At 41.2% G+C, this 124,302-nt stretch overlaps 27 protein-coding genes across 27 annotated transcripts; 15 read left to right on the top strand and 12 right to left on the bottom strand.

The window, feature by feature from the left end:
* Nucleotides 1-4,924: 4,924 nt before the first annotated feature.
* BCR41DRAFT_341658 (hypothetical protein) lies at nucleotides 4,925-7,374 on the top strand. Its single transcript, XM_022022252.1, has 9 exons — nucleotides 4,925-5,073; nucleotides 5,241-5,380; nucleotides 5,519-5,609; nucleotides 5,706-5,803; nucleotides 5,907-5,979; nucleotides 6,115-6,261; nucleotides 6,387-6,694; nucleotides 6,876-6,999; nucleotides 7,230-7,374. The coding sequence occupies exons 1-9, from the start codon at nucleotides 4,945-4,947 to the stop codon at nucleotides 7,323-7,325; spliced, it is 1,206 nt and encodes a 401-aa protein (XP_021876848.1). The 5' UTR covers nucleotides 4,925-4,944; the 3' UTR covers nucleotides 7,326-7,374.
* A 246-nt stretch (nucleotides 7,375-7,620) lies between these two features.
* On the bottom strand, nucleotides 7,621-8,476 carry BCR41DRAFT_389751 (hypothetical protein; the record flags this gene model as incomplete). Its single annotated transcript, XM_022028154.1, has 2 exons — nucleotides 7,621-7,961; nucleotides 8,311-8,476. The coding sequence occupies 2 exons, from the start codon at nucleotides 8,474-8,476 to the stop codon at nucleotides 7,621-7,623; spliced, it is 507 nt and encodes a 168-aa protein (XP_021876847.1).
* Nucleotides 8,477-10,807: 2,331 nt separating this feature from the next.
* BCR41DRAFT_294613 (hypothetical protein) lies at nucleotides 10,808-11,460 on the bottom strand (the record flags this gene model as incomplete). Its single annotated transcript, XM_022020404.1, has 3 exons — nucleotides 10,808-10,853; nucleotides 11,120-11,231; nucleotides 11,379-11,460. Coding segments are annotated over 3 exons (240 nt in total), but the record flags the coding sequence as incomplete, so codon positions are not given.
* Nucleotides 11,461-11,874: 414 nt separating this feature from the next.
* Nucleotides 11,875-13,960, top strand: BCR41DRAFT_327914 (hydroxyacid oxidase 1-like protein). Its single transcript, XM_022021679.1, has 6 exons — nucleotides 11,875-12,040; nucleotides 12,153-12,304; nucleotides 12,432-12,632; nucleotides 12,866-13,374; nucleotides 13,506-13,667; nucleotides 13,788-13,960. The coding sequence occupies exons 1-6, from the start codon at nucleotides 11,889-11,891 to the stop codon at nucleotides 13,926-13,928; spliced, it is 1,317 nt and encodes a 438-aa protein (XP_021876845.1). The 5' UTR covers nucleotides 11,875-11,888; the 3' UTR covers nucleotides 13,929-13,960.
* A 102-nt stretch (nucleotides 13,961-14,062) lies between these two features.
* Nucleotides 14,063-16,420, bottom strand: BCR41DRAFT_190595 (peptidase S8/S53 domain-containing protein; the record flags this gene model as incomplete). Its single annotated transcript, XM_022019817.1, has 3 exons — nucleotides 14,063-15,238; nucleotides 15,714-15,974; nucleotides 16,178-16,420. Coding segments are annotated over 3 exons (1,482 nt in total), but the record flags the coding sequence as incomplete, so codon positions are not given.
* A 782-nt stretch (nucleotides 16,421-17,202) lies between these two features.
* Nucleotides 17,203-19,569, top strand: BCR41DRAFT_327905 (phosphoribosylaminoimidazole carboxylase). Its single transcript, XM_022021678.1, has 3 exons — nucleotides 17,203-18,083; nucleotides 18,211-18,899; nucleotides 19,013-19,569. The coding sequence occupies exons 1-3, from the start codon at nucleotides 17,267-17,269 to the stop codon at nucleotides 19,211-19,213; spliced, it is 1,707 nt and encodes a 568-aa protein (XP_021876843.1). The 5' UTR covers nucleotides 17,203-17,266; the 3' UTR covers nucleotides 19,214-19,569.
* Nucleotides 19,570-19,914: 345 nt separating this feature from the next.
* Nucleotides 19,915-24,182, top strand: BCR41DRAFT_362139 (hypothetical protein). Its single transcript, XM_022025678.1, has 2 exons — nucleotides 19,915-20,502; nucleotides 21,946-24,182. Exons 1-2 carry the CDS (start codon nucleotides 20,175-20,177, stop codon nucleotides 24,021-24,023), a joined length of 2,406 nt encoding a protein of 801 aa, XP_021876842.1. The 5' UTR covers nucleotides 19,915-20,174; the 3' UTR covers nucleotides 24,024-24,182.
* Nucleotides 24,183-26,303: 2,121 nt separating this feature from the next.
* Nucleotides 26,304-27,142, bottom strand: BCR41DRAFT_374648 (hypothetical protein; the record flags this gene model as incomplete). The annotated part of the gene is made up of 3 exons (XM_022026887.1): nucleotides 26,304-26,404; nucleotides 26,456-26,596; nucleotides 26,995-27,142. The coding sequence occupies 3 exons, from the start codon at nucleotides 27,140-27,142 to the stop codon at nucleotides 26,304-26,306; spliced, it is 390 nt and encodes a 129-aa protein (XP_021876841.1).
* Nucleotides 27,143-33,917: 6,775 nt separating this feature from the next.
* BCR41DRAFT_374647 (hypothetical protein) lies at nucleotides 33,918-34,466 on the top strand (the record flags this gene model as incomplete). Its single annotated transcript, XM_022026886.1, has 2 exons — nucleotides 33,918-34,165; nucleotides 34,292-34,466. The coding sequence occupies 2 exons, from the start codon at nucleotides 33,918-33,920 to the stop codon at nucleotides 34,464-34,466; spliced, it is 423 nt and encodes a 140-aa protein (XP_021876840.1).
* A 6,159-nt stretch (nucleotides 34,467-40,625) lies between these two features.
* Nucleotides 40,626-42,050, bottom strand: BCR41DRAFT_312575 (hypothetical protein; the record flags this gene model as incomplete). The annotated part of the gene is made up of 6 exons (XM_022021092.1): nucleotides 40,626-40,760; nucleotides 40,863-40,959; nucleotides 41,053-41,208; nucleotides 41,311-41,468; nucleotides 41,600-41,704; nucleotides 41,844-42,050. 6 exons carry the CDS (start codon nucleotides 42,048-42,050, stop codon nucleotides 40,626-40,628), a joined length of 858 nt encoding a protein of 285 aa, XP_021876839.1.
* A 3,709-nt stretch (nucleotides 42,051-45,759) lies between these two features.
* On the top strand, nucleotides 45,760-46,907 carry BCR41DRAFT_400759 (CDP-alcohol phosphatidyltransferase-domain-containing protein; the record flags this gene model as incomplete). The annotated part of the gene is made up of 4 exons (XM_022029162.1): nucleotides 45,760-45,909; nucleotides 46,015-46,164; nucleotides 46,323-46,696; nucleotides 46,817-46,907. The coding sequence occupies 4 exons, from the start codon at nucleotides 45,760-45,762 to the stop codon at nucleotides 46,905-46,907; spliced, it is 765 nt and encodes a 254-aa protein (XP_021876838.1).
* Nucleotides 46,908-47,090: 183 nt separating this feature from the next.
* BCR41DRAFT_389743 (hypothetical protein) lies at nucleotides 47,091-51,373 on the bottom strand (the record flags this gene model as incomplete). Its single annotated transcript, XM_022028153.1, has 4 exons — nucleotides 48,648-51,373; nucleotides 47,857-48,533; nucleotides 47,452-47,726; nucleotides 47,091-47,358 (listed from the first exon to the last, which is right to left on the bottom strand). The coding sequence occupies exons 1-4, from the start codon at nucleotides 51,310-51,312 to the stop codon at nucleotides 47,091-47,093; spliced, it is 3,885 nt and encodes a 1,294-aa protein (XP_021876837.1). The 5' UTR covers nucleotides 51,313-51,373.
* A 271-nt stretch (nucleotides 51,374-51,644) lies between these two features.
* BCR41DRAFT_425667 (regulator of chromosome condensation 1/beta-lactamase-inhibitor protein II) lies at nucleotides 51,645-53,693 on the top strand. The gene is made up of 5 exons (XM_022030613.1): nucleotides 51,645-51,878; nucleotides 51,955-52,504; nucleotides 52,617-52,870; nucleotides 53,018-53,255; nucleotides 53,455-53,693. The coding sequence occupies exons 1-5, from the start codon at nucleotides 51,669-51,671 to the stop codon at nucleotides 53,640-53,642; spliced, it is 1,440 nt and encodes a 479-aa protein (XP_021876836.1). The 5' UTR covers nucleotides 51,645-51,668; the 3' UTR covers nucleotides 53,643-53,693.
* Nucleotides 53,694-54,075: 382 nt separating this feature from the next.
* On the bottom strand, nucleotides 54,076-55,041 carry BCR41DRAFT_413832 (hypothetical protein; the record flags this gene model as incomplete). Its single annotated transcript, XM_022029489.1, has 3 exons — nucleotides 54,076-54,286; nucleotides 54,339-54,732; nucleotides 54,961-55,041. The coding sequence occupies 3 exons, from the start codon at nucleotides 55,039-55,041 to the stop codon at nucleotides 54,195-54,197; spliced, it is 567 nt and encodes a 188-aa protein (XP_021876835.1). The 3' UTR covers nucleotides 54,076-54,194.
* Nucleotides 55,042-56,579: 1,538 nt separating this feature from the next.
* On the top strand, nucleotides 56,580-57,391 carry BCR41DRAFT_190458 (hypothetical protein). The gene has a single exon (XM_022019816.1). The coding sequence runs from the start codon at nucleotides 56,706-56,708 to the stop codon at nucleotides 57,243-57,245; it is 540 nt and encodes a 179-aa protein (XP_021876834.1). The 5' UTR covers nucleotides 56,580-56,705; the 3' UTR covers nucleotides 57,246-57,391.
* Nucleotides 57,392-58,352: 961 nt separating this feature from the next.
* BCR41DRAFT_362125 (hypothetical protein) lies at nucleotides 58,353-61,449 on the top strand. The gene is made up of 2 exons (XM_022025677.1): nucleotides 58,353-58,580; nucleotides 58,669-61,449. The coding sequence occupies exons 1-2, from the start codon at nucleotides 58,378-58,380 to the stop codon at nucleotides 61,274-61,276; spliced, it is 2,811 nt and encodes a 936-aa protein (XP_021876833.1). The 5' UTR covers nucleotides 58,353-58,377; the 3' UTR covers nucleotides 61,277-61,449.
* A 415-nt stretch (nucleotides 61,450-61,864) lies between these two features.
* Nucleotides 61,865-64,778, bottom strand: BCR41DRAFT_374639 (hypothetical protein; the record flags this gene model as incomplete). Its single annotated transcript, XM_022026885.1, has 2 exons — nucleotides 61,865-64,028; nucleotides 64,693-64,778. The coding sequence occupies 2 exons, from the start codon at nucleotides 64,776-64,778 to the stop codon at nucleotides 61,865-61,867; spliced, it is 2,250 nt and encodes a 749-aa protein (XP_021876832.1).
* Nucleotides 64,779-65,498: 720 nt separating this feature from the next.
* On the bottom strand, nucleotides 65,499-66,309 carry BCR41DRAFT_190437 (hypothetical protein). The gene has a single exon (XM_022019815.1). It carries the CDS (start codon nucleotides 66,181-66,183, stop codon nucleotides 65,644-65,646), a length of 540 nt encoding a protein of 179 aa, XP_021876831.1. The 5' UTR covers nucleotides 66,184-66,309; the 3' UTR covers nucleotides 65,499-65,643.
* A 3,632-nt stretch (nucleotides 66,310-69,941) lies between these two features.
* On the top strand, nucleotides 69,942-72,475 carry BCR41DRAFT_327887 (OPT family small oligopeptide transporter; the record flags this gene model as incomplete). The annotated part of the gene is made up of 2 exons (XM_022021677.1): nucleotides 69,942-70,213; nucleotides 70,328-72,475. Coding segments are annotated over exons 1-2 (2,265 nt in total), but the record flags the coding sequence as incomplete, so codon positions are not given.
* Nucleotides 72,476-74,508: 2,033 nt separating this feature from the next.
* BCR41DRAFT_378989 (major facilitator superfamily domain-containing protein) lies at nucleotides 74,509-76,778 on the top strand (the record flags this gene model as incomplete). The annotated part of the gene is made up of 4 exons (XM_022027186.1): nucleotides 74,509-74,638; nucleotides 75,060-75,564; nucleotides 75,692-75,890; nucleotides 76,023-76,778. The coding sequence occupies 4 exons, from the start codon at nucleotides 74,509-74,511 to the stop codon at nucleotides 76,776-76,778; spliced, it is 1,590 nt and encodes a 529-aa protein (XP_021876829.1).
* Nucleotides 76,779-78,544: 1,766 nt separating this feature from the next.
* Nucleotides 78,545-80,001, top strand: BCR41DRAFT_190362 (hypothetical protein). Its single transcript, XM_022019814.1, has one exon. It carries the CDS (start codon nucleotides 78,861-78,863, stop codon nucleotides 79,944-79,946), a length of 1,086 nt encoding a protein of 361 aa, XP_021876828.1. The 5' UTR covers nucleotides 78,545-78,860; the 3' UTR covers nucleotides 79,947-80,001.
* Nucleotides 80,002-80,228: 227 nt separating this feature from the next.
* Nucleotides 80,229-80,827, top strand: BCR41DRAFT_362117 (acyl-CoA N-acyltransferase; the record flags this gene model as incomplete). Its single annotated transcript, XM_022025676.1, has 1 exon — nucleotides 80,229-80,827. Exon 1 carries the CDS (start codon nucleotides 80,256-80,258, stop codon nucleotides 80,823-80,825), a length of 570 nt encoding a protein of 189 aa, XP_021876827.1. The 5' UTR covers nucleotides 80,229-80,255.
* A 302-nt stretch (nucleotides 80,828-81,129) lies between these two features.
* BCR41DRAFT_341621 (CTP synthase) lies at nucleotides 81,130-83,355 on the top strand (the record flags this gene model as incomplete). The annotated part of the gene is made up of 2 exons (XM_022022251.1): nucleotides 81,130-81,478; nucleotides 81,806-83,355. The coding sequence occupies exons 1-2, from the start codon at nucleotides 81,307-81,309 to the stop codon at nucleotides 83,353-83,355; spliced, it is 1,722 nt and encodes a 573-aa protein (XP_021876826.1). The 5' UTR covers nucleotides 81,130-81,306.
* A 1,026-nt stretch (nucleotides 83,356-84,381) lies between these two features.
* On the top strand, nucleotides 84,382-85,851 carry BCR41DRAFT_312580 (glycoside hydrolase superfamily; the record flags this gene model as incomplete). The annotated part of the gene is made up of 2 exons (XM_022021093.1): nucleotides 84,382-85,220; nucleotides 85,254-85,851. The coding sequence occupies 2 exons, from the start codon at nucleotides 84,382-84,384 to the stop codon at nucleotides 85,849-85,851; spliced, it is 1,437 nt and encodes a 478-aa protein (XP_021876825.1).
* An 864-nt stretch (nucleotides 85,852-86,715) lies between these two features.
* Nucleotides 86,716-89,622, bottom strand: BCR41DRAFT_400748 (hypothetical protein; the record flags this gene model as incomplete). Its single annotated transcript, XM_022029161.1, has 4 exons — nucleotides 86,716-88,134; nucleotides 88,247-88,507; nucleotides 88,663-89,218; nucleotides 89,333-89,622. 4 exons carry the CDS (start codon nucleotides 89,620-89,622, stop codon nucleotides 86,716-86,718), a joined length of 2,526 nt encoding a protein of 841 aa, XP_021876824.1.
* Nucleotides 89,623-93,306: 3,684 nt separating this feature from the next.
* Nucleotides 93,307-98,522, bottom strand: BCR41DRAFT_312566 (hypothetical protein; the record flags this gene model as incomplete). Its single annotated transcript, XM_022021091.1, has 9 exons — nucleotides 93,307-93,532; nucleotides 93,684-94,001; nucleotides 94,089-94,174; nucleotides 94,298-94,656; nucleotides 94,810-95,752; nucleotides 95,873-96,203; nucleotides 96,397-96,781; nucleotides 97,010-97,713; nucleotides 97,795-98,522. 9 exons carry the CDS (start codon nucleotides 98,520-98,522, stop codon nucleotides 93,307-93,309), a joined length of 4,080 nt encoding a protein of 1,359 aa, XP_021876823.1.
* A 7,961-nt stretch (nucleotides 98,523-106,483) lies between these two features.
* BCR41DRAFT_400746 (hypothetical protein) lies at nucleotides 106,484-108,486 on the bottom strand (the record flags this gene model as incomplete). Its single annotated transcript, XM_022029160.1, has 4 exons — nucleotides 106,484-106,743; nucleotides 106,918-107,054; nucleotides 107,269-107,532; nucleotides 108,326-108,486. 4 exons carry the CDS (start codon nucleotides 108,484-108,486, stop codon nucleotides 106,484-106,486), a joined length of 822 nt encoding a protein of 273 aa, XP_021876822.1.
* Nucleotides 108,487-124,302: the final 15,816 nt, after the last annotated feature.

Below are 124,302 nucleotides of genomic sequence, written 5' to 3'. Positions count from 1 at the left end.
GCCGACTTGCCGTCGAAAGAGTATCAGCTCTGTATTCAGTTTTGAGATGGAAGAGAGTGATGTGGTTGGACAAGAAGATGACTCAGTCAGGCCAGATGAGAGCTCGCCTTTAGTATGGAGGAGCTTTGTAAACGAACCATCTATCCTTCAGTTCCTGGAAGATCGCATGCGACTGGAAGTAAAGTTTAAACAGCAGTTGTATGAGTATGTAGAACTCTCGAGGAGCGAAGACAAGTGGCGGATAGCGGCAGATAATGCAATAACGATCTTGATCCGAGCAGGAGAATCGTTTATCGGAGCAGACTTGCGTGGCATTCAGATCCCGGGAGCCGACCCTAGCCATGGGATATTCGATGGTACTCAGCTACAAGGAGCAGACTTGAGGAAGGCTATCCTTAACAGTTGTTGGCTTCAGAAGACAGACTTGAGTGGGGTGAGCATGTTTGGCGTACAATTTGGAGAATGGCCACTTCTTCGCGGAGGGGGAGCAGTATTTAAGGCATCATGTTCACCTGATGGCAAGAAATTAACTGTAGCTATCTTCAATATGCAAACTGAAGAGTGCTGGATCAGCATCTATGATACATCGGCATGGGAGAAGTGTTTAACTTTGGAGTTTGGTGTCGATTTCATCTATTCTCCAGACAGCCGACACATTGCCATTGCGTGTGGCTATATGGTTAGCGTATTCGATGCAACATCAGGCTCATTGGTTTACAGGTCGGAGGGCACAGGCTACGCTAATGCTGTAGTGTACTCGCCAAGTAGTGATCATCTCGTCTCAGCTGGCTCTGATGGGTCAGTGCATGTGTGGGATGCCAAGTCTGGTACCCTCCAATACACATCAAAGGGACATGCTGGGGAGGCGACAACTGTGGTATATTCACCTGATGGAAAGCAGATTGTAAGTGGAGGCGAAGTCAAGACGGTACTACTATGGGATACGGCAACAGGAGAACTAATATGGAGGCTTCAAGGCTGTGAGTCTCAGGTTCAACAAATCGTATACTCGTCTGACAGTCAAGAAATCATCGTTTGTTGTAATAAGTCTTGTTCATTGGATGTGTGGGATGCTCGGTCTGGCCAGAAGAAGTGGACCTTGGGGCATAAGAAGCCTGCTGAAGGTTTTCAATACTCTCCTTGTGAGAAATTCGCCACTTCGTTTGCCGGTTTTGAGGCATATCAATGGAGTATGCAGACAAGGAAGGCCATCCATACTATTAGAAGCGTTAGCGGCTTTACCGGTGAGCTAAGGTATTTACCAAATGGAGAGCAGATAGCCATTTGTTGTTTGGACAACACAGTGCAACTTTGGAACGCTCGAACCGGACAACTGACCAACACATTGTATGGCCACACTGACCATTTACAATGTCTAGCATATTCATCCGTCAGCAGCCAGATTGTGTCATACAGTAGAGATGGAGCGATACGCCTGTTGGACACACAACCACAGCAGTCTAGTCGTGGGCATCCAACTACAGTCTTCCAAGTAAAGCATTTACGGAATGGACACCATATCATATCCCACAGCCTGGACGGTACAACCTCTGTGTGGGATAGCCGGACGGGACAGTGCATACACACTTTACAATATTTTTCATCGATCAGCTGCTCACCTGATGGTCAGCTTGCCTATCATGGCCGAGGCAATCATCCATACGTTTACCTTTGGGATACTCAATCAGGCCAAGTTGTTCATACTTTGAGGCCACTGAATTGGGATGATAGCATCCGCAGTTCTGGTTTTTCATCCATTGGCCATCAAATTGCCTGCAGTCGCTCTAGTGGGGATGTGAGTGTGTGGAATACCCAAACAGGACAACTCATACGCACTATACAAGGGTATGGCAGTAATGTGGAGTTTGTATTGTCCTCACCTAATGGTCACCAAATTGCTTCTTGTGATAAGGACAAAATGAGCAGAGTCTGAATGGCACACTCAAGAGACCTACTGTATGAGTTAGATGGTTTGGACTTTATTGGATTGTTGGACTCTTATTTTGTTTATTCGCCTGACAATCAGAAGATTGCATTTATTCAGAACAGCGAAAAGGTGCAGTTACGGAGCGCAGAAGCAGGAGAGCTATGTTGCGAACTAGGTTTCAAGGAAACTCTGACGATGATCGCAGTTTCGCCACGCAGTCAACAAATAGCTGTTGGAAGCGATAAAGGGCTAATTAGTGTGGTGGATACTGAATCAGGCCTCGTATTGCATAAGCTTGAAGGGCACAATGACGGCATAAATGCCATGTCTTATTCTTGTGATGGCCGGTACATTGCCTCAGCCTGTCATGATATGACTGTACGACTATGGGATCCAGAGTCAGCCAAGTGCTTAGCTACTATCCCAATGGCAGGGGTATTAGTCCGAACCTTTGCATGGAATATTTCCGAAGAAGGCTACTTTCTAGCGATAGGGTGTTTGGCCGGTTCTGCTCGAATGTGGCAGATCATCAAAGAGGAGGGCAGCCAGTATTACATCCGCCTGAAGTGGAGCACGAATCACGAAGGTCTTAATGCTAGCAATGCAACGATTCAAGGTATTTCTGGCTTGAGTGAAACGAATAGAAGACTTTTAGAGCAACATGGAGCTGTCGGCGATATAATACAATGTTCAACCATCCAAGAAGTATGTCATGAGAAGACAATGAAATCAACGCCAACTTTGTTCAAAATATTGGAAAGCGATGTTATGGATATGAACTCAAAGGAGGACAACCTCAGAACAAGGTCATTGCTCGCTAAAAGGGAAGCAAGAAAAGGATATAAGCTCATTTGCAGCAAGTGTAGTGAATGCAATGAGTGTGAATTTGCGCATTTTATCCTTAACGGCTGTTGCGATAGTACTGATCTGCACTAGTGAAGTGAGTATACCAGATCCTTCGAGTTTTCTTTTATTATGTATAACTACATTAAGCCATGCAATCAACTTGTTTAGTCATGAAGGATTGATATCTGGTGTTATAGATATGACCAACATACCGATGAATCGGAATAAAAGGAAAAATAAGGAAAAATAATAAATTCGACGCTCGTCTTTGGAGCTGACCACTCTCGATCATGACTCTATCTGTTATGGCTCATTCAAAATTGAATATGGGCTGTATGATCAGATAATTATCAAAATCATGCGAACCTCATAATGTTTAACAGAGCACAGAATATATATTTATATTTTTTTAACTATCTCTTTTCTTTCTTCTCAATGATAACCACCCAGGCACCCAAATTAGGAAGGCCATGGGAGAAAAGCACATACATACATTCCATGCTGAAGCTTTGGTCTAAATATGCTGGAAACAGCAAGTAGACCTCTGCAGGGGTCCTTAAGAATTATAACAAGTTTTTTTTTTTTTTTTTTTTGGAGCTCTACTAGAGAGCATGCAAATGTAAATCATGGCCATTCATGGATTTGTAGAGATCTTGATAGTTTGACTATATTACACAAAACGGAGATAAACGCATTTGGCATGGGGACCTGGAAAATACAGAATAAAACAAATATGCCAAAAACAAAGCAGTACCTTTGCTCTAACAAGTCTATCTCTCTCAAGTAATAGTAGACTAGTCGAAAACATTGAACCTTTGGGTCGCGAAAAAAAAAAAAAAAAAAAAAGCAACTTTGAACTCGGAGAGAAAGATGTGAATATTTCTTATTTCTTTTGCCTAATAGGCTTGCAAGGCACTATTAGTTTGCTCCGATATGATGCTAAAAGTGATAGAAACCCCAAAGAGCCGTATTAATGAAAAGAGCTTTATATCCGCGCAACTTGTTTGGCTTGCCTATCTTCCTCCTCTCCTTTGATGATTAGGAGAAGGCTTTCTTTCTTCTCTCTCTCTTCCTCTCTTCTTCTCCTCTCCTCTTCAATTCTTCCCCTCTTCCCCTCTTCCTTTCTTCCTCTCTTCCTCCCTTCCTCCCTTTCTCTTTTCTCTTTACTGCCCCGTTTTCCCAAAAACAAAAACACAAAATAAAGAGAACTTAATAGAAACATTTATTGTATATACCGTACACCCATACATGTACTCCATTATGGCGCCCATTTTGATGTTTGTGGTGGCAGACTCTTGCATCACTGAGCTAATAATGGGGAGTTTACTCCATTGCTCAAATTCAAGCTTTGGTCACTCGTTACATTTTATCCCCTCACCAATAAAAAGACATGGGCACTGGGAAACAAAGAAACACAGCACAGGATTGTAAACAGATCAAAATCCATCTACTCTGAAGGAAAACAATGTTTGCAAGGAGCATATGATGGACCAAAACCTTCCTCGTCTTCCTTCCTCAAAGGAGACCACAGGAAAAGGCTTGGACACCAACGGAAAAAATAGATAAAGCAAAATTTACACACACCATTGCCCAACACTCTGACCTCTTCCAGGGAGTGAAACACCCTCTCGATTTTTACTCGCCATGACATAACATGCTCTCAATACAATACTATTTTTCCTTCCCCCAAAGCACCAAACACGAATCACTCTTCAAGGTCTCAAGTCATACCAGATTGGCAAGGCATATTTTATTTGCAATTCTGATCTATAAATATATTTCATTGATAACGTTTAAAGCTTTTGCAGAACAAGAGTGAAAAGAAGGAAAAATATATATTGATATCTATATATTTATAAACTATTGGTCAGCGACTAAGGCTTCTGACGTTGTATTAGTTTGCTCCGACATGACATCCACAAGATAGTTCTTTCAAGATTTGTAACCAACAAAAAAAAAAAACACGAGTTTCTTCCGCACAACTCATTTTAGCGTATTGAAAAGTAGACCATAGAAAGATTGTATCCATGAATCTTTGCTCTCAACTGGTTAGTGGAGTGTACTCGGAAATGAGGCAAAAACAGTCACTGTTGCAGTGCATGCATACAGAGTGCTCCAAGGACATTCTCCACAAAAAGGAAAACAAACTAAACCACTTTTTAACATCCACCATGAAGCTACCGATGTACATTGGCCAAATCAACCAAGCCCTTCATACACAGAATGCTTACAAGCTCTCAAGTTACATTGAGGTTTTTGGCAAGCATACAGAGAAGATGCTTCTTGATAGCCCTGAATCTGTAAGGACACGGGCACTAAAAAAAAAAAATAATAATTATAATAAAAAAAAAAAAGCTCTTTCTAAACTCGTCAAAATGCAATATCGTATGCCTGTTTATTGCTTTCACGTACACACAAAAAAAAAAAAAAGAAAAAAGATAATAATAATGATGAAAAATCTCTATAGAATCGAGATGTAGAACGCAACTGTCATGATCGCTTGGAACAGCCTTGGTCCGACATCATCTTTCATCATATCATGGCGGGGCGAGCTATTTCAAAGGGAGATTTTATTGAGGCGTATGAGGCACAAAACACGGCGCTTGCGTAAGACCTATCACTTTGAGCAATTTTTTTTTTTTTTTTTTTTCCGATGAGCTGGGAAAGAAAAGAAGGGGAAAAAAGAGGGGGGCAAAAAACGGACATTACTAAACAGATCATTCTTTATCGTGGACCATTTTTTAGAGCCTTCTTACGGGACTTTCAGAAGACGACCAACTGGTCATTGGAGGCTCTTTTTACGATTAACAAGGATCTTTGCAAACTCGCCGTTGAGGTAAAAGCAGAGCGAGGAAAAGAAAAAAAAAAGAAAAAAGAAAAAAACTCCTTTTCCATTATGTTGACTTGCTTATATTTTATTTTAAACATGTAGGCAGATAAGCAATTAGAACAAAGAGGAGAGGCACCTGTCAGTCTGGAGGATTGTGCTCGTATGGTCAACAAATCATTTACATCGTGTATTACAGACCGGTAATGTGAGGAGCAAATTAATCGTTTCCTCAAATTGTTCAATCTCAATAGAGCAAACATCAAAGGTTGACATAGGTTTTTATTTATTTTTCTCGTTCTACAGATCACCAATTCAATCTTCTAAAAAATGGGGAACATATAACATAGCATGTATTCTTTTCAGAACCTACTTCAAAGTACGTTTTTTTTTTTTTTTTTTTTTTTTTAAAAAAAAAAAGCTTAGTTTGGCTATTGAAAGAAGCACTTTGCCTTTTACCATTTGGATGTTGGGTTATTTTGATTAATAATATTACTTTAATTGATAACAATAGCTGAAATCGCACAATTTGTGTAAAAACATCATTCGTGCGATTCAAGTAGCAGAACTTCCAGAGTTGAGTCAGTTTCCTATGGCACATCAAGTAACAATGCGTTATTACACCGGTGTCCTATCATCATTTGATGCGGATTTTACAAAGGTAAAAAAATAAAAAAAAAAATGGAGTCAAAGCTTTGGCAATGACACCGCAAGACTAATGACACTCATGACAACATAGTTATAAATGTAACTCTTTCTTCTTTCCTATTCCTTTATTCCTTTAAGGCCGAAGCAGATCTACAGTTTGCATTTGATCGGACACCACCAAAGTTTCATAAACATCGACGTTTAATTCTGAATTATTTGATCCCAGCAAGACTCTTGCGTGGATCTTTACCTTCAGCAAGCTTACTACGTGAGTTTCCAGAACTGGACTCTCTTTATGGACCTTTGATACATGCAATCAAAACTGGGAACGTGCAGCTGTTTGATGAAGGCTTGAGCCAAGCAGCAGGACGATTCATGGTCATGGGTACCTATCTCACTGTGGAGATGTCAAGAGGCCTGGTGATGCGGACCTTATTCAAGAAAGTGTAAGTTAATCTTTTTTTTTTTTTTTTTTTTTTTTTTTTCCTTTTTTCTCGCGAAATACGCATGCATGCAGCATGCAAGCATCAATGTCGTTTTTTTTTTTTCTTCTTTTTTCTTTTGCATAATTATTGCGCCTCCGCTTTCAGATGTTTACTTAATTTTTAAACAAAAAATAAAAAATAGATACAAGACGACGGGTGGAACGAGTAGAGTAAGTATTTCAGCGTTCCAGACGGCATTGGCTTTTGTTGGTGTAACGGCGGACCTGGACGAAGTCGAATGCATGATCGCTAATATGATCTACAAGGTAAAGTATGCATCACCTTTTTTTTTTTTTTTTTTTTTTTTCAGGGGAGGTCAAAGAACGTTTTGTTGACACAAGCATTCCATAATGATAATTTAAGCATTAGACATCCCATTGGTTTTTATTTTTTATTTTTGTGTCACTGGTCTTTTTTTTTTTTTATTTTTTTTTTTTTTTTGTTTTTTTGTTTGGTTTTGTTCCATCTGATTTCTGATATTTCTATTCTTTCTTAGAATTACATCCGAGGGTACCTTTCACAAGAAAAAAGAATTCTTGTGTTGAGTAAAGGAAATCCTTTCCCAAGCATCAGTTCCATTCAACCGGTCTAGTACAGAACTCATACTTTATCAATTAAACTTTGTCCGCGTAAAAATCATGGTATTCTTTTTTTTTTTTTTTTTTTTTTTTTTTAAATAAATAAAATTTATTAAACGGGTTTTTCTATGATGAGCAAGTTTTTTTTTTAAAAAAAAAATAAAAAAAAAAAACTCCTCCCTGGACTGTCTCCATCCGCCAATCTTGTTGATGGATCCTCCCAATCAACTTGATGGTGCTATTTTGCGTAACAAAAACGTGGGTGCAATCACGAGTTTTGGTTATTTTTCATAGTTCGATATTTCTTGTTCATGGCCATTTTTGTAGCATTTCTTGATGCGAATTTTCGTTCTTGCCTTCATCTCCCTCGCCCTCTAGAATCTGGTTCATAGAGTCTTGGTGAGTAGGAGAAACGCTGGTGTTTTCTTCAGCAACATTCGTCCATTGAGTGACTTGATCTCTGGACGAAATTCTGAAAGAAAAGGAGGGGCGGAGAAAGTTATCAAGATGAATCTGAAGGCCCTGTGTCTGTAGCCGGGTCTCTTCTGGGAGAGTCCGCCATTCCTCTCCAATATCAGCGGGTACTTGAGGGTGGTTCCTCAAGAACAGGGAGGGACTTGCCACTTGAGCCGCAGGAAGCGAAGGCTCGTCTAGAACATATATAAGAATGGAAGGAGTTTGAGAAGAAAGTAAAAGAAAACAAAAAAAAAAAAAAAAAAAAAGCTGCCAACTTAACAAAGTTCTGATCTCCGCCACTGAGTCACATGCTCAAAGATATGTCATAATTGAGGTCCATTTCCCACAAAAAACAAACAAAAAAAAAAAAAAAAAAAAAAAAAAAAGAAAAGCAAAAAACAACACGCGTCAAGGAACAAGAAACAGAGAGAGAGAGAGAGTAAAAAATATAATTAAGCCTTTGCGGAGGGAAACGGTGAAGGCGATGGACGGTGATTGGTGGGTTAATATCATAGGCCATTAAGGTTATTCTTTAGGTGATACCTCCGTTAGAATGGCCATTGGTATGACCGTGACCATTTAAGTTAACAGTGCCATTGACCATGCTATCATCATGGTCATGGCCTTGTCTCTCGTTTCCTCGTTCCGTTGTGGGAGAGCGACTGGGGGCTCCATCCTCGTTATCGGAACAAATGCGAAGAGAGACCATTTTTTTTTTTTTTTCTAATAAACGAGAAGCTATAAAAAAAATTGAGGATGTTATTGTTTTGTTTTGTTATTAGTGCATGTCACGTTGTGGTTCCTTGAATCTTGCATGGCAACCCTCAAAATTATCATTGTTTTTGTGATTAAAGGGTTATAACCCCAAACGAACGACAGCACTCCGTTACACATACACAACATGGTGCATTGCGTGACAACAAATAAAAATTAAGATGGAAATAAAAAATGGAGTTGAAAAGGATAGATATTGGTAGTAAATACTCGTTCACAAAAAAAAAAAAAAAAGAAAAGAAAAGAAAGAGAGAGTGCTGCGCAGATATTGGCGGGAAAAGGAAGGGAGCATGCCCCAGTCCGATATTAAACCTCATGTCGAAAGGGAGAATCTGTAAAAAAAAAATTCATTGTTTTTTGCGACATTATCGTATTTTGGGTCATATTGGAATTAATTAATATCACTGTCCATAGTTATCACCCAAGAAAGGCTGTAACCACAGGAACAAAAGGATAGAGTCTAATCTAGTGAAATACGATAAAGGTTGTTCTGTTTTCAATCCTTATTGCGTATATGCCTTATCGATATAAAAAAAAAAAACTTACTAAAAAAAACAAAGAAAGAGAAGGGAAGAGTAAATGCTAAAAAGAAGAAAAAAAGACAAACAAATAAGAATTAGTAAAAGTGGGTTTATATCGTTGGAATTAAAAAAAAAAACTTTTTTACAAACTCACAAAAAAAAAAGAGTGGGCAAGTGATGAATGAGGTGATCAGAAAAAAAAGAAAAAAAAAAAAAAAAAAAGAAAAGAAAAGACATGGAAAGGATGCCGATATTTCAATGAAACGGGGGACATGCTTTACAATCTTACAGTCGTTAAATTATAGAGCACAAGACAGTAGTATTAAGAAAAAAACGGACCTCTTTTTTTTTTTTTTTCTTTATTTGTTTTGCCATCACTTTTCTCCCGCTCTCCTTTTCGGTGAGAATAGCAAAAAAGAAAAAACTCAATTCAGGCGCGAATTTTTTGCTTTCTCTTGCCACACCACACCTAATTCGGTGGTTGTCGATCACCAATCTCGAAATATATTTTGCTTTACCTTTCACTCTTTCATCTTGGCTTGGGCCATTACTCCGTCATCAACTCAATTCAATAACAAGCCCCTTCTGTTTCTCTTTTTTTTTTTTTTTTTTTTTTTTTTTTAGTTTCATGCATCTTCGCTTATTTTTTTTTTTTTTTTTTGACTTTTTGAGTTTTTGAGTTTTGCTCAAAAAGAACCCTTAAAAAAAGGCTTGGCATCAAATTACTTCGCCATCGGGAAATGGGGTAGCAATTGGTTGAATAGAAAGCTTGAACAACGTTACTTCTGACTATATTCCTCTTTCTTTCCTAAAAAGAGAAGCTCCTGCATTGAAACATAGGAAAAAAAGTGGATAGAAATCTATAAAAGTATTTCTTATGCCGTTTTATTTGAAATGCGAAAAAGGAAATTTATGGATTTCCTCAAGAGTTTTTGTTCATCAAAGTATACAAGCAGATGGATATGGTTCAAGGCAAGATCTTTAGATGACAAAGTAAGAGAGCCATTTCCTTCCCGTCTTCATTATCCTCTTGTCCATTGTTATGCGGGAACATTTTCTCGCCCAAACAAGTTTCTCAACTCCCTTTCTTCCCTTCCGCTGATTTGGTTCATTTAACGCGTTCAAAGTACTACCCTATTGGTTCAAGCAAAGAAGAAAAAACCCCCCAATGTGTGCCTAGATCCTTTTTTTTTTTTTTTTTTTTTTTTTTGCTAGGAGGGTAGAAGTGATAGTAGTGCATCTTTTCTGTCCATGAACTAAGTAAGAACGTGGTGTTTATTTATTTATTTTTTTTTTGCGTGCATCCTGCATGTCGATTTATACTTTTATACGTTCTCCTCCTTTTTTTCTTTACTCTGTATGTATGCCAAGAGATCTTTTTTTTTCTTTGTGTCAAAATTGTCTATTCTCAGGATTTTTTCCTTTTTTTATGTGCGCCAAACATGTGCCTTGAAAAGTCAATAGTCGCGTAATTATTTAACTATTTAATCTTCTATTTTAATTTATCCTACTATTTCTTATCTTCCTTAAGCTTATTATCCTTCATAGTCTTTTTTCGCGTCCTTGGACGAAGACAGACCGGCTGAATCTTTTAGAGTACTGATATCAGGGGTAGAGCTCTGTCTCGTCGTAGCTGTAGTTGTTGTTGCTGCTGCTTTTCCTATTTCTGCTGCTCCTGCTGCTTTTTCAGTCTTGTAGACCTTGTTATCCCTGTTGCTCTTGTCTCCGTCATCATCAAATTCATCATCTTGGAAGCCCAAGTTCTTGAAACTATCATTACCCATAAGACCCCTTTTGACAACATTAAAAAAAAAAAAAAAAAAAAAAAAAAAAGTCATGTATACAATCCATTAGTTAAAATTTTAGACTCAAACTTTTTTTACGCCACCATCTCCAAAGATTAACTGGGTTGAGCTACACACTGCAACAAAAAAAAAAAAAAAAAAAAAAAAAAAAAGATCCTCAATCTCATTCCCTCTCTCTCTCTCTCTCTCTCCAACCCCTAATCTCCCATCTCTAGTACTGGACATTGAGGGGATTATCCAGAACTTTCTTACTTTTCCATACGACATTTGAGATATCGCTTAGATAAATGTCTACATTTGCCATTGTTGTTTTGGTTTTCCTTGAGGCAGCTCAGGTATTCTTTCATGAACAGAGTACATTCACCTAGCATGCATAAAAAATAAAAATTAATTAAAGTAGATGTTTTTAGCAATTGAATCGAAAGGAGGGGTAATCCCCAAAGGTCCTTTTAATCCTTTCCCTTTCTCCATTTCGTTACGTGAAATATGTATCCTTTGACATGTAAGTTACCATCATGATCAAGAGGGAAGCTTCCACGATCTGGCGGGGCTGCAGAAAAAGTTGTAAAGCCTGGTGGTCGCCCGAAACTCATATCTTTTTATCCTTCTTAATTTTAACTATTTATGTCTTATCAATGGAATGCGCAATAAGCGTCTAAGCAATAAAAACCTTGAACGACGCGAAAAATTTAGAATGAATGAAATAGAAAAAGTAATTGCAAAATGCAATTAATGTTTAATGTCAATGAAAATGACGCAAGTAATGTTTAAACATGCAGAATGCAGGCGATGAAAATACTGATCTATCTTTTCTTATTTAACCGGAGATGTATGCAAAAACAAGCAGTCCTCGGGCGAATGTGGGCAGGAGCCAGCCTCGTGACTTTGGTTCGCTCCAACATTTCCCATGGTTTATATTACAAAGTCAATTAACGCTCGGTGCTGCAAACTTTTTTTTTTTTTTCTCCTTCATTCATTTTAAGCAAACAGCAACATTTTTTTTTTTTTTTTTTTTTTCACCATGGCCCGTCCTCAGCATCGTCTCGTTCCCATCTGCCTTGCAGACTTGGAGAACAATGCCGCCATCTCTTTAGACATTAACGCTCTTGACTACTATCGTAGTGGAGCAAATGATATGCAGACTCTCAAAGACAACCAAGACGCATTCTCTCGGTAAATATTAAATAACGAAAATCTTTTTAAATAACATTGATGACATTAAACAAAATCGCGTCTTTCCATATCCTTACAAATCTCTTTTTCTGATGAAAATAAAAATAAAAAGAATTCGTCTTCGTCCTAGAATCCTCAGGGATGTGTCCAAGGTTGACACCCGGACTACTTTGTTGGGTCACCCTGTGAGCAGCCCGATCTGCATTGCCCCCACAGCAATGCAACGTTTAGCAAATGATGAAGGCGAGAAAGCTACTGCTCGAGGTGAGTTTTTTTTTTTTTTTTTTTTTTTTTTTTTTTTTTCTTTCATCATCACATAAAACAAATAACCAGAAATCTAACTTTTTTTTTTTTTTTTTTTTTTTTTTTTTTTTAAAAAAAAAAAAAAAAGCGGCTGCCAAGGCCAAGAAATGTATGATTCTTTCTTCCTGGGCAACAACCAGTTGTGAAGACACCATTGCGGCTGGAAAAGAGATCCCAGTCGATCACTCTACTCCAGGTCTTCCCTTATTCTGGTTTCAGCTTTATGTTTACAAGGATCGCGCCATGACCAAAAATATAATAAGTCGTGCAGAGAAGGCTGGTTATAAAGGTAAGTTTTTTTTTTTTTTTTTTTTTTTTTTTTTACACTTACATACACATACACATACATGTCATAAACGCACAACCAGCAGAAAAGAGTCATTCCGATTTTGAGATTTGTGCCTGATGACACATTTCCACTAGGGCAAGGACACTTTGTGCCACCGATCAAATTTTTTTTTTACAGTTCTAGAAAGCTAATCTTTTTTTTTTTTTCCTTCCTCTCCTCTCTTTTGCACAAAGCTTTGGTCATCACGGTCGATACACCATTATTAGGTCGTCGTCTCGCAGATGTTAGGAACGTCTTCAAGTTGCCTCCTCATTTGAGCATGGCCAACTTTGAAACAAAGGATTCAAAGGTTACAATGGCCAATATCCTAGACCAACAAGAACACGAAGATGTAGTTGTTGAAAAATCAATCCAAAAAGAACAAGAAGCTTTTACTGCTTCTGCTACTACTCCTGGTCATACTTCTGCGTCGACGAAATCCGCAGAGATAAAAAGAGCGGCAATAGGTGGAACCAAAAAAGTGGTTCGACAAGAATCGAGTCTGGCCGCTTATGTCGTCACCCAGATTGATTCGAGCTTGAATTGGGATGATATCAAGTGGGTCCAATCCATCTCAAAGTTGCCAATCATTGTCAAGGGCGTTTTGACAGCCGAGGATGCTAAGCTTGCTGCTGATGCTGGCGTCAAAGGGATCCTTGTTAGTAATCATGGAGGCCGTCAACTGGATGGCGTTTTGGCTACGGTAAGAAAAAGGAATAGAGAGGGAGGGAAAGAGTTTCTTTTCATAATTTTTATTCTTATCAGAGACCTTTTACTAACCATGTCTGAATTTAAATTTTTCGTTTCTTTTGAATGTGCTGGATGCCCTTGTAGATTGATGCATTGCCTGAAGTTCTGGAAGCTGTCAAGGGCAGAGACATTGAGGTGTATTTGGATGGTGGTGTTAGGAAAGGAACTGATGTGTTAAAGGCCCTTGCCTTGGGTGCAAAGGCAGTCTTTTTGGGACGACCTATTCTTTGGGGCCTTGTCCATGATGTAAGTTGAACAGAAAATAAAAATCCCTGTAGTCAACCACTTGTAGTATTTATTTCTCTGTTCTCTAACTCCCATCATCAATTTTTTTTTTTTTTTTTTTTTTTTAACCTCTTTCTTTAGGGAGAAGATGGTGTGACATTGACATTGGACTTGATTCAAAAAGAGTTCGAGATGGCCATGGCTCTGGCAGGTTGTAGATCACTCTCTGATATCAAACGTGAATATGTCCAGTACGGCCCATACGGCAATCCCAAGTTATAGAGAAAAAAAATAAAATAAATCAAAGTGGTTGTTCAATCATTATACATTTATTGACACAGAATATCGAGAGGTTTCTCATACGGCGTTGGGGAGCATTGAAAATAAAAAAGAAAAAGAGCAAAGTAGACAATTCTATATGAAACAATACAAAAGAAAGAAAGCGAAGTGGCTCGTATTCCTCTGAATTTCTACACTGCAAAAAAAAAAAGAGAGAAGGGAAGCTCTCTTTCATGGCGATTTTTTTTTTTTTTTTTTTTTTTTATCACTACACTATTGGGTGATTGGCGTTTTTCCTTGACTTGGTTTCACATAATGTACAATTTATTTTTTTTTTACCAAGCATAAAACTTCTCCTTGTCCTCAGCAGCATTGTTGTAAATGAGAATGTTGGGGGTATCGGACTTGACATCTGTCAAGATATCGCGAGTACCACGGGCAATCAAGAGTGCCTTCATCTCCTTTGGAGTCAAGGGGCCGGTGTGGAAGGCAGATCCGCTCTCAGGAGCCAAAGACAGGTAGTAGGCAATCAAGCCAGCGACGTGTGGTGAAGCCATCGATGTTCCAGAGATGGTACGCTTGGCAGTCTCAGAGCCAATCCAGGTCGACTCAATCTCCAGACCAGGTCCAAAAATGTCGACACAGGGACCATGGTTCGAGAAGTAGGCACGTGAGTCTGACAAGGTCGAAGCAGCAACAGTGACAGCACTCTCAACACCTGCAGGTGAGTAATCGCAAGCATTACGGTTGTCGTTACCGGCAGCGACCGCAAAGTGGAGACCCGAAGAAACAGCGTTGGCTACAGCAGAATCCAAGGGACGGGACTTGCCACCTCCAAGGGACATGTTGGCAACCGAACCCTTGTACTTTTCACCTTGCTTGCCCTTGAGTTCCAAATGACGCTTGACAGCGAAATCGACACCAGAGACGACATCAGCCATTGTACCAGATCCATTGGAACGCAAGACCTTGACAGCGACAACCTTGGCCTTCTTGGAGACACCATATGCTCTGCTTCCGATAGTTCCAGCGCAGTGAGTACCGTGTCCGTTGTCATCCTGGTCAGGGTCACCAGCGGGGATGGTAGCACCCCACTCGGCTCTGCCCTCAAATTCCTTGTGCTTGGTGTTGATACCAGTATCGATGACAAAGACAGTGATACCATCACCACCTTGGGGATTGTGCTCATACTTGTTGAAGGTTCCCAAAGTCAAACCCTTGCGGTGAGAGATACGGGCCAATCCCCAAGGAGCACGAGTCTGGGTGGTGATCCCAGAGGTATAGACGATCTGGTCGCGTTCGATATAATCGACCTAAGGAAATAGGAGCATCAACAGATGGGAGATGAAAAAAAGGAAAAAAAAAAAAAAAAAAAAGAAAAAAGATTAGAATACAATGTTGTCACATCACTTCTGTGATTTGCTTAATGCACTATGGTCAAATGATCCATATGACGAAGGACAAACAAGAGCACTGTTATTATTATTATTATTCAAGGTATTTTTTTTTTTTTTTTTTTTTTTTTTGGTAGTTTGCTGCAAGATGAGTCTTGTGCAGTAGTTTAGAACGTAAAAAGTAATTTTAGGTTCGTAACCATAAATGGCTCAGTCCTGTTTCTATCTATTTGTGCCTTGCTTTAATGAAATAGTGTCGCCTGAACCAGCTGATGTCGACAAAAGCAAATGAACACGTATATCCCAGTTGGAGAAATGACGAAACCAGCGAGAATAAAAATAATAAAAATAATAAAAAAAATCGACAATTTTCATTATTTCAATACTGACTTACATTGGGATTCTTACGGATCTCCTCAAGGACATCAGGACGGAAACGACCTGCGATTCCCTGGAAGCTACCCATGTCATAAACATGTCTGACACCGCTGGTGAAGTTATCCCAAACACCATTAATGGACAAGTCGCGTCTGTGAAGGTCGTTCACCCAGGCAGAATTGTCTTGAGCACGGACACCGTCCTTGAAGACAACAAAGTACGAATCAGGGACGATATCAGCATCAACAGAGGAGATGACGGGCGCCAATCTCTCCGACTGAAGAAAAGAAGGGAGCGCCATGGCAGATGAAGCCATAAGGAGGGCCACAGTAGAAAGTTTGAACAACATGTTGCGTCAAATAAAAATAAAATAAAAGTAGAACAAGTAGAAGTGCTGCTTGGATTGTTTTCTGAAAAGCTGGCTGGTAGATGAGAACAGAAAAAAAAAAAAAAAAAAAAAAAAAAAGTATTTATATTTACACGAAGATAAAAAAGAAAGAGTGAAGAGGTTTCGGTCGAGGCATTTTGGGTTGAGTAGACAGATACAATGCCAAAACAGCGTCCAGCCCAAGGGAAATAGCAGTTTGAAGGAGGAGTTGGAGAAAATAAGACAGATATGGCTGTTAGTATAAAACATTCTATTCTCGATATCGCTTTGGTTATTCGTTTGCGCAGAATTACAGAATGACACCCTTCTCCATTGGACAATGGCGACGAGCAAGACATTAGAAAAAATAAAAATAAAAAAAAAAATAGACATACCAAGGGTTTACAACAACGCCGTAGAAGAAAAAAAAAAAAAAAAAAAAGAAAGTACAAAGAGAAAAACGAGTGAGTTGAGAGGAAAGTGGAGCTGATGAATTTGGAGAGAAGAGGGACAAAGTAATGCAACCGCAGCTTTCGCCGTGTGCCATAATTATATGAGCTCATTATCTTTTTGACACGGCCACAAAACAGTCACCACTTTTCCTAGCAAATAAAGTTGAAATTTTGTAATGACCGCAAATGTCTTTGCGCCCCACTTCGTGTCGCGCATTTCGTGTTTTTGCAAGCGCACTGCCAACAAATTCATCCTTGCACTGCTTTGACGGCTTCATTTGGATCAATACAATTCGTTCAAATAGTTTTTTTTTTTGTTATCCTATCACAGGAATGAGCTCGTACGGTTAAAGTATCGAGCTTTATTACTTGTTGTCTCATTAGAAAACTTGTCAGGATAAACTTTTACCGAAAACAAAATAAAGTCTGAACGCAACAACCTGGAGTAATTCCAAATATCAGGCGCTGTGGAAGCAGTTCTATAATTATATTCGATACAGGCACACCCGTGTGCATTACTGCACTTCGATCAGACAAAGAATACATTTTTTTTTGTTATAATTATCAGACAAAGAATACAAGAATACAAACAAGGAGAAAGCTTTGTCTTGAAGTCCCGTGACCAGCTTGTTTCCCCGCAAATGGACTAAATAAGAATTTTTTTTTGTAAAACTTTATCTTGCCCAAATCGAATCTCTTCCCCAACAACATTCTGTTCCATTCACCTCCCTCCCTCATTCAATCATTACAATGGAGTCTCGTAAGGTTGGCATTCTCGGAGGAGGACAGCTTGGACGTATGGTCCAGGAGGCTGCTTCCCGCCTTAATATCTCGCTTACGATTTTGGATGAGCCAGTCGACGCACCAGCAAAGCAGGTAAACGCTTTCCAAACTCATATTGAAGGCTCCTTCAAGGATCCTGTCAAGATCCGTGAGCTCGCTGCTTCGGTCGATGTTATCACTGTCGAGATTGAGCATGTCGATACTGAAGTTCTCAAGGAGCTTGAGGCCAGTGGTAAGGCTATTCACCCAACGCCAGCCACCATCTCTTTGATCCAAGATAAATATCTTCAGAAGCAACATCTTTCCAAGCACAACATCCCTCTCGCCGATTCACTCGACTGCCCTGATCAGGCAGCAATTGAGAGGGCTGGGCAAGAGTTTGGATACCCCTTTATGCTCAAGGCAAAGACATTGGCTTACGATGGTAGGGGCAACTATGTGGTTCGATCAGAGGAGGATCTTCAGGATGCACGATCAAAGCTTGCTCCAGGTGTGCCTCTGTATGCTGAACGCTGGGCAAAGTTTGATCGCGAGTTGGCGGTGATGGTTGTCCGATCTGTCACCGGAGAGGTGCGTTCCTACCCTGTGGTTGAGACAGTGCACAAAAACAGCATTTGCCATCTTGTTTTTGCGCCTGCTCAGGTGGGACGTGGATTGAGTGGCACTTCAGATGAATCTTTCTCTACTTCAATTCAAGAGAGAGCTCGCAAGGTTGCTGAGAATGCTATCTCGAGCTTCACTGGAGCCGGTATTTTTGGTGTCGAGATGTTCTTGATGAAGGATGGTAAGGCAGGCTTTTTTTTTTTTTTTTTTTTTTTTTTCTTCTTCCTCGGAACAGTGTAGAGAATGAGTCATTACAGCAGTCCAAACTCCTGACACTAAAATTTGGTTTAAATTTCTTTGAACGATAGGTCAGATCCTGTTAAACGAGATTGCTCCTCGTCCCCACAATTCAGGACATTACACAATTGAAGCTTCACACACGTCCCAGTTTGAGAACCACCTTCGGGCCATTCTTGGTCTTCCTCTTGGATCAACTGAGATGAAGGTTCAGGCAGCTGGTATGCTGAACATCTTGGGAGCTGGTGAAAAGACCTATGAAGCCTGTAAGCTCGCATATAGTGCACCCGGCGCTACAACTCATCTGTACGGTAAAAAGGAATGCAAGGCCGGACGCAAGATGGGCCATATCACTGTGGTTGGAGATTCGATGCAGGAAGTTCATGACCGCCTCTTGCCTATGGTCATGGCCATGGATCCGAAGGATGAGTCGCCCTTCAATCTTGATCCATTAGTCTCTATTGTCATGGGATCAGACAGTGACTTGAAGGTGATGGAGGCAGCAGCTCAGATCTTGACAAAGCTTTCGGTCCCTTTTGAGTTGTCCTTGGTATCAGCACACAGGACACCTGAAAGGATGTATCATTTTGGACGTATGGCACATAAACGTGGAATCAAGGTGATCATTGCCGGTGCTGGTGGCGCTGCTCACTTGCCTGGCATGGTCGCGGCATTGACACCTCTTCCTGTCATTGGTGTTCCTGTTCGCGGAAGTACATTGGACGGTGTTGATTCATTGCATTCTATTGTTCAGATGCCTGTAAGTAATTTCATATGAGTCTATTCTATGATGAAAAGCCTAAAAAAAAAAAAAAACTATTTATTATTACTACTATAGTTATTAATAATAATATTATTTTCATTACTTTTTAGCGTGGTGTTCCAGTAGCGACGGTCGCAATCAACAATAGTACAAATGCAGCTTTGTTGGCTGTGCGTATGCTTGGAAGTTTTATTCCTTCTTATCTGGAAAAGATGATCAAGTATCAGGATACCATGGAGAAGGAAGTCCTTACAAAGATTGATACTTTGGATCGTGTTGGTTGGGAGAAATATGAATATATCAAGCATTGAAAGGCAGTATAGCGCTTAATATTACCATCGTTATTATTGTCAACATTATCGAATCATCAATAAACATTTGCATCCTCAGATAAGTGCACGTGGATTGCACTGTAGTCATTTGCCACCAATTCAAAAAAGGCTCTTTCTTTGTTTGAACTGAACTGCAACAACCCCTTCAACTCATCAAGTCATCGCACTCGTGGCTCTACTCTATTCTGTCAATAGAATTTGGATTTACTTGCATAAATCAGCGTAATCAATCAAAACAAAAGTAAAAAAAGGCTCTCTCACAGGACCAAAACAAACTACTGCACTGCAAATAGGGATGGAGAGGCATAAATTGAATAAAGACGATGGGAGTGTTTATGAATACGATGAATACATAAACATTTATTAAACAGACCACATCCACGCATTAACAAATAAAAAAATAATGTTGATGACACTTTCAGTTTCTAATCCATGTATTTAATACGGCAATGCCAAGTAGATGACAAGAACAACTGTCATTTCCATTTTGCGTTGACCAATTGGGGGCAAAGCAAGCCTTTCTATCTTTTTGCCGCCTTTTTTTTAATTTTTATCGTTGTTTTGTAATCAAACGGAAGCATCCTTTTGGAAGAGAGACAAAGGATGAAAGAGTGAGACTAAGGATGGAAGAGCCAAGGAGACTTTTGGATGTGAAGCACAGAAGAGTCTTTTTATTCCTTATTTTTCTCTTCTTTTCCCTTCTTCATGCTTTCTATCCTTGTTTTTTTGTCCGTGTCCCACATCTTCCTGGCACTCCAAAAAAAAATTTTTAATGTCCCTCTCTGTATTTTCTCCCATAACTTTCAGACCTATTTTTTGTTCTCTCTTTTTCTCCCTCTCTCTCTCTTCTCTTTTCCTCCGCAACTCACCCCCTCCATTCCAAAAGTCGCTCTCTCTCTCACTCTTTTCCTTTCAATCGTTCACTTCTTCGTGAGCAACCATGGTCTCCCCCCACTCTCCCGCCACTACTGGAGGAGCTCCGGGGTTGGAGTCCCTGGTCAGCACTCGTGCTGCGCTCCATGACACTTCCATGATTGAGGACAAGACCAGGACGAGTTTGACCCCGGACCAGGACAAGGAAGCGGACAAAGACAAAGACCCTCATTGGGACATTCCTACTGTCGACAAGGGCAAGGCTAGGAAACGTAGCAGACAAGATGATGAAGTCTCATCATCATTGCCATTGTCAGTTCCATTGTCTTTGGTACAAACAAAGGCAGCAACAACAATATTGTCACATCCTTCGTCTTCTCCGGAGAACTTCAAGGGTAATTTTATACACTTTTTTTTTTTTTTTTTTTTTTTTTTTTTCCTTCTTTTTTTTCTCCCCTCTCTTCTTCATCTTTCAACTCTCTTCCAAAGCCTTCCTTTCCATTTTCCCATCAATCGACTCTTCTTTCTTTATTTTACTTTATTTATTTTATTTTATTTTTTAATGCTTTTTATTATTATTAATCCATGTTTCTCTTTGACTCTCTTGCTGCCCACTCTTCTGTCGCTGTCTTTTAATTATTTTTACCTTTTTCGCTCGCTGTGCACTCGATTTCCTTTTCGACGATGCGTCAGGCTGCGGTTTGCTTCTTCACCCCAAAGGCAAAAAGGCAAAAAAGACAAGCAGAGAGAGCAGGAGAGAAAGAGAGAGACAGAAAAAGACTAATAAAAAGGCTTGGACAGGCACAAGTAGCAGAAGCAGAACGGCCTTTTGTGGATGTAACACTTGCTTGTCAATGTCTTTTTTCTTTTCACTTTTTTTTTTTTTTTTTATACGACAATTTCGCTTGACCCTCTTTTGCCGCCCCCCCCCCTTCCTTGCTTTTTAAACTACCACATTCATTCTTCCCTCCCTCCTTCTCCCCCCACACGCATCATGTCCCCCCCTTCTCGCCTTTGATCTTTTCTCTCCTTTCCTTTTCCTCATCTGGCCATCTGGCAATATCCACACGCATCCATGCACAATATTGAACACACGCGCCTCTCTATTCCCTTCCATACACACAACAATGCAACCAACAATAAACACTAAACACCGCCATCAGAGCAACACAACGGGAAGAAAGCAACAACAACAAAAAAAAAATTATGTGGTGGCAACTAAAATTATCCGATCTTTATGACTCAATATTCAGCAAACAAAAAGCAGCTTTGTCTTCCCCATCAGTGTCAACAAAATCCAAAATCAGGAGCCTTTTTCTTTCTCCTTTTCTCCCTTTTAAGCCTTTTCTTTTTATTTCCTTTTTTTTTTTTTTTTTTTTTTTTTTTTCTTTTCCCTTTATCATTCTTGTCTCAGAGTGAAAAAGAGCAGAGTCAAAAGAGAATTGTTCTTGCGCTGTGTGTGGCATAATGGTCATGATCCATCAACAGAACATTGATTTATGCGCTTGAGGAAATTACTCTTGGCTTACAAGGTTCACCGACTAGGATATTTTTGGCCTGGTTGGGTTGATGAGAATGACCAACAGCCAATGCGATCGGTTGATATTTGAATACAGACGCGGATGTTTATTTGACGTACATCTCGTCATCCTACGATGTTGCACACTGACGCGTTGTGATGTATTTTGTGTTGCTTTACGCCGCTTGGTCCAAAATAAGCAAACCGTATCGATAAGCATTTGAATAGCTTTCACAACAACAACAACAACAACAACAAAAAAAAAAAAAAAAAAAAAAAGTCTTTTGACTGACTTGTATACTTTTCACACCCTACTTAGTAGATGTACAATCCCATCCCATGGACCTGTCTCTTCATACCGACTTGTCCTCGAGATTTCAACCTGTCCGAAAGCGCAAGCATTCTGACGATGTAACGACCGCACGCGCGTCTCGTGCTAGCACCCCTGGCCCACGCGCGTCCACACCTTCCCATTCTGTTTCAACATCCTCTACACCACCCTCCTCTATTCCCTCCATGGCTGCCTCACCGCCCTCGATTAAGTCAATGGATAATGATCATCAAGAACCTTATTTTTCAAATACACAACTAGTGACACAGTCAGGGCCATCTCGTAGTGAAAAGGAAAAACATGCTCCAAAGCATCCAAGAGTTTACGATTTGGACGATGATGACAATGAAAACGAAGATACTGGAGTCCACATTGGTAGTCAATTATCAACTCTAGATAGATTTCCAATCATCATCGGGGATGATGAGAATGATGAAGACGAAGGATTTATTGGCAAGACCGAGTATTCTCAAGGTCTGGTTGACGATCGGCGGTACGATGCTGATGTTTCTTCAGATCAAGTGGATGATCAGGACAGTGTGGTTGAGGTTTATGGTGGCTCTCCAGCACCGTCAGTAGTCGCAAACACCCACAATGGATCGTTAGGAAGACGTGAACCATCCCCTAGCGCATCACATGTGTCTCTGGATTCAGACCGCACCATTACCCCCCAGACAATTCGTCAAGGAACACAGCATTCGCAACCTTTAAACAGACAGGAGCCATCTGAAACAACACCACATTCAAGGTCTGGTTCGCGCAATGTTGCCAATAGACCTGTAGATGATCCTGAAGTAGAGGAGATTCTTGAGGTAATTGATTTGACTCGTCCAGAAAGACGATCCAGCTATCCTCGTGGTGACTCTCTGCCACGAGTAGCTGGATTGAATCCCCAACACTCATTCAGCCTTCCAACGCTACAAAGACTTGTCTCCAGGTCTTCCGAGTCCATGGAAAGGAGTCAATCTAGGCGGCTTAACCTCTCGATGAGCTCAGTCGACGTGCATGAAATTCCAGATGACGATGAAGATGAGGAAGCACAATCACAGGAGGATCGCTATGGAAATGACACTATCCGTATTGACAATGAAGTGCGTGAGGTTCAGTTGGATCCTCGCCATCCATGGGCACGTGGACCGGTTCAGCTTATCCTGTCTCCAGAGCGCAACGCTGAAGATAATGACCAATATCTAGAAGGTCAGCGTCAGCGCCAGCTGGAAGATGCAGTGATTCTTGAGGACCATCTTACTCAAATTGACTACGATGATGCAGAAAGTGAGAGCGATGTAGAAGAGATCCCAGGCTCACAGGTTCAGATTGCGGCCGAGACCGAGGCTGAAGATGAAGGTATCACAGATCAACAAGTTTCGGAAGAAGTTAATTGGATTTTGAACCTCCGAAACGAAAACGTTTTCACGCCACCACCACCTCCACCCCGCTCGGCTCAAACACGGCGCACCCCATCTTGCCAGGCTCGCTCACCGCCATTTGAGTCACGGTCGTATTCTTTTGAAGCACGTATGAGCCCGTTCCCAACAACCTCTCGGCGAAGTGCTACACCACAGTCAAGGAGTTATCGATTCAGTCCTGTAGCTCGGCGTCCTTCGCCTGTCCCGCTGATTCTTAGTCCTTCCCCGCCAAGGTCACGCGCTTCATCACGGACGGCACCTTCTACAAGCAATGGAGCCTCATCAAGCTCTCGCACGCAACCACTCAAACCACTCGGGAGCCCAAAGCGCGAGAATGTAGCCGTGTCAGTGGTAGACGTGACGGTGAAGACGGGAATGGAGAGTTGGGCTCGACAGAACCTCCGTTGTAGTATCTGTATGGAGGTAATGAATGTACCGACGATGGTTCGATGTGGACATGCGTTCTGCCGAGGATGTATCCTCCAAGCATTGGAAACAAAAAAGATTTGCCCAATGTGTCGATATCCAACTACAAAAAGTAAGCTTCAAGAGCTTGAATTCTTTGTTGGGGGCGGACTGCGTCCAGTGAATGTTGGAGGCGCTGGTAGTTCAGTAAATTCAACGAATGGTCAGAGCGCAGCACCTGTCGCTGGATGATTGGGTGTGGTCAACTGAGAATGGACGCGTCCTAATTTGGAAAGACAAGCGTGGGGACGTAATAATTTGCTACTTCAACTCTGTACTACAAGAAATGGTCACACTCTTATCTTTATACTCCCTCCTCAACATCTTTATTTTTTTTTTTTTTTCTTTTTTCGCCACCCCCTCTTTCAGTGTGTATTAGTCGTCTCATTGTAAAATACCAACTTAAAAAACAACAAAAAAAATGAAGTATTGTAATCATAGGTTTTTTTTTTCTTTTTTTTCTTTTTTTTTTTTTTTAAATCTTCATAGTTGGTGATGATAGTGATTGTTGTTGTCTTGAAATCTGTAGTTTGTAATTGCATAAGTCAATAAAGCGCACCACCAGTAAAAACATTCCTGACAGTCTTCCAATCCTTTCAGCCTTTCACACTATTTATTTATGCACTGGAAAAAAAAAAAAAAAAAAAAAGATCTATTGCATAGGAATCCTCAAAGACGAGGCCTCTTCCAAACTCCTTATCAGCCTCCAGATCGTTTAGAATAAAATCCCAAAGTCAGCCATCAATGTTAACATCTCCAGCTTGAATCTTAAATGGATGGGAGGGGGAAGGATCTTGTTTTGATGCATTAGCCCACATTGGTATTAAAACGTTGGCCCCTTGAAGCAGATTGTCTACTTTTATTAATATTAAAAAGAGAGATCTGGGACCAACATCTACCACAACCAGTTCTCCAGCAGGTTTAAAAAAAAAAATCTTTTGTTTGGATATTTGCCTTTATTATATGAGATATGTTTTTTGTAACTACATGTGTAGAATGAAGTTTTTTTTTTTTTTTTTTTTTTTTTTTTTTTTTTTTTTTTTTTTTTTTCATTGTATGGAAGCATACAAGAAGACGTGATGTATCATACTCTCCCAGAGTTAATGATAAGAGCAGGAACATCTTAATGAAAATATTCACGTAAAATCAGAAAAGAGAAGATCCCACGAGGAGACTATCCATGATAAAATAAAGGAGTTCTAATAACAAAGACTGCTGATCAATACGGTCGCTTGAAACGGTTCACTGAAAATTAACAGACAATAACCGAAAGAAATAAAGAAGGACAGGAACCAATGTTTGGTGCCACTTATACTTCGATACTAGGCGTCCTTACGCCATCAAAGGCTTTGAGGCTTTTTAATCTTTACATGGAGAGCACTCGCAGGAAAGACAATGATCATAACATCCTTATGGAACCGTGTCTTGATGCCAACTTTGCGCTGCCTCGGATCAAGCGATCTGAGACAAATAATCTTGTCTCCCCCACTTTTAATGGAGACAAAGTACTATGCCAAAGTATCACCTCAGCTTACAATGAAACGGCTCGCTTATTCGAAAGCAGTAAAATAGGGGTAGACCCAAAAGAGAGTAACTTAATCCATCGAGAGTCATCACAAGTTGGTGGTTCTATTAACAGTAACAACAACAATCAGGATATCAACGGCAACAGTAACATCAGCTTGAAGGAGATGATTAAAGGTCTGGGGAACGCAACAACAAACAGCATTGCAATCGTTCCCACAGGTATATTTGACCATGATATAACCCAAGTGGTCTTTCAATACAACCTACCTCATCCATATTCTCATTTGGATAATGTTCAGCAGCTCGTGTATTGCTTCTTATTGCGCCTCAACCATCGGTAAATCTTACCAAAGATGTTCTTTGGCCAGATCAGATGACCACGATGAGCAAGAGCGAGCTCGCAACTTTGCTAGCATCAAATGTGATTACTATGTTCATTCATGATGATATCAAGACCGAGGCTACTGTCGTTGAAGTTATAATGTTGACCCCAGTTCTCGATTACGATCAATACAGGGTATTGTTCATGGCTTTGGTCAACGAAGTCATCCAGGACGTGTTCGTTGCCCATGGTCAGCAATCAAGTGACGGGTCTAAAATGAGAATAGCTCCATGAACTATTAGCAGCCTACTTGAAGGAACTGAGAGAGAGTACAGACCCTCATTTGATGTATCGTGCATCCTATGCTTTCCAAGCTCTACTGTATATTCCAAATCATGAAACACCAATGTAAGCCATACTTTGGCGCACATCAACGGTAACCCGAGGAGTGTTTGGAGAAGTGAATGCGCTCAAAGGCTTGGGTATGAATGCCTTTATGGATGGACTGATCAAGATTCAAAAAGGAGGAGCAGCAAGATCCGTTTGCATTGCACCTTTTTTACTTTCATTTTGGATAGTTGAGAATCATCATGTCTCTTCCAAGGCCATCGAAATCAAGCCATCTAGTGAACTGCACACTGGGACCCCACGCCATTATTCCTTTGACCGCTTACAAATACACGGGTGTGAGATGTCTCAATGAAGCAAGTGGAACGGGTCAAGCCTGCGTGGACATGGTTGTAGTGGGTGAAAAATCAAAAAGGAATAGCCTTACCAGTCTGACATACTGAACGCATGTTGGAGAAGGGATTGGTCCAACGGCATAGCGACCTTAATCGAAACAAAAAACTGCATAACAAACTGTCTCCTTGGAGAAATTTGTGATCACGAAGGCTAAAGTTGTCCTTGATCCCCCCTTTTTTATTGTTATTTTATTCACAAAGGGGATAACCAGCAGCGTTACTATTCAAGAGGCACGCTTAATCACAAATCAAATGGCAGTGCTCCTCTCGATCTCCGCGGGGACTTTGCCGTCTTGCAATTATTTCTTCTTCTTTCTTTATTCTCTATCTTTCCATACATTCGACTTCTTTGCCATAACTTATACCATCCATACGCCTTCCTTGCTCCCAATTACTCTACTGTAAGTCTCCTTCAACCTTCTACCTAGGTGATCATCTTGCTAATAAAATCTTGCTAATCTAAAAATGATTGTTGATTTGTCAGGTACAATAAAAGATGGGGTGGCTGCAGAGCATGCCCAAGCGAGGACATCTTCCACCTCAGAAAGCTTTAGATCTTGCTACCCTTTACTTGGAACAGGCTCACAAGACAAAGGACCCAGTACTCGCTTTGGAGATATGTTTGGATGCTGAGAATGCTCTCTATCGGATACAACGGTCCGACCAAAAGTCGCTTGTTGAGGCAGAGACAAGAGGCACTGACAATGCAGACAAAGCATTGTGCAAGGCAATTGCAACTACTTTAAGCAATCTTGGCGAGCTATTCGGCAGTCTCGGTTATCTAGATCACTCGAAAAGAGGCTACAAGTACGCAACCAGATGGGGCCATGTAAAGCAAGGTAGTGCAGCTCTAGAAAACACTTTGGCACATCATCGAACTATTAGCATAGATAAAGGCGACAATAAAGACGACAAAGATTATGATAGTAAAGATGGTGATAACGATAGCAGCAGCAAAGGCCGGAATAGCAACAATGACAGTAACGGCAACAGTGACAATAACCACAGCAATAAAAATGCTCAAGCAAGTGCCAACACCGCCACCAACAAGGCCGACAATGTTATCCAAGCACCAAAGGCCCCAATCACCCACAACATTATAAATATCCCACAGGAAATATTTAGCCATGATATACCTCGAGTGGTTTCCAAATATAGCCTTCCTAGCCCAGGTACTCACTTGAGCGATACACAACAACTTGCGTATAGTCTTAGTTTGCTTCCTACTGCTCCTATTCTAAAAAAGGACCGTAGCGACCAGGAGCAAGAATGGTATCTAGCCAGATCGAATGACCGCGATGAGCAAGAGCGACTTCACAGCCTGGCATCAGATGTGATTACTATGTTTATCTGTGATCCTATCAAGGCTGAGGCCACTGTCGCTGAGGTTGTGTTATTGGCTCCAGTCCTTGACTTTGACCAATACAGGACTCTACTTATGGCTTTTATCAATGGAGTCGATCAGGACATCTTGCTGAAGACCCATTTGCTCGAAGGACTGGCTCCTCTGATGCAGTACGCTCCTCCTGGATATCTCGATTCTGATGATCTGATCAATATCCTGGACATTCTCAGTTCCCGCTTACAAGACACACATGCACAGTCTGGCAGTCACATCTATCAACTGTGTGTAGCAGTTTCACATGTGCTTGATGCCATGGTTAGAAGCCAAGTCAAAGGTCTGAAGCGAGAGCAACTCCAGGAGCCATTAGCAGCTTACTTGAAGGAGCTAAAGGACAGCTCAGATCCTCATCTGGTTTACTATGCAGCCTATGCTTCCCAGGCTCTACTGTATATCCCGAACGATGAAACAACAATGCAAGCTATGCTTCGACGTACATCAGTGGTGGCTCAAGGGGTATTTGGAGTAGTAAGTGCAGTCAAAGATTGGGATCTCGATGCCTTCATGGATGAGCTGGTGAATATCCAAAAGGAGCTCCCACCTATTGTAGATGTCATTGAAATTGGTCGTAACGTGTGTGATGGTGTGGTCTCATTATACGAGAGTGGGATGACATTCAAACAGAGCATGGAAGAAGGGCTCGCTTTTATTTGCAAGAGTGCATGGTATCCAGCGCTCTGTGAAGCCGATGCATTCCTGCACTCAGGCGAGCTCACCAAGTTCAAGGCTCTTGTATGCGAGGCACCCTGTCGACGAGATCTTGCATTCCAATGGGGAATATGTCTACGGTTAGGGCAAATTGCAGCCAATCCACAGTGGGCTATGCATGTACGTCAAGATGCGATTAATTTACTTGGGGATATATACAAGAATGACAAAGACTGGAGTGATCATGCGCAAATCAAACAATGGATCATTACTATATTGAAGAGACTAATCTCATTGCCAAAGGAAGATCTTCAAGGTGAGTAGCCATAGAATTGCATCTTCAGTGGGATTATAAGGAGCTAAGATACTAATAATACACTACATGTTCTACATCTGTATCTCTGTAGCTGCAGGGTCACTTCTGAATGACCTTGCTACAACTGGAGATGTCAAAAAGCAACAACTGTACAAAGACTGTTTCAATGGGCCAGCAGTGCAGTTTCCCTTTATTGTTGCACCAACATCACTCGCATCTTCATCACTGCTCGATCGTGTGCAGAATAAGCCTGATGTCGAAAAGAGCCTGAGTCTACTCAAGCGACAGCGGGCGGAGATTAGAGGCGAACGGGGTTTTTACGTCCAACAGTATGCCAAAGCAAATCCTCAAGCAAATGATGAAAATTTGTTCTTGCTAATGGACAAGGTGAAAGAGTTCCTGGGGAGCGAACGGAAAGTGATGCTTGTCCAAGGCAGTTCAGGTGCAGGCAAGTCAACATTCAACCGTACTCTGGAATCCACTCTATGGAACGAATATCAAAAGAAGCATGGCCGGATTCCATTGTTTATCAATTTGCCATCCATTGAAAATCCTACCAAGAATATGATCGCAAAGCAGTTTCAGATGTACGGCTTTACAGAGGCACAGATCAAGGAGCTAAAGATGAATCGGTCATTAATTTTGATCTGTGATGGATATGATGAGACCATGCAGACCAGTAATCTGTATGTCACCAACCATCTCAATCAGCCCGGTGAATGGATGTGCCAGATGGTAATCAGTTGTCGCAGCGAGTACCTCGGAATAGATTATCAGGATCGCTTCCAGCCTATGGATCGCAACCACCAAGCAGATGCTGTGTTGTTTCAAGAAGCTATGATTGTACCATTCTCTGCGAGGCAGATTGACGACTACATCGAGCAATACGTTGCTGCCATGGACCTATTGTGGGCCGTGCAGGACTATCAGCGTGCACTTAAGATGGTTCCTAGTCTGCGAGAGCTTGTGAAAAACCCATTCTTACTGTCACTTTCGTTAGATGTATTGCCACGAATGGTGGACCCTCAGCAAGACAATACTAAAACGCCGGTCAAGCGGATCACATTGTATGACAAATTCATTGAACAGTGGCTCGAGCGAGGCAAGAAGCGTCTAGGCGAGATACTGATGTCAGAAGATAAGAAGATGTTCCAGACATTGTGCGATGAAGGGTTCGCACAGAATGGGATCAGATACTTGACAGAGCTGGCTATGGCAATCTACAAACATCAGGATGGCAATCCAGTGGTGGATTACTCTCCGTCTAAGGACAAGGGTACATGGAAGGAAGAATACTTTAGCAGAGAAAGTGGTAGGAAAATCCTGCGAGAAGCATCGCCTCTGAACCGCACAGGCAGCCAGTATCGGTTTTACCATCGTTCTATCCTGGAATACTGTGTAGTACGAGCGATGTTTGAGCCACGGAAGGAGACGAATGCGATTGCAAACGACAGTGAGGCGATAGCTACATCAACTAGCCGTCGGAAAAGTATCAGCTCTGTATTCAGTTTTGAGATGGAAGCAAACAATGAGGTTAAGAAGGATGACCCTACCAAGCTAGATGAGACCTTGCCCTTAGTATGGAGGAGCTTTATAAATGAGCCATCTATCCTTGAGTTCCTGGAAGACCGTGTCCGACTGGAAGCAGAGTTCAAGCAGCAGCTGTACGAGTATGTTGAGCTCTCGAAAAGCGCTAAAAAGTGGCGGATAGCAGCAGCCAATGCAATGACGATCTTGGTTCGAGCAGGAGAGTCATTCGCCGAAACAGACTTACGAGGCATCCAGATCCCAGGAGCTGATCTCAGCCATGGTATATTCGATTGTGCCCAGCTACAAGGAGCAGATTTGAGGAGGGCCAACCTCCGCAGTTGCTCGCTTCGTGAAGCAGATCTAAGTGGAGCATATATGTTAGGAGTACAGTTTGGAGAATGGCCGCTCCTCCGCGAAGGAAAGAGGATATTGAAGGGATCATATTCGCCTGATGGTAAGACACTGGCTGCAGCTGTTCACGAATGGGAAACAAACGATAATCATATCAGTGTCTACGATACGTTAACATGGGAGAAGCGAATGGAGTTGGAGGTCAATGAGGGTGAACACCACTTTGTCTACTCTCCAGATAGTCAACACATTGCTGTCTGGTGCAGGAAGAGTGCGATTTCTGTGTTCGATACTACATCAGGAGCAAAGGTTCATAGCTTAGAAGACCAAAAAGATATTATTAATGATGTAGTATACTCACCAAGCGGTGCTTATCTCGCCTCAGCTTGCAAAGACGGATTTACGTATGTGTGGGATACCATGTCTGGAAGACTTCAACACAAATTATGGGGCCATATAGGAGAGGTAACAAAGGTGACGTATTCACCTGATGGAAAGCAGATTGCGACTGGAGGCCATGACAATACGGTACGGTTATGGGATATGGCATCAGGAGAACCAATACAGAAGCTCCAAGTCCCGTCGTCACGTATTGAGCAAATCGTATATTTGCCTGACAGCCAGGAAATCATTGTTCGTGGTGGTGAGCCTTACTCGTTGGATGTGTGGGATATTACATCCGGTCAGAACAGCTTTGCCTGGGACGACGAGAGGTCTATTAGTCATATTACTAATGTTCAACATTCGCCTGAGGGGAAATTTACCACTACATCCGACTCGAATGGAGTAATTCAGTGGAATATGCAAACAAGAGAACACATTCATGCCTTTAAAGGTCCCGCTTTGGACGACTTGGCGTATTCACCAAACGGAGAACAGATAGCCACGTGTACTAGCGAGAATGCGGTGCGACTTTGGGATTTTCGAACTGGAGAGCTAACCAACACATTTTATGCTCACTCTAATGTCATAAAGTGCATGGTATATTCACCTGACAGTCATCAGATTGCGTCATTCAGTGAAGATGGGACGGTAGGCCTATGGGACGCACAAGCACGCCAATCTAGTCATGGTTACTATGCTCATATAAAATCAATCTCCCGACTAAGACTTTCGCCGAATGGGCAACACATAGTCTCATGTAGCTTGGACAATACAATCCGCGCGTGGGACAGCCAGACAGGGCAATATATTTATGGTGTAGCAAGGCCAATAAAGGAAATAGAGTACTCATCTGATGGCCGACTAATTGCCTCTTGCGGTCGTTGCAGTAGTACAGGCATTTATATCTGGGATACTCAGTCAGGTCAAGCTGTCCGTGTCTTGGAGCTACAAGGTCAAAGCGACGATGCTATCCTGGTCATTGCCGCTTCACCTATTGGCCATCAGGTCGCCTGTGGTCACAATTACGGAAATGTAAGCCTGTGGAATACACAAACAGGGCAGCTCACACGCACTCTACAGGGGAACGGCAGGCCCGTCGATCGCGTGTTATTTTCGCCTAAAGGCCATCAGATTGCTTCTAGTGACTATGCCAGGAGAATCAGAGTATGGGAAGCAGACACAGGAGATCTATTGTACGAGCTAGCTGCAGAATATAAGTTCTCTTCTTTGGTTTATTCGCCTGACAGCCAGATGCTAGCTTTTATACAGGACACTGAGAAGCTGCAACTACGGAACGCAGGAACTGGAGAGCTATGTTACGAAATAATGTTGGATGAGCTTGGAAGAGTGATCGCATTCTCACCATGCGGTCGACGGATGGTTATCGGAAGCTTAGGAGGACCAATAAGTATGCTAGATACTGAATCAGGAACCATGTTGTATACGCTTGAAGGGCACAACGGCCTTATAACTTCTATGTCTTACTCTTGCGATGGCCAGTACATTGCCTCATGCAGCACTGACCAGACTGCACGGCTGTGGGATCCAGAATCTGGCCAGTGCTTGGCTACTATCCCATTCGTTGGTGGGGATGCTGAAACCCTTGTATGGAATGTTTCCGAAAGTGGCTGCTTCCTGGTAACAGGACATGACGATGGCGCTATTCGGATGTGGCAGGTCAGCAAAAAAGAGAATGGCCAATGTCGCATTCACCTCAGGTGGAGCACGACACAACTAGTCCTTAACGCTACGAGAGCGAACATTCGAGACGTTATTGGCTTGAGTGGAGCGAATAGAAAGCTTTTAGAGCAACATGGGGCCGTCGATGAATCAACACAGTATTCAGCCTTTCAGGAAGCGAGCCAAGAGACCAAAGAAGTGGCATCGATAGCATCTGAGTTCAAAGGGCTGGAAAGTGAGGAGCCGGATACGAACTCAAACCGAGACACTTCTAGGAAGAGGTCATTGATCGCTAAAAGTGAAGCAACCAAAGGACATCAATTCATTTGCAGCAAGTGCGGTGAATGCGACAAGTGTGAAACTGCACATTTTATTATAAATGGCTCTTATGAAAGTGCGTGTACTGGTCTGCATTACAAGTCGGACAACTAGCGGGGTGAACATCCCAATTAGCCTATTCCTCGTTTTATTTAACTTTATAAACAATAAAAAATCATACGATCAAACATTCAGGTCGTGAAGCGTCGGTACATCGTCAATGTCAAGGCACATTCAGTGATGCAAACGTCCTGTAACAAGTATCGAGTGTTCTAGCGTAGACAAAGTTGCAGTCCTCTACTAATGAGCAAAAGATTTAAAGGGCATTTGTAAGCTATTAAAAAAAAAAGCAAAAGACTGTAGAAAAGACCATGAAATTGCTATTTCTTTCGGTTCTAAAAGAGGTTGAATGTAAGGGGATGCAAGGAAATATAAATTGTGTCTGAGAGCAAAGTCTTTAGTCTAATAGAGTGAATGATGTTCTTTCCTTTTTTCTTTGAATAATGGGGTCCTCGTCAAAAACTCGGATTAAATATTTAAACGTATTTGGAATAGGTGTATTTATTCCAATTCAAAAAAACAAATAAATAAATTTGGGTGACTTTTGGTAACTTTTGGTAACTTTAAAATACAGGGGGCTTTTCCATGTTGCACTCACTATTGGAGACAAACCAAATATTGTTCCCTTTTCTCTCTTTTTATTGTTCCATGCGTAGACGACAATTGAACGGGCATTATAAAAACCAGCAATCGCGTTATTTAAGAGACATCTAGTGCATGGGTCATTATCTGATATGGCCTAATATGGAGGGAATTATATACTTTCAAATGAAGAAAAAGAGAGGACATAATTTCATTTAAGTGCATGGGAATAGCATTGCTCGGTAAAACTCTTCTGCAAACCAAACGACGATGCTGGCTCAATCTCCTCCCAACCTTGTGGAACCTTGTCTTCGCCAACTTGATTTTTAAGATCGGATCACCCCCTTTTTCTTTTTTCTTTCTCTATTATGCTCATGTAATTACTTTCCTCTCTCTCTCCTTTTACATTGCTCAACCTCTTTGCCTCATTGATATCGTTAATACGCTTTTCTCGGTTCGAAGTGCTTCACCGTAAGTTTCCGTTCAACATCAACGTCCGTTGCTCACTCCCCTGATGGAAAATCATTAGTCTAACCAGTGATCATTGGTCTGTTAATTTTTTTTTTTTTTTTTTTTTTTTTTTTTTTTTCAAAAAAGATGTTATGGCTGCGAAGACCGGAGCGAGAAAGTCTTTCAGTTCAGAAAGCCTTGGATCTTGCTACCATCTACTTGGAACAAGCCAAAGCCTATAGGACAAAGGACCCTTCGCTTGCTCTGGAGATATGCTTGGACGCTGAGAGTGCTCTCTATCGCATACAACGGTCTGACCTAAAGTTACTTATCTCTGCCCTAACAAGCGGTACTGACAATGCAAATACAGCATTGTGCAAGGAAATTACAACTACTCTGAATAATATTTGTGAACAATTCGACAACCTTGGTCGGCCGGACCATTCGAAAAGAACCTACAAGAATGCCAAAAAGCTGGGTTTTGTACAACAAGGCAATCCAGCTTTGGCCAAAACATCAAATAACCCGACTACCCGCAACGTTGTAATTATCTTAAAAGAGCTATTTAGCCATGAAGATGTGCGAATAATCTCTGAATACAAACTCCCTCAGCCAGATGCTCGTCTAGAGGATGTCCACCAGCTCCTGCATTGCTTCGAATTGCTTCATACTACCCCTATCCCAAAACCGGACCTCAGTAGTCAGGAGCGCCAATGGTCTGCAGCCATGTCGGATGATCCGCTTGAACAAGAGCGATTCCACAACCTAGCTTCGGGTGTGGTTGCATTATTCATCCGTGATGGTATAAAAGCTGAGGCTACTACTGTCGCTGAGGTTGTGGCTCTGGGTCCAGTTCTCGGCCGCGATCAATACAGGGCACTGCTCGAGGCTTTGATCGATGGAGTTAACCACAGCATTATTTTACAGACTCATTTGCTCGAAGGGCTAGCTCAACTCATGCAGCATGCTCCTCCTGGGCACCTTAACTCTGATGACCTGGTCAACATCCTCAACGTCCTCAGTTCTCGCTTGCAAGGGGTGCATGGGCAGGCTAATGACCACATCTATCAGCTGTGTGTGGCAGTCTCACGTGTGCTTGATGCCATGGTCGACAATCAGGTTATGGGCCTGAGGCGAGAACAACTCCATGAACCGCTATTAGCCTATTTGAAGGAACTAAAAGATAGTTCAGACCCTCACCTGGCATATCATGCAGCCTATGCTTTCCAAGCTCTGCTGTATATTCCAGATGATGAAACAAAAATGCAGGCCATGCTTCGGCGTACATCAGCGCTATTTCGGGGAGTGTTTGGAGTAGTGAGTGCAGTCAAGGCTTTTGATCTAAATGACTTCATGGATGAATTGGCCAATATCCAGAAACAACTTCCGTCTGTGACTGATGTTGTAGATATAAGTTTACGTATGTACAAAGGCGTAACGTCGGTTCACGCAAGTGGAGAAGCATTCAAGCAGAGTATGGAAGAAGGACTCACTTTTAGTCGTAAGACTGCATGGTATCCAGCGCTCCGTGGAGCTGATGCATTCCTTCATTCAGGAGAGCTTACTAAGTTCAAGACTCTTGTGTGTGACGCACCCTGTCGACAAGAGCTTGCATTCCAATGGGGAATATGTCAGCGGTTAGGGCAGATTGCAGCCAATCCGCAGTTGATTAAAGAAGCGCGCCAAGATGCAGTTTATTTCCTTGAAGAGATCTACAAGAATAACAAGGACTGGGGCGATCATGCAGAGATCAAACAATGGATTATCAATATACTGAAGGAACTAACCTCGGTAGCCAGTAATGATCTACAAGGTTAGCAGCTATGGTATCACATCATTAGCCAGATTATGGAGGGCGAAGGCACTGATAATACATTATATACCCTAAATACATCTCACTGTAGTTGCAGAGTTCCTTCTGAATGACATTGCTACGGGTAAAGATGCCAATAGACAACAGTTATGCAAGAATAGTTTCCCCAAGTCAGCAGCAGAGCATCCCCTCATTGTCACATTGCCTCTACCTACATCTCCATCACTACTCGATCGTGTGCAGAATGAGCCTGATATTGAGGAGAGACTGCGGCAACTCAAGCGACGGCGGATTTCTAGAGATGACCCGCACTTTTACATCGGGCAATTTGCCAAAGCGAGCCCCCAAGGGAGTGATAAAGACCCGTTCTTGCTAATGGACAAGGTGAAAGGGTTTCTAGACAGCGACCAAAAAGTGTTACTTATCCAAGGCGATTCGGGAACAGGCAAGTCGACACTTAACCGCACTCTGGAATCCACTCTATGGAACGAATATCAAAAGAAGCATGGCCGGATTCCATTGTTTATCAATTTGCCATCCATTAAAGACCCTGCCAAGGACATGGTCGCAAAGCAGCTTCGGATTTACGATTTTACGGAGGCTCAGATCAAAGAGCTGAAGAAAACACGGTCGTTCATCTTGATCTGCGATGGTTACGATGAGGTCATTCAGACTAATAATCTGTATGTCACTAACCACCTCAACCAGCGTGGCGAGTGGAGGTGTCAGATGGTAATCAGCTGTCGCAGTGAGTGCCTTGGAGTAGACTATCGCGATCACTTCCAGCCTATGGGCCGCAATCACCAAGCAGATGCTGAATTTCAAGAAGCTGTGATTTTACCATTCTCTGAGGAACAGATTGACGACTACATCGAGCAATACGTTGCTGGCATGGGTCTAGTGTGGAGTAAGAAGGACTACCAGAGTGCATTCAGGAAAGTTCTAAGTTTACGAGATCTTGTGAAGAACCCGCTCTTGCTGTCTCTTTCGCTGGAAGTACTGCCACAAATGGTGGGTTCGCCTCAAGGAATCTTTGCAACGCAGATCAAGCGCATTACGCTGTACGATAAGTTTGTTGAGCTGTGGCTCGAACGAGGCAAGAGGCGACTACTCGAGACTATGGCATATGATAAGACATTTCGAATGTTATGTGATGGGGATTTCGTACAGAGTGGGATCAGATACTTGACAGAGCTGGCTGTGGCAATCTACGAATGTCACGATGGCAATCTAGTGGTGGACTACTCTCCAGCGAGGGACAAGGGCTCATGGAAGGAAAAGTTCTTTAGCGACTTTAGCAGAGAAAGTGGGGCGCACCTTCTGCGAGAAGCATCGCCTCTGAGCCGTACAGGCAGCAAGTATCAGTTTGTTCATCGGTCTATCCTGGAGTACTTTGTGGTGCGAGCGATATTTGAGCCACGGAAAAAGATGAATGCGCCTGTAAGTGGTAGAGAAGCATCAGCGATGTCGAATAACCGCCGACAGAGTATCAGCTCTGAATTTAGTTTTGAAGAAGAAGAGAGCAACGTGTTTGACCATGAAGATGATTCTTTCAAGCCAGATGGGAACTCACCTTTGGTAAAGAAAAGTTTTGTAAATGAGCCATCTATTCTTCAGTTCCTGGAAGACCGTGTCCGACTGGAAGCAGAGTTCAAGCAGCAGCTGTACGAGTATTTTGAGCTCTCGAAGAGCGATAAAAAGTGGCGGATAGCAGCAGCCAATGCAATAACAATCTTGGTTCGATCAGGAGAGTCATTCGCCGAAGCAGATTTGCGAGGCATCCGGGTCCCGAGAGCCGATCTGAGTCACGGTATATTCGAATCTGCTCAGCTACAGGGAGCAGATTTGAGGAAGGTCAACTTCCGCAACTGTTGGCTTCGTGAAGCTGACTTGAGTGGAGCAAATATGTTAGGAGTACAGTTTGGTGAATGGCCACTCCTTCACGAAGCGGGATGCATATATAAGGGGCTATATTCGCCTGATGGCAAGACCTTAACTGTGGCTGTTTACAACCAGGGCGCCAGTACGAGTTATATTAGTATCTATGATACATCGGAATGGAAGCGGAAGATCCTGAGGGGAAATGAGGGGAAATGCAACTTTATCTACTCTACAGGCAGTCAACAAATCGTCACCTGGTGTGACAAACGCGTAATCCAGGTGTTTGATGTAGCCTCGGGCGAATTGGTTCGTAGTTTGGAGGGCCATACAGATATTATTAATGATGTAGTATACTCACTGAGTGGTGGTCACCTCGCCTCAGCTTGCAAGGACGGATCAGTATATGTGTGGGATACCGAGCATGGTATAGTCCAACACGCACTCGGAGAGCACACTGGAGGAGCGACAATTGTAGTATATTCACCTGATGGCAGGCAGATTGCAAGTGCAGGCGAAGATAAGGTGGTACAGCTCCGGAACGCAGCATCAAGGGGACCGATACTGAAGCTTCAAGTCCCGTCGTCACATATTGAGCAAATCGTATATTCGCCTGACAGCCAGGAAATCATCACTCGTAGTCGCAATGCTCGTTCAATGGAAGTGTGGAGCGCTAGAACTGGTCAGAAGAAGTGGACCATGGATCATGAGTTCTCTGTCAAAGGCGTTCAATATTCTCCTGACGGAAAATTTTCTACTTCATTTGGCAATAGTGAAGCACTTCAGTGGAATATGCAGACGAAGGAGCACCATGCTCTTCCAGGGAACTTCTCTTTGATTCAGGATCTAAAATACTCGCCAAATGGGAAACAAATAGTCATTGGCGATAAGAACGTGGTGCAGCTTTGGGATACGTGGTCCGAGGAACTATCTAATACGTTTTATGGACACTTTAAGACCATACAATGTATGGCATATTCACCCAACAACAACCAGATTGCGTTGTTCAGCAAAGATGGGGTGATACATCTGTGGGATACACAAGCACAGCAGTCTAGCCATGATTCATACAGCCATACGGGGAGAATCACCCAAGTAAGGATCTCACCAGATGGACAGCACTTGGTCTCATGCAGCAGGAACGGGTCAGTACGCGTTTGGGACAGACAGACAGGACAGTTCATTTATATTTTACAAGTCGAAACAGATAGCGCCAAGTATTCGCATGATGGTCGGCTTCTTGCCTTTCATCCCAGTGGTAGACATATTCATCATTGGGACACCCATTTTCGCCAAGCCACTCAACCTTTGGAGCTACCAGATCAAAACCATGACATCTGTGCTTATGATTTTTCGTCCATTGACTATCAAATTGTCTGTGGTTATGATAATGGGACTGTGAGCCTGTGGAGCACGCAAACAGGAAAACTCATACGCACTCTACAAGCGGATGGCAGCGGCAGTGGCGTACGGTGTGTGCTGTTCTCACCTAATGGCCGTCAGATTGTTTCTTATGATGGAACCAGGATTAGGGTATGGGCAACGCATTCAGGAGACGTCTTATATGAATTAAGGGATATAAGGTTAGACGACCGTCACTTGATTTATTCGCCTGACAGCCATAAGCTTGCGTATTTGCAGGACTATAAAAAGCTGCAGGTGCTCAGCACAGAAACAGGGGAGCTCTACTATGAAAAAACTATGGATGGATCCCGAAGGGAAATCGCATTTTCACCATCGGGTCGGATGATAGTTATTGGCAGTGTGAACGGACCAATTACCATAGTGGATACTGAATCAAGGGTCGAGTTACAAACACTTGAAGGACATACTGGGCGTATAGCTGCTATTTGTTATTCAGCTGACAGCAAATACATCGCTTCAGCCAGTCATGACAAAACTGTCCGAGTATGGGATCTAATTTCGGCTAGGTGCTTGGCCATCATCCCATTTAAAAGTGGGATTGTTGAAGCCCTTGTATGGAATGTTTCAGGAAAAGAACATTTCCTGGCGACAGGATACGATGATGGTGCTATTCGGATGTGGCAGATCACCGGAGAAGAGGACGGTCAGCACCACAACCGTCTGAGATGGAGCACAAGGCAACCAACACTTAATGCTGACAATGCAAGGTTTCTAGGTGTTTACGATTTGGGTGAAGCGAATAGAAAGCTTTTAGAACAACAGGGAGCGATCTTCCAAAAAGAAAGCGATGAGACTAGGATAGCAACACCTATGACATTAGAGCCCAGAGAGGAATAATGTAATGAGTGTAACGAACGTAACGTTGCATATTTTATTCTAAGCAGCACTCATGACAGTATTGATCAGCATCAAGAGGAGAGGAGTAAAATACCCTATACTATCATCCTTAATTTATTTTATAATAAACGCCATTCGTCTAAATTGTCCATTGTCGAAGAGTGATGGACAGGAATCTCTAAGAAGAAGTGCTATTCAAATGAGCATCCTTTGATTTGTTCCATAGCATAACATAGATCAAGTAGATTAAGTTACAACCTTCTAAACCCTAGTTAAGGATGACAACTGCTGATAGCCAGCCAAAATGCTAGCTTCTGTCCTTGTATGATTAATACTTACATGCTTTCTGAGGCCACTATAACTGAATTAACAAAAGGGCAGTTCTACAATCACGAGCTACAGTCCTTTTTTTTACTTTTATTTTTTATTGTAAAAAAAATTCCAGCGTTAAATCCAAGACTTTTTGTCTTTTCTTTCCTTCCTTTTCTCCTGCTTTTTTTTTTTTTTTTTTTTTTTTTTTTTTTTTGTTTAGACCAAGATCCACATAAAACCAAACTGTAAGATCGATAGACAGATCAAGAAGTGGATCCTGCGCTTCCGCTGAGGAGCCAAGACTGTGCCTGTGGATGACTCGGGTAAGATGACATATCTTAATGATCGTAACTATGTTTTTGTGCAAAAAAAAAAAAAAAAAAAAAAAGTTAACATGTTAATATTCGCTTCTAGGTTTTTTTTTTTTCAAAAAATAAGAAAAAAACTACATACCAAAAAGAATCCAGTTGCTGCGCCAGTGTACAAAAACACGGCCCAGAAGACTGATCTTGGTGCCTTGGCCAATTGCGCAATTATGGATACAATGATTCTATGTCGAGGAGGAAAAAAAAAAAATTAGAACCACTATTTAAAAGAGAGATAGAAGAAGAGATTGTTATGATTGATAATAAAAATACTTTACCCAACAAACTTGTAACCAGAATAGGCCAACAAATCCAAGATAGGAACTTCACTCGTGATATTCAACAAATAAATGACCAGTTTGATCATCGTAAACTCGAGCAAGATAACAGCCAAGGCTGATGATGCCGTAGGTCCCAAGATCTCTGGACTGAATCTAGATGTTTGAGAAAAAAAAAGAGAGAAAGGTAAATAAATCAATAAATAAAAGGTAAGGATTCATGATAGCTATGACTAGTAGTGTAATAACATTGCTTACTTGTTATCAGCACCCATTGAGATACCAATGAGAAGCACGTAGGTAACAAAGGCCATGACAGGAATGTACATATCAGGAGCATTGATATCATCCCGAGGAGACAAATATCCAATGGTCTCTCCTGTTGTCTCTGAGCGTTTTAATAAACGAGTCCAAAGCTGAAGAAAAAAAAAAAAAAAAAAAAAAAAAAGTATGAGAAGCTCTTCTTTGCTATATTTTTTTAAAAGAAAAAAGAAAAAGCAAAAAAGTAAAGGGATATAACGTATATGTGTATAGATGTTAAATATACCTTATGACGCCAAGGGAAGATGAGCAACTTGAGTTTGCTGACAACGTACTGGTTGCTGACATTGAAGTAGGGCTGTAATGCTGCACGATTGACCCACCGATTGAGCTAGCAAAAATAGTAATAGTAACAATGGTAGTAATAAGGATATGATTAGGTTTTTTCTGTTTGTCTCCTGTTTTTTGACACATTGTCCACGTTGTCTAAGAAAAAAAAAAAAAAAGACAATGTTTTCCAGCCACCGTACATTTTGTTCAACATATTCCTGTCCAGCCATCACAGCGGATTTTCCAAACTGCATACCCAACTGTGTGGTGCCATCGTTCAGGTTGAATGGAAACGAAGGAATACCAGACGCATGTTGTTGTTGTTGCTGGTGCTGGTGATGATGATGGTGCTGCTGGTGTTGCTGAAGGTGATGTTGCGGCTGTTGATGATGCTGTTGAGGAGACATGTATTGAGCCCGAGGTGATCCTCCATATCCTCCTCCTGACTGTTGATGTTGATGTTCAAAACTAGATCGCTGTTGAGGTCTATATTGATTCTGTTGATAGGGTTGACCTCCTACTCCTACTCCTCCCCCTTGCTGTTGCTGTTGTGCTTGCGCATAAGGCATCCTTGGAGATGGTGTAGGGGCAGCATCTCTCATCTGAACTGGAGGATGTGTAGGAACAGGATGTTGAAGAGGAGGAGGAGATGACACGTGGCTTCTCTGTTGATACTGTTGTTGTTGCTGATGAGGATACTGTTGATGTTGTTGCTGTGGAGGTGCAGGTTGATAGGCATTAGGATTATACTTGTTGGGTGAATAGTAAGATCCTTGTTGCTGTTGTTGTGGTTGATATTGATTATGTCTTGATTGAGGCTGGGTGAATCCTCCACCCTGGTTCTCATAAGGGTTCATTGTTTAAATTAACTTCAGTTCTCTTCGATGCGATGCGATGATTCGATGCTGGACCTGAATCCCTTTTTTGTGTCCTGAAACTGATCGTTAAACTGCCCTTGAGATATATATTTAATAATATATATAAATATATACTACTCTTGACGATGCGATGCGTGCAAGAGAGAGTGATGTAATAAAGAGCAAAGAAGGATGAAGAATGATGACCCATCCTCCTTAAAGCTAAAATAAGCAATCAAACATGTAGAATGCATATTAAATTTTGAGCCACGTCACATTAATTTTTCGTTTACCCTGATCTTGACTGATTTACTTGCGAACTACATTCTGTAGATCTGTTGTGTTCTCGTGTTAAACGCAAAGTGGACCAAGTCCTTCCACGCGTCCATCATTTCATTGTTGTTCTGTCTTGATAACTAGGCCTCTTTTCGCTCTCTTTTTTTTTTTCTTTTCCTTCAGCTCTCGCTACCTGTGATCGCCATAAAGAAGACAGTCAAAAAGCTCTATTTGAGAGGCTGTCTAAAATTATTCGTGGCATCGATTATGTTTTAGACCTGCACTGGCTGGGTATACACGAGACTAGCATTGGATTAGTACATTTGACATTGGGTTCGTCATGAACACTCTATGCCGGATACATGTGCATACAAAGTATTCTATCCTTGAGATAACCAGAGCTTTACCAACAGTGACCTCTCTATCTTCAGCTGATAGACAAGAATGCAGAGTACTCTTGGATGAAAGATAGCCGTTCAGTACATGTCAAATGTCAAATGTCATTTGACAAAGAGAAGTCAGGAAATTGCAAAGAAAGTACTTCCAGTACGACTTTTTCTTTTTTGCTTTTCCTTTTTCTGAGAGTTCTTTCCCGACTCTTTCTAATGAGTCGAAATGAAGGTTGGGAAGATGTAGGGATTCCACCGGTTGAGGTAAAGGACAACAAGCTATTGGTTCGCCAATGGCGAAAAAATATCCGTTCACAGAAGAGGTCACTCATCAAATTATAGAGGTACTCCTTTGTATTCTGCACATGCCATCATGCAAACATTGTACCGTGGCGTTTTTTTTTTTTTTTTTGTAAAATTGGGGACGAAACAACGCTTGTTGCAAATGTAACAATGGGAATCAAGGATTGCCTTATTCAGGAAAGTAAAGACAGGAAAAATTGTTTTCTTTGAGTGTTGTGTTGTGTACATGCACCAGGCCATTGAAGTGTGTTTATATGCCCTGACAATGAGAGAGACACTGCATCGGCGCATTTTTTTTATTTTTGAAAGAGGAGAATAAAAAACTATGCTGGAGCCAGAAACCTTCACCTTTTATTTAAATGATATTGTATGATACGTGTAGGCTTTACCGTGTAGTAAGGCAGTTTTTTTTAAGTTGGTGTAACAGCAAATTTCCCTTAGAGAATGCAAGACACATGTATCAAAAAAACATCGACAGATCTTCCGCATGTAACAGATAAAGACTGTTTGTTGTTTTGTTTGGTTTGTTTGATCAATGGTGCGCCAAAAAAAAAAAAAAAAAAAAAAAAAAAAAAAAAAAGACATATAAATGAAAGCCGTTCTTCCGCCCCCATCCGTTCTTTTCACTCAGTATAATCACAATCCTCTTACCACATATCATTAGCCTCTCATTATCAACATAGAGGTTGAGGGCCTCTGGCCTTTTCTTACTAAAAAAGGATACGGCCCCATTGTCCGATATGGATCTACTCGGCCTCTCGACTTGAATGTATATCAGGTTGACATACGGGCAAGCAACGGGTGCGTAAACAGCACTTCATGACCATCGACAAGAACGTTCTGTTGGAGGAAGCGAGGGGACTTTGCAAATTATTAGACAAACAGAAACTGAATGATTGTATGCCTGGAACTGTCACCTCAGGAGGGGCGATCCCTTGCCTATGGCATTCAAGGCGTGCTTAATTGCTTGAAAGTCAAGGAGATCAAAAGCTGCTTTTATTATTGCTGCCAGGCGGAAGTCTTTTATTAAGGTCCCGTCATGATCATCACACAATGTTCTGACCTTATGAATAAAAATGGAAGCGCTCCTGAGGTGCACTCCCAAGTGGTACATAGTGCTAAAGGCCCTAGGAATTTACAGGAACAAACTCACACTACTTGGTGTAGTGTCGAACAATGACTACAGCAGAAACATTCCATCGCTTGGACTATCAACCAATTTCGGGGAGGTAATTTTTAATTATTATTACTGTCATTATTATTACCATTGTTTTGTTTTTTAGAATGCTAACTTTCTTTTATTTTACATTAAATGTTCAAGTTGCACTGCTTGTATTTGCTCGTCAAGTCCAAACACCCATTCCCTTGGACAGGACCTTGAAGGATATTTGCTGCCGGTCCAATGGTCTGGACAACCCTCTGGGTGTTTTTACATCGCATAGTTGATCTAGCTAGTTGCACCCACTATTTAAGCGTAGTCTGTATGATAATTAAAAGGCTGAATGTTTCTCACTGACTATTTGCACATCTAGACTTTACAACCCCCAGTTGAAGGCTTCACCAATGCCTGAGGGTTCTGACTAGCCATGAAAAAACCTTGAGCATGAATTGTTGTGATATAGCCACGTGATTGTCACAATGTGACGTATTTTTTGGTTGCCTCGCATTGCCGCGACAATGCACTCGAAAACATTAAACCTCAATTGAACCCTTGATAGAGTCTCCGAAGGACCTGTGCTGTGCTTCTTTTCTCTCCATTCTTTTTTACTCCATGGCGTGCAAATCCTCATGGAGCCTTGTCCAAAGGCTCCATTCTCTTCATTCTCTTCATTCTCTTCACTCTAGTCAACCGTTCATTGTCTGTCAGACCCAGATTCGAATCATGCATCTCTTTGTCGGCACTCCTAGACTCATACCACGATCAACTCTTATTCAATCTAAATGTCTACACCATTCGTAAGGATAAGGATATAACATGCCTTGTTCTTCTTTCCAGTCATGAAAAAAATGATATCGCTATTATCCTTTATTACTTACGACTACTATTTGCTTTGTTTAATTTAATTCGAATCATCAAATTCAGAAGACAGACGTGTTTCTCAAGATATGAAGGTGCTCTAGAATTATCATCATCACCATCATGGCCGAGGTGAATTTAATATTAGGGTTTGATAGGAAGCAAGAAAAAAATGTTCAGTTCTTTTTTATTCTATATTAATGCATTAGATCTAATATTTTTTAGGATATCTTTACATGCAGGACAAAAGAACTGGATCAATCAACATAGAATGATGTTTTCAACTAGTGTCCATAACAATAATAGTAATAATAATATTAGTAATAATAATAATAATACCAGCGACAGCAATAAAGACCAAGGAGCATCAAGTAATAAGGATAACAAGGGTCAATCATTATTAAAAGGAAAAGGACTCGCAAAGGTATCTTTTCGCTTTTCGCTTTTCGCTTTTCGCTTTTTTTTTTTTCCTCTCTGTTGTCATGGTGATCCACTAATAAACCTTATTTTAATTTATTTTTAATAAAAGGGTCTATTACTTCATGAAAACATTTACACGTTACCCAACTTCTTAACATTTACACGGTTGCTTTCTGCTCCCTTGATCGGATACTGGGTCTTGCAAGGAGATTATACCAATGCTGCCATCCTTTTTGGTGTTGCCAGTCTCACTGATGGCGTAGGTTTTTTTTTTTTTTTTTTTTTTTTTTTTTTCCCCTCCCGTCTTTATTTATTGCAAGGAAAATATACACACCGTAGCACGTCTTGGTCTGATCTTATATGTCTATATTCTCTCTATCCCTATCTCTATCTCCAACAACTTATATATTTACTCAGCTGGATGGCTGGATCGCTCGTCGGTACAAGATGCAAAGTATTGTTGGGACGATATTGGACCCTATGGCGGACAAGACATTGATGACCATCTTGACCGTGACCTTGGCAGTCCAAGAATTGATTCCTATTCCGATTGCAGGCATCATCTTGGGTCGAGACGCGGGCTTGGTCTTGGCTAGCTTCTATTATCGTTATATTTCTTTACCTGAACCCAAGACCATGAGACGCTATTGGGATTTCTCCATCCCTTCTGCAGAAGTTCATCCGACCATGATCAGTAAAGTCAACACGGTGATCCAGATGGCCTATATCTGGTTGTCCCTCTTGGCTCCCGTCTTTGATTTTACTGGGCATGTAGGGTTGGAATATTTGGGGTAAGCAAAAAAAAAAATCATGATAAAGAAATAATGAATAGTGATATTATGGCAATACTCCATATATTTAATTCTTTATACCGTTTATTTATTTTATTTTATTTTTATTTTTAATAATAGATACACATGCGCGGCAACTACTTTTTGGAGTGGTGCATCATATGTCTATTCCAAAGATGCTGTCAAGATACTCTACCCACCAAAGAAGTAAAAAAAAAAAAAAAAAAAAAAAAAGATTATCCATAAAAATAAAAAAAGAATATAAGAGTAATAATATTTTTCTATTTAAATACAAATTTTATGGGTTATATTTTTATAGTACAATTCCTAGGGAAATGAAAGGATTTTTTTCTTTTTCTTTTTCTTTTCTTTTTCTTTTTTTGTTAAAGATGAATCAAATCCGTTGATGTGGCAATAACATCGGGAATGAAGTCGAGAGCATCAAAGTCCGCTCATTGTCTGAAAGCATATCTAAATGTCTTCTCAAATGACCTCCACTTCGCATGGCGCGTTTGCCCGAAGGGACCGCTGTATTGATCGATTCTGCATGAATCATCGACCGTAATAAAGGTGCATATGTCGAGAAGGTCACGTCCAAATTAAATCGTAGCCCATGTAACGACAGAGTCTGTTCTAGTGCTGGTTGCATGCATTCCAGATTTCTATTTTTTTTTTTTTAAGTACAAATATAGAATTAGCAATAAATAAAGGAAAGAGAAAATAATCCTTAAAGAGAAAGAGACCCTTTTCTTTACCTAGACATATCCCCATTCAACGCAACAAAACTATTGGCAACAGATCGATTGGGATCATCCCTCTTGGTAGCATCTTCAAATACGTGTGGATACATCATTCCATATTCGTTGGCTCGGTGCACGTATTGCGATTCATAACCCTCTTCAACAAGACTGGCCATTTCTTGATCCAACAGTAAATGATCTGCCCCCGATGGCCGCTTATAGATGGCGAAATTTTGTCCTACGTGAACAACGTCATCTCGACTAGCCTCAAACTGATCGTTTTCGTAACACTAAGATGTGGAGAAAAAAAAAAAATGGAAATAAATAAAGTTTAGCATACTTTCCTTCCATGCTAGGCAAAACATGCCATTTCCTACAGATTTGCAATTTCTCAAAGATGCTTGCTTTTTCTTATTTTACCTGAATAGCACGCCCACTTGTCATCCGCAACTCGGAATCATAAAGAGACATCGATTCAGCATATTCGGCTTGTAATTCCAACAACGACAGCACTTGATTGTTGTCGGGACTCATAGTGCTCGAGATATTTTTATCCACAGAGATGCCCGGTGCAGAAGCTGGTATGATCCCCTTGGCACTAATCCTCAACAAACGCTGAGGCTTTCTACGCATTGGAGATCCTGAGAGGCTCTGAATAGGTTTTTTACCATTATTGTTGCTGTTACTATCATTGGCATCTTTAAGAAAGCTAGATTTTTCCGAGATGGGTGAGAAGCTCCGGCTCGAACTTGGGCTCGGGCTCATGCTGGGGCTACTAGATGAACTACGACCAGATGGAGATGAACTACTACTATGATAATTGTTGTTGTTGCTGATACTGTTGTTGAAGCTGTGATTACTACTCCACAATGTAGGCTTACTCTTTGCAATACCAGAATCGTACTGCAGTTGCATCAAGCATCTCCTAACATCATGTCGATAATGTTGAATAATGCTCAAAATGTATTCAGACGAACAGATATATCCCTCGATCTTGCAGACACGTGTTAAATACTGATGAAGCTCGCGTAAACTTGGTCGATTGAATTCAAGATGTTCCTGGAAACGAAAGGTTCCTTCAGGTATCTTTGACGTATCTGAGAGAGAAGGATCAAAGTAGATTTAAGGGACAAATATCTCAAGGCAGAAGGCACATCAGGAATTAAAAAAAAAAAAATCTATTCGTGCCGCTAATAGACGCCTATCCTTACCATTGCAGGTCATGATAACAGGCCGCCTACTCTTTGAAAGCAAAGTTACGACACTCGCCCAGAATCCCTTGTCATCTTCAAATAGAATATCAACTTCTTCTAAAAGGATAATAGATTGTCGAGGGTTGACGGTTGATAAAAGAGAGTACAGATCTGATAGCGTATCCTCTTGGTTCATAGGCGATCCTATCCCTTCAGACCCTGTAGTAGTAGCAGGAGACACTTTTCGTAACCTCGATGATCTCAATTGCCTGGTATCATAAGATTCAATCTCTGCTGCTGCTGCTGTTGAGGTCATCGCTGAGTCATTACTCTCATATCCTTCCACATCGATATCTGAAGCTTCACCCATTACTTCATCTTCGTCAATTAGAGGTTCCTCTTCCTCTTCTTCCTCCTCTTCCTTTTTCTTTGCTTGTTGATTTTTTTGACTTTGTTGAAAAAAGGACTGAATGGTCATTTTGGGTGGTGCTACTGCTGTAGACGCAGCAGCATTATTAGAATCTTGGGCCTTTCCGCTCATTGGACGGACGGCCTCATCTTTAGTCTCTGTTCTCACTATTGCTGCTGCTCCAACTACACGCACATGATGATTCTCGGCCATTTCTCCAACCACACCTAAAACATCTCTTCCTGTCCTTCTCATCCCTGGTGACACCTCAAAAACCTCATATCCACTTTCTTCTGCACATGCGTATATAGCAGCTGTCTTGCAACTTCCTGTTGGGCCACTAATCAATATTGTATTGGACTTGATATCAAATACTTTTGGTAAAGTCCTTCTTGATCTATTTGTGTTGCCCTTCATTTCAACTCCATCGTGAACTAACCGTGAGAAACTTGACAAGGGCTTGGGGTTTGCAAAGAACCCATCCTCTTCCTCACTCTCATAACCATATGGATCTTCAAAATCATCCGCATCGTCATAGATAATGAAATCATCCAGATCAGCGGCCCCTTTCCGTCTAGGACGTTTCCGACGTTTCTTTGCTGCTCCCATAATATCCAATATTTTTCGATTCACTGGTACTGATGCTACTGATGATGATGAGATTGATGGTGATGATGGTCCTGCTGATGCTATTGTCGATACTGATTCATTTGCAGAATTCTCTTCAGGGTTCAATGTCCAACCTGAAACTTCCAGTCCCTTAAGCCATTGAGTCAGATATTCAGTACAAGCCCTATTATCCAAAACTTCGGACCCTCGAGTTGGTCGATATTTTTCTGTCCATAATTCGCCTACCCTCATGTCTATGGGTACCTCTGCTGACCCTGGTTTCAGACCAGCGCCTTGTAATAATGTTTCTGCCCAGGTTTGTTGCCAAAGTGGTCCATCCTCTGAAAGCCTTTGACAAGACTCGAACTCCTCAGCATGATCTGATTCATGGACATATTTACTGTTGCTGCTGGTGGCGTTACTGTTGTTTTTGTTGCTTTTTTTGGGATTGAGTAACTGCTGTCTTTCTTTTTCTGTAGGTCGTTGTAACCGGTAACTCCTTTCAGACCATTCCCGCCATTTTTGATCTCGATCTTTACCCCAATGTGTCCAACAATCCCTTCCTCGAGGTTTAAGTTTGTAATTAGGTGCAGTGATGCCCAGATCAGGCGACCCTCGTAAAGAGTACCATCCAAAAGGAGCATTACTACTGTTGTTGTTTTTGTTGTCATTGTCGTTATCGTTGTTGTTGACGTTGTCATCGGTTCTTTTGCGATATGAAAAAGACGAATTTGGCATAGGAAACGGCGATGACGATGAACCAGAAGTATCAAGGTGACATAGTTTAGCAACCATGCCATTGATGACATCAATAGTTTCCTCTCCATGAAATTGTTGATGTTGAAGTGGGAAGGGTGATTCTAAAGGCTTCGAGCTGTATCGCTTAACATTCCGTTGCTCCTTTGATTCTGATTCGTTTACTCCTCCTTCCATTGCTGCTGCTGCCGCTGTTTCCATGGCGAGCAATTTTGATGCTTTGGCTTCCTGGAAGAACTTGTGGGTTTCCCCTGACTTTGACATATTGGGATCGACAATTGATTTGGAATGCGGTGGCTTCGAAATATCCACAGACGTTGAAATGTTGTTATTGTCATTGTTGATATTAGAGGAAGACAATAACAGTGCATTATTAGCAGGACCTTTGCTCTTTGCTTTCCTACCCCGTTTGGGTGCAGCGGTACTAGTAGCAGTAGTTAGTGCTGTTGTTGATGCTATTGCTGCATCCGCCTCCAGCTTTTTTTTCCGTTGTTCTGGTGTGAGGAACAATGAAAAAACTTGCTTAGGTGCATCTTCTGCTGTTGCTGCTGATGCTGCTGTTTCTGGAGCAGGAATCGGAGCTGTTTCTGCTGCCTGATTTGAATTTAGTGTCGGTAATGATATCTCCAGCTCGGATTCATGTGTATTCATTTCCTTTGTATTATCTGATATTGATGCCTGTGCCAGATCGGTATAATCACTGGTATTGTTATTACTGCTATTATTGTTATTATTATTTATCTCCATGTCTTGAGGGATGATTGTGTCTGGGGCTGGTTCATAGGTTGGCGAGGGGGCGACATTTTCTCGTGTCTCTGTTCTTGCCTGTAGATCTTGTTGTAAATAAGCCGTGAGCGATGACTGCCTTGTGGAGCGGTTCCCCACAGACGACGACAATGTCGGAGCCATATGAAGAGTTTTTGCTTAAATATATTTTCCTTGAAGTGCAAAAATAGCAATCATATAAAATTCTTGAATAAAAAAAATTAAAAAAAAAAAAAAAAAAAAAAAAAAAAAATATGCAATGCAATGCAATGCAATGGTGGACTTGATCAAATGCCACCTTTTTGCTTTTTTGTTATTGTAATTGGGCTTGTCAAAAGCCCAAGAGGTCGCGCGTTCTGGCACTCTGATCTAATTAAAAGTGCAGTCACAGTCTCGTAGCACTGTACCGGTTCTTCGTCTTCACACCTCATTTCATTGTTATCCCTCCTTTCATTGCATCCGTCGTCTTTTCTTTTTTTTTTTTCTTTTTTTTTTTCCTAATGACCCTTGCCTTTTCATTAACCCGCCGCATAGCTCAGCGAGGAGCCTTGTCTAAATGTGCCATTTCTTCTCTCCGCTATACCAACAGAAGTAGTAGCAGCAGTAACCAGTTCCATAGTTCTTCTTGGTTATCTAGAGCCGCAGTGATTGAATGGGGCTACGGTTCAAAGGAAATGAACGTCTTTGATAGTGATTCTATTTCCGCGCGGGTAAGAGAAATGTTCATTACATACTTATTATATCAATTTCCTTAAAAATAAACATTTTTTTTCCCCTTGATCTTAGGGTCCTTATCAAACACGGATAGCAGCTGGAGCATCACATCGTCTGATCGCATTGATGGGTGAGGGCGAGGCAGGGATCTTGGGCGGGGGTATGAACCATAGCGGACAACTCGGTAACGGAGCTCGGAATGAGGAGAGTACATTCAGCGCTATCGACGTGTCTGGTTTAGATATCCTGGCGGTCGCATGTGGGCGTGAACATTCCATGTTGCTCGCAACAGCACAGGATTTTAATGATAGCAAAAGCAGCAGCGATGGCGAAAAGGGTGTTGGTGCAGCCAACCCTGCAGGGGCTGAACCTTTACAGTCACCAGTATCCTCGTCATCATCATCAACACTTCCCAAAAGAACAATTTTGTTTGGGTTTGGAAACTCAATGTATGGGCAATTGGGATTAGGAGGATCAAAGGACACGTTGGGTAAAGAACTAGGAGGGCAGGAAGTTCCTGGATTTGTATTTGAGCCATCACCTACTGCAGTCGATTTACCAGACTCAAACGAGAATATTACCCAAGTGCAATGTGGATTAGACCATACAATCGTCCTTACAGGTGGGAAGAAGATTTCTTTGAGGACACTAATTTGAATCTGTATTGTTATCTGACTAAATAAATGTATCGCACTTTTTTTTTTGTCTTTTTTTTTTTTTTTTTTGCCCACTAGATCAAGGGAATCTGTATTCAATGGGATGGGGTGCAGACGGTCAATTAGGCTTGGGACCAGAATCAAGTTCTGATCGTGCACTTCCCACGTTGATCGAACGATTGAGTTGGAAAGCAAAAGGAAAGGAGGTTGGGCGTATCAAACAAATATCGTCTTCGACAGATTTTACTCTAGCGCTGCTAGAAAGCAACCAACTATGGATCTGGGGGAATGCCGAATATGGCCAATGCATGGTTAATAAGAAGATTGATAGGGTAACAAAAAAAATTACCTTCCATGTCACCAAACTCAAAACTATGCCGAGTAACGCTTACATCTCGCTTGATTTGATAACTAATGAGGATCAGTTACATTTCTTGTATACATATATATGCCTCTATATTATATTTTGTGTGTAATAGATTCTCGAGCCAATGCATATTCCACATCCTATTCCAGAGTCAGAGACGATTGAGGCCGTTGCTGCAGGTGGTACATTTGGTTTGTTGCTGACCAAATCTGGAAAAGTATACACATGCGGATATGGCGCCTTGGGCTTAGGTCGTGACAAGACTCATGTCCTTATGCCTGAGCAAATTACTGCCTTGTCAGGGATTCGTCGAGTCGTTGCCAGTACAGATTATGCAGCTGCAATCGATGGTAAGAGATACAGAAAAGCAGGTGGATGGAAAGCATATATGTATAAAGGCATGAGGAAGAGGAAGAGGAAGAGGGAGAGAAAGGGAGGAAGCGCAGGGAAAGAGTGCGGATGCGAGGGGAGAGATGGAATGCTTTTTTTTTTTTTTTTTTTTTTTTGAATTGTCAGATCCTTATCTAAATAACAATATATCTTTTTTAGACAAAGGGAGTCTATACACTTGGGGCACATGTGGCAAGACTGGACGATTGGGGCACGGTGATTTTGAACATTGTTTTGAGCCACGTAAGGTCCGCATGCCACAGGAGCAAGACGGACGTAAGGTAGTTGTCCATGATGTAGCCTTGGGACAAAACGGTGCTTTAGCCCTTGTTGAGTATGATGAATGAGCTGTAGCGAGCGATGATATACAAATGTGTAAAATAAAAAAATAGACGGGCAAAAAACGTTACAAAAGAAAGTCCGTTAGATTCACCTCCTTTGTGTGCCTTAGTGCGTGCTCAAAACCTGCTTTGATACTGTTGATTTCTCCTACGGATTGCTATCCTTTTCCCCGAGAGCGAGCCTACAAATACACACGATTATGCTTCGTTTGCGCTGGAAGGAGAGGCCTAGAGTGATGATTGAGGGTTTGGTAGTTGCATGCAAGGACATCAAGCTTTGGTGCGGTGAGTTCAACTACCATTGCATTATATAAAATGCCATAATGTTTGTATTTTTTTCTTCTCCTTTTGATTACTTTTTAAAATATCATCAAATGAGTATTCGTACTATTTAATAACTCGTAAACATTCATCATTCACTGTATTCTCATCTACTTAAGCCATACTGGACTTTATTACAGGATGTTTGTATGGTCAAGGCTAGACACTTGGGACATTAATCCCTCGCGTTTATACAATTTGATTGTAAAAGATTTATTGTTACATGAACTGGGATATTTACTCCGCTAGATCGGCATAAATACTCTCTTTATGATGCTGATCAGTGCTATCGTATGAGGCACTTGGAATATAATACGCAATCTCCGTTGCTATTCTGGTAGTAATTATTACCCTGGCCGCTGCCATTACTATTGTTATTACCTGTAAAGTTACTTCGCTGTGACGATTTTTGACGGACAGTGTTGCTTCCCCACTTTTCTGATTTCTTATCGCTTTTCTCAGCATTGTTTGGGTGGCCCAGACATCCAAATAAGCGAGTAATTTCATTGTAACCCGAAGTGATGCCCTGGCATACCACCTTTTCCCCATTGCAAGCTGAAGTAATAAGAGTCTTTCTCTCCGATCGCTGGAGTCGAGGGAGTGCAAAGTCAACAGCGAGACATAGTTCTGTAAGGAGGTCATGATCATTGCCCATCCTGCAAATGCCTTCCAAGTAAAGATTAAAAAGCCTCAGGGCCATTGGTGACAAAAGGACACCTCGGTGAGGTATACATAGTGCTATACATCTGTCAATGTCCTTTTTTTTCGTTATAGTCTATTGATATTCAATAGAAAAAAGAACTATCCCAAATAATATTGTTGGCCAGTAACGTCTATTACGATGGAGGACATCATTCTGCAAACTACTGGATATACAAGTACTTTCTAATGTATATAAAAGAAGGATGTGAAAGGGTAAAAGAGGAAGAAGGGGAAGGTCGCATGCGGAGGGATGGTGAAGTCAAAAGAATACGTACAGGGTGTACCTAACAGAGAGTTGTACACACAAAAAGTTGGCCACAGACGGCCTTAAGAAAGCTCCTTTCGAGCTGTTAATTTTTATTGGCCATTCATTACGAGTCATGAGTGGTTATCCACAGTCCATCATGTTTGCCTAGGCTTGGCCTGCTTTGCTGAGACTTTCTATATCCATATTTGTAACCAGCTTCAGAAAGTTACTCTGTCTCTTGGATGGCCTTCATCCCTATATTGGGCTCAAGCAATGCAGATGCCATGACCAACACAAGTCTTCAAGCATACTCGACAATTAGTTAAAATCTGTATTCAAGGTTACCTTATCGACTCAAATCAACTACTAGATGAATAATATGTCAAATACATACCAAAGACAACAGATAGAGGACGATAGGAAGAGAGGAAGAGACTGAGAAAAAATGAGACTGACAGCAACAGTCAAAGGGCTGAACAAGAGTTCAAAACTTCGGTATAGTCGACTGTTTTATTATCTAGAAGATAGATCGCCACTATCTTAAAAAGAAAAGAATGCATTGACTGCCAGTAAAAAAAAAAAAATTAGTCGCAAGAGGCCGTTGTTTGGGATGCACATGTTACAGTTTGGTGGCGCACTTCCAGCACCATGAAATAGGTCAACACACAGTAAACAGACACAGTCCTGTACTCCAGCGAAGTCATTGGATATGGACATGGATTACAGCAAATTCGAGCAAGTCAAGCAAGTCAAGCAAGTCAAAGAGATGTAGTATGGTCTAGATGGATGTTTATTGGATCATGAACAACAAAGTCAATGAGCACTTGTGGATAAGAATGATGATACAGCAAAGTGGAATTAATGTCATATAGATATGTTGCTATCGATGGTCCAGTCCACTTGCCTTTGCCTTGAGCTTGTGAAAGGCCTGATAGACATATCCCACGCTGTTAAACTATCTACTTTATGCGACAATCCTGACAATCAAACATAGCATGAAAGAGATAAGGTCTTTCTTGGAACGTACTTTTTAAGGTTGCAGCCCCACTCTGCTATCAACATCATGGAACAGTAAATGCTCTTATATACTCCGCTTTGCAGCCTTACAAACAAACAAACAAACAAACTCTATTAGGAGACTAGGATGGAAAGAGAGCACAGACCATGGTAGGAAAGAAAGAAGAAAAAGATTGTCCAAGACTGTCAAGATAGAAAGGAAAGCAGAAGATGGAGCAGACAGACATAAAAGCTTATTAGATATCCCAGTAGTATCAAAGTATCAAGAAGAATTAAATACGGTCCATTCGCAAGAGAGGACTGTTTTCGAAATAAAAGAAAAAAGAAAAAATGCCAAATTGCAAAGATCTTTTCATATGAGAAAAAAGTCCCACAATCACTCGATGCTGTCGAAGGCTGGTGACAAAAGAAAAGAAAGCGAGTCACTATGCCTCTGAGAACGTATAAAAGGATCTCGCTTTCCTCTCTTTCTTGGCTCCTCACCGCAAAGCAGCAACAGTTCAATATGTTTCCACAAATTGATTGGTGCAACTTTAGCCGAGTAGCCCATGATATGCGGGGAGTGGAGTTGAAGCTCGGAGGGGGTCTGTCCTGTCGGGACCCAGGTAGATCTCCTCTGAGTCTGCGAACCAGGTGGGGGGCGCGCAACCAGACCACCTCCTCGTGGTGCGCCCTGGGCTGTCTGCTCTCAGCAGCAGGCAGGCGAAGAGTCTGGCAACTCTTTCTTATTCATCACATCATATTCGTTCTATTCACGACTACTTGTCAACATTGTGGTATCCATGATGGGGAACAAACAAACAAACAAACGACTCCTCCTCTTCCTGAGACTTCCATGGCTAAATGGTGATGTCTTTCATGATGAAGAAGACGCAGCTCTTATTGTTCTTGCTCTTGAGTCCAAAGTCTTGTCTTGTCTTGGCAAGTGTGCCACCAAATTGAAACATTTACATTCATCAATAGCATCTTCAGCCTTGTTCAGCCGTTTTTTTCTTAAAGTCATTGAATGGGCCCCTCCATTTCAACAATTCCATCGCAACATGCATCTTCAGCCATTGACCATTTCTGAATTAGTCCAATTACCTGAAAACATGAGCATTCTTGTTGGCGAAAAATATTACAGAAATTATCAACGTGTCTGTAAGGTTTTCCACATTGCTTTGCCGTGGCTCTTATCATTATATTCTTTGATCAAGTACCAAGAAGTATCATACCATCTCGACGGATGCCTACCATTGCCAGGGCGCGACTCTTCAGATCATACAGACCATAGCACCATCAAGTTTGTTCATCGGGCTTACTCATCTAACCAAGTTTCATAGCTCCATACGAGAGACTGAATGTTCCTTCAATGACCGAGACTCATAGTTACCCTTGGGATTGGAGCTTTGGAGAGAGTCCCTATATTAACACCTTGCGTGCGATAAATGAAACTGGTCTGTACTTGCTGCTTTGTATGAGGTTGAAGCAAATGTCTTTGAGCGGCACAAGTATCTTTACTCTATTCTGCATATGGCCAAAGACTTTATCACCTCGCAGGCCTCTTGATCCTTAATCAACGACGCTTGTCGGGGGATACTAGCTCGAAAGTGTCTAAAGTTGCAGAGCTTACATCCCAATCCTCATAGCTGGAGGACCAACGGCGAGCACAATAAGGCAGTATCTGCAGAACGGAGCTCCTTCAACATTCATGTGCATTTCCGTGTCTGAAGGGTTTATATTTGAAGGGTGTCTTATCAAGCAGTGAAGAGATGGCAGCTATCCTGGGACACACAAAATCGTGGACGGTGTTAGGATTTACCAGGACTTTCTCAGCTTGATTAGATAAACTATCAGTACCGAAAGACCTAGAACATCTAAAAATCCAACCATGGTTGTTGTGAAGCGAAAGGGCTTGAAGAAGCGATATGGATTGTAAAGCAATGCCTACCGAGACCACATAGAAATTCTGCTTGGTAAAAGAATGCGGTGTCTTCGGTAAGAGAAAAAATATATATTACAACAGAATAAAAAATAGGTGCATTTATTGAGCATATCGTGGTCTTCAGTAACCGTCGAGTTTTGGAGAGAAACTGTGTTTGCTCTCCTATAGCCCCTCTCATGAAGCCCAAGCACGCGATCGCTTAGTTTTTATGCCATGAATAGCTGAGTGGTTGTATATAAAACTACTCTTTGCGTCCGATTCAGATGTTTGACAGACAACTTGAGAAGAAAGATCAAGAAATGCTTCTCAAGAATGTCTTCAAGATGTCATCCACGAAGCAACTGCCACAGTGAAAGGCTTCTGCAAAAGGATCTAGTCTTGAGAGACACATGAAGCTTTGGAAGGCATATATTTTCTCACTCTTGTCATGCGCAGGTGACGAAGGCTTTAAGAAAAAGGATGCATGTGTTACTCAAAAGAGAAATGAGGGAACCTTGCATTCTGTCCTCATCCATCCAAGTACCACCGACATGGCGGAGCATCAATACCAACAATTCCGAAAGGCTGGCATTATTGAGAGAGTTTGTGTCAGAATTGCTTCTACCTTTGCAAACAATGGCAGCTCGTCCTGCCATGTGAGTCTGCAAGACATTCGAGACGTGTTTCCAGATGCACAACGATTCAAACTGGAGGAACTTCCCATTCCATTCCTCATAGACCCTAATGGGAACAGGTGTGTTACTGATTATGCTGCGCTTTAACAATTATCTTTGGAATGTAAACGAAAAAACTCAATCTGGTATATTCTGTCTTCTTATCAGAGTCGAGCCACCATGCATTGCATTTTATCCTTACAAGATCCTGGATGTCATTACAGAAGCGCCACAGTTAGGCAACAGCAATAGCAGCAGCAGCAGCACTGAAGCTAGCAGTGCCAACACCAGCAGCACCAACACCAACACCAACACCAACACCAACACCAGCACAAATACCAACACCGACAATACCAACAGCAATAGCAACAGCAATCACAGTGCCGCCATCCACTTGCCTACATTCAGAAAGTCAGCAAAGTATGCTCGGGATACTCTTTCACCATTGTCAAACTTGATCCAATCTTTCAATTCACTCCTTACTACTCGCAACAATGCATATATCGAGGTGGTCAACTTTAACCTTGAGAAGGTTGCGGATTTGCTCTTGGAGGCCGAAGAGAAGGACGACAAGGTGGCTAACCTGCTTTTGGAAACCAAAGAGAAGGACAGCGAGATGTTTAAACTGCAAGAGAAGATGCTTAAACTGCAAGAGGAGATGCTTAAACTGCAAGAGGAGATACTTAAACTGCAATTGGAAGCTAAGGAGAAGAATGAAAAAATGCAGCATCAAAGCCTCGACAAACTTGCCTTGCTTCAACAGCATGTTGATGCTATTCTCACCCAGAATGCTGGACTTCACGAATGTCTATTTTCCCGACTATTTATCATTTTACCTGTCGACCACACCAAGTGGGACCCAATGAATGTCTTGAAGAACAAGCTCCGTGTTCATTTCCTATGTGAATGTGGAGACCACACTACAATGACAAGCAAGAGTAGTCAGAGTCAACTCCATATTGCCAATCATGATGGATACGAGATCCGAGACAGCGCGAGATTCTTCCGCAAGTATGGAAAGCACATATTCATCCTCTTGCAGTGGCTCAAGCTAGGAATGTCCTCGTCTACATCTCTGGCACTATCCCAAGATTCGATAGATGCCGGTATCGATTGTTCAATCGACTATATGGAAGCACTCTCTAAAGAGGACCCAACCTTGAACAGCATTACTACAATCGATGACTATGATGACCTGAACGGATCTGATTTTCAAAATATGAGGACAACCCTTCGAGTCAATGATGAAAGCAGGCAATTTGGGGATATGTACAGGATCATGACCGAAACAGGCCGCACCAAATGGGTTTGTCTCGACCACTGTCGCTCGATGTATGAAGAAAAAGAACAGAAGGCATTTATAAATGCAGTGAAAGTGAATAGTGGCAAATATAACTCGCATCTTGGTAAATTAACTATCACATTGGAGTCCAGAGAGAGAGCTAAAGAGCTCTTCGATGCACTAAGCAGTTCAATACGAGTTTACGAGTTGGATATCACATTTGACTGGGATTGGACTGAGATTGATCTTGAAGCATTTGAGAGTGCTTTGGCAGTGTCGAGTGTATCGAATCTTCGACTTGGACTTGCACGGACTCAAGGAAACACCGAGATAAAAGCACCTTCAACATCCGGGCGATATGAAAGACTTATTCGAATCATGGAGCTCAGTAATATGAAAACAATCCATATCGCTCTATCTCAGGATCTCATAAAGCTTCTCAGTTTACGGCCCAGAAGATCGTCACGCCTTCATAAGCTGACATATGAGATGAAGGCTCAATTGACTGGAACCATTGAATTACAAGGAGTTGTAAATTCACTCAAGACTAGCACGACATTGACGATTTTGAACTTGAGTAGCGGCTCAATCGGGGGTGAAGGGACTCTGGCGCTGTCAGGAGCGCTCAAGGCTAATACTAGTTTGACAACTTTGAACTTGAGCTACAACAGAATTGGAAAGGAAGGAGCTCTGGCATTGTCAGAGGCACTCAAGGTTAACACTAGTTTGACGACATTGGACTTGAGCTACAACAGAATTGGAAAGGAAGGAGCTCTGGCATTGTCAGAGGCGCTCAAGGCCAATGCAACTTTGGCGACGTTAAGCTTGAGTAGCAACTCGATTGGAAAGGAAGGAGCTCAGGCATTGTCAGAGGCACTCAAGGTTAACAATAATCTGTCGACTTTGAGCTTGGGTGACAACTCGATTGGAAAGGAAGGGGCTCTGGCACTGTCAGAGGTGCTCAAGGCCAATGCAACTTTGGCGACGCTAAGCTTGTGGGGCAACTCGATTGGAAAGGAAGGAGCTCTGGCATTGTCAGAGGCGCTCAAGGCCAATGTAACTTTGATGACTTTGCACTTGGGTGACAACTCGATTGGAAAGGAAGGGGCTCTGGCACTGTCAGAGGTGCTCAAGGCCAATGCAACTTTGGCGACGCTAAGCTTGTGGGGCAACTCGATTGGAAAGGAAGGAGCTCTGGCATTGTCAGAGGCACTCAAGGTTAACACTAATTTGACGACTTTGAATTTGAATGCCAACTCAATTGGAAAGGAAGGAGCTCTGGCATTGTCAGAGGCACTCAAGGTTAACACTAATTTGACGACTTTGAATTTGAATGCCAACTCAATTGGAAAGGAAGGAGCTCTGGCATTGTCAGAGGCGCTTAAGGTCAATGCAACTTTGACAGTTTTGGGCTTGGCGGTCGACTCGATTGGAAAGGAAGTAGATCTGGCAATTTCGGAAGCACTCAAGGAAAACACGGTTTTAACTCAATAAGTAAGAACGCCTTAGGCGTCAAATAAGGGACACCGATGCTGTTAGACATACTCAGGACTGACTGGTCAACATTGGATCGTTTTTGGGATACTTGATTGATTGATAGTTGAAATAGTTCTGGAATAGTTAAAGAAAATAGTCTGGTTTAAATAAAAAGCTTGCTTGTAACAGCCAAGCGACAATGAAGTCTTTGTACTAAGGGAGAACAATTTTGCCGTCTTTATATTTTGCAACTATGCTTTACGTAGCGTAGCATTGAAGAAAGCTGTTTACGAATCTTCCACTGAACCGATATTGATGAGCGTGCAGTCTTATTGTAAAGAATGAGCTTTCAGCGACATAGGCATGCGAGGTCTTCCAAGAAGAGGAAGAGCTGGCATCAAAGGATTAAAAGCCAACGCTGTCATGGCTGCTTGGCTGTTACAAGCAAGCTTTTTATTTAAACCAGACTATTTTCTTTAACTATTCTAGAACTATTTCATCTACCAATCAATCATGTATCCCAAAAACGATCCAAAGTCGGCCAGACAGTCCTGAGTGTGTCTAACAACATCAGTGTCCCTTATTTGACGCTTAAGGCGCTCTTATTTATTGAGTTAAAACCGCGTTTTCCTTGAGTGCTTCTGAAATTGCCAGAGCTGCTTTATCCCCAATTGAGCTGAACATCAAGTCCAAAGCCGTCAAAGTTGCATTGACCTTAAGCGCCTCTGACAATGCCAGAGCTCCTTCCTTTCCAATTGAGTTGGCATTCAAATTCAAAGTCGTCAAATTAGTGTTAACCTTGAGTGCCTCTGACAATGCCAGAGCTCCTTCCTTTCCAATCGAGTTGCCCCACAAGCTTAGCGTCGCCAAAGTTGCATTGGCCTTGAGCACCTCTGACAGTGCCAGAGCCCCTTCCTTTCCAATCGAGTTGTCACCCAAGCTCAAAGTCGACAGATTATTGTTAACCTTGAGTGCCTCTGACAATGCCTGAGCTCCTTCCTTTCCAATCGAGTTGCTACTCAAGCTTAACGTCGCCAAAGTTGCATTGGCCTTGAGCGCCTCTGACAATGCCAGAGCTCCTTCCTTTCCAATTCTGTTGTAGCTCAAGTCCAATGTCGTCAAACTAGTGTTAACCTTGAGTGCCTCTGACAATGCCAGAGCTCCTTCCTTTCCAATTCTGTTGTAGCTCAAGTTCAAAGTTGTCAAACTAGTATTAGCCTTGAGCGCTCCTGACAGCGCCAGAGTCCCTTCACCCCCGATTGAGCCGCTACTCAAGTTCAAAATCGTCAATGTCGTGCTAGTCTTGAGTGAATTTACAACTCCTTGTAATTCAATGGTTCCAGTCAATTGAGCCTTCATCTCATATGTCAGCTTATGAAGGCGTGACGATCTTCTGGGCCGTAAACTGAGAAGCTTTATGAGATCCTGAGATAGAGCGATATGGATTGTTTTCATATTACTGAGCTCCATGATTCGAATAAGTCTTTCATATCGCCCGGATGTTGAAGGTGCTTTTATCTCGGTGTTTCCTTGAGTCCGTGCAAGTCCAAGTCGAAGATTCGATACACTCGACACTGCCAAAGCACTCTCAAATGCTTCAAGATCAATCTCAGTCCAATCCCAGTCAAATGTGATATCCAACTCGTAAACTCGTATTGAACTGCTTAGTGCATCGAAGAGCTCTTTAGCTCTCTCTCTGGACTCCAATGTGATAGTTAATTTACCAAGATGCGAGTTATATTTGCCACTATTCACTTTCACTGCATTTATAAATGCCTTCTGTTCTTTTTCTTCATACATCGAGCGACAGTGGTCGAGACAAACCCATTTGGTGCGGCCTGTTTCGGTCATGATCCTGTACATATCCCCAAATTGCCTGCTTTCATCATTGACTCGAAGGGTTGTCCTCATATTTTGAAAATCAGATCCGTTCAGGTCATCATAGTCATCGATTGTAGTAATGCTGTTCAAGGTTGGGTCCTCTTTAGAGAGTGCTTCCATATAGTCGATTGAACAATCGATACCGGCATCTATCGAATCTTGGGATAGTGCCAGAGATGTAGACGAGGACATTCCTAGCTTGAGCCACTGCAAGAGGATGAATATGTGCTTTCCATACTTGCGGAAGAATCTCGCGCTGTCTCGGATCTCGTATCCATCATGATTGGCAATATGGAGTTGACTCTGACTACTCTTGCTTGTCATTGTAGTGTGGTCTCCACATTCACATAGGAAATGAACACGGAGCTTGTTCTTCAAGACATTCATTGGGTCCCACTTGGTGTGGTCGACAGGTAAAATGATAAATAGTCGGGAAAATAGACATTCGTGAAGTCCAGCATTCTGGGTGAGAATAGCATCAACATGCTGTTGAAGCAAGGCAAGTTTGTCGAGGCTTTGATGCTGCATTTTTTCATTCTTCTCCTTAGCTTCCAATTGCAGTTTAAGTATCTCCTCTTGCAGTTTAAGCATCTCCTCTTGCAGTTTAAGCATCTTCTCTTGCAGTTTAAACATCTCGCTGTCCTTCTCTTTGGTTTCCAAAAGCAGGTTAGCCACCTTGTCGTCCTTCTCTTCGGCCTCCAAGAGCAAATCCGCAACCTTCTCAAGGTTAAAGTTGACCACCTCGATATATGCATTGTTGCGAGTAGTAAGGAGTGAATTGAAAGATTGGATCAAGTTTGACAATGGTGAAAGAGTATCCCGAGCATACTTTGCTGACTTTCTGAATGTAGGCAAGTGGATGGCGGCACTGTGATTGCTGTTGCTATTGCTGTTGGTATTGTCGGTGTTGGTATTTGTGCTGGTGTTGGTGTTGGTGTTGGTGTTGGTGTTGGTGCTGCTGGTGTTGGCACTGCTAGCTTCAGTGCTGCTGCTGCTGCTATTGCTGTTGCCTAACTGTGGCGCTTCTGTAATGACATCCAGGATCTTGTAAGGATAAAATGCAATGCATGGTGGCTCGACTCTGATAAGAAGACAGAATATACCAGATTGAGTTTTTTCGTTTACATTCCAAAGATAATTGTTAAAGCGCAGCATAATCAGTAACACACCTGTTCCCATTAGGGTCTATGAGGAATGGAATGGGAAGTTCCTCCAGTTTGAATCGTTGTGCATCTGGAAACACGTCTCGAATGTCTTGCAGACTCACATGGCAGGACGAGCTGCCATTGTTTGCAAAGGTAGAAGCAATTCTGACACAAACTCTCTCAATAATGCCAGCCTTTCGGAATTGTTGGTATTGATGCTCCGCCATGTCGGTGGTACTTGGATGGATGAGGACAGAATGCAAGGTTCCCTCATTTCTCTTTTGAGTAACACATGCATCCTTTTTCTTAAAGCCTTCGTCACCTGCGCATGACAAGAGTGAGAAAATATATGCCTTCCAAAGCTTCATGTGTCTCTCAAGACTAGATCCTTTTGCAGAAGCCTTTCACTGTGGCAGTTGCTTCGTGGATGACATCTTGAAGACATTCTTGAGAAGCATTTCTTGATCTTTCTTCTCAAGTTGTCTGTCAAACATCTGAATCGGACGCAAAGAGTAGTTTTATATACAACCACTCAGCTATTCATGGCATAAAAACTAAGCGATCGCGTGCTTGGGCTTCATGAGAGGGGCTATAGGAGAGCAAACACAGTTTCTCTCCAAAACTCGACGGTTACTGAAGACCACGATATGCTCAATAAATGCACCTATTTTTTATTCTGTTGTAATATATATTTTTTCTCTTACCGAAGACACCGCATTCTTTTACCAAGCAGAATTTCTATGTGGTCTCGGTAGGCATTGCTTTACAATCCATATCGCTTCTTCAAGCCCTTTCGCTTCACAACAACCATGGTTGGATTTTTAGATGTTCTAGGTCTTTCGGTACTGATAGTTTATCTAATCAAGCTGAGAAAGTCCTGGTAAATCCTAACACCGTCCACGATTTTGTGTGTCCCAGGATAGCTGCCATCTCTTCACTGCTTGATAAGACACCCTTCAAATATAAACCCTTCAGACACGGAAATGCACATGAATGTTGAAGGAGCTCCGTTCTGCAGATACTGCCTTATTGTGCTCGCCGTTGGTCCTCCAGCTATGAGGATTGGGATGTAAGCTCTGCAACTTTAGACACTTTCGAGCTAGTATCCCCCGACAAGCGTCGTTGATTAAGGATCAAGAGGCCTGCGAGGTGATAAAGTCTTTGGCCATATGCAGAATAGAGTAAAGATACTTGTGCCGCTCAAAGACATTTGCTTCAACCTCATACAAAGCAGCAAGTACAGACCAGTTTCATTTATCGCACGCAAGGTGTTAATATAGGGACTCTCTCCAAAGCTCCAATCCCAAGGGTAACTATGAGTCTCGGTCATTGAAGGAACATTCAGTCTCTCGTATGGAGCTATGAAACTTGGTTAGATGAGTAAGCCCGATGAACAAACTTGATGGTGCTATGGTCTGTATGATCTGAAGAGTCGCGCCCTGGCAATGGTAGGCATCCGTCGAGATGGTATGATACTTCTTGGTACTTGATCAAAGAATATAATGATAAGAGCCACGGCAAAGCAATGTGGAAAACCTTACAGACACGTTGATAATTTCTGTAATATTTTTCGCCAACAAGAATGCTCATGTTTTCAGGTAATTGGACTAATTCAGAAATGGTCAATGGCTGAAGATGCATGTTGCGATGGAATTGTTGAAATGGAGGGGCCCATTCAATGACTTTAAGAAAAAAACGGCTGAACAAGGCTGAAGATGCTATTGATGAATGTAAATGTTTCAATTTGGTGGCACACTTGCCAAGACAAGACAAGACTTTGGACTCAAGAGCAAGAACAATAAGAGCTGCGTCTTCTTCATCATGAAAGACATCACCATTTAGCCATGGAAGTCTCAGGAAGAGGAGGAGTCGTTTGTTTGTTTGTTTGTTCCCCATCATGGATACCACAATGTTGACAAGTAGTCGTGAATAGAACGAATATGATGTGATGAATAAGAAAGAGTTGCCAGACTCTTCGCCTGCCTGCTGCTGAGAGCAGACAGCCCAGGGCGCACCACGAGGAGGTGGTCTGGTTGCGCGCCCCCCACCTGGTTCGCAGACTCAGAGGAGATCTACCTGGGTCCCGACAGGACAGACCCCCTCCGAGCTTCAACTCCACTCCCCGCATATCATGGGCTACTCGGCTAAAGTTGCACCAATCAATTTGTGGAAACATATTGAACTGTTGCTGCTTTGCGGTGAGGAGCCAAGAAAGAGAGGAAAGCGAGATCCTTTTATACGTTCTCAGAGGCATAGTGACTCGCTTTCTTTTCTTTTGTCACCAGCCTTCGACAGCATCGAGTGATTGTGGGACTTTTTTCTCATATGAAAAGATCTTTGCAATTTGGCATTTTTTCTTTTTTCTTTTATTTCGAAAACAGTCCTCTCTTGCGAATGGACCGTATTTAATTCTTCTTGATACTTTGATACTACTGGGATATCTAATAAGCTTTTATGTCTGTCTGCTCCATCTTCTGCTTTCCTTTCTATCTTGACAGTCTTGGACAATCTTTTTCTTCTTTCTTTCCTACCATGGTCTGTGCTCTCTTTCCATCCTAGTCTCCTAATAGAGTTTGTTTGTTTGTTTGTTTGTAAGGCTGCAAAGCGGAGTATATAAGAGCATTTACTGTTCCATGATGTTGATAGCAGAGTGGGGCTGCAACCTTAAAAAGTACGTTCCAAGAAAGACCTTATCTCTTTCATGCTATGTTTGATTGTCAGGATTGTCGCATAAAGTAGATAGTTTAACAGCGTGGGATATGTCTATCAGGCCTTTCACAAGCTCAAGGCAAAGGCAAGTGGACTGGACCATCGATAGCAACATATCTATATGACATTAATTCCACTTTGCTGTATCATCATTCTTATCCACAAGTGCTCATTGACTTTGTTGTTCATGATCCAATAAACATCCATCTAGACCATACTACATCTCTTTGACTTGCTTGACTTGCTTGACTTGCTCGAATTTGCTGTAATCCATGTCCATATCCAATGACTTCGCTGGAGTACAGGACCGCGCCTGTTTACTATGTGTTGACCTATTTCATGGTGCATTCAGCTCAGTTCCTGGAAGTGCGCCACCAAACTGTAACATGTGCATCCCAAACAACGGCCTCTTGCGAGTAATTTTTTTTTTTTTACTGGCTGGGTAGATGCCACAAGAATCCTTCTTGCCCAAAACTCATCGCCATTTCAAAGATCCTAATTCGACATGCAACTACAGCAATTGGTCATTCCCGAGAATCATACTCCACAATAGAATATGTCTCAATGTCTTAAATACATTACCCCACGTGCTATGGAAGAAACTCACCTCAAATGGTGGCCCATTTGACTTTTCCAGCAGGCAATGCGCTTTAGGATCATAATAGTATTTGTACAGACTTTGAAAAGCTCTTGGAAATACTGTCTTCTGTTATCGCAGGGATGTAGCCTGCCCTCTAACCACACGAAGTATAGTATCGTCAAATGCGGTTCATCTTTGTTACATTGCCTGCTTCTCAATTTACTTCTCTAACCCAGGCCCAAAGTTTCAATACTGTATAGATAATAGGTATATATTCCTTTAAAAACGAAGAGCCCACCATCTGTCTCCAAGGACTAGAGCTTTGGAGAACGCTTTTAGAGAGCAACCTAATATCAGCACCTTGCGTATCACAAACATGACAATCGAGGACAATGAGGTTGAACTTGCTCTTCCTGATTTTGTACGAAGTTCCAGACATTGGCTTTAGGCGACATAAACACTCTCATTATATTCTGGATAAGGACATGGCGACATCTAATTCAAACTTTATTTACAGCAAACATTCCCCAAGCAAAGATTCTTTTCATTCTTTTTTAACACGTTTTTGAAAAAAAAAAAAAAAAAAAAAAAAAAAGGCGACGACATCTATCGGTATTTCCGCATTTAGGAGGATTTAGTTCTAGGAGAGATGTTTCACTTGACGGTGTAGGAAGTGACCATTCTTAGACAGATTCCTTCAAGATCCAATTTTGGTTTTTTTTTTTCCTCCTCAAGCTTCATAGCTTCATAGCCGTTCCCAGCCAAGTGGGAAGCCAAGTGGGAAGCCAAGTGAACTGGTTCCGACGATGAGCGAAGAATGACACAAACAGGTTAACTCTGTTATAAGATCAATCAGTAAGTTTTTAATAGTAAAAAAGAAAAGAGACGTGGGCAGATTGCTCTAATCGTCCACGTGTGACAGAAAGCGTGAATGGTGTAAAGTGGGGTCTGCTCTGGAGTAACTTCACTTTATTCCGGACTCCAATTAGAGAGTAGAGCTTAGTCAAGGATCTGAAGAAAAAGGCTTGACAAAAACAGAAGATGGCATTCGAGCGACTAGGAAGGTTGATTAAACTGGGTGTGCTCAATTTGCCGGCTTGTAATGCAGACGGCAACGTTAGAAGGTTACATCTAACATTGAGAACCGGATTGGATGAACTGGCAGATTAATTTCAAGTGTGCTCGTCCGTTAAGGGATTAGGGACCTGAAGGGAAGATGTGGATTGTAGGGATCTTAAGGGAAGATGTGGATTGTAGGACATTGTCTAGAATCAAGAAATTAATTGGCAGTAGTATTGAACCAGGGATTCACATGTTGTAGACCTGATTACCAATGTGTTTGGGCCTGTTTAGCCAATGAATGTAGGATGATTGAAAAGAGCTGTATTTCATATAAAGGCAGTATATAGGGTGGCAAGCACGAATAAATATATACCTTTGATCATTCATGGCAAGAAGTTTGAGTATTGGTTTATTCCGCCTAAAGAGCAAGGACATGCTGCATTCATATGTTTGTATTAAAATATTCCTATGACGTTTGTGCGCAGCCAATACCTGTGTTAGCGGAAAACAAAAGTAAAAAAACGTGGCTCGAGCCACACGATAACTCGGTAGATATTCATCATTCTTATCTCTCAACGATCAGCATGCTCAGCCATTTTACCATTTCCAATTGAAAAAAAAAGAGAGAGAGAAGGGTTTATTAAGCAAGCTAAGGTCTTTAGAGGTATAATGATTGGACTTTCGGAGCAAGCTCCATGTTTTGGACAAGGGCCTTAAACCATTCAGGTTTACTTTATTAGTTGGATTCCTTATGGGTTCACAAAAAGCAAAGAAGTGGACGAGCACGTCATTTTAGTGTCTTCGGAATGATTATTAATTAATGCTCAGCTATTTTTCTATGTTCAGTGCATGTGTCGTACATGTATTTACACTACATGTTCATGTAATTTAAACTAGAAAGGACATAGGGGAAAGAGAGGGTGCGGATTTTATTTTTTATTTTTGTTTCTAAGACTTTTTATTGTCTGGGTATGAAAACGAGCACGCCATCGCTTCATACTCAGTGTTTCTTTTTCTAAGATAAAAATTTTTTTTTTCTCAAACGATCGGCCCATTTGCCATTTCTTGTGTAATGGACTTCAATTACTCAGCGTCCATTGACCAAATGTTACACTATTGTACCACATGGGCTACATCAACAAAAATTAGCCGATTCAGCGATTCAGGATGACTTTATAAAAGGGTCATCAAGGAATGTCAGTCCCCCTCCTTTTTTTTTTCTTTTTACCTGCCCTGACCTTCTTCTTTTCAAATCCCAACCAATACTTTTTGAAGAAAGTGTTGTGTCTGTGTGTGGAGGCCTCAAACATCTCTCTCCTCTCCTCTCCTCTCCTCTCCTCTCCTTTCTTCTTTTTCTCACACACATTGACATCTTTAGTGCTTAATCATTTCCAAGATTGCGAAGCACACTAATCAGCACTCTCGCCCATTTTCACCCTTTTTTTTAAAAAAATTCCCACAATGGCGGAAGTAGCCGCACAAAAGGGCAAAGCAGACGTTGTTGATCTGCCTCAGGCCTTCGACCTCAAAGAAAAAGACGCTTCAATCGGGAGCCTGGACGATATTATCGAAGACTCTGTAAGTTTATCTTTATATCATCTCTTTATTATTTTTTATTAGCCTCAATGAATATTAGTTTTTCACAGGCTAACTCGAGTGAAACACGTTTTTTTTTTCTTCCCTTCTTTGCAGCCCCTTGTTGAAGTTAGAGCAGCTGTTCCTCCTACGGATGACTCTTCTCTACCCACCCGCACCTTCCGTGCATGGTTTCTCGGCATGTTCTTCACCATTGTCCTCGCTTTTGTTAACCAGTTCTTCTGGTTCCGTGACAATCCCTTGACGATCCGCGTCATGGTTGCTCAATTGCTTGCCTATCCACTTGGGAAACTAATGGCTCATTTCCTCCCCACTCGTACATTCAATACCCTGGGTTACAAATGGACTCTTAATCCTGGTCCCTTTAACATTAAAGAACACGTCCTCATCACTATCATGGCCAACTCTGGAGTGACTACATTTGCTGCGATCGATATCATTGTCATTCAACGACTCTATTATAATGACAGTTGGGGCTTTGGCGGTGGTCTTCTCTTGGTCATCTCAACTCAATTTGTAGGCTATGGCTTCGCAGGAGCCCTTCGTCGTTTCCTAGTCCGTCCTGCATCCATGGTCTGGCCCGTCAACTTGGTCAACGCCACTTTATTCCATACGCTCCATCGTAATAATCCAGCCAACGGTAGCCTTCGAGTCGCCATTGGTGGAGAAGCAACAACGTCTTGGAAGATCTCTCGTAACTTGTTCTTCTTCTTTGTGGCATTGGCCTCATTCCTTTATTACTGGCTGCCTGGTTACATCTTCCCATTGTTGACATCGGTCAGTTGGTTGTGCTGGATCAATCGGGATTCCATCCTCCTGAACCAGCTTGGATCTGGACTCAAGGGTCTCGGCTACCTTTCCTTCACTCTTGATTGGTCCTCCATGTCTGCTTGGCTCCCCTCACCCTTGGCTATCCCTTGGTGGGCTCAGGCCAATATGATGGCAGGTTTTACATTCTTTATCTGGATCTTGATCCCTATCATGTACTACACCAACCGTTACGATGGTAAATTGTTCCCCATCTACAACACCAAGACATATGACAGAGTAGGTCAGCCTTATGATCTCGGCCGAGTCCTCGTCAACAACGCATTGGATGAAGAAAAGTATGCAGCCTATTCACCTGTACGCATCACAGCCTTCTTTGCCACCATGTACGGTCAGGGTCTATGTGCTCTTGGTGCGATTGTCTCTCACGCTCTGCTCTATCACGGAAAGGATATCTGGAGTCGTATCCGTAGTGCGAAGCAAAAGGATGAGGACATCCATGCACGTTTAATGGATCAATACCCTGAATGCCCTGATTGGTGGTATATTGCGACGTTCGTCGTTGCCTGTGCTCTATCGATCTTGACGGTTGAATTGTATCCTACCAGTGATATGAGTTGGTGGCATGTTTTGGTAGCAATGTGCCTGGCTGCTATCTGGACCTTGCCAATGGGTATTCTGACAGCGATTACATCTCAAGCACCATCGATCTCGATGATCTCTCAATGGGTCTTTGGTGTGATTTCGCCTGGAAGGCCTATTGGAAACATGATCTTCAAGACGTATGGATTCATCACAGTTCAACAAGCCATCACATTTACTCAAGATCTTAAATTGGGGCACTATATGAAGGTGCCTCCTCGTGACATGTTTATCTTCCAAATGATCGGCACACTGGCTGCAGCGTTGGTGGCGATGGGCACGACCTCGTACTTGATGACCAACATTGAGGATATTTGTACACAGGCTGCTTATCCCTTCACCTGTCCATCTGCTTCGGTCTTTGGAGCGTCTTCGATCGTTTGGGGTGTTGTGGGCCCTAAAAAGTTCTTGTCACCATCGTCGATGTACTATCCAATTGTGTGGTTCTTCTTCATTGGGTTTGTACTCCCAGTTCCGTTTTATTTGTTGTCTCGCAAGTATCCAAATAGTTGGGTCAAGGATGTGAACATGGCTGCGTTCATGTTGGGAGGTGGACCCTATCCTCCAGCAGGAGCCTCGATCATGCCTACCTGGGCTTTCCTTGGGTTCATTTTCAACTTTGTGATCAAGCGTCGTTATTTTGGATGGTGGTCCAAGTATAACTATGTGATGTCTGCAGCCTTGGATGCAGGAGTGGCTATTTCGGCCTTGGTGATTTTCTTTGCGCTTCAGAACAATGGCATCAAGATGCCAGAATGGTGGGGCAACAACCCAAGTTCGATTGATCAATGTCCTAGAGCTACTCAGAACTGGGCTGGTCATGATACTTATGCTGAGAAAGCTGCGGCCTCTGCCTAAGTTTCCACAAAATCTTTTTTCATACCCATTTTTTTTTTTTTTTTTTTTTTCACGTTTATAATTCAGACATAATGTATGTAGCCTATGTAATTTTACCTTTTAATACAATACAATACAATAAAAAAAAAAGAAAAGGTCCTGCTTTTGAACTGCGAAATGTGCGATATTCTTACTTCAAACCCTACACGACTATTGTCCGATACTTCTTTTTATTTTTTATTTCTTTTTTAAAGGAGTGTCGATAATGACTCAAGATGACTGAAAAATAAAACAACCCTGGCTGCGCTATTGCTGTTGTTGTTATTGTTGTTATTATATGCTGTTGAGTCACTATCAAGATACAGAACAAGATATAAACATCTAAAACATAATGTGTATGTATAGATGTACAATGTAATGCCCGCGACAAAATACTGCTTTCTGCTTTGGTCACCCCTAGTGTCCCTAAAAAAAAAGAAAAGAAAAGAGAAAGTATTTACATAATGTGTGTGAAATCAAAGATTACATTTGACGGAAAAAAAGCTTTTTCGCACGAATGTATGCGCCAGGTAAAGAAGAAAAAAAAATTGCACTGTTTCCCTTATTTAGACTCGAACAACGCTTTTAATTCGAATAAGCCTCCCCTCTCAAACTAGCCTAAATGTGCTTAACCTAATAAAACGTTAAAGGAATATAGAAGTGAAGGGGATATTATCTTCAACAATCACACACACTCAGTCGTTTTGTGCAAGGATCCTAAGAACAGGAAATTGCTGCTTCTTTATATTTCAGGTTGTGGTGGCAGGAGTAAAGGAGTAAAGGGAGTAAAAAAAAGAGTAGAGAAGAGAGGAGGGCCCACACGTGACCATGGGGCTTCAAGCAATCTAATTACCCGAGCCAATGAAATGAAAAACGCCCAAAAGGCGAAAAGATGCACGATGCAAAAGAAAAAAAAAAAAAAAAAGCTGAGCTTGAGTGGATCAAACAAAACAAAAAACCAACCAACAACGACCGAAGAAGAGGAAGGAAATAACAAAACATTCGCAACTAACCGTACAGGGAATAAAATACATAAACTTTGAAATATAAAAGGGATGGCATGACATGGATATTGGGGCATGGGCATGGGCATGGCTCATCTTTCTTTTACATGCAAAAGTATACTTTTATAACTTACACATGGCGAAAAATATAAAAGCCCACATCAGTTCAAAAAAAAAGCCAACGATTTCTTCTTCTTTCCTCTTTCTTCTCACTATATTGGGTTATCCAGATACTCCTTTTGCTTATCCTACTTGTCCCAACCATTAAATATCAGACGAATCAATTTCGACCATTCTTTCTCATCAAATCAAATCAAATCGAATCAAATCACCTCGAAGCAGATCCAAGCCCACATTATCATATTCCAGATTCACTATCCAACACTTAATTATTATTGTTATTATCTTTGAGGAAGAGAGAAGTTCGAAAGAAGGGCAATTCCAGTTCATCCATAATGGCTGACAAAACCAGCATTCACTCTAGAGCATCCAGTTCTTCCACCACCCGTCCTGATAATAATGATGTCGAGGACATGATCATTTCCACCGCAGCACCAACGACAACGACAGCAGCAACAAAAGATAATAACAGTACTTTTGATGACAATGCAACCACCATTACGATTGCAGACTCTGAAAAACAACAACAGCAACTGCAACAACAACGCCAAATGAAAGATAAGAATGTATCAAACCTTGATAATGATGATTCAGGAAGCTTAGGAATGGATATCGAGAGTGGTGTTCCAGTCAAGGAAGAACAAACGGAGGAACAGATCTTGTCACAAGAGGTTCAAACGTTGCCCATGCGACAGTTGATGCCTGCATTCTTGGGGTATAAAAAAAAAAAGATGTCATTTATTTTTTTAAAATATACCAACTTGTACTTGTACATCCTTCCAACTTGTACTAACTCTGACACTAACTCCTACACCCAAACTTTTTCTTTATGTAATACTTTTATTCTTTCATAGTGTCGCATTGACCATGTTCATGGCTGCATTAGATAATAGTATTGTGTCAACGGCATTACCAAGGATTGGAACTGAATTTGCTGGTTCCAACAAAGTTGAACTAGTCTTTACATGTTATATTATCACTGCTAACGCATTTCAAGGTAAAGAAAAAAAACTATTCCTTTTATACACTCCTTTGTAATCTATTCATGTAACCCTTTTTTTTTTTTTTTTCTTCATTGTGTGTGTTTTTTTGTAAGTTGTCAGAATTGGGCGTTGATCTTTCTTTTTTACACTCCACCCCTTTTTCTCCGCTTTTATTGTTTGTTTGTATTGTTTGTGACACAAAATGTTTATTTGAGCTTCTGATGATGGAGATCAGGGAACCCTTGCGGGCAACTTTTTCTCTTTTTCTCTTCTCACGATTCCAATTAATCATTCGACTGCGCCGCATTAATCTCTTTTTTTTTTTTTTGCCTTGAAGATATGTATTAATCCTTTTATTTTTTTCCTCTTCTTCTCTTTAACTTACCTTGGATGCACATACATATATAAATATAAATATAAAAATAAATATAAAAGGTCTATGGGGTCGTTGTTCAAACATTTTTGGGCGTAAGCCCATAGTGTTTTTGGTAGTCGGAATCTTCGTCCTTGGCTCGATCCTCTCAGGTGCAAGCAGGTCCATGAACATGTTTTTAGGTTGTCGTGCCTTAACAGGCACGGGTGCTGGAGGAATCTTTTCATTAGCCAATATCATCATTGCAGATTTAGTATCGATTCGTGATCGAGGTAAATACCAAGGTTTTATTTCAGCCGTCTTTGGAATCTCCGCCTTATTGGGACCGGTGATGGGGGGTGCATTCGTGGACAAGGTCAGTTGGCGATGGTGTTTTTATATCCAAGTGGCCCTTGGAGCCATCACCCTCCCGACCATGGCCATCATGCTCAAGTTACCAAGACCTAAAGGAAATGTTTGGGAGAAATTGAAGGCCATTGATTGGGCTGGCACGTTCTTTATGGCGATCTTCACCGTCTTTTTGTTGTTGCCCACAAACTTGGGTGGAACTATGTTTCCTTGGAACTCGTAAGTCAGAAAGAGAGGGAAAAAAAAAAAAAAAAAAAAAAGCTTCCTCTTCTATTGCTGAACAATCTTTGAATGAGTATCCGACTAACTGTTGTATATGTTTATTTTCGTCCATATCTCCCTATAGACCATTGATCATTACCTTGTATGCATTGGTGATCCCTACGGCTGCTGCATTCTATTTTGTCGAAGCAAGGTATGCAAAACATCCCATTGTTCCGTCCTACCTCTGGAGGAACAGAAATGTCGTGACACTCTTCGGCCTCAATGTCTTTATGGGCATGACCTTCTGGACCTTGATCTTTTATCTTCCTATTTACTTCCAGGTAATTTTTTTTTTTTTTTTTTTTTTTTTTAAAAAAAAAAAAAGACTATCAATCTAGTCTATCTCTATATGTTTTGCCGAAACTTCTTTGCATAGCTATTTATTTAATCATCTATTTATGTATTTCCTATAGATCGTCGAGCATGAGACTGCAACGGCTGCTGGTTTGACAATGATCCCACTTGAGGCGGGTATCTTCATTTCATCCAATATTGCAGGTATCCTTGTGTCGAAATATGGCAAATATCGTCCTTATATCTTTACAGGCACAGGTGGAGCTCTCATTGGGATTGGTCTCTGTTTAGTACTTGCTACGACCTCTTCAAAGATCATTCATGTCGTCATCCTTTTGGTCTCTGGTCTTGGAATCGGACAATTGTTCCCCTGTCTGATTGTGGCGATCCAGGCCTCTGTGGAACGAAAGGATTTGGCGACCGTTTCGGCCTTGCACAATTTCTTCCGCATGAGTGGATCTGGATTTGGAGTGGCGATCAACGGGGCTCTGTTCCAGAATCACCTCAAGAATGGGTTGAGGGACGCTCAGGTCCCGGCAGAGTTGGCAGCGATGGCAATTTCCTCTTCACAAAAGATTGTTCATTTGCCAGTGGAGTGGAGGGGGATTGTGGAGGCAATCTATTTGGATAGTATGAAGACTGTGTTCAAGGCCACGATCCCTATGGCAGCCATCATGTTCTTGTTGACGTTTAATCTGAAACATGTTCGATTGAATATTAAGAGCACGACTGATGCTGACACCGGTTCCGGTACTGCTACTCCCAAGACTAGTGGCAATGATGAAAAGACGATGATTACTAATGATGCCACGACTGCTACTACTACTGCAGCAGAAACTACTACCACTACCACTACCACCAAGGCTAATATGTAAGGCGAAGGAAAGAGAGGGACAAACTTTGAGATTATTTGCGAGAGAGAAATCATCATTAGCATGGGAGGTACTTTACTGAAGATGAAACAAATCGTTCAGAATGGACATCCCGAGAATGTAACAACATTTTTTTTCTAAAAAAAAAAAAAAAAAAAAAAAAGCATTATTTTTACTTCATCTTATTCATTAATAAAAACACGCATTACCTTACCAACCACCTTTTTTTTTTTTTTTTTTTTTTTTTTTATTTCCCCTTTTTTTTGTATGCGCTTTATAATGGAGGGGCATAAAAAGGGCAAGGGGAAATAGACGGCTGAAATGAGATAACCCTGATAGAAACAAAAAAAAAAAAAATATGAAAATAGAAATAGAATGGTGCACAGACAATTGCTTGCCACTTTTTTTTTTTTTTTTTTTTTTCTTTTCCAGCTGCCAGGCTTTTGCTTAATTTGAACAATTTATTTATTTGTCTGTTGACAGAAACAGCCTCCAAGCCTCTAATTGACATTTTTTTTAAAAAAAAAAAAAAAAAAAAAAAAAAAATATATATATATCTAAAGGCGAATACGGGCAATAGACGGATACATGAATATCCGGTAAACAATACTTTGTACATGTATGATAATCTGGGTATACAGAAACAGGTATAATACTGTACATGTGTATATTAATGTACACTTTGGAAGCATCGGGAGAGAGATGTCCGACGACCTGTTTTATATATATATACATATTTATACTATTTACTCGTATGCCTCTGTATGCCTCTGTATGCCTCTGTATGCCTCTGTATGCTTCTGTGCTTTGCTGAGTATCAAGATTGATGTGAAACTCGAGTAATTTAGTGTTGTTTGGGTGCCTGAATTTGTATCAGATGAATTTTGTTTGTGGACCACTGGAATTTATTTTTAATTCTTCCATGGACCGATACCCTGTTTGTGTGGACCTGATCTCACCACAAAGCCAGCAGGATTATATTATATATACATGTATACATCTAAGGTCTTTTGTCAATGCTAATGGCTAAATGCTTTATGGACTTGACCCCTAAGGATGTTCCTTACATTCCGCCTCTCTCTCCTTCCCTCTTGTGATATCAGTCCGCATGGACATGCGTGCCAGAAAAAAATAACAAGAGCCATTCATTCATTCATCCTCTCTTTCTTCCTTCTCTTTCTCTTTCTTTCTCTCTCTCTTTCTCTTTCTCTTTCTCTTTCTCTTTCTCTTCCTCTTCCTCTTATTGCTCTCACTCCTCCTTCACTCTGCCCTATTTTCTTCCCCTACCCATCTACTTTTTACACTCTTCACTACACACACTTTCTCTCTTCACTTCCTCAGATACTTTCTATTGATCAACCCATCTTTCAGTCTCCTATATCTCTTTCAATCCATGTCCCTTCACCTTTGAATACTCAACAACGCACACACCCTCTTTACCTTTATTTTTAAATTAACCTTGGGCCTTGTCGCCTTTTTTCTTTTTTCCTCTGGCTCAAACATTCGTCATCTTTTATGAAAAAGATGAACCTTTCCATTCCTGTTCATTCATTCTTTTCTTCATTCGTTTATTCATTCTACAATTCACTTTTTGCTTCATTATACTTCGGGAAATATACTATCACGATAAAATAGGCGCCCTATTCTTCTTCCAATTATCCCATCAACCAGGTGTAACCAGCAGAAAGCGCAAATAATAATTAACAAAGCAATCAAGGCAGTCAAGGCAATCAAATTCAACTCTTCTCTCCCCTCGCCCTAACCTTATTCAAACCTTTGCCCTAAGCCTACTCCTCCCCCTTGGCCTCGTCAATTCGTTTGTTCTTTCCCTGTCCCCCAGTTCCTGCTCCTGTTCCTGTTCCTGTTCCTGTTCCTGTTCCTGCTTTTTTTATTTTTTTTATTTTTTTAAACTTTACGCCCTTTGTTTATTAAAAACAGCTTGTGTGAGTCTCAAACCAAAGCCCCGGGATCAATTTTTTAAATTACATTTTGTAAATAGCCTACCTGGGATATTAATTTATTTCTCTTCCTTTTGTTGCCCCCCCCTTCCCTTCATATTGACCATTACAACGAGAAGAAGGACAGATGAATAACAATCCTCCTCAAGAGTCTGCAACAATATCAACACAGCCTCGTGCTGTGCCAATGATGATTGGCGATCCATTATCACAGGAGTTTAACCCTGCATCATCCAGCTCACCTGGCTCCCCTAGGCTTAGCTCCCCTAGCTCACCCAACTCATTCAGCTCACCTCGGTCAACTAGAGCTTTCTCTCTTGCACAACAACAACAACAGCAGCAACAATATCACCAAGAATGGCCACAACACCAAGAGCGACACTCTGCACAAATATCAGTGCCAGCATCAACATCAACACCAGCATCAGTATCAGCATCAGCATTAGTATCAATGTCATCACCAACATCACCCTCATCTCCTTCTAGGTCACAACAGCATTTTTCATCTCCAATATCACCAATATCACCGTTATCACAATCTCCTCAATCACCACCGATCTTAAATCAAGGTCCCTCTCAAAGAAGCATAGAGCATCGTTCAATGTCAATGCCCTTGTCTACGCCCATGAATGGTGAGCGTGAAATTGAACAGGGACAGGGACAGGGACAAGGACCAGAAAATGTGCGTCCCCGAGCATTATCTTTGACTTACTCGGAACCACCTTTGTCCCCTCTTCCGGCCTATGTCGCACGTCTTCCACCGATCTATCCTCCTCATTATTATCAAGAAGTTCTTAACGAGACACAGGCGGGTGGAGCACAACAGAGGACGCCATTAGATATGGATAATTCTGGCAGAAATTCACATGGACATAGCTATGACTATGAATATGGACACGGACATGGGCATGAGTATGGACATGGGTATGGAAATGGATCTGGATATGGACGTGGATCGATGTGGATTCCTGGAGGAAGAGGAGGAGGAAGGAATGAAGAAGAGAATATATATCAATCTGCAGGACAGTTCAATCCAGAGGCTCGTCAGAAGGGATGGTGGAGGAGGAAGAAGGAATCGTGGTATGGTAAAGGACTGGACGATGATGAAAAGGGAAGTGGACGAGGAGAGACGTGGATGGTTTTGAAGGAGATCCTTGAATGCTGTCCCTTTTGTTGTCTCTGTTGTATCTGTGGGTTCACTTCTGCAAATTAAAAAAAAACTCTCCCTTCCTCCCTTCCTTCCACGTGCTTTTTTTTTTTTTTTTTTTTTTTTTACTCAAAACTCTTTTTTCTCACACCCATATCTCTCTCTTGATACAATACAACAAAAAAAATAAAAAAATAAAAAAAGTTCAACATGTAAACAACATTGGCTTGTTATGCTTGTAATTTGCCCATGTGCTGCGGATGGCTTGATTTTGTTTACATGACTTCAATGGGTTTGAACATGAAGCTTTTTTTTTTTTTTTTTTTTTTTTTTCTCACACTTTAAAATCAACAGGACAAAAAAAATAAAAATAACATGGCAGCCAGAATTAGGAATTTCGAAAAAGGAGATCAAGAAGTAGTTCGACATTTACTGCTTGAAGGTCTAGCAGAACGATGGGGATCAGCATTCGATGCGAGTTACAATCAAGATGTCAATGACATTGATGGTTATTATATTCAATACCACCATGCCACAGTTATCGTTCTGGAAATAGAAGAAGGAGGAAAAGCAGTGGTTGTTGCTTGTGGGATCCTATTGCCATTACCAGCAGAGGATGTTTATGGGACATGGTGTGCTGAACCAAAGTCAGGATCATCGAAGGATAAGGACGAGGACAAGGACATGGACGATGATAACAAGGAAAGGGATGGGCTGAAACTCTGTAGGATGCTGCGTTTGTCTGTGTCGAAAGCACATCGTGGGAAGGGATATGGGAAGCAGATTATCCGTCATCTGACTGGGGTGGCACGGGACCGAGGATTTGATCGAATCTTGGTGGAGACAGAGACATTGTGGGCGAGTGCAGTTCAGATTTACAAGTCTCTTGGATTTAGAGTCGTAGAGGCAGGCGAAGAGAATGTGCACTTTGAATATGATCTTTGAGCGTGAAAAAAAATAATAAAAAAAAAAAAACATTCAGATGCATGGCATTGATGTTGACGTTGATATTTCTGGGATAACTGTAAAGGCAACAAGGGCACCAACAACTGCAATAACAACAGCAAAGCCAGTAGTCGAACAACAACAACTTTGTTTATTTTGGTGGCAAGTGGGACTAGACCAATTGAGACGACAGGAGTTTCTAGTCCGTTTCTAGTCCGAGGGTCAAAAAAAGAAGGGGTGATCCAAACACATGTGTACAAAGCCACTTTTTTACTTTTTCTTTTCTTTTTTCTTTTGGGAAAGTATAAAAGGCTGCGTTGCATCGATCTTCTGCTCATTCCCTTTCGGGCCTCCTTAATTCTTTACGAAATAAATAAATAAAATACTCCAAGTTTACCATTCTCTCTTGTTTCTCTTCATTTACACTTCATTTTTAATTATTCACTTCCCTTGTTAATAATATATATAAACAAAAATAACTATGGTCAAAAAGTACGTCCTCGTCTCTGGTGGTGTCATTTCAGGCATCGGCAAGGGTATCATTGCTTCCTCCACTGGTCTCTTGCTCAAGACCATGGGCCTCAAGGTCACATCGATCAAGATTGACCCTTACCTTAACATCGATGCTGGAACACTCTCCCCTCTTGATCACGGTAATTACTCTGTACCTCATTAGCTGTTCCATTGAAAGCAAAGCTCAAAAAAAAAAAAAAAAAAAAAAAAAAATATATAATACGCAATGTTGCCAATTGTGGGAATGAACTCTTCTTTCCAAGACCAACAACAAAACAACCAATAACTGCCAACATTCCTTTTGCAAATGAGAGCGTTTACTCTTACATGCAGTTGCAGTTGCTAAAGCAAACAAAAAAAAAAAAAAAAAAAAAAAAGCCAGTCCAATTTGTTTTTTTTTTTTTTTCTTGGTCTGCGGAGATTAATCCAATCCACGACAATTTTTTTTTTTTTACTTTTTCTTTTAGGTGAGGTGTTCGTCTTGAACGATGGTGGTGAGGTTGATCTTGATCTTGGCAATTATGAGCGCTACCTTGATGTTACTTTGACCAGAGCCAACAACATCACCACTGGCAAGATCTATCGCGATGTCATTGAGCGTGAGCGCAAGGGTGATTACCTCGGCAAGACCGTTCAGGTGGTTCCTCATATTACTGATGCCATCCAGGATTGGGTCGAGCGTGTTGCCACCATCCCTGTCGATGACACTGGCGAGGAACCCGATGTCTGTATCATTGAGCTTGGAGGCACTGTCGGTGATATCGAGTCTGCTCCCTTCGTCGAGGCCATGCGTCAGTTCCAGTTCCGTGTTGGCCACGAGAACTTTGCCTTGATCCACGTCTCCTTGGTTCCTACCATCGGAACTGTTGGTGAACAAAAGACCAAGCCTACTCAGGCCTCCATCCGTGATCTCCGTGGATTGGGCCTTTCTCCTGATTTGATTGCTTGCCGTTGTGAGAAAACTGGTCTGGATGAGGGCATCCGCTCCAAGATCTCCATGTTCTGTCACGTCAAGCCTAACCAGGTCCTTGCTGTTCGCGACTGCAACTCTGTTTACCATGTTCCCGAGCTTTTGAGGGAGCAGGGTTTGATCGACTTTCTCTGGAGACGCTTGGAAATCGAGCAATCCGTCACGATCTCGCCTGCCTTGAAGGAGAAGGGTACTGAGATGTGGAAAAAGTGGAACCAATTGACTCAATCTCAAGAGCGTCTCCACTCCTCGGATGAAGTCAAGATTGCCTTGGTCGGAAAGTACACCAACCTTCAGGATTCATATGCTTCAGTCGTCAAGGCTCTTGAGCATGCTACCCTGTCTCTGGGCAAAAAGTTGATCATCAAATGGATCGAGGGTTCTGATCTCGAGCCCGAGACCCAAACCAGCAACCCCTCCAAGTATCATGAAGCCTGGAAGGACCTCTGCGACGCTCAAGGTATTCTCGTCACCGGAGGGTTCGGTCGTCGTGGAACTGAGGGCAAGATTGCTGCCGCCAAGTGGGCCCGTGAGCAAAAGGTCCCTTATCTCGGTATTTGCTTGGGTCTCCAGATTGCTGTCGTCGAGTTTGCTCGCAATGTGTGTGGCATCGAAGGAGCCAACTCTATCGAGTTGGATGAGGATTGCAAGAACGCTGTTGTCGTGTACATGCCTGAAGTCAGCAAGACTCACCTCGGAGGTACCATGCGTCTCGGTCTCCGCCCCACAGAGTTCCAGCCCGGAACTGAAAATTCTGTGATCCGTAAGTTGTACGGAGGTGGATCAACCGTCCTTGAGCGTCATCGTCATCGCTATGAGGTCAATCCTCAGATGATTGATCAATTTGAGGCCAAGGGTCTTCAGTTTGTTGGCAAGGATGAGACTGGTCAGCGTATGGAAATTGTCGAATTGGCTGATCATCCTTACTTTGTTGGTGTTCAGTACCATCCCGAGTTGTTGACTCGTCCTCTCAAGCCCTCGCCTCCCTTCACCGGACTTATCTTGGCTGCTACTCGTGAACTCGAGAAGTACATCAAGGCTTTGTAAAAAAAAAAAAAAAAACAAGCAAAAAAAGGAAGCACAAGAACAAGAACATGGCACATAATATTGCACCCTACTGGCTTTGTAGCTCAAACTATTTTATATATTCTTTTTATTCTATGTATACGTTCATTCTATCGCTATACAAAACTAACTATTGCTCATCAACAACATCCCATCATTCATTCATTTATTTCTTTGTACCATACCCTCATAAAAAGAAAAAAAAAAAAAAGTAAGATTCGTATATTTCTTTTTTTTTTTTTTATTATTATTATTATCCATCATATATACACGACTACTAAATTATAAAATAAATAAATAAACAAAAAAAAAAAATTCATCATCAACACTGCTGTGTGTGTGTGCAATGAGCTGTGTGAAATGAAACTTTTTTTTTTTGATGTTGTATTACCACGTGGCGTAATTACTGATCTTGTGTCAGATATTTTATTTTCTCGCGTAAACGGTCGGTCAAAAATACACAGCATAACACGTTTCTAGTTCACACTAACTCTATTTATTACGATCTAAACCATTTTTTTCCTTTTCCGATCAAAACCCTAGTCCGAGCTGATCCCTTCCCTTCAACCCTCCGATCCCAATCCCAATCTTTATTACAAGAGTCCATTTTTTTTTTTTTTTTTTTTTTTTAAATTTAATTTAATCCTTCTTCTTATTTTCTACTCCATCTCACCAACTCGTACAAACAAAGACAAGCAAACACATTCGTTCGCGCCTCCTCCTCCTTCTTAAATATTCTCTTCACATAAAATGCAACGAGAGATGGATCAAGGGTCCACAGATGATTTCCTAATCAAAGAAGGATCTGGCACGGCCATTAGCAACAACCACAACCACAGCCACACTAATAATGGCCGATCACAATCATTTTTCGCTCGTCACCGTAAAGCAGTCTTGGCCGGCTCTGCGATTTTAACCTTGGGAACCGTTGCAATATTGACAGCTTTATTGATCACGAAACCTTGGGACCATTCGAACGGAGGACACAATAGCCACCCGCATGGGGAAATGCATGGCAACGGCAAAGGCAATAACAATAAAGGCAACGGCAATGCCAATACCAACGGGGGTGGTAAACAAGATACCGATGGCAGGAAACAGGTAGGATTGGAGCGATTCACAGAATCCTCATCGATCACAATCTCAGATTCCGTTCAGTGTAACGCCCAGACGCCCCCGTTGAATCAACCTTTTCTATATGGTCAGCAGCCGATCCGAGGTGTGAATTTAGGAGGTTGGTTAGTCTTGGAGCCCTTCATCACTCCATCCCTCTTTGAACCTTACCTGGTCAATAACGTGACGGATGAATATTCCTTGACCAAGTTTTTGGGGCCTCAAAAGGCAAGAGAGTACTTGGAGAAACATTACAAGACTTGGGTCACCGAGGAGACTTTCCGACGGATCCGAGATCTGGGACTAAATCATGTTCGAATCCCTATTGGATTTTGGGCCCTGGGTGACTTAGCCACAACAGAAGGAGGAGAAAAAGAACCCTATGTTCCAGATCTAGCGCTCGATTATCTGTTACAAGGGTTGAAATGGGCAGCCAAATATGGTATCCGAGTCATGGTGGAGTTGCATGCGGCTCCAGGGTCTCAAAATGGTTGGAACCATTCTGGAAAAGCTGGCAAGATCCATTGGCTGGATGGAACACCAGAGGGGCTCAAGAACGGTCAACGGACCATTGAATATACAAAAAAAATGACCCGGTTGTTGCAAGGACCTGGGATGGAACATGTCACGCCATTGTATGGGATCTTGAATGAACCAGCCATCTTTATGTTGGAACGAACCACAACGGATAAATGGTACAAGGAGGTTTTTGCGGCGATGAGAGATATTACAGGGTCTGTTGATGGACAAGGAACTAAAGGAAATAGGACAGGAACAGGTGCAGGTGCAGGCGCAGGAGCAGGAGCAGGAAAAGGGCCTTGGGCTATTATCCATGATGGGTTCTTGGGATTAAAAGACTGGGAAGGATTTATGCCTAATTCCGATCGATTGGCTTTGGACATTCATCAATACTTGATCTTTGATCATAATCTGATCCGGCTTTCCCGTAAAGACCAAGCCAATTTCCCTTGTGATGTTTGGGCCGAAGGAATGCAACGGTCTTCTGTCCGTTTCGGTCCAACACTCGTCGGCGAGTTCTCATCCGCGACAAATGATTGTGCAAGACATTTGAACGGAATAGGGATTGGTGCTCGATGGGATGGAACGTTCACAAATGGGGATGATCCTACCGGGGGAGTGTCTGCTGCATGCGATCCCAAGAAGAACGGTCATATCCCTGGGTTTTGTTCATGTGAAGCTCAGAACAATGCCGATGCCTACACACCAGACTATCGTAAATTCTTGTCGGATTTCACTCAAGCTCAAATGGATGCGTTCGAACAAGGATTTGGATGGTTCTATTGGAACTTTAAGACCGAAACGAATGCCTTGTGGTCGTATTTTGATGGCGTTGATCAAGGGTAAGTGCAATATTTTTTTTTTATTTTTTTTTTTTATAATAATATTGCGTTTTCGTTAAAAAAAAAGATATTTGGGCACTCTACTCACGACAAGAAAAAAACTATTTCTTATCATCTTTGTTATTATCTCGACAACCAATGTAGCTGGATCCCCAAGGATGCAAACAGCCGTCCTGGAGGATGCAAGGCTCTGGGACGTCCAATTGGACCATACAAAGAGAGCAATCAAAGCATGTAATTAAAAAAAGAACCATAATGATAGTAATGATAATATTCGTCATGGAAAGCACTTGGTTCAATCCTTCAATTTTAATAATAATAACAATAATAATAAAGCTTCATAAGCCCAAATCTCACAGATCAAGTTATTTCTCTTTCTCCTCTCTCCAATTTTCATGATTGACAAACCAAACGAGTAAGCCGCCCCGAGCATTGTTGCTCTATATTGAATATGAACCCATGTAAATAACACATACATATATCAACGCAATATATGTTTTCGTATTACTAAAAGTGACATAGGCATGGTCAACGAGTAAAGCATTTCTTTCACTAGATTAATAGTGCTTCTCAAGAAGAGGAATTAAAAAAGAAACTTCACGAGCACAAAGACATAAATAAAGCGATGAGGGCCAAAAGATTACCATTCCTTCTGCGCCTGCACGATTTTGAAAGGGAGTGCATGAAAAAGGAAATGAAGGAAAAGAATAAAAAAGACATCGTCTTTTTTAGTTGACGAGGGCATAGCTTTTTTTTATTATTATTTTTGAGATCATATCATTTCTACATGTCCTCAGGTACTGTTCACTGATGCTACTGGCCGAGGTACGCTCTCAGTTCAGTGCAGTTCTCTCAAAGTGGTAGACTCTCAACTTCCTGCGGATGCCATAAAAGGGGCATCAGTATGGCGATGGTAGTCGGAACGATGGCCACAATTACCATCAGCCGTCAATGCTATTACTGATGTAGATGCTGGCACGTCTATAGGCGTTATTGTCGTTGTTTTTGTTTCGGTTGTAGAAGGTCGACCGAATTGAGCATACCGGTACCATAGGCTAGATATTGTAGATCCCATGGAATCCTGACGAACGTGGTGACCATTGTCATCATCATGGGGATGAGGATGAGATCGAGAGCGAGGATGGGCCATTTTGTCTTTGCTTCTGCGTTGGCCAACGGCCTTGCGCCCATAACAATAGACGTGAGCCTCGCGCTCAAGGTCATCTGCGCTATACGGCAATGTGTATCGACTTGAAAAAGAAAAAATGGAGGCAGAGTCACTTATTGAAACAGTGTCATCATCAGCGACGTAAGCACAACTGCCATTGTTTTTCAAGCTAGACTTGGTGCCTATAGCTCCTTGATGGCTAGCACCATTAGTATTGTTAGTACTAATGGAACCACTACCACCAACGCCAATGCCAGCGTCCGTTTCTACACTATAGTTATTCCTACAAAGAGCCACTGCTGGTGTTCTTCCTTCAAAAGAAAGCTCGGAGAGCCGATCCGCCGAGATAGAAGAGTATGTAGATGTGCTGGACAATGAATGATCAGGTGAAACCTTGCCCATGGAATTTTGGTATTGCAGCGACAAGGACATGTTCGGCTGACTAACAAACGAGGATGAAGTTGCGGCCCTTGGGATACGGACAGCATTTTTCTTCAAAGACTCCTCTGTGCTTGCTGGCGCTGTTGCTGCTGTTGGCGTTGGTGTTGATGCTGATATCGCTGCTGTTTTTATAATAGCTGTCCTCGCATTTTTCTTCACCTTACGTTTCTCCTCCTTCAACGCTCTCGCTGCCTCTTCCTTCATCTTACGTTCCCGTAGCCTCAGCGACTCCAATTCCTCCCGATCTCTCCTGCCCAAGGGCTGTGGGTTACTCTTACGGGCCCCATAATCAGGTACAAATGGTAAATAGCTCAGGATCGGCCGACTTGCAAAGACTCGATCACCCACAAGGGTCAGGACAAAATCCGGCATGTTCGCCAAGGTTGCATTTCGAGCCATCCGACTGAGCCAGCTTGTATTACTAATGAAATCAGAGACTTGGGTTGAGGCTTTGACTGCAGCTTCTGCAGCTCTGGATCGCTGAGCATAATAAACCTGGAACGCCCGAGTGATGTCTGCGGATGTGAAACTATTCCCATCTGGCATGTCATACAATGCGTTCGCTAAAATAATACAATCCAGGATGGCCTGTAATGCTCCCACTCCGGAGAATGGGATTAATTTGTGGCAAGCATCACCGATCAGCACTGTTCTCTTGTAATACCACGTCTTGAATGCCTTTGGTGAAGTAAAGTAAAAGAAAAAAAAAAACATACTGTTGTAATTATTATTTGGACCTTTTTTTTTTTTTTTTAGAAAAAAAAAACCTCCCTCGTCTTTGGCAGTTTACCTTATCTTCAAACATGATTCTTACAGGTGTCCCCTTCTCAGTTTGGTCAAACAGATCTTGAAGAGTTCCTCCATAGGGCGATTTTTGATTCTTGACATAGTCCAGTTGCAGGATCTGATCGACAGCCTCTGGCCCCCATTCCGAGATCTTAAAGTTGGCAGCGAGCCCTTTAGAAGCCTGCTTTTGTTCTGAAGCCGTCTCGAAAGTACGAGACGCGAGGCCCCAGCAGATACGGTTACGTGTCATTGGGAACAACCACGCCTTTTTAATTTTCCAGTTTCATTTCCAGTTTCATGAATCAAGAAAAAAAATATAGTAGATTAGACAAAGACACATGCTTTTTTTTTTTTTTTTTTTTTTTTTTTTTACTTTCATATTCACTATTGTAAGATAAAAAAAAAAAAAGGCTCACTTACTGAGAACCCGTTTTTGGCCATGACGGTAACAACCTGACAGCTCTTATCCTTCAAAAAGGGGTACCTTTCTGGATCCAAAGGTTTAGTGATTCCTACGACTGCATGCTGATCAAACCGTAGTGGTGCCAAGTCTGATTCTGATACTTGGCAACCATTCATTCTTGAGCGTGACGCAATAATCTCATTGCCATCTAGTCCTCCCCCACCTACTCTCCCTTCTTCTTTTTGAGTCCCTTCTTGGGCAATGTTCTTAATTGCATTAAAGACGCCATGGTGATGGTGATCATAATGGCGGCGATGGCGACGTTGAAGGCGAGCGTTAGAACTGAGCATAGACTTGTAGAGCGCCTGCCGCACGCCAGAATAGGCTCCATCCGCTCCAATGACGATATCAGCATGGAGAACTGAATTGTCGGAACATTGAACATGGGCTGATACGTCTGTCTGGGAAAGCTGTAATACTTTCTTTCCAAACAGCACCTTGTGGCGCGGCACATGCCGATAAAGGACCGTGTAGAGATCAGGCCGAGGGACCATGATGTTAAAGTATCCATACCTGTTTTTATTTGTTTTTTATTATTCCGATTAATATTCGTTCCTTTGTTATTATAAAAAACAAAAAAAAAACAAAAAAAAAAAAGTATGCACATGTTCATTACACTCCACTTACCGTTGTCCAATAAAAATAGACGACAAGTTACCAATAAAATTCAAATCTCCATCCAAAAAGACGTTTCCAACACAAGGCTTCGAGATCTCAATGATCTCAGGTAAGAGACCCAACTGTTCAAAACACCGAAGCATCACTGCACTTAAGCAAACTGCGCTTCCCAAAGGTCGAATATGTGAGGCCTTCTCTAAGACGATGTATCGGCTCATCCCTGCTCGCTCTAACATGATGGCCAAACAGAGGCCAGCTATCCCTGCCCCTACTATAATGATTTGAGGATCAGGCGCCATATTTTTTTTTTATCTTATATATGATTTTTAAAACAGAAATTTGAACTTTTTTTTTTTTTTTTTTTTTTTTTTTTCTTTATGATAGCTTTTTCCTCTCTTCTCACTCTCTTTCCCTCTTTTCTTATTAGAAAAATAAAGCTTGATAACGCGTAAATGACGTGTTGTGAGAGAACGCGTTTGTTTAAAGGACGCGCGGTATGCTAGGATAGTAGAAGCTAGTATGTATAGTCTATTATAAAGTGTAGGACGTGAAAGATGATAGGGTAAGGAAACGTAAGGGGAGTGGTGGGGAAGGAGAAAACAGGAATTTCCAACTTTGGAGCGATGATTGTTCAGAAAGGAAGAGGAGAAGGTAGAAAAAGGGGAAACAAGTAAAGAGAAAGAGTGGGTGAAAATAAAAAGGTTTGAACAATGAACGCTCCAAAAAAGGTCATCTCCACAAAGTAAAATGGAGGCCTGAGCGCGTCAAATAAAAATATATAAACAGAATTGTTTTGTCCACGCCCCATCCTCCCCTGATCTGCAGACAAAGCATGTAATTTTTTTTTTTTTTTTTTTTCTATTCCTATTGTTTCGTTGTTTGATTTCTTCCATCTTTCCTCTTTCATCTCTCTCTCACTGTCCTTTTTCCTCCTTTCTTCTCCTTTATTTACTTGTATTGCTTTATTACAAATAAAATGTAAAACCGACAAAGGTTTTTATTTCCAAGGAAGATAAAAGACTGTGCTTATGATCGTCGTTTACTACCTCTTTTGAGGCTACAAAGCCAACACTCTTTCGTTTTTTTGCCATTGCATGCCCATACTGTGTATTTCTGTATATTGCTTGACGTGACAACGGGAGACTAAAATATTCTTCCTCAATAACCAACAGTAACATTTGCCAATTTGAGCTGCAAATAGAAAGGAGAAAGGAGAAAGGAAGGGATAAGATAATGAAGGAAGAGGAGCATATGCAATGGTTTTCTTTATGCTTATTTTTGTTGTTATTATCAGTGCAGATGACCCATGGCCGTGTATAAGACCTTTTTTTTTTTTTTTTTGAACAAGTGCCGCTCATATTTAGCTGCTTTATTGTTTGAATATCCTCATCTAGCTTTTCCTTTTTTTTTTTTTTTTTTAACGTATTGTTTGCTGTGCCGATTATTTTTGCATCCTTGATGGCTATCTGTCTCTCAGAGTCATTGCGTTTATGCACTCGTTTTCAAAGAACCCCTCTTCTGGAGCTTCTTCCACATGCTTCAGCAAATGACAGTATCCAGCAGCGCTGCCAGGTACGCACTGTAAAATTGAGGAGCAGGCAGGCTAAAAGGTTAACACCTAATGGCCTAATTGAAGTGCTGAAGGAGCTTGGCCGTAGCTTTGCTGGTTTTCCCAGAAATGTTTCAAGGGTTCGATAATGACTTTTGGAGAGAGAGAGAGAGAGAGAGAGAGAGACGACCAGAACTCTGCCGTAACCACTTTGGCAAGAGCTTCGGGCTCGAAGCTCGTTTAACTAGAAAGATAAAAGGTATAACATCAATCTATCACTCCTTTATCCAATCAATATATACAAATGGTGCTTCAGAAACTTTGAGCGATATGGAAGGATAACAGATTGAACACTAGATATTTTACAATATAGAGAAGTCTGGCATATTAATGTTCGCTTTGGGGATAAGAAAATTTTGTGGATTCGAACGTCCATTATAGACATTTTTTCATTTTGCGTGTTCCAAATCAACCAATAACTCGATAGACGTTACATGCATGATTGTTTTAATGACCTCAGCCGCAAAAAAAAAAAAAAAAAAAAAAAGGTAGACTCCAGCGCCCACAGCTTGAAAAATATTAGAAGCAGCAGTCATTAGAATGAACACATATCATACGCCATATCTTTATATACATATATATAACCACCTGTAAAACTTGAAGGGAGATATCCGATAAGAATTTGTTAGAGAGTGGGAAAGAAAGTAAGAAAAGATGTAGAGGAGATCTACATATGATGCTCAAGAAGTATTTATTCAAGAAGTGGTCAAAAATATATACATGTACCTATCTATCTACCTTTCTAACCAAGTCCATCAAATCTATTCAATCTACGGGCGCTGGCTTCTCCAAACTTAGTGACGATTTTATACATCACATTTGATTTGAGAGCGACCAGACCACGATAGTTGATCACGGGGTTATCATAGGAAAAAATGGAATGTGCTTTTATGACTCTTTCAAGGATTATTTATCCACTTCATTTTTGGAGAGATTCAACTTTTTTCTCGAAATTAGGCAAAGGTTACGAGTCGGTATATTACTGTACGAATATATGATAGGTAAGTAAAAAATTATGGATCAGTGAAAGCAAAGTGAAAGTACAAATAATACATAGTCTTATACACGTATGTAAGTATAGTTATATGAATGTATATTTATAAGTGCTTTAGAATATTATTATTGAGTGTAGCTGAATATGTTTCTTGATCTATTTAAGCAAAACTATCAAAAACAAATGATACACAACAAAAAAAAAAAGAAAGTCTTTCTTTTTTTTTTTTTTTTTTTTTTTTAAGAAGCCCTTATGCATGTTGAAGCGTTTAAGGGAAACCTTCCATGGATACATTGGTAGTGTTTACAATAATGGATGCTGCCGGTGTATCGTCTTCTGCTTCATTTTTGGTAGTAGCAGGAGCAGGAGCAGTTGTTGTTGCTGTTGCTGCTGCCTCAGGCTCCTTGATCGACACCTTGGCCATCGATTCTGGAAGAGAAGAATTAGCAGTCTCGACATTAGACGCAGGAGTAGCGCTTGCTGCCATAGCTGGCGTAGCTTCCGCTGTTGCTGGTGCTGTTGTAGTGCCAGTTGTCGAAGTTGTGATCGTAGGAATAACAATTGTCTGTCCCAACTCTGTACTGGAGGATGGCACTAACGACGCAACAGACGGCGATGGGACAGCTGTTGTTCCACTGTTGGCGCTACTGCTACCAGACAAGACCGCTGTATTCAAGGTCGGAGTAGATATGGGTGACTCACATTGAGAAATCTCCAAGAGGGCTGTTCTCACTTCTCCATTCACAAGACTATCGCTTTTGGGTGAGGCATTGCCATTGGAATAGGCAGAAGGAGAAGCTGAGGCAGAGAGAGCAGATGGTCCTGTAGGTGTTGAAGGAGGCAGCATACCTGTGAAAGATGATGTTAGTCCAATAGAGGATCCCGAGCCAGGTCTAGATCCATGATATCCACTAATGCTGCTTGTGCTTCCGTGTGAATGATGACTATATCCAACTGGATAACTGCCACCATTGCCAAGATTAGCGCCGCCATTGCCATTTCCACCATGCCCGCCTTGGTTACCCTTGAGATTGTTGAACATTGTTCCAATAAATGAGCGGACCGAACGCATCGAAGCCATCGATGTTGCTGAGCGGTTCGATCGAATAGAGCTTGGCTTCTCAGAATTTCCTCCTGGTGATGAAGGGCTGTAGTGATGTCCACTACCAAGTCGGCCCATGATTGTTGTAGGCAGTGTAGGCTGCATCTGCTCTGGGATAGATTTGGGCAACTTTCCGCGGGGATAATGAATGTAGAGAAGTGGCCTAGCGCATTGTGGGAAATTAAATAAAAAAATAAAAAAAAAAAATTAATAAGTTAATGACCAATGGTCGATCACTATTTGCATGTAATATTAAAAAAAAAAAAAAAAAAAAAAACTTACATCTTTGAGCTCATGAAGAGGCTAAGCATCTTGCCACGCTGCTTCTCACCATATCGGTTCTTGGTCAATACACCCTCGCCCACTATAGCAATCACATCGGGTACGAATTGGTGCTTCTCCAGAACTTGGTGCATGACAGACAAACTCAAATTCACTACTGTCACATCTGCTTGGCGAACCTGGATCACACAGACTACAGCTTGATCCGCTTGGAAGACAATACTAAAATATAGGCGCAGGCAGAGAGAGATTGACATCATTAATAAAAACCAATTGGCTAATTGATTTTATCGATTGATTGATTGATTGATTAACTGATTGATTGGCTGAAAGTTTGTTTGTTTGTTTTTTTTTTTTTTTTTTTTTTTTTTACCTTCCGTTTGGAGCAACATTAGGGTGCGATCGCTCTATGGTCGCTTCAATATCTTTAGGGAAGTGCATCAATCCATTCACCTCAAAGGTCTCCCCAATGGAGCCCAGGACGAACAAAAGACTTGTTGGCTTGCCACCATTGAAGCTCTCCTTAGAGTAGTTCCAAAGGAAACCGACCTCTCCTGTACGAACATAGCTAATCCTAGCATCTCCTCCTGCAATAGTGACATTGTATCGGCTATTGACATCTGAAGGTGACACTGGTTCTCCAGTTGGTTTGTCTGCTGAGCCATTGACTGCAGTTGTCATCGCCATTGTCCTGGAAGCTATCATATTCTGAGGATTTGATAAGCTGCGCTCATGTGCCCTGCCTGGGCTTTGGAAAGATTGGACGTTCGCATCAGACGATACCCAAATCTCTCCGATCTCCCGCGACAAACAGATTTCCTTTGTCTCAGGATTGACAATAGCAACTGTTGTTCCACAGATAGGCTATAGTAAGGAAAACAGTTGTATTAAGGATTTAGTAAGACCTCACTGTCAATAGTTAAAAAAAAAAAAAAAAAAAAAATTGCTATGCTCCATAAAACAGCTTGCACTAGTTTTAAAACTTACAATACCGCTATCCTCGATCCAGATGCCAGTAGGATCCTCCTGTTCTGTCGTTACTTGGACAATTCCTCGTCGGAGAGCCTTCAAGGAGATGTGTAGACGGACAGGCTCAATGTTCATGTACGATCGGGTGGTCACCATAGGATTGATCATATGTCCAAACATCGCATTGATCACTGTCTTTTCTAGTCGCGATTGTGCAAATCTTCTCTCAATCGCCTGATTCACCTCCGTTCGAGGTCGTCCTTCAGAATTCAACACAAAGTTTTTGACTCCTGTAAAGTTGAAGGACGAGACCGAGACCGGCTCTGATGAGTTGATCGCTTGTTCCAGCATTGCATAGTTCAAAAGTGCATCCCGACCTGTTATGTTTTAGTCCGCACAAATAAAAAGAAGGAAAAAGAGTATAAATACATGAGGGTATAAGCTCAGGCCATTGTCCTCGGGCTTTTTTCCTATTAGCCTTATCCATCAAATAGAGAAAATAAAAATAAAAAAATAAAAAAAAACGTTACCTCCATGTCTTTCGAGAGCCTCAAAGTAGATATGAGGGCTAGTTGTAAAGTCAGAGTACTGGATCATCACAGTGGGCGCGCCCACGTAGACGCCTAGAGCACAAGAGTACAAGAGACCTATTCCTGAGAACGTCTTCCAACAGGACAGAATAGGTCTTCCGGTCTTGAGTCGACATTGAACTTTCTGTGCCCTAGCCTGTGCCATCAACGCAGCATGATCTACTTTGACCAAGGTTCGTCTCATATCTGTAGAATAATGAACAAAGATGGCGGCTGGTGCGGACTTTATGAGAGCCACTGGAGGGGGCGCAGCATATCCTGATTCCTTACCCAGGTTTTTATTGACCTTGGGAGCCTTGGATACATTGAAGACTGTGGGTGGTGCTGCTGCTGCGGTCGTTGTAGTTGATCCGATACATGCCTTGATATGAATCAGTGTTGTCTTTTGTTTCATTAACTCGTCCGTTGCAGTGTTTCCAATCAGATTTGCAATCTTGAGTTCTGCTAAAAGTCCCATCAACAATGAAATATCCTCATGCAAATGAGATGCTTCCGGTAATTGGATCGGAATTGGGACCAATCCAAGGAACCAACAAGCATACATGGTTGCTACGAATTCTACGCCATTAGGGAATAGCAACACGACCTTATCTCCAGTTTTGAACCCTCCACGTTTCTCAATATATTGAGCAATAGAAACCACTTTGATTCCAAACTTGCGGAACGTCACTCCCTTGATATCCTTGCCACGACTATCGACCCCTACAAACGCGGTCTCCTCCTGATTTACAACAGAACGCCAGGCAAGGATCTCTGGTAGGCTAGTAAACTGAGATAAATTGATTTTCGTCTTTTCGTCCAAAACCTCTTTAGGATAGTCACAGCATGAAAACTGGACCATGCGAGCATGTGACGGCATAGTAGCTTCACGTATAGCAAGTGCCTCTATTTCAATCATGTGAAAATAAAAAAAAAAAATAGTTGGTCATTAAAGTTTTCCTTTTTTTTTCCGCATGTAATGATTAGCTCAGTCATGATGAATGATTCCTTTGGACTTACCAACCCCCCAAATGCCACCAGTGGTATCATCCCCAAAGGGGATATTGAAGACAGTGTCGTCGACAGAGGTATGGATATGCATTAATCTCAATCGACCTAGTTCAAATAATTTGCGGCACAAGACAGGATGCAGTACTCTCTTCCCATTCTTAAACGCTCGTGGTAGAGTCCCAATCGGCGCAATCGCTATGCAATACAATCGTAATCCATGATAATCCATCATTGCTTGTTTAGCAAAATCAGCGAGCTTCACAAGATCAACCCGCTGAGTCCTTGGTGTCTCGGCGCAGATCACAGGTAAGTGCTCGTTGTTGACTATACATTCAAAGGTAATACTATTGTTTTTGATAAGGAAAACAAAATGCAAAAAAAAATGCATGAGTTGAAGATGCTGCAGTAGTTGGCTCAAATAATCCCTCCTGATAGATCATCTGTTACTTTTTTTTTTTTTTTTTTTTTTTAGCTCACGTAAGCAAACTAATGAAGAGAAAAAAAAAAAAAAAAAAAAAAAAAAAAGACTCTCCTTACCATGCTGTAAAGCCAACAATACGATCAAGGATAGTGTTGGCAAGATCACCTGTGTAATGGTAATCGAATTCAACGATCTCTGGATGGACCAAATCCACAATTTCCTGTTGAATCCTGTCCTCATACAATCCAAAGATCACCACCCGTCCTTCAATCAATCCTCCTAATAGGCCTGTCCTCAAGAACCCAGCAGGGACTGGATCGTACACTTCAGGGATCATCGTATCCACAGGGACAATTAAGGGCAGGGCATGGAAAATTGATTGAGAATGTTTGGGAAGTTCCCAGAACCCGAATGCAATCGATGGTGAGTCAATCCAGATCTCTCCGACTCGATTAGGTTGGCATAAAGCTGTTGTTTCTGGGTCGACGATGGCGAGAGTGGCTTTTTTTAAAATAAACGAAATAATGAAATGAAAATGTAATAAAAATAAAATTAGAACCCAATGTCCCAAGTGTAATGTGTCGCATTGTCATGTATTACATTATCTTTTTCTTTTCATTTTTTTTTTTTTTTTTTTTTTTTCCCATGCGTCAAGTCTGCAAAACAACATATTCATGTAATGATAAAAAAAAAAAAAAAAAAAAAAAAAAAAGGGCGCAATATCATTACCTCGAGGTGACGCATAGCCAAATGCTCCAACAAGCACAACTCCTCGTTCTGATGCTCGTGCTAATGCTTCTTCTCCTGTAGCCAAGACTTGGATCATATTGCTCTTCAAGGCTCCTCGATCTAATAAATAATGACAAATGGTATTGGACGCTGGCGAATATCCCAGAGGTCGACGTCGAGCCCCTGGCTCCGGTACAGGTCCTCTTGGGATCTCATATTCAAACCCAAAATCAATCAAATCTGCCCCTCGTGGGAACACAAGGTGGTCTCGCATACTCAAAATCATCCCTCCATGTTCTGGTAAGCTAGACATGGGCACGACCACCTGGTGAGGTGAAGGCACTCCAAGGTCCGTCAAGAACTCGTTCGCGAACTGTAGATCCAGAAGAGGTTTTACCATCACAGCATCGATCAAGAACGTCTCAAGACATGTCAGACTCGGTGCCTCTTTCTTGGCTCCTTCTGTTGGTCTGAATCGTAGGAGCTCTCGCACACCTTCATAATCACCCATGGCTAGAGTGACACGGTATCTTTGTGCACAATGAGCCCAAAGACCAGGCGTGTCTGTGATCCCACTGTGCACAAAGACGGTATGACTACCCCTATATACTCCAAGAAGACCTCCAAGGACAAGGCCTACCTGCTGTCGTGGCTCCAGCCAGCTGAACACGACATCGGTCTTCTTGGTATCAACAGGTGTCGAGCTAGAGCGTCGAGAGGAGGGGTGTGTAGGTGTCGATGGTGTCTTGGGTTCTGAAGGAGCAGTATTGGAGCGTGGAGCAAACATGGTGGTGGGTGAAGACGGAGATAGAGCGCTGCCGCATTGTCTGTTGGGATTGGACCCAAGTGATTGTTTGATGGCATGACATTGTGAAAGCACGGTTCGATGACTGACGGCGACTCCCTTCAGTTCGCCATTAGGAGCTTTACTATATTCGATATAGGCTAGATCAGGGAGCTCGATATCTGGCCAGCCATCCTTCTTCTTTGGGTTCCAACTTCCGAGGGTGTCAGTCTTCCACCAAGTGACGCCCAGGGGCCAATCAACACCTTTATGCAAGGCGAGGTCTTTGCTTAGTGCCTTATGGTTGTATTCTGTTGTCAGTGCTAGCTCAGACTTTGTGTAACTGAGAATATAAGTCATTTCTGCGAATTCCTCAATGACATTGATCGGTACAGCTGTCATCCCTGCCATCATACATCCGTAAAATGCAGCCAAGAACTCCATGATCTCTGACTTTCTGTACACGAGTGCCACTCTGGATCCACGACGCAGCTGTGTTTTCTCCAAGATGGTCTGGCTGATCTTTTCTGCTCTTCCATGCAATTTCTCCCATGTCCATGCAGCGGTTTCCCTGCCTTTGATATCGACGACTGAGTATGCTTTTGCATTCGGCATATACAACCCTCGAAACCTTAGTACTTCCATGATGCTGGTAAACCGACTCATAGGTGTCATTGTGGAATCATCAACAGCCTGCTCTACAATTACTCTTGGTTCCAAAGGAAGCATTTGCTTGCCAGCAAGCTCTTCGACATTGATCTGCGGCCTTTCAATATTAGGCAAATTCGCTTGAGGACGCCAGGACATTTCATTGCCTAAAAGTGAATGTTCATAATAAACAATAGTTTAATATTGTTGGTGTTTTTTTTTTTTTTTTTTTTTTTTTAAGCAAAGATAGTTTTTAGAAATACATATATATCAAGGAGAATAAAGGCAAAGGTAAAAAAAGAAAAAAAAGAAAAAAAGATATGTAAGCATTTGAAGTTGGTTTATTTTTTCTTTTTTTTTTTTTTTTTTTTTTTTTTTGGCTCATGCTCTCGCTCTCACACGAGCTAGGACGAGACAGAAGAGAGACAAAATAAGATGTGAAATAAAGTAAAATAAAGTCGGAGTCATGGATGTAATTTTTGTTCCGCAAAATTAATAAAACAAAATAAAATAAAACTAAAGACTGATTATGACGATGTCATAATTTAATCTCTGAATCTCGTAATAAAATAAAAATAAAAATAAAAATAAAAACAAAAATAAAATAACCATCAATTCAATCAATCTAAAAAAGAACAAAAAGAAATTGATCGTCGTACCTGGCTGTGGGATGGGACCATTGAGGTAATTCTTGGGTCGTGCCCTACGATAAACATCATCATATGAGAGTCCATGCTGACCTCCTGGAGGTGGTGGTGGAGGTGGACCAGGAGGACCAGGAGGACCAGGAGGGCCAGGAGGGCCAGGAGGACCATATCTATCCATCACTTTTGTTTTTATTTTTCATTTTTTTTTTTTTAAAACAAAAACCAAGATACCACAGTTGGACAAAATGACACGCGTTAGTCAATGGAATACAATAGAAAAAAAAAAAATGTCAAAAATCAGTTATTGGCCAGTCAAAAGTAGATCGTTCTTCGGGAATTTTTTTTTTTTCAGGTCGTCCTCGTCCTATAACACGCATAATCAAACAACAAGAAAAAAAAAAAAAAAAAAAAAAAAAAAGAAAGTAACAAAAGGGAAGAATAAGAGGACCAAGAGGAACAAATGAAAAAGAAAAGAAAAAACGCCCGAGTTCTCCGTTATTTTTTTTTTTTTTTTTTTTTTTTTCCTTACTGGGTCGTGGACCACCTCGACTTCCTGGTGGCATGTAGGCGTTGTCCCGCAGATTGGACATGCTTATTGCTCCGCGGGGAATCTGGTAATGTGCGGGTGGCATGTTGAGCATCTCTCCCGACGTGGAACGAACATGGTTCCGCGCTGTATTGATGGAGAGTGACATGGAAGTTGGTGGTGGTATTCTTTTTTTTTTCTTCTTTTCTTGTGGGATGTATTGTAATAGGTAATCAATTATTTTTTATATGTATAAATGATTACGGAGAGAACGTTACTCTGTGATAAAAGCAAAATAAAGATGAAGGGAGGGGAGAAGAGAAAGAAGGATATCAATAGATGTAATGAGTGAATTGTTGGGTGGATATTAGTAGGGTGTCGTTAATCAAATAAAATAAAGAAAGTGAGCGAGTGGTAATGAGGGGATTGGGATTAGGATTGATGGTAACAAAGAAGTGATATTAAATGATGTGAATGTTGAACGAACGCTTTATGTTTTGTGTATCTGCTTGCAGTTTGTTGTTGTTGATGCAATAGAAGTAATGGTAAAAGGCGGGATAAATTACAAAGGCTTGAAAGAAAGAAAAGAAAAGAAACGAAAACGAAGATGGGAAGACAGAGTCAGAGAGAGAGGCAAGAGAAGAAAGAAAGAAAAAAAAAAAATGTATATGCAAATCAACTTCCCCACAGATTGATGATAACTTTCCTTCCCTCTCTCTCCCTCTTTCCCTCTCCCCATTCCCCAAGGGGTGGAACTAAAAGGAACCAACAGACAACAAAAGACATTACAATAATAACAATATACACTGGGCATGACATAACAGGGTACAACATCATACCTTTTAGCTGGTTTTTTTTTTTTTTGTTGGCTTATATTTTTTTTTATTTCCTTTGAGGAGGTTTGTTGTTGTTGTTGTTGTTGTTGTTGATATGTTCGTTAAACAACGGTTATTAATGCTGAATGATGCTGATAATTGACGGATAGTGATGATAGGAACGTGTTGTAATGTATCAATGGTATGTTAGATTCAGACACAAAAGGAAGAAGGAGGGAAAGAGCAGGGAGGTTTTGTAAGATTTCAGAAATTTCAATGGAAAAATGCAAAATAAGTCGCGGGAGATCTAAATTTTCTTTCGTTTAGAGAATGAGATCCGAATACGCTAATGACAATACTAATGGCAATGATAACGACAATGATAATGACAATGATACTGATATTGTTACTGATAATGGGAATGGAAATGAATGGTTTCTTGTTTTTTTTTTTTGCTGTTGTCGCTACTGTTGCTGTTACAATTACTGTTGCCTTTTGATCCTTTGAAGATGGTTTTAAAGATACAGATAATATTATGTAAAATGGATGCTGTGTGATGTTTACAATAGACAGGGCAAATGATTTGTGTAGCACCAAAGTAAAGATTGGTCAAAAGGAGGAAACAGAGAAGAGGTATAAACAAGAAGAAGAGGAGGAGAGAAGAAAGAGATGGAAAAGATAAGAAAAGGAAAGGGTTTTTCTTTCTTTCTTTCTTTCTTTCTTTTATGACAATGTCCTTCTTTATATAGGACGTGTTTGTAGTAACAGTTGATGAAGCTGTGGTTGTTGCTTTTGTTGTTTTGAACAAAAGAAATAATTCTGAATGCTGTATGCTTCGATTGTTGAGCTATTTTTAAGGACAATTGACTGTTTGAATGAAAGAAAGAAGGAAGAAAAGAATGAAAGAATGAAAGAGAGAGAAGCATTAAAGGAAGCAAAAGGAACAGGGGGAAAAAAAGGAAAAAAGTCAAAGAAAGTTGCATTGAGAGCAGCCTCAGGGCAATGCAATGGGATTTTCCTTTCTTCTTCTGTTCTGTTCTGTCCTCTTCTCTTAGAGAAAGATTGGATTGCTCATTCAAAAAAAAAAAAAAAAAAAAGGGTTTTTTTTTATTTGAATCAAAGGAATTAATTATCTTAAACCCCATTTAACCATCTCAGTAACCATCATTAAGATCAATAAATGTTAGAAACAAATCATAACACGAAGTGTGCTATTCTGTGAGACTAAAAATTGCACACTTTCCTTATAAGAGGTGTGCAATTGGAAATCAGTCAAAAATAAAGTTAAATATAATAAAAAAAATAAAAAATAAGGGGAAAAAGAAGACTGAGAGTGAGAGAAATAGAAAATAGAAACAGAAAGAGAGAAAGGGTGATGGGGTGGTGATGGAGTAGAGTGGTGATGGAATGGAGTTGGATGGGATGTGAAACTTACATTCACACTCTGACTGCCAACAAGGTGGACATGCAACGATTGAATTGGACGACAAATGGTGTTTAGTAGAATAAAGGAACTTCGTTAGACTTTGTCAGGAGGTTGAGGGGTTAAAAAAATAAAAAAGTTGAAGCACACATAAAGAATAAAGAAAAAAAAAAAAAAAACGGTGGCTTTCTTTTGCACAGACTGACCAGTAAAATATCTGTGTAAAAAAAAAAAAAAGATAAAAAGCGTTGACAATTGACAAAAGAAAAATAATACAAAAGTATGTATAAAAGAAAGATCTAAGGTCAAGGAGATGTGGAAGGAGTGGAGAGTCGGAAAGAGTAAAGAGTGAGGAGAGGCAAAGACAGAAACAGAGACAGAAAAGAAAAAGAAAAAAGTAAAAAAAAGAAAGAGTGTGGGAGAATGAGATGAAAGAAAAGAAAAAGAGAGAGAGAGAGAGAGAGAGAGAGAGAGAGAGAAAGAGAAAGAGAAAAGTGGAGAAAACTTTTTTTTTTTGTTTGGGCTTGTGCGTTGTGTTTGCAGAACGGGTCAACACAATGCCATGGACACTTTCACATCGATCCATCTGCATACATGTACACATCCCGAACACATTAATAACACAGACACAGAGATTTCAGACACAAACATAAACACAAAACGCTAAAAATCTAAATAATCTCACTTTCCTTTTGCTCCATCCATACATCCTGCACTCACACAAAGACAAAAAAGAAAAAGAAAAAGTAAAAGAAAAAGAAAAAAGAAAAGACTTTCAAAAGAGTCTCCGTCCCCATTGGAGTTTACAAGCACGGGCACGAGCACATATCCTGTTTTCCCCTCCTCTCCCTCCTCTCTCCTCTTCTTCCTCTTCCTCTTCCTCTTCCTCTCCTTGTGGTGTGTGTGTGGGGTCTATTCCCCTTTTTTTTTATTTGTTGGATACTATCCATGCCTGTTTGCACTCTTTTACTTGCCCTAGTTTACCGATGTGGTCTGTTAATCTGATTGGCTGCTTTTATTTGTTTTATCTGGCGTAGGTCGCCATGCCTCTTTTGTCCTTCCTGAATGATAATGATAGTATGCACTATTATAAAAAGATCCACAATCATCAACAAAACATCGCTTAAATATTTCATTCTTTTTCCACGGGCTGCATATCATTCATATACATGTATTCTGTTAATAATAACAATTATAGAAACAAAAAAAAAACAAAAAAAACATTGACGCGTCTAAATTGTGGGCTATTTTATCTCCACGCCTTTATTCCCCTTCTTTCTCTCTTTCTCTTTCTTTTTTATTTTCTACAAGGAACCTTTGCAAGCCTAGATTAAATTGAAAAATCACAAATGAAAAGATAAAAAAACCTTCTTTCCTATCCTTTGCCTTTGCCTTTGCCTTTGCATTTTTACCTTGTCTAGCCTTGCCTTTCCTTGTCTTGCCTTGTCTTGATCTGCAATCATGTTTCATCATAAAAAGGAGATCATTTAAAAAAAATAAAAAAACAAAAAAAGAAAAAAAAGACTAACCAAAAGAAAAAAAATCCTTTTGCATCGAATGTATTGGATGATTGGTTTTTTTTTTTTTCTTGATGAAAGGGCTCGTGCCTTAAGATCCTTGCCCTGTATTTCCTTGTATACATTATATGTTCCTATTTCAAAAAGATTCTTTTATTCAGCAAGTTTATTTTCCTCCTTCTTTCCTTCCTTCCTTCCTTCCTTCCTTCTTTCCTCCTTTTTTTTTATTTTTTTTCCCTTTTGTTTTCTGCTTGCCTACTTGTCTACTTGTTTTCTTGTTTACTTGTCTACTTGTCTACTTGTCTACTTGTCTACTTGTCTACTTGTCTGCTTGTTTGTCTGTATACCAACTTGGCTCTTACTTCCTGTAATAAAGTATTCCTCGAATGGATCAATCTTACATACCGGAGAATAAAAAGAATAAAATAAATAGGCGTATTTTTTGTATTTTTACTTTTACAAGGCACAGGGTGTCGAATAAGACTCTAAAAATGTAGAAAAGAGTAATAAATATCCTTTTGATGATATATAATTATTATCGTTATTATTGTAATATAATATCATTATTTATGGATTAATATCACTATTATTATATACCATCATCATCCTGCATTGGCGCCAGAGCCCTTCTTCCTGATAGGGCGTTCATGTTCATGTAATACAAATAAGGTTTATTTTATTGTCAGCCCCTGAGTACAGGTATTATATACACAGTACTGTTGTAGGGCTTAAAAATGTCGGTGCCACCTCCTTATCGTCATTCCCTTTGTCTTCAATCAATCAACAACAGTCTCTACTCCTCTTTCTTTCTCACTCTCCAACCAAAGAAATCTTGTTTACCCCTAGCATAAAAAAAAAAAAAAAACGGAAAAAGAGAAAAGAGAAAAGAGAAAAGAGAGAAGGGCTGGAAAACATAAAAAGAAAAGCAACAAACAACATTGCGGAGTAAAAAAATAAAATAAAATAACAATAATAACGGTACGGCGCCAGGGCTTGATCATGAGATCAAAGTCAAAAAAAGATATACAACACATGTATATATGTAACGTCGATATATATATACAATGGACAATACATAAACAGTACTTAGAATTTACAGAGTATGGATTGCTTCAACTTATTTGTGCACGTTCATTGAATCTAAAAATAATTGCTTGAAGCTTACTTTTATGTTTATGGATATGTAGAAATATTTTTATATATATACTATACATGTAGCCTACTCTTTACTCTTTACTCTTTACTTGTGGTGCGTGTAACAAGGATCCGCCCAATTTCTTTGTGTGACATAAATAAATATATAACTTTGTTATCTCATTTAGCCATCGTTGGGCGTCAAGGATTTTCTCTTTTTTTTTTTTTTTTTTTTTTTTTTCCAAAAAGCTTAGCTAATTGGAAGAGGATGGCGCTGAGGATGGTGTTAAATGGGGGATGGGATAGGATGGGCCCTCCATCATAGTCATTAGCTTTCTTTTTTTTTCTCATATTTGTTTACTCCCCCCCCCTCGGGTTTAGGACCATTTCGGTTAGTTTTATTACCGACTCTCTCGGCACCAAAATTGGACTACGGAGCTTGAGAAAAAAAAAAAAAAGAAAGGATTCTTTCATGCCATAATGATTTGCAAAAAGAAAAAGAAATAAGATGTCTTATCGTACGAATTTGGCTTGCACATGTTCATGCCAAAAAATAAGGCGCGCACGTACAATTGAGTGTTATGCACGGATATTCTTTATTGAAGTCTGGTCTTCTCCCTCTCCCTTCCCCTCGACACTCTTTCGTTTGCTCCCCTCTCCCCAATTTTATCATTTTATCTGGTACCTTGTTCTGTAACAAGTATCCAATCAGCTCGCTAGTGTTTTTTTCCTTTTCTTTTTTATTTTTATTTTTTTTGTCCGCACGGTGAATCAGCTAATTCTCGTCTTTATAGTTCTCGGGACCAAGAAGAAAGAGAAAAAGGATTGCTGGTTTTACTGCTATATATGATTTTAACCTCGCATGATCTTTACCAAAAAAAAAAAAAAAAAAAAAAAAGTTTCCTTTACCAAAAAAGGATACCACGCTCCGCACCGCCCCGAGTTTTTTTTTTTTTTTTTTTTTTTTTTTTTTTTTTTTTTTCCAACGCGTTCTTTTACAATGATCCTTCTACTTCCTTTTATTATTGTTATTATTATTTGGTGCTATACCTGTTTGATTACTTACTCATTACGAAACCATTGATATAAAAAAAAGTCTTAATAATGTCTTGACAAATTGTATGTTATGATGCTCTACCCTTCGGATCTCATCACTCTACATATCCAGTCTCCAATATTCAATATCTAGAAAGCCCGTTTCAGGCTACTTTGTTTTTGCATACTATGCATATCCAATAGCGATATTTGTCACTAAAACATTTACAGCGCACAGTCCTTACACTAAAGCTGATTGACCAATATGAAAACATGGCCTCTGCCACCGACCGAAGACTCATCTCTATTCACTAGCCTTGTCTCCTTCCAAGGGGGGAGGGAGGAGGAAGGAAAGCCTTTATTCGTGGCCTTACAATTGGCTCGTTGGAAGGATAACAAAAATATTTGTAACAAAGGCTCTTCGAGCTCTTAAAAGCGATGTGGTTCCTGTAATCCAACATTGAATCCTTACTCCTTCTTTATTATTCCCCCATTTTCCTATTTTTTTATTTATGTAATGACTATGAATGCTTAAATCTAAATCATCCATTACCCAGCAATAAACAAAACTAGGAAATCCCAGGCGAATATTAGAGTTAGTGCTACATTGTTCTAATGCTTCTGTGGCTTTGGTGGCCAAGTCAAGACATAATAAATAATAAAAGTACCATCCATCATGTTTATTTAAGTGTAAAAAAAAAAAAAAAAAAAAAAAGTCTATTGAAGAGCGCCTCAGATTAAAAAATAAGAATATATCCTAGAGCATTTAGTCACTAGAGTCGGAGCATCAGTATCACCTTGGCCTATAGCTTGGCTTCAATAAGATCGTTGGAAACCTATTCCCCATTTTTGGTCCATTAAGCCAATAGTACGTTGAGCATCCGGATCTTCTTGCTCAGCCTTAAGACACCAGTCAAAGGCTTTTGAGTAGTCTCGAAGTATTCCTTAGCCATCATAATATATATCGCCTAGACTGGCCTGAGTATAAGCTTTTTCTTGATTGGCCACCTCGAGGCGCCTATTCATTGCTTTTGAGTAGTCCAGAGATGCTCCTTCGTCATAAGTGTAGAGGTAGCCTAGGCTCGTCACCAGCCTGAGGACGAAGTTCATGTGCACATGCACGTACTGAAAGGCAAATCTGGCTTGCTCTTGCAGACACTTCTCTCTCAGGCTGGGACCAAACTTGACATTTTGGCTGGAGGTCTCTTTTTTAAAGTTGAAAAATTCCCAAGTCGGATACACCGCGGGAAAGGCTCTCTTTTTTCTGCCATTCTCACCGCAGAACATTGATTTGATTGAGAACGAACGAGGGATGAGAAAAAAGGATGGTATATTTCGCGTAAAAAGAGTTATCATGCTCTAATTAATCAATTAATTACCTTTTTCTCCGAGGTTTGATCGGTTTCTCTTCAAGCATGATCCAGTAATATTATCAATGATCTCCTTGAATGATGCTTGCTTGATCGGATGCTCCTCTGATGTGACCTGGAATGGCTTGTCGGGTCCCAACACAAAACTAATAGGTGGAAAGATAGGAATAGACAGTAAAAACAACTTGCCACTTGCTTGAGAAAATTCCGATGATGCAGCTGCGACAATCCGCTTGGCGTGCGCACTTCTCTTTGCTCAGGTTCTCTGAATAGCGATATTTCAATTTATTAGTCTTATATTACAAAATTGCGTCTATGCCATTGTCATAAACAATGGCGAGTAAAAGAAACGATCGCTACTTTTTCCTTGGTACCTTATCCCTGCTTGGCCTATTGGGCTTGTCGTCCTCCGCTTGAGTTGACTCACTTTTTCCTTTATTTGATCCGCTGGGTTTGCTCAGTTCTCCCTTATTTTCCATAGCTTGAGCTTTATCGACAATTCTCTTTGATGTCCTCCTTGCCTGTGGTTCTTTGGGTTTGCTTCCTTCTCCCTCATCCTCCACAACTCGAGTCAATTCTGACTTCTTGAGGGATTCCCTTGCACTTTCAAGGAAGTTCAACAAGCTAATATTGAGCACGTCGTTTCTATTCGTTTGTCTTTGATGACAGGGACTTCTTTGACTTTAGCTACTGAATAATCACCCTGTTCGTGATAAGACAACATGATAAGACAACATGATAAGGCAACGTGATAAGTAAGGCCTAAACAACAGCAACAAGGATATGTCATTCGAGCAAAAGTCGAGAGAAGACGGTGATGAGAGGTGTTCCTTGATGCAATTATGGCAATTTGTATTGTGGGCATCCTTAATTCTTGACCTTATCGCCGATTTTTGGCTGTACGGAAACAGGATAATATTTACCCTCCGATTCTAGTACAAAGACGATATCTGGTCCAGATGGGTTCTCTTTTGGAAACAAAAAAAAGCGAGATTAGCTTGGATTCATGTATTAAGTCTTTATTACAGTGAGAATCCAAGAATTCGTTCATTGTTATAATTCTGGAAGATTGAAATTAAACAAAGCGGGACTGAAATACTCAAAATGTGTGCCCTTTGTGCCAGACGTGGGGGCGTTTAGCAACACACTATTAACCAATTTAACCAATCCAGGGTCATCCACTTCAAATAAATTAAATGCTAATGGCTCAACGATAATTGTAAACTCCTTCTTCCTTTGATTAATGACAATCCGAGCAAACGAAGCCTCGACCGGAACAGGTTCATTGTACTCCAATATCAAGTCTTTACTATATAGTAATCTATTCTTTACGGCTTGACCGAAGGTTTCCCTGATGTCGACACTGGTTTTAATTCCTGCATCCCCTTTGTTAATACGCTTCAGAATCCTAGATTACTCATGGCATAGGTTACCAGATTCTTTATATCCTGGATCAGTGAGCGACGACACCAGGCCCTTGATTTCTTGCTTCCAAAGGCCTGCATCGGCACGTCCAATGACGTTCTCTATTATAGTGATCATTGGACGGAGACGACCACAGGACCAAGCATATAGCATCTCGATTGCTTGATCATTAAAATGGCCTCTCCGCTTTGATGCAGAGCTTGAGGAACTTTATTTCTCCAAATATCGTACAAGTGTCTTGAAGTATGTCCGGACTTTTGCCTGATTATCCCATCTAGGAAACGATACTGCACTCTTGAATTCGGGTCATCGAGAACTTCCCGATATTCCTTGAAGCTTTACCAGTTCTCTTAACCCAAGCAGGATCATAAATACAAAAGCCTATCCCGCAAGGAACTATGCAGATTCGTGGTAAATCCTCTGATAAACCCTCCAATCCATGAAAGAATGCTGATAATATTGGTCGCATAGTGTCGTCGTTATTAATACACTAGTATTTAGCCCCCCCTCCCCACATCCTGCGCCTCGTTCAAAACAATCAAAAACATAGAGTTGCTTTGATGCCGCTCCGAAAGGACCCTGATTAGATTGTTGAACCATTCTTGCAGGAGCTTGTCAAGGCAATTAAAGCCAACTCCACCAAGTAATTCTGCTACTTTTGTGAAGAGCGCTAGGAATAAATCTGTCCTGGATGGAGCCGAGTTCCCTCAATGAACTTCTGCAAGGACCTGTGGACACACTTGCAATAGCATCCATTGGCTAGGCGTCATTCTACCTTCGGACAAGTAAAAAGGGTAAATTGATGAGTATCAAATATAAAACATAAAGGCATTTTTGCTTACGTTCTTCAAGGGGCATACGAAAACCAAACTGCGATTAACCGCCTATGAACGCAAGACACAGAACATTTGGTGAGATTATAAACAAGCGTGGATATCCCAGACATCAAGGACCTTTTCCTCCTAATCTCCCATCCGTCTAGCATGGCTCCCAAGGTAATTGATGTGAGAGGGGATGATTCTGGCGAGATTGATGCCCTCAACAGCATGTAGCATTAATATATCGAGAACTATGAATATACTGACGACACAATCCAATATTGTATCACATTTTACCGGTCAAGCGCGTGGCAGCCTTGGCCACATTCTTGATGTTTTTTTATTCCATGTCCCTGGACGCCTAGAGATTCAAGACGCGCCGCCTTCACATACTGACACTGAATTGGCCGAACATATAACAAATATGATCTCATTGATCACAGGTTGCCATCCCGTGCACGCACCATGGGGCTAAAACGACATTTATGTCTTTAGAGCGGAGCTGTCATCCTAGCTCCTGGTTAAACGTTCTGGCGCCTTGGATGATGATAATTCATGGGTCTTCCGCAAGTGGCAAGCATCCAGATTACAAAGCATATGAGAAAGGATAATTTCCTATGCCAGCTGTCCTGGTGATAATAATATGGTTTTGGGTCTCATCATCAGACTCTCACTGGGCTCTCCACAGGATTCTTCATCTCTATCCGTTTTTACAAAACTCTTTGATAATAGTATCACAAAAATCTGCCCTTTCTTGCACACAAGATCGCATGATGATCACAGGAAGCTTTATAAAGTTCTATATGCCCCAGTAGAAGGGAGGACGGATTAAACCGCTCTATCTATTCGTCTAAAAGGTAAGTGGATGATGATGGCTTCATTCATAAAGAATGAACCATTGTAAAAAATTCTCAAGGAACGGGTATAATGCTTTTTTTAAAAAAGACAAAATTTCATCCACTTGATTGGTATTCGATTTAATTCTTCAGATTCGTACCGGCTGCTCCTCCTGAATATGCAGCTTCGATGTCGATTTTTATGACACGCTGTCTTACATGTTTTAAGCATACATATGGATTCTTGACGACCGTATCTTTGGTGGTAAGAAAGTTCTGAACTTTAAAATTATCATATATGTTTCCTGGCACCGCAAAATAGAGGAAAATGGTATCGTCACTTCCCTTCGACTTTGATTGGTCTCCCTTCAAGCAGGGTCCAGTAATATATTCAATTATCTCCTTGAATGGTGCTTGCTTGATCGGATGCTTCTCTGATACTGTGACCTGAAATAGCTTGTTGGGCCCCAATGCAAAATCAATGCACGGAAAGGTGGTTATAGATGGTACAAACAACTTGTCAGCTGCTTGAGTGAGCCCTGATAATTCATTTGAAGTCCGGATATGCACCACTTCTGGGTTTGCTGGAAAATCAAGAAATCCTGTTTCGCCTGACTGAAGATCCCTAAAGGGAAATCTAATATCACCACGTCGAAATAAGTGATGAGCATAGACTTCAAACAGTGGGCCTTTATCTATATCCTCTCCGCGTTTGACAAGTTTCGCCAACACATCGCGCCAAGTGTCATCTTTCATTTCCTCGATAATCCGTGATTCGACCCAACGAGATGCCCATACCAGGTGGAAGCCGAGGTGGTCAGAAGTGGGAACTCTATGGAGTAAACGACCACTAAATTCACTCGCTTCTTTTCCTCGTGCAAAGAGCGCTACAAGATCTGCTGGGTTCCTGACTGCGTTAATGGCAGCATTGACGCGGGAAAACGCAGCGTCTTTAGCGCGGTTAATATCTTTTTGCTTTTCAGATAGTACATCGACTGGACACTGTAGAACCTGTCTTGGCACTCCCCCCAACTTGTAAAAAAGCTCCTCCAAAAATTCTTCATCCATTGGATGATAATCCTCTACATTGGCTCTACATTCCTTAAGCTCGTCCAAACTCCAGAGTGACATGTGATAGTAGCTAATTGGTGTAGTTTCCTTGCTGAGTTCAGCGTACTGCTCATTGAGAGTTTTTGGTGATGCCGCAAATATCGTCCTGGCTTGATCTGGTTGAGGATGGTTACCACTGTCAACTAAATACCACGTTTCAGGTTGCTCAAGAAAATGTTTGAAATCTACTCTCTCCCCATAACGTTGGCAAGTTGTTCCTCCGTAGGCATAACATTCGGTATTCTTCTTTTCATGGAAAACAATAATCGGTGGATTCTCTTCGTCATGCTCTGCAAGGAGGCGGACGGCAAAGTAGACCAAAAAGGCTGACTTCCCAATTCCAGGCGTTCCAGTGACAAAGTATCGGTTCTTGCGCCATCTTGTACGAGGAGTCTTGATTAAGGTTGTAATATGGTCATAAAGCTTTTTATATTCTTCTCTGATATAAAGATGCCTTGTTCCGACAACAGGGAAGACACGACCCTCAGGGGCAGTCAATATTTTGGAACCCTTGATACCACCAGAATTTCGGAGCTCGCAAGCCACGCTAACAATGCTGTAGTAAATACTATCTCCTGAAAACTCCTCCCCCATGTACGAAAGCAGCTTGACCCTCTCTTTCGAGTTGAGAGGCGAGAGGACAGGCCTACCATTCACTATCCCTTTCGTTACAAGCCCCGCTTCTGTAATCGCATCCCTAAGAGTACCTCTGCTACTTATACTTGGACGAGCTTTTTTAGAGGGTGACTCTGATAAAGGAGATAGAGTGATCAAAGTCAATATTTTTGATTTATTGCACTGCACATCACTCTGAATTGATCAATAACCAGGTTCTCAGCCAAAAGCACTCACCAGCATCTCCATCTTGTTTTCTTTTCTGAGCTAAGTATCAAAGGCGAATAATTAGAAAGAACGCTGAGTTATCAAGACACAAACCAAATGGTGATATTATGCACATGGCCGTTTAAGATATAAACCAAGCTTCATCAGCTGAAAATATCAACAATCAGTCCATCAAGAGCCAAATACATACCTCGCTGCGGTGGCTTGACAAAAACATGGATCGTTTTCCTTGGAAGTTCAGAATTAAATATCTCCCAAAGCTCCATTGACGCGGGTACGAGAGCCTCTTTCGACACAATTTCTGACTCAACGACGGTCTTGTCTTCGTCAGGAATAGAGACCCTGTAGAGGGTGAGCTGGTCAGCGTCAATATCCTTAAATGCATTGGCTTTCTCTGCTTTGATGGCTTGCTTGAGTTCGCCGACTGAACGATCAGAAGGGATATTTACAGGAAAAGATGTTGCTTCTCCATCAACAATACAAAAAATCTTTAGCTCGGTTGGCTCGAGGATTTTAGGGTCATTGGTGCTTGAAGACTCTTCCTTCGCTTCCCCTTTTCTTTCTTTCTTTTCATACGGTTCAGTTCGAGGTGATGGGCATCGTGATGGTGTTCTGCTGCTTCCCATTGTGTTTTCAAACCTGTTTAAAAACAAGGGCGTAAATAGACAGAGGACAGAAATAGGGAAAGGTTGATAAAAATGCTAAAGGATGATAATTCAGTAGCAGGATGGTTCAAAATTGTCTAGAGATGAAGTTGAGGGAGGAAAAGAAAAAAAGAAAAAAAGAAAAAAAAAAAGGAAAGGAAAGGAAAGGAAAGGCAATGAATGAAGGCTTGGAATAAATAAAAGAGCAAAATTGATGGGAGCAAAACTGGGGGGAAATAAGAAAAAAGTGAAAAGAGGATAAAGGAAGAAAAGGAAGAGGAGAGTGCAAAAATGAAGTGAAGCAAGTTAAAGAAAGGAGCGACAATTGATAAATCTGTTCCTTTATTTCAAGGTTGGGCTATGCTGTGTGTGTCTGTGAGAAATTTTTTTTTCTTGTTGCACAAGACGCCATGCGATTAAAGATTGAATTGGCCCCCAAGTGTGACGTAACATGTATTATTTAAATACACAAACACTATTCGTCTCTTTAACTCTCTTGTTTTCACCACACAATCAAAAGTGTGCACATCCACTCTTCACCTTGCATCGAATATAATTCTCTAGATGCAATAACAAACGTTGGCCATCATCAACAGCTACATCCAGCCAGGTCCAAATAAAATCCCTCCCATCTGTTCATCTTGTCAAAGAAATCTCTGTGGGAGAGACAACCTATGTTAACCTTTGCGAGTGTATGTGGGAGTACAAAAGCATGAGAGATATATGGCTCGGAGGAGCAGAAAGAAAAAAAAAAAAGATTGACAATGATATGGATGCTAAAGTCGGCTTTAATTACGGCCAAATTTACTACTCGTACGTTAACTTGTTCATCAGCTTGGCGATAGTATGAAGCAAACCGAGTGTAATCTCAAACGCGGACAAAAAAAAAACAATTGGCGTTCTAATAGATGAGACGATATTATAATTTGAAGGCACTCAAAGGGATGCGATGGATAGACTTAATAAAACAGATGAAGAGAAACTTCTTTAAGGGATCCATGAATTTGAGAACCGTTGGGTTTTGTAGTTATGTGAGTCAGGCACTTACATCTCTTCAAAACCTTGTCTTCGCCACTTTACCTTCGCACCTTTATAATGTCGAATCACTCTTCCTTTTCCTCCATTTTTTTCCTCATCCTTCGGTTCCTCTCTTCCTTTATGCTGCCCGATTCTTTGCCATATTTTAGTCCTGGCATACTTTTTATTTTCAAGTGTTCTATTATAAATTCTACTAAAATGATTAAATATTCGCTCCATTGTCAACTATAGTAAAAAAAGAATGAAAGAAAAGATGGGATGGCTGCAAAGTATGCCCAGACGAGGACAGCTCCCACCTCAGAAAGCCCTAGATCTTGCTATCATTTACTTGGAACAGGCACATAAGACAAAGGATCCTGTACTCGCTTTAGAGATATGTTTGGATGCTGAGAATGCTCTTTATCGAATACAACGATCTAGTCAAAAGTCTCTTGTCTCAATCTCAACAAACGGTATAGACAATGCAGACAATGCATTGTGCAAGAGCATTACTGCTGCTCTGAATGATATTGGCCAACTATTTGGCAACCTCGGTCATCTGGATCACTCGAAAAGAAGCTACAAGTATGCAGCCAAGTGGGGTCATGTACGACAAATCAAGCCAGCTTCGGACAAAGCACCCACGATCTTGACTATCCACAAAGGCGCAACTATTTCAAAACAGATATTTAACTGTGATTTACCTCAAGTGGTCTTCAAGTACAACCTCCCTCAACCAGATGCTCGGTTGAATGATATCCACCAACTCGCCTATTGTCTTAACCTGCTCCCCACTGCACCCCACCCATTTCCAAACCCTACAATTCAAGAACAAGAGTGGGCTTTGGCCATGTCGAATGATCAAGATGAGCAAGAGCGACTTCTCAACTTGGCATCAGATGTGATTAGTATGTTCACCCATGATCCTATCAAGTCTGAGGCTGCTGTTGCTGAGGTTGTAATGCTGGCTCCAGTTCTCGATTATCGTCAATACAGAGCTCTACTCATGACTTTAATCAATCGGTTCAGTCAGAATGTCATGTTGGATACTCATTTACTCGAAGGATTGGCTCAACTGGTTCAGCATGCTCCTCCTGAACATCTTGACTCTGATGATTTGGTCCACATTCTCAACACTCTCAGCCTCCGCTTACAAGGAATACATGAACAGTCTGGCAGTCACATCTATCGACTGTGTGTAACAGTCTCACATGTTCTCGATGCAATGGTCAACAACCAAGTCAAGGGTCTGAAGCGGGAACAACTCCATAAGCCATTAATAGACTACTTGAAGAGACTGAAAGATAGCTCAGATCCTCATTTGATATATCATGCAGCCTATGCTTCCCAAGCACTGCTGTATATTCCAGATGATGAAACATCGATGCAAGCCATGCTTCGACGGACATCAGCAGTAGCTCGAGGAGTCTTTGGAATAGTGAGTGCTGTCAAAGGCTTGGACCTAAACGCCTTCATGGATGAACTGATCAATATCCAGAAGGAGCTTCCATCTGTGCCTGCTGCTGCTGACATGGGTCTGCGTGTGTACAACGACGCAACATCATTATATGCAAGTGGAGAGACATTCAAACAGAGTATGGAAGAAGGACTCAGCTTTAGTCGCAAAAGTGCATGGTATCCAGCTCTTCGTCGAGCTGATACATTCCTCCAGTCAGGTGAGCTCAGAAAGTTCAAGGCTCTTGTATGTGAGGCACCCTGTCGACAAGACCCAGCATTCCAATGGGGGTTATGTCAGCAGCTAGGACAGATTGCGGCCAGCACAGAGTGGACCATGAAGCCGCGTCAAGATGCGGTTAGTTTTCTTGGAGAAATCTACAAGAATGACAGAGAATGGGGTGATCATGTGGAGATTAAACAGTGGGTCATTAGTATACTAAAGAGCCTGGTCTCAGCATTGAACAAAGATCTACAAGGTAAATAGATATGGAACAATATCGTCAATTGAACTATGAGAAGCAAAGATGCTGATAGTGCACTACATGCTCTACCTATATACTTCTCTGTAGTCGCCGAGTCACTTCTGAGTGATCTTGCTACGGACGGTGATGCCAACAAACAGCAGTTATACAAAAATTGTTTCAACGAGCCAGTAGCAAAATATCCCTTCATCTCTACATCGGCCTCACCTGCTTCTTCATCATTGCTTGATCATGTACAAAATAAGCCTGATGTCGAGAAGAGCCTGCGCCTACTCAAACGACAGCGGAAGGAGACGGGAAATGATCAAAGCTTTTACGTTCAACAGTATGCCAAAGCAAGCCCTCAAACAAGTGACGACGATTTGTTCTTGCTAATGGATAAGGTGAAAGAGTTCTTGGACAGTGATCAAAAAGTATTCCTAGTCCAAGGTGATTCAGGAGCAGGCAAGTCAACATTCAATCACACTCTAGAGTCAACTCTATGGGAAGCGTATCGAAAGAAGCACGGTCGGATCCCATTGTTTATCAATCTACCATCCATTGATGACCCTACAAAGGACATGGTCACAAAGCAACTGCAGACATACGACTTCACAAGGGCACAGATCAAGGAACTGAAGCTGACTCGGTCATTCATCTTGATCTGCGATGGGTACGATGAGACTATGCAGACCAGCAACCTGTACGTCACCAACCGCCTCAACCAGCCAGGCGAATGGATTTGTCAGATGGTGATCAGTTGCCGTAGTGAATACCTGGGAATAGACTATCGAGATCGGTTCCAGCCTTTGGACCGCAACCGCCACGCAGATCCCGGATTGTTTCAAGGAGCTGTGGTTGTGCCATTCTCTGAGGAACAGATCGATGACTATATCAAACAGTATGTCGGTGCCATGGACCTAATGTGGACTGTAGAGGACTATCAACGAGCGCTCAAAATGACTCCTAGTCTACTGGAGCTTGTGAAGAACCCATTCATACTGTCACTCTCGCTGGAAGTATTGCCACGGATGATTGACCCGCATCAAGATGTTACCAAAACACAGATCAAGCGCGTCACATTATATGACAAATTTGTAGAGCTGTGGCTCGAACGAGGCAAGAAGCGACTAAGCGAGATAGTAGTATCAGAGGATAAGAGGATGTTCCGGACATTGTGTGATGAAGGGTTTGCACTGAATGGGATCAGATATTTGGCAGATCTGGCTGTGGCAATCTACAAACACCAAGATGGCAATCCGGTGGTGGAATACACCCCATCCAAGGACAAGGGTACATGGAAAGAGGAGCACTTTAGCAGGGAGAGCAGGAAGAACCTCCTCCGAGAAGCATCACCTCTGAACCGCACAGGTAGCCAATATCGGTTTGTCCATCGGTCTATACTGGAGTACTGTGTAGTGCGAGCGATGTTCGAGCCACAGAAAGAGATGAGGGTGATTGCAAGTGATAGAGAAGCGCCAGCGGCACCAAGTTGTCGTAGAGGGAGTACCAGCTCCGTATACAGTTTTGAGGCGGAAGGGGGCAATATGGTTGAGCAAGATAATGATTCAATGGATCCTGATGAAGCCTCACCATTAGTGTGGAGAAGCTTTGTAAACGAGCCATCTATTCTCCAGTTCCTTGTAGACCGTATCCAACTGGAAGCAAAGTTCAAAAAGCAATTGTATGAGTATGTAGAACTCTCAAAGAGCGATAGCAAGTGGCGAACAGCAGCAGCCAATGCAATGACAATCTTGGTTCGAGCAAGAGAATCCTTCATCGGAGCAGACTTACGAGGCATCCAGATCCCAGGAACCAACCTTAGCCATGGGATATTCGATGGCGCTCAACTACAAGGGGCAGATTTGAGGAAGGCTAGCCTTCATAGCTGTTGGCTTCAGAAGGCAGACTTGAGTGGAGCCAAGATGTCAGGAGTAGTGCTTGGAGAATGGCCACTTCTTCGCGAAGGAGGCCGAGTATACTATGGATCATATTCACCTGATGGCAAGAGATTAGCCGCAACTGTCTACAATCCGGATACTGAGAGGTACTATGTCAGCATCTATGATACATCAACATGGGAGACGTGTTTGACTTTGGAAGGCGGCAGGGACTTCAGCTACTCTCCAGACAGCCGAAACATTGCTGTTAGAGATGGGAATACGGCTAGTGTATTCGATGCAACCTCAGGCGCATGGGCTTATAGATTGAAAAGTCCCACAAGCCTTTTCAGCGCCGTAGTATACTCGCCAAGTGGTGATCATCTCGCCACAACTAGCGTGGATGGGTCAGTGCATGTGTGGGAAGCCAGATCTGGCATGCTCAAATACGCATTACAGGGACATATTGGCAAGGAGACATACGTGGTGTATTCACCTGATGGGGAACAGATTGCAAGTGGAGGTAAAGACAAGACAGTACAGCTATGGGATGCTGCATCAGGAGAATTAATACAGGAGCTTCAGGACTGTGAGTCCGAAGTTGAACGAATCATATATTCGCCTGACAGTCAGGAATTCATCATTTATGACGACAATTCCCACTTGCTGAATGTGTGGGATGCTAGGTCTGGGCAGAAGGTTTGGCTCTTGGAGCATAAGGAGTCTGTCAGGGATGTCCAATACTCTCCTTGTGGGAAATTCGCCGCTTCACTTTCCAAGTTTGAGGCATATCAGTGGAACACGCAGACAAGAGAGATCATCCATACTATCAAAGGCAGTCCCGTTTTTGGCTATGAAATAAGATATTCACCAAATGGAGAACAGATAGCCATTTGTTGTTACGGCAGAAGAGTGCAACTTTGGGATGCCCGATCCGGACAACTGATCAACACATTATATGGCCACATTGGTACTATATGGCATATAACATATTCACCCAATGGCCGCCAGATTGCGTCGTTTAGCCAAGATGGAACGATATGTCTGTGGGACACACAATCACAGCAGCATAGTCATGGCTCATATGAGCATGTGGGAGCTGTCACCAGAGTAAAGTTTTCACCGAATGAACAACACATCGCATCATGCAGCTTTGGCAAGACAGTTCGTGTGTTCGATAGTCGAACAGGGCAGTGCATTCATACTTTACAACAGTCCACATGGGACATCAAGTATTCATCTGATGGCCAGCTTGCCTATATTAGCGATAGCAATGATCCATGCATTTACCTTTTGAATACTCAATCAGGCAAGGTTGCTCATGCTGTGAAACTACCAAATTCGGGCGATAGCATCGGCGGCTTTGTTATTTCATCCATTGACCATCAAACTGCCTGTGGCCACTCTAATGGAGATGTGAGTATGTGGAACACGCAAACAGGACAACTCATACGCACTCTACAAGGAAATGGCAGTAGAATGAAGCAAATGTTATTCTCGCCTAATGGCCGCCAAATTGCTTTATATGATGAAGGCAAGAGGATCAGAGTCTGGGCGACACATTCAGGAGATCCACTGTATGAGTTAGAGGATCTGGATTTGACTGCCTTGTTTGGCGAGAAATATTGCGTTTACTCACATGACAGCCAGAAGATAGCATTCATCCAGGACAACGACAAGGTACAGCTACGGATTGCAGATACAGGAGAGCTCTATTTCGAAATAGATTTCAAGGAGGCTCAGAGGGTGATTGCATTTTCACCATCCAGTCGACAGATGGTTGTTGGAAGTTACAAAGGGACAATTAGTGTGGTGGATGCTGAATCAGGGAACGTGTTACATGTACTTGAAGACCACATTGAGCATATACATGACATGTCTTTTTCTTGTGATGGCCAGTATATTGCCTCCGTCAGTTATGGTGTGACTGTACGACTGTGGGATGCAGAGTCAGCCAAGTTCCTAATTGTTATCCCATTCGGATCAGCTGTTGTAACCCTTGACTGGAATGTTTCCGAAGAAGGATGCTTTCTAGTGACAGGATGTTGGGCCGGCTCTGTTCGAATGTGGCAGATCACCAAAGAGGAAGATGGTCAGTGCTATGCCCGGCTGAAATGGAGCACGCAGCAAGCAGGTCTATATGCTAGCAATGCAAGGATCCAAGGTGTTTATGACTTGAGTGCAACGAATAGAAAACTGTTGGAGCAACATGGAGCTGTTGGCAATATAATACAGTGTTCGACCTTCCAAAAGGCAGGTCATGAGAAGGCAATGAACTCAGCATCAGCCAAGCTCAAAATAGTAGAAAGTGATGCTTTAGGTGCGAACTCAAAGAGAGACAATTCCAGAGAAGGATCATTGATCGCTAAAAATGAAGCAACCAAAGGGTATAAATTTATTTGCAGCAAGTGCAGTGAATGCAATCAATGTGAATTTGCGCATTTTATTCTAAAAGGCTCTTACGATAGTAGTGATCAACATCACAACATTTATAGGGAGTAAGTGGCGAGTACTTTTCATTTCCTCGTCTCTCATTTTTTATTTAATGAACAATAAAAGCCATAATTTCAAGTTATCAAGGCATGAGGCATTGGTACTTCCTAAACAATGTCTTACCATACAATGCTGCTATAAAAAGAAAAAGACAAAGACACCTGAGGATGTCTGCTTATAAAACTGGACAAATATACACAAGAACGACAGGTGGAAAAGTATTTAATTTGTGAATATGAATGCGAAAAGCAAGAGATGTGTGTGTTCGGTGTTCGTCTATATGGCTATATGGGAAATAATGTTTGTGTGCTTTTTTTTTTAGTGTCTAGTCGTTATGGTCGCTGACATAAGATGGTAGAATGTACATCCTTTACATCTTTTTTGACGCGTTTTTTTTTTCTTTTTCTTTTTCTTTTTCTTTTTCTTTTTCTTTTACTATACTCTATAGGTCCTTCTCACAATAGATGATTGAATACACCATGCCGAGTGAAAATGCCCTCTTTCTTAACGAAGGATTGGAATAGCTGTCCTCTAAAGCCATCCTTAAACTTTGACGAATATGTTTACATCTCTTACATCTCTTGTCGGAATCTCATCGTCAGTCCACCCTCAAGTCTCGTTTTTTGATCTTTCTCTGTTCCCTTTCTTCTATATATCGCTTGATCAAGCTTTATTTGTTTTTACGTAAAGACAATTATATATACTTGGATGCCAAATTCACATGGAGATTTATTTTTTTTTTTTTTTTTTTTTTTTCCAATCATTGTTCTCTTCCCATTAAAATATATTTTAATATGGAATGATTACGATCTGGTTTAAAAAAAAAAAAAGTACACGTGGAAGGCTCTAAAGAGGAAAAAGATCCTGATATCTAGATGCTGTATCAAGATCATGATGACCTACCACGTTGTCACTTGAAGCTCTCATAAATCTCCCCCATCTTGTAAAAAAAAAAAAAAAAAAAAAAAAGATCAAGGATTGTTTGGACCCATGGACCAATTGTTTTCATCACGTGTATCGGGCAAAGCCCAATAATCAAGTTTTCCAGCCATTGTAGCAGTAACACATTAAAAAAAAAAAAAAAAAAAAAAACGTGGTTTATAAAAATAAATATCAACATCAGGAATTTTTTTTTTTTTTTTTTTTTTTACTCATTCCAGAGCTGATTTATTCGTAGAGCCTGGCTCAACAAATAACAATAGGGTCGGTCAATAAAATGCCATGCGAGCATGCAACCATACAACCATGTGGTGTATATATATATATATATATAATATATAGTATATATGCATCCAATGTATTTAACAATGTATTAATATATATACTCTATATACAAATGTAAATATATATATAATATAATATATACTTTGTTTCAATGTCCAAAAAAGCTATCGGAAAGTAGAAAGTGAGAAATGGGAAAGTCGGAAGGAAACGAAATATAAAATGAGATTGCTTTCTTATTGCCGGCTCGCGCTGTTATTTGTTTGCTTACCTATTCTTTTGTGTGTCTCATCTTCAAAGCTCTTCTTTCTTTCTTTCCTTCTTTCTTTCTTTCCTTCTTTCTTTCTTTCCTTCTATTGAAAATGAGTGGTTTTTTTTTTCAATTTCAAAAAGGCAGTTTTGAGCTAGGAAGGAGGCTTTGGAGGAAGAAGAGAAGAGAGAGAGAGAGAGAGAGAGGAGATACAAAAAAAAAAAAAAAAAAAAGGCCATCAAATCTCTAAATTACATTATGGTTTGTAGATCTCTCCCAGAAACAAAAGTCGGAGTAACGGACTTTTTCAAAATGTCAATGCTTTTTTTTTTTTTTTTTTTTTTTTTGCTCCTTTAAATAAATAGGGCGTCTATTTCCCAAGCATGCAAGGTGATTGGTGCAAAATTACGGATTTCGCAATTAGCCCATGGTATAATATATATACATGTATATATAATATAAAATATAAAATAAAATAAAATAAAACAAAATAAACATTTAAAGCCAAAGCCGAAACTCGAGCATTAGCTACACACATTTACAAAAGAGAAAGAGATGGTCGGGCATGTAATAAAATAAATAAATAAAAACTGCGCTCTTTCAAAAGACATGAAACGATGAAACTAGAAACTACTATAGAAAACAATAGCGATCTCAATTTGAGAATAAAGAAAAGAAAGAAAGAAAGAAAGAAAGAAGGAAGGAAAAGAAGGAAAAGAAAATAGCTAATATATATATATATACATAAGCATCAAGTAAGAGGAGCAAAAGGAAGGAGAGAGCAAGAGCGAGAGTGGGTAGAGGAAGGAGAATTTTTTATTTTTTTTATTTTTTTTTATCGTTTAATGCAACTAAAAAACTGATGCATATTCAACCACTAATAGATTTCTTATGGAACAAGGAGAATATGTATAATTCATGTAGGAGAGTGGGTTTTTTTTTTTTTTCTGTAGGTCAGCGCGAGGTCGGCTAAAAAAAATAGATGATACAGGGATATAAATATGTGGCGGGTCAAATAAAGCCCCTAGGAGGGACCTATTGGACAAGGCCAATGTCCATAGAAAATCATTGGTCAACCATGGAAAGAACGAAAATAAATTAGAAAAGAGGAGAGAGGAGGGGAGAAATGAAGAAAGAGCCATCGGCAACGTTTTTTTTTATTCAGACAAGGTTTATAACTTTTTTTTTTTTTTTTTTTTTTTTTTCTCTGCCCCACTCCCAGCATATAGCCAATCAAACAATGAAGGAAAAAAAAAAAAAAAAAAAAAAAGATGGTGGTGCTAATGCTAATGCTAATGCTAATGCTAATGCCTTTGGCTGATCCTCCACAAATAAAAAAAAAAAAAAAAACTTTACTTTGAGTTAGCTTGAATGGTAAGACAAAGTAAGGCCCTTCGTTTAAGAAACAAAACCAACTGTAGAGATGTAAAATAAAAAAGCTGTGCTGCGAATGCATTCTTTTCCTCAAAAGGACTAGAGAAACTGAATCTCTTTTAAAATAAAATACATGTATATATCTATCTACGGAAGGGAGCAAATAGGAAGAATGGCTCCACCCATAGTTTGCTTTTTTTATTTTACTTCTTTTAAGTGGTGAGGGCGTTGACAAATGATAAAGACTGCCTTGAATAAAATTGAAGACGACAGATCGTTAAAATAGTATAAACCTAGCGGCGAAGGGGGAAAGATGCGCACAAGCCCTGGCCTCATCGCCATAACTATCCCTAGATTCTCTATCGGAGGAAAATTAAGGAAGGGTGGTTGGGGCAACCTTAACATCTTTATAGGACGTGTCTATTTATCTATTCATCATAATTGGACATGTATTCGTTTTTTCTCTCTCTTGAAACCACATTCTGCGTACAATCTGAATATATCCACCTGATAAAGATTGTATATATATATATATATACTTGTATACATCCAAATTACGTCTTAACCGTCAAACATGAGTTTATATTCCAACTTCGCCCAAGGCATAAAGACATGAAGGAAGAGAAATATTCGGTTCATGCATGCCAATCTTGTGATTACTGCACAGACTGATATCAAATACAAGCGCTGATGCCAATGGTGTAACGAACGTGAAAAGATATAAATGGCACGCCATCGTGTTTAGCGAATAACGTGCTTCAGACCTTTCTCTAGCACGCGCATTGGGAACACAAAGAAAGAAAAAAAAAAAAAAAACGTTCTAATATATATACATGTTGGTCTTATCACGAGCAATTCGCCATTTCTAATGCTGTGTGGTTATTATTATCTTCATATATATATATATCTATATTATTATTATTATTATTATTATTATTATTATTATTATTATTATTATATGTATATTTTTTTAGCCACAGTAACACGAACAATGCTGAGAAACATGTGTTTTCTCTCTGAGCACACCATTTCCTCTTTTTCTCTTTGCACAAATGTAAAATTGGAGAACCTTTCCAGTCCAATAGAACAACAGTTTTAAACAGGTGGTCAAGATATGAGCAAAGCGTGTGTAAATGTAGGCAAGAAGTAAAAAAGGGCCATGCCCCATGCCAAGCCCAACCCAGCTCAACCCAGCCCAGCCCAGCCCAGCCCAGGATAGTCCAAGTTCATCCTATCCTATCCTATCCATTCCAACCCAACTTGTCTCTATCCTTTTACTCTTTCCATATGCACAAAAGGAGAGTGCTTTTTTTTCTTTTTGGGTGATCTTCAGAATTACAAACATTGTGTCGTTGTTGTTGCCATTGCCACAGCAAATTTCGAATGGATCTGAGCGATCATCAACAATAATGTAATCAAGATTGCTAAATTGAGATTGCTGGCTCCCTTCCTCTTCTCTCCTTTTCTCTCCTTTTCTCTTCTCTCTCCTCGCGATCTCATTTTTCTTTTTCGCTCTCTCAGATTAAGGCTCTTTAGGCTCGGCAGCAAGGGATAGTCTATAAAA

This window comes from Lobosporangium transversale (assembly GCF_002105155.1).
Source record: "Lobosporangium transversale strain NRRL 3116 chromosome Unknown BCR41scaffold_53, whole genome shotgun sequence".
NCBI lineage: Eukaryota > Fungi > Mortierellomycota > Mortierellomycetes > Mortierellales > Mortierellaceae > Lobosporangium > Lobosporangium transversale.
The sequence above is the reverse complement of the archived record's forward strand: the minus strand, read 5'-3'. Positions and strand labels throughout refer to the sequence as shown.

What these genes read in the sequence shown, in the direction of transcription:
- BCR41DRAFT_190362 (XM_022019814.1), top strand. Translation starts at nt 78,861, where the DNA reads ATGAATAACAATCCTCCTCAAGAGTCTGCAACAATATCAACACAGCCT.
- BCR41DRAFT_190437 (XM_022019815.1), bottom strand. Translation starts at nt 66,183, where the DNA reads ATGATGGGGAACAAACAAACAAACAAACGACTCCTCCTCTTCCTGAGA.
- BCR41DRAFT_362139 (XM_022025678.1), top strand. Translation starts at nt 20,175, where the DNA reads ATGGTCTCCCCCCACTCTCCCGCCACTACTGGAGGAGCTCCGGGGTTG. An exon ending in TTCTCCGGAGAACTTCAAGG is followed by an intron (nt 20,503 to 21,945) that starts GTAATTTTATAC and finishes CACCCTACTTAG; the next exon opens with TAGATGTACAATCCCATCCC.
- BCR41DRAFT_190458 (XM_022019816.1), top strand. Translation starts at nt 56,706, where the DNA reads ATGATGGGGAACAAACAAACAAACAAACGACTCCTCCTCTTCCTGAGA.
- BCR41DRAFT_327914 (XM_022021679.1), top strand. Translation starts at nt 11,889, where the DNA reads ATGGCCCGTCCTCAGCATCGTCTCGTTCCCATCTGCCTTGCAGACTTG. An exon ending in AACCAAGACGCATTCTCTCG is followed by an intron (nt 12,041 to 12,152) that starts GTAAATATTAAA and finishes AAAAATAAAAAG; the next exon opens with AATTCGTCTTCGTCCTAGAA. An exon ending in AGAGAAGGCTGGTTATAAAG is followed by an intron (nt 12,633 to 12,865) that starts GTAAGTTTTTTT and finishes TTTTGCACAAAG; the next exon opens with CTTTGGTCATCACGGTCGAT.
- BCR41DRAFT_425667 (XM_022030613.1), top strand. Translation starts at nt 51,669, where the DNA reads ATGACCCTTGCCTTTTCATTAACCCGCCGCATAGCTCAGCGAGGAGCC. An exon ending in CCATACAATCGTCCTTACAG is followed by an intron (nt 52,505 to 52,616) that starts GTGGGAAGAAGA and finishes TTTGCCCACTAG; the next exon opens with ATCAAGGGAATCTGTATTCA. An exon ending in TTAATAAGAAGATTGATAGG is followed by an intron (nt 52,871 to 53,017) that starts GTAACAAAAAAA and finishes TGTGTGTAATAG; the next exon opens with ATTCTCGAGCCAATGCATAT.
- BCR41DRAFT_362125 (XM_022025677.1), top strand. Translation starts at nt 58,378, where the DNA reads ATGGCGGAGCATCAATACCAACAATTCCGAAAGGCTGGCATTATTGAG. An exon ending in ATAGACCCTAATGGGAACAG is followed by an intron (nt 58,581 to 58,668) that starts GTGTGTTACTGA and finishes TCTTCTTATCAG; the next exon opens with AGTCGAGCCACCATGCATTG.
- BCR41DRAFT_327905 (XM_022021678.1), top strand. Translation starts at nt 17,267, where the DNA reads ATGGAGTCTCGTAAGGTTGGCATTCTCGGAGGAGGACAGCTTGGACGT. An exon ending in GATGTTCTTGATGAAGGATG is followed by an intron (nt 18,084 to 18,210) that starts GTAAGGCAGGCT and finishes TTTGAACGATAG; the next exon opens with GTCAGATCCTGTTAAACGAG. An exon ending in ATTCTATTGTTCAGATGCCT is followed by an intron (nt 18,900 to 19,012) that starts GTAAGTAATTTC and finishes ATTACTTTTTAG; the next exon opens with CGTGGTGTTCCAGTAGCGAC.
- BCR41DRAFT_341658 (XM_022022252.1), top strand. Translation starts at nt 4,945, where the DNA reads ATGAAGCTACCGATGTACATTGGCCAAATCAACCAAGCCCTTCATACA. An exon ending in ACATCGTGTATTACAGACCG is followed by an intron (nt 5,804 to 5,906) that starts GTAATGTGAGGA and finishes CTCGTTCTACAG; the next exon opens with ATCACCAATTCAATCTTCTA. An exon ending in TTGATGCGGATTTTACAAAG is followed by an intron (nt 6,262 to 6,386) that starts GTAAAAAAATAA and finishes TATTCCTTTAAG; the next exon opens with GCCGAAGCAGATCTACAGTT.